Raw genomic sequence first — 144,179 nt, forward strand, 5'->3', positions numbered from 1 at the left:
CTTCAGAAGCGTGAGGTGAACTGTACCCCACGATCCGACGCGATGTGGAGGGGCAGGCCATGAAGACGGAAGATGTGGCGGATAAAGTCTTTAGCCAGCTCGGGTGCAGACGGGAGGCCTGGCAGGGGAACGAAATGAGCCATCTTGGAAAAGCGGTCAGCGACCACCCAAATGACCGTACAACCGGCAGAGACGGGGAGATCAGTTATAAAGTCCATTGCTATATGCTGCCAGGGGGCAGCAGGTACTGGGAGCGGAAGGAGGCGACCGGCTGGCAGATGTCTCGGAACCTTGTTGCGGGCGCAGGACACACAGGCAGAAACAAAGTCTATTACGTCCTCGTGCAGGGTAGGCCACCAGTAGTGCCGGGTAATAAGCTGGAGGGTCTTTTTCTGACCGGCGTGGCCAGCTAGTTTAGACGAGTGACCCCAGTGTAGGATCTTCTCCCGATCAGGTACTGATACGAACGTCTTACCGGGAGGGAGACGATTTAGACTCACGGGAGCCACCTGCATTACTCTGGCGGGATCGATGATGTGTTTCGGTTCTTCCTCGAGATCAGACACCAGAAAGGATCGGGATAAGGCGTCCGCCTTGATGTTTTTGTCGGCCGGGCGAAAATGAAGAATAAAATCAAAGCGAGCAAAAAACAAGGACCACCGAGCTTGGCGCGGGTTAAGTCTCTGGGCATGCTGGAGGTAAGCCAAGTTCTTGTGGTCAGTGTAAATTATTACCGGGTGAAGAGCCCCTTCGAGCAGGTAACGCCACTCCTCCAATGCCAGCTTGATGGCCAATAACTCTCGATCTCCAATGGAATAGTTGCGCTCAGAAGAGGAGAAGAGTTTGGAGAAGAAGCCACAAGTTACCATTCTCCCGGAAGATGATTTTTGGGTAAGTACCGCTCCGGCTCCAGAGGAGGAGGCGTCAACCTCCAGGAAGAACTGCTTGTTGCCATCTGGGCGATGCAGCACCGGGGCGGAAGAGAAGGCCTGTTTTAAGGAAAGAAAGGCCTCCTCTGCTTCGGGCGGCCATTCTCTGGGATTAGTGCCCTTACGGGTGAGCGCGGAAATTGGGGCAGTCCGGGAAGAGAAGTGCGGTATGAAGAGGCGGTAGTAGTTGGCGAAGCCCAGGAACCGCTGAATGGCCTTCAACCCCTCCGGTCGGGGCCATTTCTCGATGGCAGACAGTTTCTCTGGATCCATTCGTAGGCCGGTCTGAGAAATAATGTAGCCCAAAAAAACGGAAGCGAGGTCTGCTCAAAGAGGCACTTCTCATATTTAGCAAAGAGGTGATTCTGCCTGAGCCTGAGCAGGACCTGACGAACGTCTCTCCGGTGAGTCTGGAGATCCGGAGAGAAGACCAAGATGTCGTCCAGGTACACCACTACGCAGGAGTAGAGAAGGTCCCGGAAGATGTCATTGACCAACTCTTGAAAGACGACAGGAGCGTTACAGAGACCAAAGGGCATTACCAGATATTCATAGTGGCCGTCCCGGGTGTTGAATGCAGTCTTCCATTCATCTTCTTGACGGATACGGACCAGGTTGTACGCCCCACGGAGGTCCAGTTTGGTGAAGATTCTAGCCCCCCTCAGACGATCAAATAATTCTGGAATGAGCGGAAGGGGGTACTTATTCTTCACCGTGATCTGGTTAAGGCCTCTATAGTCTATACAGGGACGGAGAGAGCCGTCCTTCTTTTTTACGAAAAAGAAGCCTGCTCCCGCCGGGGAGGTAGATTTCCGGATGAATCCCCTGGCCAAATTCTCCTCAATATATTCGGACATCGACTGGGTCTCAGCAGCGGACAATGGGTAAATACGCCCACGGGGAGGCGTAGCACGGGGTAACAGGTCGATAGGACAGTCGTATGGTCTATGAGGGGGTAATGTCTCTGCCTCCTTTTTATTAAAGACATCAGCAAATGACCAATAGGGAATCGGAAGTCCAGGTAGATTAGTTGGGGTAGGAGAAGGACGGGCGGGATGAACAGGAACCAAACAAGTCTTATGACAGTCCTGTCCCCAGCGAAGGACTTCTCCGGTCTGCCAGTCAAGCACGGGTGCATGTCTCTGGAGCCAAGGTAGACCTAGTAAGAGGGCGTGAGAGAGTCCAGGCAGAACATGAAAAGAGATGCTCTCAGAATGCAGCATTCCCACCTGCAGAGTTACGGATTCGGTGATGAGTTGGATGGGACGTGATAAGAGGCCCCCATCCACAGCAGTGACAGATAATGGTATAGCCAGAGGTTTGGTGGGAATGCGGTATTTTTCTACCAGGGCCTGTGAAATAAGATTCCCGGCTGCTCCAGAGTCAAGTTGGGCTAGTTCGAAAAAACGATTCTCCCCGCAGATAATTGAGACTGACAGCAGCAGAGATGGAGAGGATTTATTCTTGTCTAGGTCGACCTCTCTGAGCGAACCTAGACACAGGCGTTTCCCGACCTCTCCGGGCAGGTACGGATCCGGTGCTCCTTACTGCCACAGTAGAAGCAGCTCCCCTCGGCACGGCGTAAGTCCTGACGGGTTTTGACCATCTTGGTCTGGTCGACCTGCATAGGCTCAGGAGAGTGTACCTGGGGAGAAACGGAGGGAGTGACGAATTTCTGAAAAGTAGGAGCTAGACGTGGGAACCTCCTCTCATGGGTGACTTCTTTGACACGTTCCTGGAACCGTAGGTCAATCCGGGTGGCAAGAGTTATTAGGTCATCGAGAGTGGTAGGAATGTCTCGACCGGCAAGTTCATCTTTAATACGGCCGGACAGACCCTCCCAGAAGACAGATACCAGAGCGTCGTTATCCCAGGCCAGCTCCGAGGCAAGGGTACGGAACCGTATGGCATATTGGCCCACGGTGAGACTTCCCTGACTGAGGCGTAGCAGAGATGATGCGGATGAGGTCCTCCGTCCAGGTTCGTCGAAGACTTTCCGGAAAGCCGTGAGAAAGGCAGGCAAGTCGGACACCAGGGGGTCTCCTCTCTCCCATAGAGGATTTAGCCAGGCCAGGGCCTCCCCGGTGAGATGGGACATGATGAAGGCAATTTTGGCCCGGTCGGAGTTAAACTGGTGGGACAGGAGTTCAAAGTGCAGGGTGCACTGATTTATAAAGCCCCGAGCCTGAGCGGAGTCGCCTCCGAAGCGAGGAGGTGCAGAAAGCCGGGGTCCGGGGTAGGATACCATAGTATTGGTGGGCAGCGGAGCTGCCGGATTACGAGTCATGGCACTGGCGGTGGTTGCTGGTGGAGCAGTCAGAGTGTCCAGGCGAGAATTGACATTCCGCAGGTGACCCAGGATGGACTCCTGTTGGGACCTCTGACGGGACAGTTCATGACACAGGTCCGAGAGTGAGGGAGCTTGGGTGCCACCGGGTTCCATGGCTCGAGCAAACTGTAACGGGTCTGGGAGGCGGAACCTCTGAGCTACTATACAAGGGGGCGGTCCTTGTAAGGGAGCGGGTGGCGACCAGGGAAAACGGGCAGGCAGTCACAGCAGGTGACCGGGACAGTCTCTGGGTGAACGGACAGGAGGTCACGGCAAGTGACCGGGGCAGTCTCTGGATGAACGGGCAGGAGGTCACGGCAAGTGACCGGGGCAGTCTCTGGATGAACGGGCAGGAGGTCACGGCAAGTGACCGGGGCAGTCTCTGGATGAAGGGTTGGTACGACCTGTGACGGCTGAGCCTCCAGGTAGGCAAGCAGGCAGATGGTAGACGTGAGCTCCCAGGTGAGCAGGCGAGAGTCTCTGGATAAGCGGGTGGTCACAGCATGTGACGGCGGAGCCTCCAGGTAGACCAACAGACAGGCAGCAGATGAGCGCTACCAGGTGAGCGGGCAGGAATCTCTGGACAGGCGGGTGGTCACAGCACGTGACGGCGGAGCCTCCAGGTAGGCTAGCAGACAGGCAGCAGATGAGCGCTCCCAGGTGAGCGGGCAGGAGTCTCTGGACAGGCAGGTGGTCACAGCACGTGACGGCGGAGCCTCCAGGTAGGCTAGCAGGCAGGTAGCAGATGTGCGCTCCCAGGTGAGCGGGCAAGCTGGTCCATAGACAGACTGACAGGAGTTGGAAGGCAGACCGTCGGACCTCAGGCTAGCAGGCAGGTAGCAGATGTGCGCTCCCAGGTGAGCGGGCAAGCTGGTCCTTAGACAGACTGACAGGAGTTGGAAGGCAGACCGTCGGACCTCAGGCTAGCAGGCAGGTAAGCAGAATATCAGGCAGGAATCAGACAGCAAACTGGCAGGAATCTGGCAGGTAACTGGCAGGTAACTGGCAACGGGACCTGAGGGCTGAAGCAGAGTAGTGAACAGTGCAACAACATTGCTCGGGCACCTCCATTTTGGAGGAGGTGCCTTATATATGGTGAAGTCCTCCGGCCATTGGCCAGGGACTCCTTAGGACGGCGCGCGCGGCCCCTTTAAGAGGGAGGGAGCGCGCGTGCGCCCTAAGCACAGTGGCCGGGAAGGAGCGCGCGCTGCCAGCAGAGCGGGAGGAGGACGCCGGGCTCGGAGCAGAGGGTTGAGGGGAACAGCGTCCCTGCCTAGCAGAGGGCAGGGACGCCGGCGCTACACTCCTGCTGTGTATAGATGGCTACATGCGGCCTCCCGCTGAGTTTAGATGGTGCTGTGCGGCCTCCTGCTGTCTCTGGGGGGAGCGCCGTGCGGCATCTATACTCAGCAGGAGGCCGCACGTAGCCATCTATACACGTATACTCAGCAGGAGGCCGCACATAGCCATCTATACGGCGCCATCTATACACAGCGGGAGGCCGCACGGCGCCATCTATACACAGCGGGAGGCCGCACGGCACCATCTATACACAGCGGGAGTCTCAGTGCTTTGCAAGAGCAGTCAATAAATTCTGCTTGACTAATTCTGAGCACCATAAAGTCTGGTTCGCTTCTAACCTGCTGTCTTCATTTTCAGCTTGCTGAATTCTAACTCATTTACTGTCATTCGAGACGATGCCTTTGCTGGTCTCTTTCACCTTGAATACCTGTAAGTGCTCCACTTAATGTCATATTTTTGATTCTGTTCTTCTTCATCTTATGGCATGTGCAATTGTATGAGCATGTATTCATATTAATTTTTTGACCTACTTAAAACCTTCGAGGACCTTAAATTTTATTCAATCAAATTTTTTTCCAGTTTAAAACTATGGGACATATATGTGCCTTGGTCCTCAAAGGGTTTTTAAAGGGGCTGCAAACATAAATACGAAAAAAATAATTCAATTAGTGCTTTTTGTGTTCATTTAATTTTTATTTGAAGTCCATTTTTTTATATACCTTGAAATTAAGCCCTACCCCATGGAATGAAGCCCTACCTACATGACATCTGAGAGCTACATGGATCCCGCTTGTGAGGTGCCTGTCCGTCACTACTATTCAGTTTTAGGGTCCACTCACTAAGCCTTATATTCTCTCATGCAAGAGAATAGGGCCAATTAGGCTAATGACACTCGGCTCAAACTCTGTCAGAGCTTCAACTGAGTGTGATCCGATTCTCTCGCAGCACAGATATGGAGAAGATGGAGAACTTAATTTCTCCATCTTCTCCATAGTCTCTGTGAGTGTTCATCGGACTGCACTTGGATGACATCCGAGTGCAGTCCAATGTTTTACGTGCACCCATAGACTTGTATGGGTGCACATGGTCCGAATATCAAATGAGATTATTTTCTCATGCCAATAATAGCAGATCTGCACTGTCCCATAGTATAACATAGGGCCGAGTCCTATCCGATAAAACATCACATAGCATTCGGCCGTGTTATATGACAGTGTGAGCGAGCCCTTAGAGTCAAGGAATATTTACATGCAGATGATGATATTACTCTCCAAGTGTATATTTTTTTAAGCGAGTTCATAGTAAATGCTTTGCCTTTTTGACATGTGATCAACTAAAGAACAAGAAAGATTTAGGACCTCCCCTATAGAGAAACGGAAAATAGTTTGGAGGACATGCATGTCCTTTTTTATTTATTATGAGAAAATCATAAAAGATCCCGTTTTTTAACCATGCTGTGACTTTCTGCTGAGGGAGAGGGAGAGAGCTGCCCTATTCAGAGTCTGTAATAAGACCTGCTGACAAAAGTGTTGAAGATACAGTCTAATGTGAATTAACAATGAAAAAAAGTTAATTTCACAAATGGCTTGTATTTTTTTTAATACAAACTTTTTTGTGTTTACAGCTCCTTTAAAGGGAATCTGTCATCAGGTTTTTGCCACCTAATCTGAGAGCAGCATAATGTAGGGTTAGAGGCACTGATTCCACTAATGTGTCACTTACTGGGCTGCTTAGTGTTGTTTTGATAAAATCATTGATTTGTCAGAAGGTAATTATCACTAGATGACTAGTAAGTTCTGTAGGACCCCACCCCCATCACTGATCAGTAGATTTCTGTGTACACTGAGCATGGGCAGAAAGCTGCCAATCAGTGGTGTGGGCGGGGCTATACAGAGCGCAGCATTCAGAGAGCTGCTAGATCTGCAGCAGATAAAACGGTGATTTTCTCAAAATGACAAGCAGCTGAAAAAGTGACACATCGCTGGAATCAGGGTATCTGCCCCAATATTGTGCTGCTCTCAGATGAGGCAGCACAATTAATATTGTGCCAAATTAATTTCCCGTGAACTATCACATGATCTATCACAGGGGATCATGTGACATGTCACGTGATAAATCAGGTGGGGGGGGGGGCCCGCGCCTTCTAAACTGCCCGGGGCCCTTGCTACTCTTAATCCACCCCTGTCCTGCTGTTACAGATATTTGTAGACATAACCCCAGATATCAGGGGCCAGAGCTATTTTTTTTATCCTAATCCTGAGTATTTGCTTAAAAAGCAATCCAGAGTACATCATTTTTCTGCTCCATTTGCTTGTTAGCACTGCAGAATACAGCCAGATATTTTCCATATTACAGCGATAAAAATCCAGAAATTTGTAGTGGAAGTGAAAAATATTGGCCTCCATTTACAGTTTGCTGCATTGTGTCAGTGAAGCTATTCACACTAGGTCTCTGTGAAGAATAGTATTAGTAAACTATAGGCCTGCTATTTAAAACCGTGGTTTTCCGTCAGACGTATCACATATAACTGCGGTCCAAATTCAGCCATTTCTGGCCTCCATTTACATTTTGTTGCACTGTGTCAGTGAAGCTATTCACACGAAGTGTGAAGAATAGTATTAGTAAACTACAGGCCCACTATTTAAAATCGTGGTTGTTCATCAGACGTATAACATATAACTGTGGTTCAAATCCAGCCATTTGTAGTGAACATGAAACATATTGTCCTCCATTTAAAATGGGCAAGGCGCGTGGCAAGGGACGGGGAAGTGGACGTGATGGTGATGGTGCATGCAGAGGCCGAGGCCATGAGCAAGCTGAAATTGTGGCACAACAAACACCCACATCTTGTCGCTCGACCTTCCTGTTCCAATTACTAGGGGACCACAGAACACCACTATTGAACACAGAGCAGTATCAAAAGGTTGTTGGTTGGATAGCAGATAATGCTTCCAGTCAAATGCGCGCGCATTTTGAAGCTTTTTTCACTGTTTTCAGAACATTAACAGTAAGAACATGGAAGAGTCCAGGAGCCATTTGGTGAGCTGCATATCCTGCTACATGTTCACAGACTTGCCAGTGGAAAAGCCAAACTTCACATGCCAGAAATGCAAGCTTGTGTCCCTGTTGGAGGAAAAGTTGCGAAATCTAGAAGAGAGGTTAACTACCTTGAAAATCATTAAGGAAGGTGAAGAGTTCTTAGACAGAGCAGAATTATCTCTTCATGATTCAGAAAGAGAAGAAATTCGAACTGCACCTGATGAAACAGAGGAATGGAAGCATGTGACCCACAGAAGCAGGAGGATCGAGAGGCAGTCAGCACCCATACTGCTCAGGAACCAGTACCAGGCTCTCACGCAGGAGAACCATGAAGAAATACCGCAAAATAAGACTTTGCCAGCAATGAATAACCTTGTAAGCCCTCAGAATCCTCCTGGATGGAGAAAGAAGAATGTTGTGAAGAAAAAACGGAGAGTGGTGGTCATGGGGGATTCCCTGCTAAGAGGAACAGAGGCCGCTATCTGCAGACCAGACATAACCTCAAGAGAAATGTGCTGTCTTCCAGGAGCAAAAATTAAAGATGTGTCTGACAGGATATCAAGACTCTTCAGACCTACAGATCACTACCCATTCCTGCTAATACATGTGGGGACAAATGACACCGCAAGAAAGGACCTGGAAACCATCTGCAGTGACTTTGAAGACTTAGGCAAGAAAGAGAAAGAATTGGGAGCGCAGGTGGTCTTCTCATCCATCCTCCCAGTGGATGGCCATGGAACAATGAGGTGGAATAAGATTCTACAGGTGAACAACTGGCTACGTCGATGGTGCCGTCAACAAGGATTTGGATTTCTGGATCACGGAATGAATTACCTATACGATGGACTACTTGCTAGAGATGGGGTGCACCTTACGAAGACTGGAAAACGTGTATTTGGAAGTCGCCTTGCTACACTCATCAGGAGAGCTTTAAACTAGAACAATGTGGGAAGGGAAGCAAAAGGCCAGAAAAAGCCATACAGCTGACAAATACTATTGAGATCTCTGCTACTGGAAGTGGAAAGGAAGAACAAAGACAAAACAATTTAAATAATAAAAATATGGGAGGAAGAGAAACCAATCACAAACTAAAATGTTTTTATACAAATGCACAAAGCATGGGCAACAAACAAGGAGAATTGGAACTACTAATGCAGGAAAAGGAATATGATGTCATTGGAATCACTGAAACTTGGTGGGACGATACACATGATTGGAATACAAGGCTAAAAGGATACAACTTATTTGCAAGAAACAGACTTGATAAACGAGGAGGAGGTGTCGCATTGTATGTTAGAAAAGTGTATATCTGCACAGAGATTGAAGCTTCAGAGACTGGGAGTTCTGTGGAAACTGTTTGGGTAAGAATACAAGGAGAGAACAACGGAAAGGACACCATTGTAGGCATTTACTACAGGCCACCTGGGCAAGCTGAAGATATGGATGAACTCTTTATGTATCAAATGACCAAGTTCTCCAAAAAATATGACGTAGTGGTCATGGGAGATTTCAACTATCCAGACATTTGTTGGGAATCTCTCTCAAGTAAAACTAACAGGTCAAGCAAATTCTTATCCTCTCTTGCTGACAACTTTATCTTCCAAAAGGTAGGGGAGAAAACAAGGGGATCTGCTACTTTGGATCTAATCCTTATAAACAGGGAGGAAATGGTTTAGGAGGTAAAGGTGGCTGGGACCCTAGGAGGCAGCGATCATGCTATTATAGAATTTTGGATAACTAGAGGAGGAAGACATGTGAAGACTCAAACTTCAAGGTTAGATTTTAGAAAGGCAGATTTTAAGAGACTCAGAAAGAGAATGGGAGGGATCCAATGGCTGGATGTCCTTAAGGACAAAAATGTCCAGGAAGGATGGGAAATTTTTAAAAATGAGATTCTCAAAGCACAATCGTTAACAATCCCGAAAAGTAGAAAGAATGGGAAGCATTTAAGGAAACCAGGATGGATGAACACAGAACTTAAACACATGCTAAAAAGAAAGAAAGAAATGTTTATTAAATGGAAAGAGGGAGGCATATCTAAAGAAGATTATAATGCAGTCTGCAGATCCTGTAGGGCACGTATCAGGTTAGCTAAAGCTGACAATGAATTAAGGCTTGCAAGAGATGTCAAAAGCAATAAAAAGGATTTTGGGGGTATGTCAAAAGTAAAAGAAAAGTCAAAGATGCTATAGGATTTTTACAGGATGAAAATGGAGAAATGGTAAGAGAGGATGTTGAGAAGGCCGAACTTTTTAACTCCTATTTTGCATCTGTTTTCTCTCAGAAAGAAAATGTAACATCAACTGATCTTCACTGTCCTTTTAAAGGAATAGAGGAATCCAAGTTATCTGTAAACAGAAAGATTGTGAGGGAATATTTAGCTAACATAAATGAGTTCAAGTCTCCAGGTCCAGATGAATTACACCCCAGAGTACTGAAGGAGATCGTAGAAGAAATTTTAGAACCACTCTCCATAATCTTTGAAAATTCTTGGAGAACAGGAGAAGTCCCAGAAGACTGGAGAAGAGCAAATGTTGTTCCTATCTTCAAAAAGGGGAAGAAGGTGGACCCAGGGAACTATAGGCCGGTGAGTCTGACTTCTATACCAGGAAAGATCTTTGAACAAATTATTAAACAACATGTATGTAAGTACCTGGATAAGAATGAAGTGATTAACCAGAGTCAGCATGGGTTTCTAACTAACAAGTCATGTCAGACTAACTTAATTTCCTTCTATGACAGAATCACTGACTGGGTGGATCAGGGAAATGCTGTAGATATAGTATATCTTGACTTCAGCAAAGCATTTGACAAAGTATCTCACACCATCCTTATTGAAAAAATGACCAAGTATGCAATGGACCAGGCAACTGTTAGGTGGATTCATAACTGGCTTAGTGATCGGACTCAAAGGGTGGTTGTAAATGGCTTCACATCCAGCTGGATGAATGTCTCAAGTGGGGTACCACAGGGCTCCATCCTGGGACCTGTATTGTTCAACATCTTTATCAATGATTTAGATGAAGGAATTGAGGGTAAACTGATTAAATTTGCTGATGACACAAAGCTAGGAGGGATAGCTAATACTAGAGAAGAGAGAGGGAAGATTCAAAAAGACCTAAATAAACTGGAGCAGTGGGCAGCAACCAACAGAATGGTTTTTAACAGGGAAAAATGCAAAGTACTACATCTGGGCAATAAAAATGAAAAAAGCATATACAGAATGGGAGGAATAGAGCTAAGCAACAGTACATGTGAAAAAGACAGGTATACTAATAGATCATAGACTGAACATGAGTCAACAGTGTGATGCAGCAGCAAAAAAGGCAAATACAATTCTGGGATGTATTAACAGAAGCATACAGTCTAGATCACGTGAAGTCATTATCGGTCTTTACTCCTCTTTGGTCAGACCTCATCTGGAATACTGTGTACAGTTTTGGGCACCACATTTTAAAAAAGACATAGACAAACTGGAGCAAGTTCAGAGAAGAGCGACCAGAATGGTGACTGGTCTGCAAACCATGTCCTATGAGGAACGGTTGCAGGATTTGGGAATGTTTAGCTTGCAAAAAAGAAGACTGAGAGGAGACTTAATAGCTGTCTACAAATATGTCAAGGGCTGTCACATTGTAGAAGGATCATCTTTATTCTCATTTGCACAAGGAAAGACTAGAAGCAATGGGATGAAACTAAATGGGAGGAGACACAGATTAGATATTAGAAAAAACTTTTTGACAGGGTGATTAATGAGTGGAACAGGCTGCCACGAGAGGTGGTGAGTTCCCCTTCAATGGACGTCTTCAAACAGAGGCTGGACAGAAATCTGTCTGAGATGATTTAGTGAATCCTGCTTTGAGCAGGGGGTTGGACCAGATGACCCAGGAGGTCCCCTCCAACTCTACCATTCTATGATTCTATGATTCTATGACTTTGCCACCACTACCACCCTGTCTTCCACATGGTCAAGTCTCAATAGCCGTGAGTCTGGACCGCATATTACTGAAGATGAGAACGTGTGTAGGAATGCCCAAATATTTAAGCAGCCATGGTCACAAGAAGGCAACGGTGGGAAAGTGCAATTACTGTCGCAAGAGGTGGATGATGATGAGACACAATTGCCAGAAAGTCAGGAGGAGGACCAGGGTGCGGAAGTGGAAGACGAGGTGGTGGATGATATAGTAAATAACCCAACCTGGCAGGGGTACATGCAGATCGAGGACAGCAGCACACAGGGGGAGGGAGGTATAGCACCACAACAGGTAGGAAGAAGCAGTGTGGTGGCCGCAGACAAAAGGCGGGAAAGCATTCCCAGTAACACCAATACAACGGGAGTTGCCAGTACAACTGTTAGGTCTTCCCGAGTCTGGTTGTTTTTTGAAGATAGATTAGCAAAGTAGTTTAAAATATAACATATAATAGATATACAGTACAGACCAAAAGTTTGGACACACCTTCTCATTTAAAGATTTTTCTGTATTTTCATGACTATGAAAATTGCACATTCACACTGAAGGTATCAAAACTATGAATTAACACATGTGGAATTATAGATTAACAAAAAAGTGTGAAACAACTGAAAATATGTCTTATATTCTAGGTTCTTCAAAGTAGCCACCTTTTGCTTTGATGACTGCTTTGCACACTCTTGGCATTCGCTTGATGAGCTTCAAGAGGTAGTCACCGGAAATGGTCTTCCAACAATCCTGAAGGAGTTCCCAGAGATGCTTAGCACTTGTTGGCCCTTTTGCCTTCAATCTGTGGTCCAGCTAACCCCAAACCATTTCGATTGGGTTGAGGTCTGGTGACTGTGGAGGCCAGATCATCTGGCGTAGCACCCCATCACTCTCCTTCTTGGTCAAATAGCCCTTACACAGCCTGGAAGTGTGTTTGGGGTCATTGTCCTGTTGAAAAATAAATGATGGTCCAACTAAACGCAAACCGGATGGAATAGCATGCCGCTGCAAGATACTGTGGTAGCTATGCTGGTTCAGTATGCCTTCAATTTTGAATAAATCCCCAACAGTGTCACCAGCAAAGCACCCCCACACCATCACACCTCCTCCTCCATGCTTCATGGTGGGAACGAGGCATGTAGAATCCATCCGTTCACCTTTTCTGCGTCGCACAAAGACACGGTGGTTGGAACCAAAGATCTCAAATTTGGACTCATCAGACCAAAGCACAGATTTCCCCTGGTGTAATGTCCATTCGTTGTGTTCTTTACCCCAAACAAGTCTCTTCTGCTTGTTGCCTGTCCTTAGAAGTGGTTTCCTAGCAGCTATTTTACCATGAAGGCCTTATGCACAAAGTCTCCTCATAATAGTTGCTGAAGAGATGTGTCTGCTGCTAGAACTCTGTGTGGCATTGACCTGGTCTCTAATCTGAGCTGCTGTTAACCTGCGATTTCTGAGGCTGGTGACTCGGATAAACTTATCCTCAGAAGTAGATGTGATTCTTGGTCTTCCTTTCCTGGGGCGGTCCTCATGTGAGCCAGTTTCTTTGTAGTGCTTGATGGTTTTTGCAACTGCACTTGGGGACACTTTCAAAGTTTTCCCAATTTTTCGGACTGACTGACCTTCATTTCTTAAAGTAATGATGGCCACTCGTTTTTCTTTACTTAGCTGCTTTTTTCTTGCCATAATACAAATTCTAACAGTCTATTCAGTAGGACTATCAGCTATGTATCCACCTGACTTCTGCACAACACAACTGATGGTCCCAATCCCATTTATAAGGCAAGAAATCCCACTTATTAAACCTGACAGGGCACACCTGTGAAGTGAAAACCATTTCTGGTGACTACCTCTTGAAGCTCATCAAGAGAATGCCAAGAGTGTGCAAAGCAGTCATCAAAGCAAAACGTGGCTTCTTTGAAGAACCTAGAATATAAGACATATTTTCAGTTGTTTCACACTTTTTTGTTAACTATATAATTCCACATGTGTTAATTCATAGTTTTGATGCCTTCAGTGTGAATGTACAATTTTCATAGTCATGAAAATACAGAAAAATCTTTAAATGAGAAGGTGTGTCCAAACTTTTGGTCTGTACTGTATATTAAAACCTATACTTAAAAATAGACAAGACCAAAAGCCATACACAAACTCTGTACGATGTATTGTGTTTGGGGAATATCCCGTGGAAGGTAGTGATAGGATATCCTTATGAATACAATATATTGATGATATCCTAATTTTCTGGAAGGGAGACTTTGAACAATTTGATACTTTTGTGAGGACACTCAATCAAAATAGCCTTAATATACGGTTTACCTGTGTGATAGGTATTAATGCCTTACCATTTCTGGACATTTTGTTGTGTAAAAATGAGGACGTTAGCATTTCTCCTCGTACATACCGTAAAAAAACAGCTAAGAATTTACTATTGAAATGGGAGAGCAATCACCCCCTGCCCTTGAAGAAAGGGATTCCAAAGGGCCAGTTTTTGAGAGTTCGTAGAAACTGTTCAGATAATGTGGTTTTTGATCAGCAGGCTTTTGAACTACGAGATAGATTCATTGAAAGAGGATATCCAAGAAAAGTTTTATCTAAAGCTTATGAGGCAATCCTGGCAAAGGATCGCAATGCTCTTCTTTACCCATCTCCACAGGATCAGGAGGAGAATGACACATGCAGACTGATTACTGCCTATTCAAATAAGGCACATGAGGTCAGAAAAATTTTCCAGTAACATTGGAAAATCCTTCAGATGGACGAAGACATAGGGAGCTATGTCAAGTCGACCCCACAGATTACATACCGAAGAGGTAGATCCCTTCATGACAGGCTTGTACACAGCCACTATGTCTCTAAAACAGGTGCCGATTGGCTTCAATCCACTGTCAGGGGTTGCTTTAGATGTAGCGGTTGTGTGGCCTGTAAGATGATCACACAAAGTAAAACATTTGAAAGCAAGGTGACTGGAAAAATGTATGACATTAATGTGGCGCCCCTGAGGGTTCGACCGCCACAGGGATGTTGCACCTCTTCAATGGGGTGTGGTGTTCCTCCTTCGAGGTAAGAACGGTGCAATGGTCAGGACCCCACCTCCACATCCAACACCACACTTCTCCCACCAGAGGGGGCTAGTAGGCACTAGTGTGCTGCCCCTACTGGAAAATGGGAGACTGGGGAACCAAGAGATAGGGGGAACCATTTAGTGGGTGAGGGTGGAGGACACACATTTAGTTACACTTAATATTTCATATTTAATAAACAGCCATCTTGGGCTCATGGTCTTTGATTGTGATCTCCATCCCTGAACGTGGCTTCTGGGTGAACCTGCAGCGGATGGAGACACGGCCCTTGTACCCTGGCCTTGAGTCGAGGGGCAGGTTGGAGTTAACAAATGTCTCAACCCGGTCAAGGACCATACCCAAGAAGGCGTGGAGCTTAGGAGTGTAGCTCCACCGCAAAAGGATCCCAAGGGGATGCAGACAGAGAGGTATATGCCACCTGTCCTCGCTATTCTGGCCCAGTCAGAGGGATTCCGGCTGCAAGAGGGGTACCGGCTCCCGACACCTGACTTTGCTACTCGACGTCCTAGTCAGGGAAGCCCGGCAGGCCCAGAGGATCCCACCGGGTAACAGAAAGAGCGGAGCTGCCTCCCGTACCCTTTTTCTGAGCGTAGTCCAGAGGGAGACCCGGCCTATCTACACACACAGACAAAAAAGGACTCGGTCTGAAGTCTAGGAACACTCTGGTGCGGGGTCCTGATTAAGCACTTGAATTACTCGGAGGTTGTCGGACCCCTGTCTCTGGTGACCGCAGAACTCCGCGAGGAGCAGGGAGAATCCTTTCAGCTGCACTCTCCACCGTGAGTAAAAACCCTGGAAGTCAACCCCTATGGCCTCCAGACTCTATTTCTGCACTGCACCGCACCGCGCAGCACCAGACCTCCTATACAGGGCCGGCATCAGCACCCGGCGCACCCGGGCAAATGCCGGGGCCCTGAGCAGGCAGAGGGGGCTATGGGCGGAGGAGAGCGGTGTCAGCGCCCGCCCTTCTCCGCCGCTTGCTCAGGGCCCCGGCAGCTGGATACTTACCTCTCCCCGTGCCTCCGCAGATCAGCTGTCTTCCTGCTCTGCGCTCCCTGTGACGTCTCAGGTCAGAGGGCGCGGTGATGTCTTTACACCGCGCCCTCCCCTGAGCCGTCACAGGGAGCGCTGAACGGGAAGACGCCGACAACCCTGGAGTTCGGACCCGAGCAGCGGGCAGCAGGTGAGGAGAAGGGAGGTGAGTATTTGATTTTTTTTTTTTAATGTATGGAGGCATGGGGCAGTATAAAGAGTAGGGGGGGGGTGGCATCCTGCATGGGGCATTATAAGGTGGGGAACAGCCTGCATGGAGCATTATAAGGGGGGGGCAACCTGTATGGGGCATTATGTGGGGGGTAACAGCCTGCATGGAGCATTAAAAGGGGGGGGCCTGTATGGGGCATTATGTGGGGGGTAACAGCCTGCGTGGAGCATTATAAGGGGGGGACAGCCTGTATGGGGCATTATGTGGGGGGTAACAGCCTGCATGCAGCATTATATGGGGGCCAGTATCCTGTATGGAGTTTTATAAGGGGACCAGTATCCTGTATGGAGCGTTATATGGGGGCCAGTATCCTGTATGGAGCTTTATAAGGGGACCAGTATCCTGTATGGAGCGTTATATGGGGGCCAGTATTCTGTATGGAGCCTTATATGGGGGCCAGTATTCCGTATGGAGCCTTATATGGGGGCCAGTATTCCGTATGGAGCCTTATATGGGGGCCAGTATTCCGTATGGGGCCTTATATGGGGGCCAGTATTCCGTATGGGGTCTTATATGGGGGCCAGTATTCCGTATGAAGCGTTATATGGGGGCCAGTATTCGTATGGAGCCTTATATGGGGGTCAGTATTCTGTGTGGAGCGATTCACCGGTTTCTAAGCTATTGTGGAATTTACAATAGATATCACTCATGTAATGTAAGAAGTGAAATCTTTGCATTGTACTATATATATATATTTCTCCGCCGTATCTCTGCATCATGAATCGTGGTATGTGTTAAAGGGGCCCACTGAGACTCTTTCGCCCGGGGCCCAGAAAAACCTGGAGCCGGCCCTGCTCCTATACTACTACTCCCTCCATCCTCGTCTCTGCCCTGAGGCCCTGCTCCGCCTGTGGGGAGTAGTGTCAACTATGGCTGCCACAACATCCCGCTTCAGAGGACTGCAGCAGCGCTGGTTGCCTTCACAAGGTACCACAGGTGGCATAGTCGATAAGAACCACTCAACCCTGTAAGCCCATTACTTTTATGTGACCTGGGCACGGAGCGGGTCCAGGCCATGACTGCTTCCCCCAACATCTGACCCGGCTCCGAGTTCCCCATCTCCCAGGGTGGGCTGTGAGCATCACATTAACTCTTCCATTAACTGTAGATCAAAAGGGATTATCTACAAGGCCACATGCCAGTGCAACATCGAATATGTGGGTAAAACAAAAAGAGAACTAAGGAAGCGCATAGGAGAACATTTACGTGACATTATCAACAAAAAGGATACACCCCTAGCCAAACATGTCAACATCATTCATGAGGGAAAAGTTGAATGTGTTAGGTTCGAAGGTATTGATAAGGTCAAGATTCCACAAAGAGGTGGGGACTGGGACAAAGCTCTACTTCAAAGAGAGGCCAAATGGATACATTATCTACGTACACTGGCTCCTAGTGGGCTTAATGAACAAGTCTCATATAAATGTTTTCTATAGAATGAGGGACATTGTAGGGAAAGGAGTGAAGGGACAGCCGCCGTCGAGTGGGGGCGCCACTGCGCAGGTTCTAGGGTGCCAACCTCAACTGATAGGTAGGGAAAGAGGTGTAGGTTCAGTCTAGTTGAGTTGCAGTGTGCACCCTTTCTATCCTTTACTTAGGGCCTTTGTCCTTCGCCAGGGTCCCTTAATAGTTTGGATTGCCCTATCTCTATTTTCTTATTTCAGCTGCTGTACTTTTTGCTTATTTTTGGGTTCAGATATGAACTAGTTCTGATGTGGTCAAGTACATGTGGGAATAATAGGAAAACGCATGCAGCAGCGCTGATTACGGATCCCGGAGACATCCAGCTGGTTCATGGAGGTGAGCTGTTTTTTTTTCTTTTCCCTTTCCACATGTTCTCTTTTTTTGTTTGCCCAGCTGTCTGGTGATGATATTTTGTGGTTGGAAGCCATGCATAACCCTTAAGGGATGGGTCGACGTTTCTTCTTTTTTTAAAAAAAAAAAAGTTGATGTGTTATGATGAAGTTGTTCCCGATATTCTATATCTGCCATGTGGTAACAAATATGGCCGATGTGTCTATGTGGAGGTGAGGGGGTATATTATATACCCCTTCCTTTTGGACTTTTAAAGTAGATTGCCCATATCTGTCCTCCCTCCGCAACCGCCGTATTGTAAACTGCAAATTTGGAGGGGCGGTCTTATACCAGTGAAGCGCTAGTGATGTGTTCAATATGCGCTCCATTAATGCATACATGGGGATGACGTCACCGGATGTGACGCCTGTGAGATGCCGTATGCGTTCCACCTGATGGTGGATGCGCTGCAAATACCGGATGTACCAGCCCACGTGACCGGATGTGACGTAGCGGCTGAATTTAAAGGAGACTCCATAGTGGGAGACAATATGGAACTCTGGGTCTTCTAAATGTAACCGGAGAGAGGAGGATAAGGGCTGATACTTATGGTGGAGTCCCTCAGCCCCTCTTAAGTCTCCCCTGATGAATCTATTTGGGAGGAAACGCGTTTGGGAGCATGATACCCCCACTTTATTCCTGGTGTTGAAATATAGAAGGATGATTAGACCAGGACGAACTAAGCCATGGTACACTGTAGGACTGTGTGAGACTGTTTCATTATGTTTTTTTACAGCAATAGCCCTAAGAATGTCGCAGTGAGGCTTTGATAAATTTCCCCTATGTAGTTACTAGTACCTTTCTGTATAAAGGGCATGTGGTATTTCAATACAAACTGATTTTTTTCTGGCATCTCCTGTATTAATGGCATATGGGTATATGGAATATATGGTATACACCATTTGAGATTATCTGCAGGAATCATATGTGCTCGGGTGTTGAGTGAACCTACTATACATTATATACCCTTTTGAGCATATTTACGTTATCCCCTTAAGAATTTGTACTTTAAATGTTAATAAGGGTTAATATTTAATACTGTACTCCTCTGTGTTTTGTACAACTGAGGTTGATTATTGAACCCTATATATTTGGGATTTGGCATTTCAGTATATGTGATATGCATGCATGCACGGCTATTTAGCTGTTGATGATAATTCAGAAGACCCAGAGTTTGTGTATGGCTTTTTGTCTAGTCTATTTTTGAGTATAGGTTTCAATATATATCTATTAAATGTTATATTTTAAACTACTTTGCTTATCTAACTTTGACTATTTAGTGGTTATCCCCGATAGCTCTTTTCTATTATTGCTTTTTAAAGACTCTGCAGATAACCTCAAAAAGGCCATTTGCACCACCTGCCAGGCCAGTATCAGCAGGGGTAGCAAAACTAGCAGCCTAACCATCACCAGCATGATCAAGCACATGGCAGCAAAGCACCTGATTAAGTGGGTCGAACTCCAGGGTCCAGAAATAGTGTATGCGGGTGACACCACTGCTTCTTCCACTGTTGTGCATGCACGCCAATCCCTTATCTATGGCGCATGCGAAGATGCCTCCTGCCCTGCACCTGTCATTGCACACTCTCAACTAGCATCATCAACAAGCATGTCCATGTCCTTGTCCCAGCCCATGTTCAGTTGTCCCTACCCCAGTCCTTGGAACGCAAGCGCAAATATGTAGCCAACGCCCCATAGGCCACACTACTAAATTCACACATTTCGCGAATGCTTGCACTCGAAATGTTGCCTTTTAGGCTCATGGAGATGGAAGCTTTCCGCAACCTGATGGCGGCAGCCGTCCCTCCATAGTCGGTCCCCAGCCGCCATTATTTCTACCAGTGTGCCGTCCCCACATTACACGAGCACGTGTCCCACAACATTAGCGGTATCCTCAACAACGCAGTTACTTGGAAAATCCACCTAACCGAGGACACGTGGATAAGTGCTTGTGGGCAGGGACGCTACATCTCGCTGATGGCACACTGGCTTAATATAGTAGAAGCCGGGAACCAGTTGGACCTTGGGACGGAACACGTCCTCCCAACGCTGAGGATTGCGGGCTCTGGGTCAATCAGGGCTGCCCGAACATTCTACACTCCTGCACCTCCTCCTACTCCTCTTCAGCCTCCATCTCTAAAATGACCATACCAGTCACAAGCTAGAAGCACTGGAGCACTGCCTCGGCCAAGCGGCAACAGGCTGTGCTGAAGCTAATATGCTTAGGTGACAAACCGCACAATGCTGAAGAGTTGTGGACAGCTCTGAAAGAGCAGGCAGATCTGTGGCTGACACTGCTGACCCTACAGCCAGGCATGGTTGTATGTGACAATGGCCGGAACCTGGTGGTGACTCTGAAGTGAGGTGAGCTCACACACATACAATGCCTGGCCCATGTGCTTAACCTCGTGGTTCAGTGGTTTCTCAAATCCTACCCAGATCTGCTTGTCAAAGTACGCCGCATGTGTGTCCATTTTAGAAAGTCAGCTACAGCTTCTGCCGCCCTTGCCGTGCTTCAGCAGCACTTGCAGCTTCCAGCTCACCAACTGGTGTGCGATGTCCCCACACATTGGAACTCTACATTGCAGATGTTGGGAAGCATTTGTGAGTAGAAGAAGGCAATTGTTGACTACCATCATCAACATGGCCATCGGTATTCAGGTCAGACTCCACACATAAGGCCTCAGGAGTGGACATGGATGTCAGACATCTGTACCATCCTCCAAAACTTTGAGGACTCCACCAAGATGGTGAGCGGCGATGACGCCATAATTAGCATCACCAACCCGCTTTTCTGACTTCTGAAACACTCTCTGCTTACAATTAAAGAGGATGCATTGCAGGCGGAGCACGATGAGATGGAGCAAGGAACCATACAGGGTGTTTCCACACAGTCCAGCCTCATCTCATCCCAACATGGATTGGGTGACAATGAGGAAGAGGAGGAGGAGGAGGAAGAAGAACAGGAGCTAGTTTCCTGCGCTATAGACAGTACTACCTGCACAACTGTCATACCGTCTGTTCAGTATGGATGAGCTGAGGACAGGGAGGAGGATGAGGAGGAGAGCATGGTCAGTCATCCTCTTGGTGAGGACATGGAAGTCTTGCCTGTTAGCAGTTTGGCACACATGACTGAATTTATGTTACGTTGCCTTTCCCATGACCCTCGCGTTGTCCAAATTTTGGGTGACTGTCATTACTGGTTGGTCACACTTCTAGACCCACACTACAAGGAGAACTTTCTATCTCTTATTCTGGACAGGCCTAATAACATGGTGAAGTACCACAAGGCCATTGTTGCGGAATTATTAAAAGAATTCCCATCTGAAAACGCTGGCGGCAGAGGACACTGTTCGTTGGACAACCAAGGAGTACAGACAAGAGAGACACAAATCCAATCCAGCAGAGGCAGGGGAACACTGTCAAAGTTCTGGGACAGTTTTCTCAGATGCTCCCATCGCACAGGCCCTGATGCGCAGGGTACGCTCACAAGGAGGGAAAAGTTTGGGAAGATGCTGAAGGAGTACCTTGCCGATCGTACCAACGTCCTCCATGATTCCTCTGTGCCTTATAATTATTGGGTATCCAAGCTGGACACTGGCTCTCTACACCTTGGAGGTCCTGGTCTGCCCTGCCGCTAGCGTTTTGTCAGAGCGGGTTTTTAGTACCACTGGTGGAATTATAACCGATAGGCGCATCCGCCTGTCAACTGAAAATGCTGACAGGCTGACTCTTTTAAAAATGAACAAGGGTTGATTGGGCCAGACTTCTCAACACCACCGAATGATAGCATTGTAACATAAACTCAAATCCAGTATCTTTTTTTTGGTAGGTCTAACTCTATTCCCATGCACCTCTGTGTTCACACCCAGACATGGGTATACGCTTCCTGATTTTGTCTATTTGCTCTTGTCCGCCTCCTTCTCCTCATCCTCATCCTCCACCACCATATCTACCATATCTACGTCTCTTGCAAGGGGTATTGGAATGACTCCAATTTTTTGGCAGCCGTTGCATTAACTGCATAGGTAAACAAGTAGAGGATACCCACTTCCTAATAATGGGAACATTTTTTCCAGGAGGCCCTCCGACCTTTACGTCTCTTGCAAGGGGCATTGGAGTGCCTCCAATTTTTTGACAGCGGTTGCATTCACTGCATAGGCAAACAGTATGGGAGACTCGCTCCTTTCTAATGGGAACATGTCATTACTGAGGCCCACCTCTATGTGTCTTTAAATTGTTATTGGGGTTTTTCCTAAATTTTGGCAGTCGTTGTACTCACTGCATACCCTATAACTGTATAGCAGACCTGCTCTTTTCTAATGGGAACATGTCGTACTCATTACTGAGTCCTACAAACTCCTGCTGGTTCACTTTTGATACCTTCTGGTCACATGACTGCTCAAGTGACCAATTTGGGGCATATATATTAAGGTCCTACAAACTCTTGTGCACACTTCCTCTTGAGAAAGCAGTCCTGTGACTGTCGCAGAATGTATCTTCTTACAGTCATCACTGTACTTACGAAAGCTTCAATCAGCAAGATATCTTGAGTAAACAGTATTTACTTCATACTGGTTAAACATGAGATACAATTCAGTGTCACACAGTCCGTGTGCTGCTGAAATAACACATTCAGGAAAAAAAGAAAACACAGGAAGTAAAAACAAACAATTGAGAGCTTTTCTCCCCTCATTACAGCAAGCATATAACTATACACACTATTGCCATCTGCTGTCTGGTTAGAATAAAGTCCTCCTTTCACTTATAATAAGTCCTAATCTGTTGTATATGCCAACACCCTTTCTCAACAATAAGGACTTATTCAATCAAACCCAACTTTTTTATTAGTCTCTGGTGTTTATCAGCATTCAACGCCTTCGTGAAGTTCGTGAAGATGTCTGCTGTCATTTCTTCAGTAGGACACTACTCTAACTTCAAGACTCCTTGTTCCTGATGATCTCTCAAGAAATGATATTTCACATCAATATGCTTGGTTCTTGGATTGACTCTTTCAATCTGAGCAAGAACAAGACATCCTTGATTGTCCTCTTTCAGTTTTGTTGGTTCCAACTGTGGTTGTCCTATTTCTGTCAACAATTGTCTTAACCACAGTACTTCTTGACTCACATGTGCTGCGGCAGCATATTCTGCTTCTGTTGAAGACAGTGTCACAATTGACTGTTTCTTACTTGTCCAACTTATTGGTCCACCTGAGAGAAAAAAAATATGTCCACTGGTAGATCTTCTGTCGGTTGGATCTCCAGCCCAATCTGCATCAACATATCCTGTTAAAATGCAATTATCACTTGTGGGTAATTTCAGCTTAACATTGCTAGTTCCTTTCAAATAACGCATTACTCTCTTCATGGCATTCCAATCAGCTTTATTTGGTTTTGATACCTTTCTACTCAGGATTCCTACTGCTGCTGCGATGTCTGGTCTTGTAACGGTCGCTAGATACAGTAGTTTTCCTATTGCTGTTCTGTATTCTTCATTATTTGGTAGCATATTTTTTTCACTGTTCATCTGTTTGAGATAATTAGTTTCCATTGGAGACTTTACTGTTTTTGCATCCTTTAATCCACATTTTTCTGTTATGTCTTGAATCATGTGATTTTGATTCAGTAGGAAACTTCCGTCTTCTTCTCTTTCTACCTGTATTCCTAGGTACTGTTTCACATTTCCCAAGTCTTTGATTTCAAAATGTTGCTTCAGGATTTTTAGAATGTTTTCTTTATCCCTTTCTTGTTTAAAACAAATCAAAATGTCATCTACATATATGAGTACATAAATCCATCTATTAATCAGCCTTTTTGTGTACAAGCATGGATCAGCTTTGCTTCTTTGAAATTTTTCATTTGTAAGTACTTCCATGATTTTGTCATTCCACGCTTTAGCTGCTTGCTTTAAACCATATATGCTTTTCTGTAGTTTGCAAACTTTGTTTGGATTTCTTTCATCTTTGAATCCTGGAGGTTGTTCCATGTAAATGTCTTCTGTTAAATCTCCATTCAAAAAAGCTGTCTTTACATCCAGATGTCTCAGTTCCATCTGTTTCATTGCTGCAACTGTAAGTAAAGTTCTTATTGTAGTGTGTTTGACAACTGGAGCACATGTCTCATCATAGTCTTCTCCATATTTTTGAGAATACCCTTTAGCTACGAGTCTTGCTCGGTATCTTTCAGCTGTGCCATCTGTTTGGTATTTTACTTTAAAAATCCATTTACATCCTATGGCTTTTCTTCCTTCTGGCAAATCTGTTAGTATCCATGTATTTGAATCATGCATGGATTTAATTTCTGTTTCTGTTGCTTCTATCTATTTATTAGCTTCTTCTTCAGGAAGTTTAGATATGTCTTCCCAAGAGGTAGGCTCATAGATTTTTCTTATGCTTGTCTTGTATGAGAGACGTTTTGGTGGTTTTCCTTTGTTCTCTCTCATTGAACGTCTTTGTTCTGTGTCTGTTTGTAGTTGTGATTCTTCACTTTCAGTATTTTGTTCTTCATTAATTTCTACTTCTTTCTCATCAGATATTTCTTCAGTTATGTCACTATTGTTTTTCTCATTTTTTGTTTCAACTGAAATCATAATGTCTTCATTTAAATCTTCAATGAATGTCACACTGTTACTCACCGTAACTCTGTCTGTTTTGGGATATAGGATTCTATATCCTTTGCAATTTTCACTATATCCAACAAATATTCCTTCCATGGATCTGTTTTGAAGTTTGGAACATTTTTCTGTTGGAATGAATATAAAAACTTTACATCCAAAAACTTTTAAATGATTGACACTTGGTTTCATACCTTGCCACAGTTCATATGGAGTTTTCGCCAGTTTTCTGGAAAAAAGTCGGTTCTGTAGATATGTAGCTGTCATTGCTGCCTCACCCCAATGTTTCTCTGGTAGTTTGGAATCCGTCAGCATACATCTTATCATTTCTGTTAGAGTTCTGTTTTTCCTTTCTGCTACTCCATTTTGTTCAGGTGTGTATGGAACAGTTTTCTGGTGTTCTATTCCATTTTGACTTAAGTATTCTTCTATTCTGTGACATGTAAATTCACCTCCATTATCACTTCTGATGACAATTGGCTTCCTTTGAAATTTGTTACTTGATCTTGTTACATAGTCTACAAGTTTATCAAAAACTTCACTTTTGTTCTTAATTTCTTAATTAAGTATGTGACTGTGTATCTTGAGTAGTCGTCTATAAAAGTCAACATGTATCTATTGCCTCCTGATGTAGTCACTTTCATGGGTCCACATACGTCAGTATGCACCAAATCAAGTGGTCTTTTGCTTTTCATCTCACTTTCTTTTGGAATAGATATCCTTGTGGCTTTGGATTTTATACAACATTCACATCTTATGGTAATTGAGCAATCTGATATCTTTAAATCTTTTGTCAATTCTTTTCTCTGCAGTTCCCTTATACTGTCAGGGTGTCTATGTCCTACACGTCTATGCCACATGTGAATACAGTTTTTGTGATCATGTGTACATACCTTCATCTGTTCCTTTGGTGTGTCAAAATGATATAATTGTTCATCTGCATTGGCTTTGGTTATCACCTTGTTTCCTGCAATAATTGCACACTCATTGTCTTTGAATTTTACTGTAAGTCCTTTTGCTGTTAAACATTTCACAGATAATAATCCACCTTCCAATTTTGGAACATACAACACATCCTGTGTAAGTATCTTTGAATCTTGTCCGAACTTGTTTGAACAATTTAGCATACCTTGTCCGATACCTTCTGTGGTTATTTTGCTTCCATCTGCAAGATAAATGGCTTCTTTCTTATCTAAATCAAGATCAGTAAAGAAATTCTTGTCACTTGTCATATGACTCGTTGCTCCTGAATCAATAAACCAACCAAGCGATGATTTCTTGTCTATTACTTTAACCCCTTAATAACATCTGACGTACTAATACGCGTCTGTGCCCTGGGACTTAAGAGCCAGACCCGTATTAGTACGTCATCGCGATCGCGCGCGCACACAGGCTGTGCGGGCGCGATCGCCGCCGGGTGTCAGCTGATTGTCACAGCTGACACCCGGTACTATGTGCAGGGAGCGGTCCTGCACCGCTTCCAGCACATTAACCCCCGCGATGCTGCGATCGAAGTCGATCGAAGTCGATCGCGGCATTGCGGGGGCAAGGGGAGGTGATCGGCGATACTCACCTCCTCTTCCGGCTTCCAGCGCAGTCTGCAAAGGCTTCCCGGGTGTTGCCATGAGGACCCGATGTCGTCATGACAACATCCGGGTCACCAGAGAGCAGGAAGATTGCTTGGACATGCGCAGTGCATCTCCAAGCAATCTTCACACTGTGCACTTCTGACAGCCTTCATGGCATAGGGATGGTGCTCCATTCCTGTGCCATGCAGGCGATCAGAAAAAAAAAAGTGAAAGTCCCAGAGTGGGACAAAGTAATAAAGTGTATAAACTGTGTGAAAGTGGGAAAAAAAAAAAAAATGTGCAAAAATATTATAAAAAAATAAAAAAAATAATACACCAAAAATAAAAATATAATGTACCCATCAATAAATATTATTATAAAAAAAATAAAAAAAAAACAATAAAAGTACACATATTTGGTATCGCCGCGTCCGGAACAACCTGACCTATAAAACTGTCCCACTAGTTAACCCCTTCAGTGAACACGGTAAAAAAAAAAAAAAAAAACGAAGCAAAAAACAATGCTTTATCACCATACCGCCAAACAAAAAGTGGAATAACACGCGATCAAAAAGACGCATATAAATAAAAATGATACCACTGAAAACGTCATCTCGTCCCGCAAAAAACAAGCCACCATACAGCTCCATCAGCCGAAAAATAAAAAAGTTATAGCTCTCAGAATAAAGCGATACTAAAAAATATTTTTTTCTATAAAATAGCTTTTATTGTGTTTAAGCGCCAAAACATAGAAAAATGATACAAATGTGGTACCGCTGTAAACGTACTGACCCGAAGAATAAAGCTACCTCATCAATTTTACCACACGCGGAACAGAATAAAAAAAAAAAAAAAAACAATTCCTGAATTGTTGGTTTTTGTTTATTCTGCCTCCCAAAAATCGGAATAGAAAGCGATCAAAAAATGTCACGTGCCTGAAAATGGCACCAATAACAACGTCAAGTCATCCCGCAAAAAACGAGCCGTCACATGACTGTCTGCCAAAATCTGGAAAAATTATAGCTCTCAAAATATGGCGATGCAAAAACTAGATTTTACAAAAAAATGCGTCTTTTAGTGTGTGACAGCTGTCAGTCATAAAAACCCCATATGATTCTGGCATTGCTGTAATCACACCGACCCGAAGAATAAAGTCGTCTAATCACTTATACCGCACAAGGAACGGCGTCAAAAATAAACTCTTGGGTTAGGATTGGGCTAGGGTTAGGGTTGGGTTTGGGGCTAGGGTTGTGCTGGGGCTAGGGTTGTGCTGGGGCTAGGGTTGTGCTGGGGCTAGGGTTGTGCTGGGGCTAGGGTTGTGCTAGGGTTAGGGCTGGGGTTGGGATTTTTTTCAAAAGTAAGAAAAAAAGATGACGATATGGCGACTAGTGTTGAGAGCAAGTGCTCGCTACTTGAGTTTGCATCGGGTGCTCTGGTATGCATTGAGTATCGTGGGTATTTGAGTGACATGCTCGAGTCTCTGCCCCATATGCTTCGCGGCCAAAAAACTTTACGGGGATTGCCTGCCATGCACGAGCGATCCCCGCATGTTTTTTTTTGGGTGTCTAATAACCGTGAAACATGCGGAGCAGGGACTCGAGCACACGCTGTACATGGTGCATACCCGAGTACCCGATGCAAACTCAAGTAGCGAGCACTTGCGCTCAAGAATAATGACAACTTATTCAATATGATGACCTAATGTAAACAAATAATGTGCCGTACCTCTGGGTTCAAAATGTTCACTATACACCTTAATAAAATCCTTGAGGGGTATAGTTTCCAAAATGGGGACACTTGTGGGGGAGCTCCACTGTTTAGGCACATCACGGGCTCTCCAAACGCGACATGGTGTCCGCTAACAAATTGAATGGAAAATCGGCTCAAATTGTTAGCGGACGCCATGTTGCGTTTGGAGAGCCCCTGTGTGCCCAAACATTGGAGCTCCCCCACAAGTGACCCCATTTTGGAAACTAGACCCCCCAAGGCACCTATCTAGATGCATAGTGAGCACTTGGAACCCCCAGGTGCTTCACAAATTGATTCGTAAAAATGAAAAAGTGAAAAAAAAACACTTTTTCATTTTTATGAATCAATTTGTGAAGCACCTGGGGTTCTAAGTGCTCACTATGAATCTAGATAGGTGCCTTGGGGGGTCTAGTTTCCAAAATGGGGTCACTTGTGGGGGAGCTCCAATGTTTGGGCACACAGGGACTCTCTAAATGCAACATGGTATCCGCTAACAAATTGAATGGAAAATCGGCTCAAATTGTTAGCGGACACCACATTGCGTTTGGAGAGCCCCTCTGTGCCCAAACTTTGGATCTCCCCCACAAGTGACCCCATTTTGGAAACTAGACCCCCCAAGGCACCTTTCTAGATGCATAGTGAGCACTTGGAACCCCCAGGTGCTTCACAAATTGATTCGTAAAAATGAAAAAGTGAAAAAAAAAAACTTTTTCATTTTTATGAATCAATTTGTGAAGCACCTGGGGTTCAAAGTGCTCTCTATGAATCTAGATAGGTGCCTTGGGGGGTCTAGTTTCCAAAATGGGGTCACTTGTGGGGGAGCTCCAATGTTTGGGCACACAGGGACTCTCCAAATGCAACATGATATCCGCTAACAAATTGTCGGCTCAAATTGTTAGCGGATATCATGTTGCATTTGGAGAGTCACTGTGTGCCCAAACATTGGAGCTCCCCCACAAGTGACCCCATTTTGGAAACTAGACTCCCCAAGGCACCTATCTAGATGCATAGTGAGCACTTGGAACCCCAGGTGCTTCACAAATTGATTCATAAAAATGAAAAAGTGTTTTTTTTTTCACTTTTTCATTATTACGAATCAATTTGTGAAGCACCTGGGGGTTCCAAGTGCTCACTATGCATCTAGAAAGGTGCCTTGGGGGGTCTAGTTTCCAAAATGGGGTCACTTGTGGGGGAGCTCCAATGTTTGGGCACACAGCGGCTCTCCAAACGCAACATGGTGTCGCTAACAATTTGAGCCAATTTTGCGTTAAATTTGTTAGCGGACACCATGTTGCATTTAGAGAGCCGCTGTGTGCCCAAATATTGGAGCTCCCCCACAAGTGACCCCATTTTGGAAACTAGACCACCCAAGGCACCTATCTAGATGCATAGTGAGCACTTGGAACCCTCAGGTGCTTCACAAATTGATTCATAAAAATGAAAAAGTGTTTTTTTTTTCACTTTTTCATTGTTACGAATCAATTTGTGAAGCACCTGAGGATTCCAAGTGCTCACTATGCATCTAGATAGGTGCCTTGGGGGGTCTAGTTTCCAAAATGGGGTCACTTGTGGGGGAGCTCCAATGTTTGGGCACACAGGGACTCTCTAAATGCAACATGGTGTCCTCTAACAAATTTAACGGAAAATCGGCTCAAATTGTTAGCGACACCATGTTGCGTTTGGAGAGCCGCTGTGTGCCCAAACATTGGAGCTCCGCCACAAGTGACCCCATTTTGGAAACTAGACCCCCCAAGGCACCTATCTAGATGCATTGTGAGCACTTGGATCCCTCAGGTGCTTCACAAATTGATTCATAAAAATGAAAAAGTGTTTTTTTTTTTCACTTTTTCATTGTTACGAATCAATTTGTGAAGCACCTGGGGGTTCCAAGCGCTCACTATGCATCTAGAAAGGTGCCTTGGGGGGTCTAGTTTCCAAAATGGGGTCACTTGTGGGGGAGCTCCAAAGTTTGGGCACACATGGGCTCTCCAAACACAACATGGCGTCCGCTAATTATTCAAGCAAATTTTACAATCAAAAAGTCAAATGGCGCTCCTTCCCTTCCGAGCCCTGCCGTGCGCCCAAACAGTGTTTTTTCCCCAAATATTGGGTATCTGCGTGCCCAGGGGAATTTGCTCAACAAATTTTGGGGTCCATTTTTTCTTGTTACCCCTGTGAAAATAAAAAAAAATTGGATCTAAAGTAACATTTTTGTGAAAAAAGTTAAATGTTCATTTTTTTCTTCCACATTCAAAAAATTCCTGTGAAGCACCTGAAGGGTTAATAAAGTTCTTGAATGTGGTTTTGAGCACCTTGAGGGGAGTAGTTTTTAGAATGGTGTCACTTTTTGGTATTTTCTGTCATAAAGACCTCTCAAAGTGACTTCAAATGTGATGTGGTCCCTAAAAAAATGGTTTTGTAAATTTTGTTGGAAAAATGAGAAATCGCTGGTCAACTTTTAACCCTTATAGCTCCCTAACAAAAAAAAATTTTGGTTCCAAAATTGTGCTGATGTAAAGTAGACATGTGGGAAATGTTATTTATTAACTGTTTTGTGTGACATATCGCTCTGATTTCAGGGCTTAAAAATTCAAATTTTGAAAATTGCAAAATTTTCAAAATTTTCGCCAAATTTCCGTTTTTTTCACAAATAAACGCAAGTGATATTGAAGAAATTTTTCCACAATCATGAAGTACAATATGTCACGAAAAAACAATCTCAGAATCAGAGGGATCCGTTGAAGCGTTCCAGAGTAATTACCTCATAAAGTGACAGTGGTCAGAATTGTAAAAATTGGCCCGGTCATTAACGTGCAAACCACCCGCGGGGCTTAAGGGGTTAAATGTGCCATTCCAACTATTCTCACATAAATCGGAAATTGTGTTTTTTACTTTCTGTGTATGCTTTTTATGTTGTAATTTTTGTTGTTCTGCTTTCCATATGGTACAGTCTTTTAAATGACCTTTTTTCTTACATCTGAAGCATTCTCTTGTCTCTTTATTATAGGGTTTTTTCAATTCTGTAGCTTTAAGAGCATTTTCATTGTCCTTTTCAGTAGAAGAATCATTTCTTTGTTCTTTTCTTCTCTGATATTCATCTATTAGTCTTGTTTTCACAAAATCTAATGTAATGTCTGTAGCATCGGCGTCTCTGCCCCGTACTAGGCAGAGACGCCGTCCCTCTCACCTCCCCGCTCCTGGCGCGGCGTCCTCCAGCGCTTCTCTCCCCGCTGCTTCCGGCACGCGCTCCTTCCCCGGCAGTGTGCTTAGGGCGCGCGCGCTCCCCCTCTCTTAAAGGGACCGCGCGCGCCATCCTAAGGAGTCCCCGGCCAATTGCCGGAGGACCTCCCATATTTAAGGCACCTCCTCCAAAATGGAGGTGCCCGAGCAATGTTGTTGCAAAGCCTTCACTCTGCTTCAGCCCTCAGGTCCCGTTACCAGTTACCAGCCAGTCACCTGCCAGATTCCTGCTTGTTACCTGCCAGTCACCTGCCAGATTCCTGCTTGTTACCTGCCAGTCACCTGCCGGATTCCTGCCTGTTACCTGCCAGTTACCTGCCTGATTCCTGCTTGATACCTGCCTGATATCCGTTTACCTGCTTGCAAGCCTGCGGTCCGACGGTCTGCTTTCCTACACCTGTCAGTCTGTCTATGGACCAGCCTGCTCGCTCACCTGGGAGCGCTCATCTGCTACCTGCCTGCTAGCCTACCTGGAGGCTCCGCCGTCACTTGCCGTGACCACCTGCCTGTCCAGAGACTCTCGCCTGCTCACCTGGGAGCGCTCATCTGCTACCTGTCTGCTAGCCTACCTGGAGGCTCTGCCGTCACTTGCTGTGACCACCTGCCCGTCCAGAGACTCTCGCCCGCTCACCTGGGAGCGCTCACCAGCCACCTGCCTGCTGTCCTTCTACCCAGAGACTGTCCCTGTCACTTGCCGTGAGTACCCGTCCTTTTACCCAGAGACTGTCCCTGTCACTTGCCGTGACTACCTGCCCCTCTACCCAGAGACTGTCCCTGTCACTTGCCGTGACTACCTGCCCGTCTTCCCTGGGAGCCACCCGCTTCCTTACATGGACTGCCCCCTTGTATAGTTGCACAGAGGTTCCACCTCCCAGACCCGTTACAGTTTGCTCGGGCCATGGAACCCGGTGGCCCCCAGATCTCCGATCTGCACCAGGAAGTCTTACGTCAGAAAACTCAGCAGGTGGTGGTACTGTCCTATCTACGGTCCGTTAACTCTCGTCTAGGCGCATTGTGTGACTTGTCTATGTCTACCTCTGGTCCAGCCGTGCCCATTCCTGCGGTACCGCAATCCAGTCCCTTCATGGTACCCGACTATGGACCTCGGCTTCTGGCACCTCCACGCTTTGCCGGCGAACCTACTTTAGCTCGGGGTTTCATAAACCAGTGCACCCTGCACTTTGAGCTATTGGCATACCAGTTCATCTCCGACCGAGCCAAGGTGGCCTTCATCATGTCCCATCTTACTGGGGAGGCACTGGCATGGCTAAATCCCCTGTGGGAGAGAGGGGATCCCCTGGTGTCCGACCTGCCGTCTTTCCTCGCTGCTTTCCGGAAAGTCTTCGATGAACCTGGACGGAAAACCTCTTCTGCCTCCTCACTGCTACGTCTCCGCCAAGGGAGTCTCACCGTGGGCCAATATGCCATACGGTTCCGCACCCTCGCTTCTGAGCTTGCCTGGGAAAATGAGGCTCTGGTGTCCGTCTTCTGGGAGGGTCTTTCCGGTCGAATTAAGGACGAGTTAGCTGGTCGGGACATTCCTACCACTCTGAATGACCTGGTGTCACTAGCTACCCGGATTGGCATTCGGTTCCAAGAACGTGCCAAAGAGACTACCTGGGAGAAAGACTTTTCTTGCTCTGCTCCTACTTCCCTGAGACCTGCCTCTCAATCAGTCACTCCGCGGGCGCCCTCGCCTGAACCTATGCAGATCGACCAGACCAAGATGGTCAAATCTCGCCAAGAATCTCGCCGAGCCGAGGGAAGCTGTTTCTATTGTGGCAGTATGGAGCACTTCATCCGTTCCTGCCCGGAGAAGCCGTGAAACGCCAGTGTCTAGGACCGCTCGGAGAGGTCGTCCTAGACAAAAGTAAGCCCTCTCCGTCTCTGACTTTACCGGTCTCTATTGCTTGGGGAGAAAACCGTCACTTTGAACTTGCCCACCTGGATTCTGGAGCTGCTGGAAACCTCATCTCCCAGTCTCTGGTAGAGAGATACCGTATTCCCACCAAGTCCCTGGCTGAACCATTATCAGTCGCCTCCGTGGATGGAAGACTTCTCTCGGAGACCATCCTGCTCGTCACTGAACCCATAACCCTGCAGGTGGGAATGCTGCACTCTGAGGAAATCTCATTCCATGTGTTGTCCGGACTTTCTCACTCCCTGTTGCTAGGTCTACCTTGGCTCCAGACACACGAACCCGTATTGAACTGGCGATCCGGTGAAGTACTCCGATGGGGTCCAGACTGCCATAGGACCTGCCTGGTTCCGGTCCGCCCAGTTCGCCCTCCGCCTACTCCAGCTAATTTACCAGGTCTCCCGGCTCCTTACTGGCCCTATGCGGACGTCTTCGGTAAGAAGGAAGCAGAGACGTTGCCACCCCATAGGCCATATGACTGCCCGATCGACCTGGTACCTGGCGCCACTCCTCCCCGTGGGCGTATCTACCCGTTGTCTGCAGCCGAGACCCGGGCCATGTCTGAGTACATTGAAGAGAATCTGGCTAGGGGATTTATCCGGAAATCTACCTCCCCGGCTGGAGCCGGATTCTTCTTTGTCAAAAAGAAAGACGGCTCGCTACGCCCCTGTATTGACTATAGAGGACTCAATCAGATCACGGTTAAAAATAAATACCCCCTTCCGCTCATCTCTGAGTTATTTGATTGTCTTAAAGGCGCCAGGATCTTCTCCAAGCTGGATCTACGTGGAGCTTATAACCTGGTCCGTATCCGTCAGGGAGACGAGTGGAAAACAGCATTTAATACCTGGGACGGACACTATGAGTACCGTGTGATGCCCTTCGGTCTCTGCAATGCTCCCGCCGTCTTCCAAGAACTGGTCAACGACATCTTCCGTGACCTTCTTTACTCCTCCGTGGTGGTATACCTGGACGACATCTTGGTCTTCTCTCTGGATCTTCCCACACACCGGAGGGATGTTCGTCAGGTCCTGCTTAGGCTCAGGCAGAACCACCTCTATGCTAAATACGAGAAGTGCCTTTTTGAGCAGACCTCTCTTCCTTTCTTGGGCTATGTTATCTCCCAGACAGGCTTGCGAATGGATCCCGAGAAGCTCTCTGCTGTCCTAAAGTGGCCCCGTCCGGAGGGCTTGAAGGCGATACAGCGATTCCTGGGCTTCGCTAATTACTATCGTCTCTTCATTCCTCACTTCTCGTCACGGACTGCGCCCATATCTGCGCTCACCCGTAAGGGAGCAAATTCCAAGGTATGGTCATCCGAAGCTGAGGAGGCCTTCCTTTCCCTGAAACAAGCCTTCTCCTCTGCCCTTGTGCTGCACCGTCCGGACTGCAACAAACAGTTCTACCTGGAGGTTGATGCCTCCTCCTCTGGAGCCGGAGCGGTGCTCACCCAGAAGTCTTCCTCCGGGAGAATGGTAACCTGCGGCTTTTTCTCTAAAATCTTCTCCTCCTCTGATCGCAATTACTCCATAGGAGACCGAGAACTGCTTGCCGTTAAATTGGCGCTGGAGGAGTGGCGTTACCTGCTTGAAGGGGCTCTATACCCGGTGATCATCTATACAGATCACAAGAACCTGGCATATCTCCAAAATGCCCAGAGACTTAATCCACGTCAAGCCCGGTGGTCTTCGTTCTTTGCCCGCTTCGATTTCATCCTTCATTTCCGCCCGGCGGACAAAAATGTCAAAGCTAATGCCTTGTCCCGATCCTTCCTGTCCTCCGACCAAGAGGAGGAGCCTATGCACATTATCGACCCCTCCAAGGTGATGAATGTGGCCCCCTTGGATTTGACTCGTCTTCCACCCGGCAAGACGTTCGTGGCACCTCCAGACCGTGAGAGGGTTCTTCGCTGGGGTCATTCTTCTAAACTAGCTGGCCATGCTGGCCAAAAGAAGACCTTCCTACTCATTTCCCGGCATTACTGGTGGTCTACCCTGCGTAAGGATGTGGTAGACTTCGTCTCTGCCTGTTCATCTTGTGGCCGCAACAAAATTCCCAGACACTTACCAGCTGGTCATCTCCTGCCGCTTCCCATACCTGTTGCCCCGTGGCAACACAACGCTATGGACTTCATTACCGATCTTCCTGTCTCTGCCGGGTGTACTGTCATTTGGGTGGTCGCAGACCGCTTCTCTAAAATGGCCCGCTTCATTCCCCTGCCTGGTCTTCCGTCTGCACCTGAGCTGGCTAAGGACTTTATTCGCCATATCTTCCGTCTCCATGGCCTACCCCTCCACATCATGTCGGACCGAGGGGTTCAGTTTACCTCACGCTTCTGGAGAGCCACATGTAAACTGCTGGACGTCACCCTGGACTTCTCCTCCGCTTACCACCCTCAGTCCAATGGTCAAGTGGAGCGGATCAACCAGATCCTTACCAGCTATCTCCGGCACTTTGTTAATGCCCACCATTCTGATTGGGTGGACCTCCTTCCTTGGGCCGAGTTCTCTTATAATAACCACGAGAGCGAATCCTCTTCCAAGTCCCCGTTCTTTATTGTCTATGGCCAGCACCTCCGGATTCCGCTCCCTGTCTCCGTTTCTGTGGACAACCCTGCTGCGGAGTCTCTTGTCAGCGAATTTTCTACTATTTGGGAGAGTACCAGGTCCGCTCTTCTTCTGTCCTCTGAGCGGATGAAGAGATATGCTGATAAGAGACGTCTGGATCCGCCTCAATTCCGTCCGGGAGACAAGGTTTGGCTCTCGTCCAAACATGTGCGGCTCAAAGTACCCTCCTTCAAGCTGGGCCCTCGATTCATTGGTCCCTTCGAAGTCCTCAGGCAAATTAACCCTGTGGCCTACAAATTAAAACTCCCGGCCACCCTACGGATTCCCAACTCCTTCCACGTATCTCTCCTCAAACCCGTTGTCTTTAACTCTTTTTCCAATAATCCAGGTGCCTCTCCTGCTCCGGTTTCCGCTGATGACGTCTTTGAGGTAGAGAGTATTCTGGCCTCCAAGAGGGTAAGAGGAAAGACCTTTTTTCTGGTAGATTGGAAGGGGTTTGGTCCTGAGGAGAGAACTTGGGAACCCAGGGAGAACATCAACGCCCCGCTTCTCCTTGAAAAATTTCTTTCTGGCCAAAAAAAGAGGGGGCCTAAAGGGGGGGTACTGTAGCATCGGCGTCTCTGCCCCGTACTAGGCAGAGACGCCGTCCCTCTCACCTCCCCGCTCCTGGCGCGGCGTCCTCCAGCGCTTCTCTCCCCGCTGCTTCCGGCACGCGCTCCTTCCCCGGCAGTGTGCTTAGGGCGCGCGCGCGCGCGCTCCCCCTCTCTTAAAGGGACCGCGCGCGCCGTCCTAAGGAGTCCCCGGCCAATTGCCGGAGGACCTCCCATATTTAAGGCACCTCCTCCAAAATGGAGGTGCCCGAGCAATGTTGTTGCAAAGCCTTCACTCTGCTTCAGCCCTCAGGTCCCGTTACCAGTTACCAGCCAGTCACCTGCCAGATTCCTGCTTGTTACCTGCCAGTCACCTGCCAGATTCCTGCCTGTTACCTGCCAGTCACCTGCCGGATTCCTGCCTGTTACCTGCCAGTTACCTGCCTGATTCCTGCTTGATACCTGCCTGATATCCGTTTACCTGCTTGCAAGCCTGCGGTCCGACGGTCTGCTTTCCTACACCTGTCAGTCTGTCTATGGACCAGTCTGCTCGCTCACCTGGGAGCGCTCATCTGCTACCTGCCTGCTAGCCTACCTGGAGGCTCCGCCGTCACTTGCCGTGACCACCTGCCTGTCCAGAGACTCTCGCCTGCTCACCTGGGAGCGCTCATCTGCTACCTGTCTGCTAGCCTACCTGGAGGCTCTGCCGTCACTTGCCGTGACCACCTGCCCGTCCAGAGACTCTCGCCCGCTCACCTGGGAGCGCTCACCAGCCACCTGCCTGCTATCCTTCTACCCAGAGACTGTCCCTGTCACTTGCCGTGAGTACCCGTCCTTTTACCCAGAGACTGTCCCTGTCACTTGCTGTGACTACCTGCCCCTCTACCCAGAGACTGTCCCTGTCACTTGCCGTGACTACCTGCCCGTCTTCCCTGGGAGCCACCCGCTTCCTTACATGGACTGCCCCCTTGTATAGTTGCACAGAGGTTCCACCTCCCAGACCCGTTACAGTGTCAGTTTCTGGTCTCGTCTCAAGGGCATTTATCAAGGCTGTATACGAATCTGGTAAACTGCACAATAATATAGCTGCTACATGACTTTCTTTAATGTCTTCACCAATAGATCTTAGCTGTGATATCACTTCCATCATTGAGAATATGTGCTTCTGCATGTCGTCATTTGCACTTAATCTCATACTGTAAAGCTTTCTTAATAAAAATAACTTGTGATTCAAGCTAGGTCTTTCATACAGTTTTCTTAATTCTTCCCACATTCCTTTAGCTGTTTCTTCATTTCTTATATGTATTAATTGAGCATCATCCACTAATAAGCTAATGGTGGCTCTCGATTGTCTATTCTTCTTATCCCATGACTGATTATCTTGATCTGGTCTTTCTGTAACAATTACTTCCCATAAATCATCCTTAGATAACAACATCTCTACTTTGAATTTCCATAACTGATCATTTTCACTATTCAGTTTAGCTACTGTGAATTTCAGTTCTGTGTTACTCATCATCTTTATATAGTCTTACTTGTTTAGAGAGTTGTACTGAAGATATTCTTCTGTTTTTTCTTCTTGCTGATAGTTCCTGTATGTCCTCCCTGTGTTGAATTCTCTGTAATTATATCCAGCTCCTGGGATCATGAATTCCTCTGTCACTGTGTATCTGGATTTATTTCCTTCTGTTTACAGAGCTTATCTGTGTGCTCCGTTATCTGGGGTTATAAACCAGTATCCTCTTGTAGTGTGGGCCTGTAGTGTCTGGGCTTTAGTGTCTGGGTTCCGGCCTGGGCCCATAACCTGTCGCAGAGTGCATCTTCTTACAGTCACCACTGTACTTACGAGAGCTTCAATCAGCAAGATATCTTGGGTAAACAGTATTTACTTCATACTGGTTAAACATGAGATACAATTCAGTGTCACACAGTCCGTGTGCTGCTGACATAACACATTCAGGAAAAAAAGAAAACACAGGAAGTAAAAACAACCAACAATTGAGAGCTTTTCTCCCCTCATTACAGCAAGCATATAACTATATACACTATCGCCATCTGCTGTCTGGTTAGTATAAAGTCCTCCTTTCACTTATAATAAGTCCTAATCTGTTGTATATGCCAACAGTGACAGCGAAACGTGCGTTGAGGTGCGCCTGCTACCCTGAGGCTCCCCCCTTCCCTGCGTTCCCATCCACTTTGCGGTAAGTATATACTGTTTCCTACCTGGCAAGTGGGGTTTTCCCACATCCATTTGTGCCACTACTGCAGTGGTGAGTGTGGCTTGAAATTTTGATGGCCGCAACTTCCTCAGCATTTGGGATGGGATACAGTGAACTTTTGGGGACCTTGGTTTAGGCACTTTGCTCTTTTTTTCCCCTTCTCCTTTATGATATTTAAAATGTATTTTTGTACTGTATATTTATCTATTAATAAACAATGTTCTTTTGTAAGCCATTTATACTCCTAGTCTCTGTTTGGTTTTATATATGCTGTGAGTAGGCTGTCTGGGTAAGGCCCGGTTATTCGGGATTCTAACCCGTTTTTTTTGGTTATTTGACATGTTCGCTGCTGTTTATAAACTGCTGTGTTTCTTTGTTTTCACAGTTAATTTTTGGGATACTTCCTGGCTCGCTCAATTGAATGAAATTTCGGGTGACAATAGTGCAAGTGGTCTGGGGGCGACCTGGACGTGCAGGAGATCATTCTAAAATTTAAAAACATTCTCAGACGTAGAACTCGGACGTAGTGGAATCACGCCTTTCTTACGAAATATATTGACCAGTCTCTCATTCCAAGAGGTTTGAGGGTCCAAATCTTTCCATCTTTTTCTACTGAGAGCAATGATTTTAAAATGAAATCGGAATCCTTGGCGGATACCTGTTCTCTGGGATTTCTTAATCGTCTGAGAGAGTCTAATGCTACGGCTCTTAAAGAAATGGAGTCCGAGATTGAGACACTTCAGACTTTCCTCAAAAAAGAGCTAAATAATGATGAATTGAGTAAATTAAATGAAGAGGTAGATCTTGAATCTCAGAAGCTTGTTAAAGATATTCAAGCCAATAAAATTAAAAAAATTTCAACGAGATGTTCGTGATAGGCAAGCGAATACTATGTATAGATGGAAATTCGCTTCTGTGAGATCCAGATCAAGATCAAGACATGCCTCTATCTCTAGATCAAGATCTACATCCATTGCATCTATTACTTCAAATGAGTATAATGCTCTGTTAGAGGGCCGGGGGTCAGGCCCTATAACCCAGAACCTTTCATTGCCCAAAGTTCAATCAAGACCTAATACACGCAGGAAGGGTAACAATTCATCCCAGGTTAGTGTCGCTCGGGGGGGAGGGGGCTCCGTGTCATTAACCTCTCTACTCATGTTCTGACTGAGACACAGATGGAGGTCCTGGGCTTGGGCTTATCCTTTGCCCCAACTAATGGATTTGATTTTTTTACTGCCCTTAAGGACCTCCATCTGTTCGCTCGCAAATTAATTCTAAAAAAACTTCACTCTAGGTCACGAGGTGAGGATGCCGGGCTGACACTGGCGGAGAGGGAGGCCGTGGAAAATTTGGAGGATCTTCTTATGGAACAAGAATCTGCCCCCTCAGGTGGGTCACTTACCCCTTGAACCCCTAGGTCCACTAGCTTTCCCCCCTTGTCGCTCTGCCCAGCAGTGGAGATTTTTGTCTGCCTGGTGACGGAAGATCTTAGACTCCTGTCTGGGCACAGGAGAGGCGACAATCTCTCCCGAGATCAACGTCTGGCGATAGAACAACTTAGAACCTACAAAGATATTGTGATTAAACAGGCCGACAAGGGGGGTAATATTGTCGTGTGGCCTTGTGTGATGTATGAGAGGGAGGCCCTGCGTCAACTAAGAGATCGGGATACTTATTCCAAACTATTATATAATCCCACGGTCTCCTTCTCCGCCACTTTGCAGGGTATCCTCGCCCGTGCCTGTGATCAGAACATAATTGATAAGAAAACTGTTGAGGCGCTGACCGTTCGCTCCTCAAAGACGGCTACATTTTATCTCTTGCCCAAAATCCACAAGGATGCCATTAGCCCACCGGACGTCCGATCGCGTCCGGTTTGGGCGGCTTATGTGGACCAATTTGTCGTTATATTGACAGCCACCTAAGACCTTTGGTGGCCACATTGCCATCTTACATAAAAGACACGACGGACATCCTTACACGGGTTGATGGCGTCCTTGTGGATGATGATACTCTCATGGTCACAGCTGATGTGGAAAGTCTTTACACATGCATCAGCCATGATCTTGGTCTGTCCGCGGTGCGCCTCTTCCTCGGGATGTTCGACCTGGGCGGCCCTTCGTGTGAGTTTATCCTCAAGCTCCTCAGCTTTGTCCTGTCACATAATTATTTTTTATTTAAGGATAGTGTGTACCTACAGAGACGCGGCACGGCCATGGGGGCTGCCTGCGCGACCTCCTACGCCAACCTCTACCTGGGCGCATGGGAGTGGGAGTTGTTTGGCGATGGGGGAGCGCGGGGCGCCTCACAGGTCGTGTCGTGGCTCAGATACATTGATGACATTTTATTTTTTTTGGCGGGGGATGGTGGGGGAGCTCGAGGACTTTATGGTACAGCTGAATTCCAATGATTGGGGCATTAAACTTACATACACCTACCATCCTAAACGCATGGAATTCCTGGACATCCTTTTGGAGGTGGATTCATCTTCCTTCCTCCAGACCAATGTCTTTAGGAAACCGACTGCGGTTAATGCCCTTCTACATGCCAAATCGGCCCATAAGCTCCATGATTCAGGCCGTCCCGGTCGGCCAGTTACTGAGGATGAGGCGCATTTGCTCTACAGAATCTTCTTTGGAGAGACAGGCCACTGATCTGGCTGAACGTTTTCGTCATTGTGGCTACAGTAATAGATCCATCAGGCGTGGCTATGAGAGGGCAAGGAAAACCCCTCGGGGACGCCTCCTCTACCCGGCCCCCCCCCCGCAGAGTGGGGCTGTACCAGAGAGCGTGAGTTGCATTTCAACCTATAACCGGCAATGGGGGATGATGCGGGAAATATTTGCCAAACACTGGGGGCTCTTGGTACGGAGCCCTCCCTGCGTGACTGCCTTGGAGCATACCCATTGATGACGGCCTGACGGGCAAAAAATCTCAGTGACCTGCTTGTGTCAAGCCATTATATCCCTCCTCCACAAAATCCTTTTGGGTCCCGTGGACCCACAGTGGGCTGTTATCCATGTGGCCATTGTATGGCTTGCAAGAATGTCATGCGCAGTGCTTCCTTTCTCTCCTCTGATGGCTCCCGTGAATTTAAAATTCTTAAGTATATTTTGTGCGGTTAGACCCACGCTCTATACTATGCCACCTGTGGCTGCCAACTAATCTATGTTGGTTTGACCACAAGGGAGCTCAGGGTGAGAGTTCGGGAGCACGTGCACAACATTCGTGGTGCAAATACGGTCGCTGACCCCCGGGAGCTGAGGACGCTCCCGCGCCATTTCTATAAGTATCACGGCTGCTACCCCAGTTCTCTGAGGGTACGCGGCATAGACATTTTACACTTGGGCTCCTGGGTTGGGAATGCCAAACAGATTTTATCCCAAAAAGAGGCCAGATGGATTTCAACACTAGATACGGTGTCTCCACGGGGCCTGAATGAGAGTTGGTTTTCTCATCGTTTCTGTAGTGATAGAATGTTCTCCTGATCCTCTGGGAGCCCCTACTTTTCTAATGGTTAGCATGACTCTTTTTGTGCTTTTAATTCTTCTCCCCCTTTTTTGGGGTTCTTTTTAACTAATTGGTTTTAATAATGTTTTTCCACTTTCTTCTTTTCCCTATAGAGTTTGCAGGCCCGATGTTTCAATATTCTGGTGTTTTCATCTGCCCCTGGAGGGTTTTCATGTGGACCACATGAGTGCCTTGGATGCTCCGGTGTAGTGTCATTCAGGATGAATATATGGAAATTTCTATGGACACTATAATTATACACAGTGATATATTTACATATATGTATTATTGTAATATGTGTTATTTCTGTATGCATGTTCTAATTATACCTTTGGGCGTAATGGTGGCTAGTTCTTCCTACCCTCTGCAGGGTTAGTCTGGATGGGCCTTTACATCTAGGAGCATTGATGAGGCGCATTGACCACTGTGTGCATGCACCGCGGCTTCCCGATCCCAGGCGTTGATCCGCTGTCAGTATCCTCCTCGCACTAACTCCGGACCCTTTCGTGTCAGGGGTGACGTGCCAGGGGCCGTGATGGCTGGGGTCCACGCTCGGGATGTCGGCACTGCCACGCATGCGCCACCGCAGGTCCTGCTTGTTTACTTTTGGTCACATGACTACCCATCTGACCAAGTTGGGGTGTATATATTAAGGTCCTACAAACTTCTGTTTGTTCACTTTTGATACCTTCTGGTCACATGACTACTAGAGATGAGCAGTGTTCGACTCGAACTGTTCGCCAATCTCAAATTCGAGCTGTTTTGGGCGGTGTTCGAGCCGTTCGGCGAACACGAACGATTTGAGAAAAATTCGGCTGTTCGAGGTTATGTTCGATAACTGTTCATGCACCAAAATCATAACTGGATTTTTTCTCAGTAATGCTGAAAATTAATGTTAATACGCAGTTTGAGTGTATAGCGGGGCGGGGGGAGGGGCAGGGGATGGATCTCTGCAGGAATAATGAAGATCTCCATTTTTTTTTCTCTTTCCCGCATTTACAGTGGGGAGGTGCAGTCTGTCAGCCTATCAGCAGCGCACACACGGAGCGAACTGCTTTTTTTCACACAAGCAAGGGCATGTGTCATTGGCAGTGTATGTCACATGTCCTTGCCCTATAAGACCCAGCCATTTTCCCCGTCGCCACCATTTTCTAAGTGCTGCAGCTGCGTGTTAGACGGCACCGCTGTTGCTGTGTGCGTTATACTTTGTTAATTTCAAGCCAATTTTCGCACAAATCTACAGATAGCTTGGGAGTAGGGAAGAGTTGTGATTGCAGTCCTTTTAAGGACTAGGTTACATCATTTCCTACGACTTTTATCAGGCCGGTCTGTGCTCTTAAATAGATAGGTTGGGAGTAAAGACTAATTGTAATTGCAGTCCTTTTCAGGGCTAGGTTACATCAGTTCCTATCACTTTTTGCCAGGCAGGTCTGTGCCAGTGCTGTGCAAGTTTTTTTCACAGCATTTGGCTAAATCTAGCAAAGCAAATCCTTTTTGGCCTATTGCAGAGTGTGCTAGTCAGTGGAGTAGCCTATCTGTGTTGCAAGCTACACCACCTGAGTATAGAATACAATTTTTTTTACTGCACCTAGTGAAGTAAAACCTTTTGGGCATAGCATCATTCTATTAGTCCATCTATACGGACCTCCATCAGGTTGCAAATTCAATATAATTTTTTACTGCATCTAGCTCTGAAAAAATATTTAGGCTTCTAGCAGTGTGTGGGACTTGGTCTATTAGTCCATCTATACTAACCTCCACCAGGTTGCAAATTAAAAATAATTTTTATCTGCATCTAGCTCTGAAAAAATATTTGGGCTTGTAGCAGTGTGTGGTACTCATTGTATTAGGCCATCTATACCAAGCTCCACCAGCTTTGAAATTAATAATAATTTTTAGCTGCATCTAGCCCTGAAAATAATTTTTCTTCCCAATAGTGGTAGCAATAGAAATATGGGGCGCGCGCCTGGCTAACAAAAATATACGCTTCATAAAAAAAAAACACCAGCCTAGCGCATTGCATTAATAAGATGGCCTACTACGCCGGCTAGCATTCCTGTGCCTAAAACACAATGTATGGGTCCGCGCTAGCCACTATGCTGAGGGGTCTAAAGCTGCTGCTAACGCTTTATAACAATTCAATTGGCAGATTTTCACAGAGCTCTTCCCCAACGCCCACCCATCGGGCAACAGTTGCCCACCCTCCCTATGGGATCTAGTGGCGAATAGTTGATGCCATTAATCAGAGCGTCAGTTGCCCCGTCGACGTGGCAAGCATACGGTAAGGCATGGGAAGAGTGGACACGACTAGTAGCAGGCAGACGGGTTGACCAATGTGAACAAGCCAGATCACAAGTCACCATAGAATTTCTCCACCAGCTAATGATGAGGGGCATATCAGGGGCGTCAGCGCAGCGGTGTCTGACCGGAGTAGCATTTCACTTCCAACTACTGAATTGGGGAGATGTGACAAAGATTCATCATCAGACAATCCATAAAAGGGTGGAAAAGGGGTCAGCCAAGTCAGGAGTGTAGACGTCCCGTCCCGTGTCACTAAAACTGATTTCTCACATCATATCCCTAACACCATTAACATGACACTCACAATTTGAAGCAACACTACTGTCTACTGCATTTGTGATCGCCTTGTTCGGGGCGCTATGCATAAGTGAATTAGTCCCTCAATCCAAAATTACCACCAGTGGAGGCTTATTACACCAGGACGTAGTCATAGCCAATAATGCAATACGTCTACGCATACGCCAATCGAAAACGGTTCCAGCGGGCAGGGGCACTTGGGTACTTCTACAACCCACAAACGGTACACTGAGTCGGGTAACAATAGTGAAAACATATCTAACCATCAGATCACAAAGTAATTTCTTCCTATCACACATTGATGGAACGCCATTATCAAGATACCAGTTCCAAACTATATTTAATAAATGCATAACATCGGCAGGGAACCACCCCAAAGATTACGGGACACATTCATTCTGCATAGGCGCGGCCACGGAAGCAGCAAGAGCAGGACTGTCAGAAACGGAAGTTCAGAGGATAGGGAGATGGCGATCCACGTGTTTGGCGAGATACATAAGACCGGACTTGTTATCCTAACGTGGTTTGTTTCTTTTACAGGTGACGCTAAGCCAACAGTGTGGGTGATAGGCCACTCGTATATATATTGGGCAGAAAAAAGGGCGAAAGTCCGCCCAGGCGGGAGGAAATTAGAGTTTCATAACACATATTTCAACTGGAGAGGTATTAGAGGCCTGCTATGGCCACAGGTACTAATGGAGGTAATCAAGGTAGGGAGAGAGGCAAGAGGTCTGGTCATCTTAGTTATACAGGCCGGGGGAAACAACCTAGGTCATCACAAGAGCGCATAACTAATGGCAAAAATGAAACTAGACAATGAGCGCTTCAGAGAATTTTTCACAAAACTAGCTATAGTATGGTCAGAGATTGTGCCGATAGCGGTATGGGAAGGTGCGCGAGACATCACGGCCATCGAACGGACAAGGCGGGTAATAAATATTCGGATGGCAAAATTTAGAAGAGACAGAGGCGGTGTAGTGATACGACACCGACAACTGGAAGGAGATAAAGCAGGCCTCATAAGGCCCGATGGTGTTCACTTAATGGATATTGGACTGGACATATTCCTGTCAGGACTCCAGGATGGAGTGGAACAAGCGTTAAGAGTGATGGGTGGGGGTCAGAGTCCTGCATACGAGTACGCAGGATCCTCCATGGCCTGGAAATAGAAAGGACATGTTGGAGAGTTACACTTGTTGGCCAACTTGCCGGAGTGGAGACCCAGGGCATGCTGCAACAAGCTGAATTATTTTAGAAATAAAATGCCTTTCTAATGGAATGAGTATAAAGAGTTAATAAAGCTGTGACCGATCCTCACCCATCCAGTTGTAAGAGTTACATTATTGTATTGTCAAGGAAAGGGGGGCGGTAGGGGGGCTGAGCGTCTGGGTTTGGTTGGGGGTCCCCACTGTCTGCCTAGGCTAGATGCATTTAAAAATTCTTATTAGATACACAGGCGGTGCAGCTGGGCTACTGCGCCCAAAGTATTGCCTAGGCTAGATGCAGTTAAAAATTCTACGCTGACTAGCAGACACTGAAGCTTTGGAGCAGACCTCTGAGTAAACAGCTCTTCAGACTCAACCATCTGTGTTACCCCAAGCCATAGTGTATGTAGTTTCTTACAGTTAAAAGGGGGGGGGGGCGACCCAACCCACCTCGAATTGACGATGCCAACGTCACATAAGACACAGCAAGGGGACTCCAAAAAGAGTCTCCATTTTTTCCCAAAATTGTGGCACAGACACCACTTAACCCTAGAACGCATACCTGGGGCCTCGCAGGCCCGCCCTGTTAATTGTTTTCTATTCTCTGCAAGATTACTTTAGTTAGAATTTTGAAACTCTAGGTATTCTTCATGTATATAGTTGTTAGTCATTTGAGTTTGAGTTATTCCATGTTATTTGCACACGGGCCTAAAAGGCCCCAGGTATGTGAAAGTGTAGATTTTTATGGTCATGCGTTCTAGGGTTAAGTGGCATCAATTGCCCCACAGTTGCTTAAAACAGTTGGTGAGGTGATTTTACCAAATCCTCAAGCTTTTAGTCTCCCCAGGATGACACAGGGGTAGAAAAGTCCTTGCGAATCCATGATTTGTTCATCTTTATGAACGTGAGTCTGTCTACATTCTCAGTGGACAGCCGCGTGCGCTTATCTGTCAGCACACCACCAGCAGCGCTGAACACACGTTCAGAGAGAACGCTGGCTAAAGGGCATGACAAGATCTCCAAGGCGTGAGTGGCGAACTCCGGCCATTTTTCCAGATTGGAATCCCAAAATGAGCAAGGGTCCAGTGACACAGTCATGGCTTTGATGTTCACTTGGAGATACTCCTCTACCATCCGCTCTAGGTGTTGACTATGTGTCAGACTTCTTGTCTCCTGTGGCCTTGCAAAGGATGGTCTAAAAAAGTGGTGAAACGATTCCACCAAATTGCTGTTACCAGCAGATACTGTGTTACTGTTACGGTTTGAGTGATGAAGACTCGACAGTCCCACGGTTGGCAAGTTAGAACTGTGAGATTCACTACGTGCACCACTGGTGTTTTGTGGAAAAGCACATGTAAGATTCTGCAACAGCGTCTGCAGATACTCCTGCATGCTTAAATCCCTTTTTATCTCAGAGTGTGGCAACCCAGTAGTCGGGATTACTTCGAATTCTGACAATCCGAGGGTCATGTTGCAGGTAGTGCAGCAAGAAGGCACTCATGTGTCTTGTGCATCCAGAAGGACCAAGTCCTTGTTGTGTTGGTAGCGAGGTAAGAATCATGCTTCCTTCCTCTGCCCTCTCCCCCCAACCTCGCACAACAGAAATGTGATCAAGGTCTCCCTCATCTGATGAGTCTTCCATGCCCATCGCCAGTTCGTCCTCCACTTCTTCCTCGGCTCCTGCACCTTCCTCAACAGTTTGGCTGCTACCATACGCCCTGGTTAATCCCTCTCCCCCACCCTCCCATGCCTGCCGCCTTGGTGCTGCCGACCGTCTGGACCTTGGAGATGTTATCCCTTCCGCATACGACTCCTCCTCTACTTCCTCCACCTCCTCTTGTCCCACCACCTGACTCTGAATTCTGTTTAATGTGTGCTCCAGCATGTAAATCACCGCAATAGTCATGCTGATAATGGCATCGTCGTCAGCACTAAACATCTTCGTCGCCATTTCAAAACTGTGCAGAAGGGTGTGTGGCGCCCCTGAGGGTTCAGTCGCCACAGAGTTACTGCATCTCACCCAGAGGTGTGGTATCTCACCCTCAGGTAAGGAAGGCGTATGGCTCGGGTGTTATGATCTGCTACAAGCACTAAGGAAAGACAGGAGATCTGTCCCTACAATAGAACTAAGCTAGATCCCTACGATGTAACGGGGAATCTGATCCTGCGATCAGACCCGCTAAAGTCCTCAGCTAGTCTGAACGAAGACCTATAGATGTGAGGGAGGGATCCCTACAAGAACTAGGGACTGGGAGAAAGTTGGACACCTCCTAGCAGAAATTGTAGCAGTAAAAGACAAACACACAACATAGAACATAAAGGTCCGAAGACCTAGCTAAACTGACTAAGAAAGGAAACTAAGCACCAGGCTAACTTAAGAGTAAAAATTACAATGAAGTCTAGCAAGGCCAGGAGGGCGGAGCAGGATTAAATAGGCAAAAAAGGTCATGTGACCAGCAAGATAGAAAAAACCTAACAGGAGAGTTCTAACATCGGGTCCCTAACACCTGCATCCAACACATACCCGCAGTGGGGGTAGGGCGAGATTGCTCCTAAGGGAGAGCACAGTCCCAGGTCCCTAGCTGGTGGGAGGGTCCTATGTAGTGGGTGCTTAGGGGAACAGCTTAGGGGAGCACATGACAGGGAGAGTATAAATAGGAAGCCATCTTAGAAAGAGCAAGCCAGTCAGAGGAGGAAAAGTGACAGGAGCAGAGGCTCTGCATGAGCTCTGCTCCGGAGGCGGGCCTAGCCTGGGAGGCCCAGGACTGAAGGAGAGAAGAGAGGAGTGGGAGCAGGAAGGCTCCAGGAACCGAAGGGACCCTAGGGCTACGGGCCGTGCAGAAGGCCACCCGTACTCCCGCTGCTACCAGGAGGTAGAGGGGTCAGGCCAGATAAGGGGAACCGGTCCCTCAACTAGCGGAGAAACAGCAAGGCTCAACTAGAAACCGGAGGCTGCAGCATTTCATGTACTGCAGGCCAAAGTCCACACCAGTCTCACTAAGAAGATAGCCACATAGGACCCAGGGGACGGAACACACGTCGCCCGCCAAGGCCCGAGGATAACGGATAGAAGTGTCACTGGGTGTGAGGTGCAGGGAGAAGGCCAGAGAAAGGGCACACAGAAGGGGGTCCTGCTAAGTACTCCGGAGCTATCTGGGGGTGGAATGAGCCCCTCACTGAGTACGCACAGCACGACGGGGGAGATTGCTCTGGTACCTGTAATCTGGACTGCAACAACTGTGAGTAAAGATCTTGGGACTGCATCACACGGACTCTGTGTTCATTACTGACTCCCTGCACTGAAGCTACACTCTTCCTGTGGGGAGTAATAATACCATTGCTGCAAAACCACCAGCTTCAGAGGACTGTTCCGCAGCGGCGGCCCCTTTGGCCGCACTCCACAGGTGGCGTAGTCGGACATTATAAAACCCATATATACAAATTACCCTTGGATTGACCACCCTGGGTCACGGACCGGGTCACCGCCACAGTGACCACAACCCCCAGCGTCTACGGGCTCGGCTCCGGGTACCCCACGGCCCAGGGGGCGCGTCAACTTCATAGGTCCCTGATCTGAGAAAACTCCTGCAGAATGATTTGCCCCACCTCTGGATCTCGTTGGCCCAGGCTATACGTCAGAACTTATTGCACCAGGGCTTGTCGGTGCTGCCACAGTCGCTGCAACATGTGCAGAGTTGAATTCCACCGTGTCGGCACATCGCATTTCAGCCGGTGAACTGGCAGGCCCAACGACTTCTGTAGAGATGTAAGTCGTTGAGCTGCGGGATGCGAACGGCGGAAGTGAGCACACAGCGACCGTGCCCTCTGCAGAAGGCCATCTAGTCCGGGATAGTGGGCTAAAAATTGCTGGAATACCAGGTTCAACACGTGAGCCATACAAGGCACGTGTGTGACATTGCCCCGGTGAAGGGCCGCACCCAGGTTTGCAGCATTGTCACACACGGCCTTCCCTGGTTGCAGGTCCAGTGGAGACAACCATTCATGAAACTGGGTCTCCAGAGCTGACTACAACTCCTCAGCTGTGTGACTCACATTTCCCAGACATTTAAAAGTAAACACTGATGCCATTGAGCCCTGCTGCCAGCATGGTAAGGAGGTGTGCAGGATTCCTTCTGCGCAGTTAGAAAGCAGGTGGCATTTGAGGAGGCAGAAGCAGTGGAGGAACTTCGAGATAAAGAGGATTGACGCACAACTCGTGGGAACGGCAAGACTTGGACAGCAGCCCCTTGTCCTGCTGTCACCATAGTGACCAGTGCCCAGTCAGCGACATGTAACGCCCCTGTCCATGCCTACTCGTCCAAGTGTCTGTAGTGAAATGCACCCTGTCACACACAGAGTTTCTCAAAGAAGCAGTGATGTTGTGTGCAACATGCTGGTGGAGCGCAGGCACACCTTTCTTTGAGAAGTAGTGCCGACTGGGCATCTGGTACTGGGGCACTGCCACGGACATAAGGTCTCGAAAATCCTCTGTGTCCTCCAGGCGGAAAGGCAGCATTTCTGTAGCCAACAGCTTGCAGATGGTGAAATTCAACCTCTTAGCTTTGTCATGGCTAGGAGGAAATGGTCTTTTACTTTTCCACATCTGAGGGACCGAGGGCTGGCTGTTGTGCTTAGACGGGGTTGAGTAGGGTGTCCCCGACAAACTGCCGGTCTGTGAGGAACATGCAGGCGGACATGTTAGGTTGCCTTGATCCAAAGGTGGTGCTTTCGATGTCGGCAAGCGCTCAACACCAGCAGGTGTTTCCACTTCCCAATGAACTGACGACCTGCCAATCACACTGGCTGTTGCGGGTAAAGAGGTGGCAGGTCTGCGTCCAAAAACATGTGTGACTGCTGTCCCCCCAGTCACAGAGGATGAAGAGGCTGCGGATGCACAAGATGGGGCAGACGGTGGTTTGCCCGGCCCGCTAGGCCGCATTGTAGCACAGTGAGCTTCCCACTGCAACTTATGCTTCATATCCATGTGACGGTACATGCATGAAGTACTCAAACTATGGATTTTTTGGCCTCTACTTAGCTTTTGGTGACAAATATTACAGATAACACGAGTTGGGTCATCCTTATCGATCTGAAAAAATGCCCAGGCTATGCAAGGCTTAGAGCCCATGCGCCTGAAGAGCCACTACGACTTGTGGTCAGAGGCAGAGTTGTGGTTGAGGATGCAGTTGTTGACGTGCTTCCAGTACTCCGTCTCTGTCCAGGAAGGCGCAACCTAACCTCATCGTCAATAGCATCTGTGACGCCCCGCTGCGCTGGGTATCACAGATCCTAGAAGAGTGCATGGATGGAATACTCCACAAGAGGCCCCCATAAACATTCATACATCTCCACCTTCCACCTCAGACAAGCAGAAGGAGCCCGTTAGGGATATAAATAGGGAAGGTGGAGCTAGGCAGTTCAGTTCCTCTGAAGAGTTCCTGCAGTAGAGAAGCCTAAGAGAGGTCAGTCTGCAGTGGAGCTCAGTCTAGTCTAGAGAACTCAGTTAATAGTTCAGCAGTGGAGCACGAGGCTCCTGCTAGCTAGATTCAGGGAGCCCAGATAGAGCTTAAGGTGTGCTGGCGCAATAAGATCGGTGAAGCGCGGCAAGCTGCCGTTAGCGTGTATAGCCTAGTGAGGGCCCGAGTAGGCCGAAGGCGAGTGGCGAGTTAGTACATAAGGGGCAGAGGAGTTTAACCAGTTCACCCCGAAGCATTTACCGGACACCGGATCCGAGCTTACCAGGATCTCTATGACCCAGTAAGGCATAACCGGAATCCCTGGAGAACTACAAGTCCCAGGATCGCTAAGGTGCTGATACGTAACAGAGCCAGGAGACGCTTAGGCCCCGCATACTGGGAGCGTGAACTCCAAGAGAAGGCCCAACCACAAGGTCAGCCAGCGCAGGACAGAGACAAAGTTAGGCCTAGCTCCAGGCAGGTCAGAAACTTACTACGCAAAGGCAAGAAACAGGAGGCCCTACACCCGCTCATTGGGGAGGATCCCGATATGCACCCTTCAACCTACAGTGCTCCGGGATGTGCCTGAATTTCCACCAGTAAAAGGTACTGAAGTGACTACCGTGTCCGTTCCCGTTCTTGCTCTGACCCAGCTGGGTCTCGCCTGTCCTGCATTCCCCCTGCATACGCTGCCCTGAGACCTAGCTCCACCTGTGGGGAGCTATACCATCGAGCTGTCTTTTCACCGGCCTCAGTGGACTGCTGCAGTGCTGGTGCTTCTCACCAGATACCACAGGTGGCGTCACGAACTCTTATAAAATTAACAATTATCCAACCTTTTAAAGAGAGTGACCCCAGGGTACTGGCCAGGGAGCCGACCACCGCGACATCCCCAAGGCCAGGCAAAGCCCCGGGTACTGAGTCATCCCCATCCCCTAGGCTAGTCACATCCTCCTCCACCTCCTCTGCTGACCTCATCGACTGGCTGACTGTGGGTTGACAGTAAGTGGGATCTCCAACCTCGTCATCATCACCCTGTGTGTTCTCACACCCGTCGTCCTCAGAGCCAACCTCTTCCTGCCCTGACCGAAAAGTCAAGTTGTCGCTCCAATCAGGTATTTGAGTCTCATCATCGTCTTCATCATTGTCTCCACTAACAGGAGTTACAGTTTGGGAACGAGGGTCTACATTATGCTCAGAACCTTCTTCATCTGGTCCTGGATCCGACTTATAAAGATTTTGGGCATCAGTGCAGATCATTTCCTCGTCTGGATTAACAGAAGCTCTGGAGCAGACCTCCGTTTCCCAGGCTATAATATGAGTAAACAGCTGTGCAGACTCAACCATCTGTGTTACCCCATACTCAGACGGGCAGCTGGAGACTTGGGAGCTGTGAGGAAGCAAGTGCGATTGGGGTGACACCTCTGAGGACTGGAGTATTTGTGATGTTGAAGTTGAGGTGGAGGAGAGCCCACTTGAAGGAGCACTTGATATCCGTTGAAGCACCTGCTGTTTTTGTGCCTCATCTGGAATTTGTAGCGATGGGCGTGTCCGTAAGAAAGGGATCGTATCACATTGTCCACGAAAAGAAGTAGACATCTTAGTTTGGCTGGAAGATGGTCTTTCTTCTGCAGATGTTACTCCCCCCCCCCACCGTGGGGGGGCTCGACCCACCAGCGGACAGGCACCAATATTGGGAGAGGGGGGCTGGCCGTCAGGGTCCACCGCGGCTCTGGCACAAACCCGGCGACACGGAGGTCGCACGGGCAGGAACGGACTGGCCGTGTCGGCTTCGCACTTTTTTGGTTTTAGAAGGGCATGACATGCCTATATCTGTGTCTCCCCCTCCTTTTACTCCTCCACCTCTTTTCTTTTCGCATGACTATATGTACTTGTCACTTTTCCATGTGTTAGTTGTGTCTTCTGAGCAGTTTGTCCGCTTTTGGACACCTTTTGAAGTGTTTTCTATGTGTTTCTATGTGTTTTTGTTTGCCTGCCATTGGTTTTAACGGTGTTCGACGAACAGTTCGGCGAACATATGGGTGTTCGACGAACCGAACCGAACTCGAACACTACGGGGGTGGCTCAACACTAATGACTACTCATGTGACCAATTTGGGGGGTATATGTTAAGGTCCTACAAACTCCTGCTTGTTCACTTTTGATACCTTCTGGTCACATGACTGCTCATGTGACCAATTTGGGGCATATATATTAAGATCCTACAAACTCCTGCCTGTTTACTTTTGATACCTTCTGGTCACATGACTACTCATGTGACCAATTTGGGGCATATATATTAAGGTCCTACAAACTCTTATGCACACTTCCTCTTGAGAAAGCTGTCCTGTGACAGTGAAACGTGCGTCGAGGTGCGCCTGCTACCCTGAGGCTCCCCCTTCCCTGCGTTCCCATCCACTTCGCGGTAAGTATATACTGTTTCCTACCTGGCAAGTGGGGTTTTCCCACATCCATTTGGGCCACTACTGCAGTGGTGAGTGTGGCTTGAAATTTTGATGGCCGCAATTTCCTCAGCATTTGGGATGGGATGCAGTGAACTTTTGGGGACCTTGGTTTAGGCACTTTGTGTTAGAACCCTCCTGTTAGTTTTTTTCTATTTTGTGGTCACATGACCTGCTGCCTATTTATTCCAGCTCCGCCCTTCTGGCTTTGCTGGACTTCAGTGTTACTTTGACTCTTAATCTAGCCAGGTGCTTTGCACCTATCTCTATAGTTTGCTTGGTCCTTGGACCTCTAAGTATTTTTGTCTGTTTGTCTTTTTGCTCCGCTACAACTTCTGCTAGGAGATGTCCAATTTTGTCCCAGTCCTTAGTACTTTTAGGGACCCCTCCCTTATATCTATAGGTCTGTGTTCAGACTAGCTGAGGACGAAGGCAGGTCTGTTCACAAGGAACAGGTTGCCGGCTGCATCGTAGGGAATCAGCTTAGTCCTATTGTAGGGACAGCTTTCCTATCTTTCCTTAGTTCTTGTAGCAGATCATAACACTTTGCACTTTTTTTCCCCTTCTCCTACATTTATGATATTTAAAATGTATTTTTGTACTGTATATTTATCTATTAATAAACAATCTTCTTTTGTAAGCCATTTATACTCCTAGTCTCTGTTTGGTTTTATATACCCTATAGCTGTATAGCAGACCTGCTCTTTTCTAATGGCAACATGTCGTACTCATTACTGAGGCCCACCTCTATGTGTCTTTAAATTTTTATTGGGGTTTTTCCTAAACTTTGGCAGCCGTTGTACTCACTGCATACCCTATAACTGTGTATCAGACTCGCTACTTTCTAATGGGAACATGTCGTACTCGTTACTGTGGCCCACCTCTATTTGTCTTTAACTTGTTATTGAGGTTTTTCCTAAATTTTGGCAGCCGTTCTACTCACTGCATACCCTATAATTGCATAGCAGACCCGCTCCTTTCTAATGGGAACATGTCGTACTCGTTACTGTGGCCCTGCTCTGTGTGTCTTTAAATGGTTATTGGGGTTTTTCCTAAATTTTGGCAACCGTTGTACTCACTGCATACCCTATAACTTTATAGCAGACCTGCTCCTTTCTAATGGGAACATGTCGTACTCTTTACTGTGGCCCACCTCTATGTGTCTTTAAATTGTTATTGGGTTTTTCCTAAATTTTGGCAACCATTGTACTCACTGCATACCTTATACCTGTATAGCAGACCCGCTCCTTTCTAAATGGAACATGTCCTTACTGAGGCCCACCTCTATGTGTCTTTAAATTGTTATTGGGGTTTCTCCTAAATTTTGGCAGCCATTTTACTCACTGCATACCCTATAACTGTAGAGCAGACCCACTCCTTTCTAATGGGAACATGTCGTACCCGTTACTGTGGCCCACATCTATGTGTCTTTAAATTGTTATTGGGGTTTTTCCTAAATTAAGGCAGCTGTTGTACTCACTGCATACCCTATAACTGTATAGCCGACCAGCTCCTTTCTAATGGGAACATGTCGTTACGGAGGCCCACCTCTATGTGTCTTTACATTGTTATTGGGTTTTTACTAAATTTTGGCAACCATTGTACTCACTGCATACCTTATACCGGTATAGCAGACCCGCTTCTTTCTAATGCGAACATGTTGTTTCTGATATCAACCTCTATGTGTCTTTAAATTGTTATTGGGTTTTTCCTAAATTTTGGCAGCCGTTGTACTCACAGCATACCCTATAACTGTATAGCAGACCCGCTCCTTTCTAATGGGAACATGTCGTACTCATTACTATGGCCCACCTCTATGTGTCTTTAAATTGTTATTGGGGTTTTTCTTAAATTTTGGCAGCCCTTGCAGTCACTGCATGTGAATTATCACTTTTTTATAATGGGAATTTTTTTTTACTGAGGCCCTCCTCTATGTCACTTCAAATGGGTATTGGGGTGTGTCCAAATTTTTGGAAGCCCTTGCAGTCACTGCATATGCAATAACAGTATAGGAAACCCACTAGTTAATAATGGGAACAACGAAGCATAGCCGGCTGATGGCTCTCTAACAATAGTGAGGGCCGACTGCTGGCCCTTTAAGAATAGTAAGGGCCGCCTGATGGCCCTATAAAAATAGGCTTTGTGACTTTCAGAGTCCCTCTTTCATAAATGAAACAGGATGTGTCTGATCATGTCTCACACATCACATGGCCAAATAAGGTAGTAAAATGTTAAAATGACATTTACCGGTGAATGTATTTTTCACCATTGAAAGCAATGCAAAAACGCATCAAAAACGCTACGTGTGAACATAGCCCAAGCTGTGGAGGAGCATTTTTGTTTTTGTATATTTTTTTTGCCTTATATACAAGGCATTACCCTGGAAAGGATGTTCCTTTTTTCCCAGGAAAATCCATTTTGGTTTCGTTTTTGTATGTTTTATTGTGAGTCTGTAAAAGTGGCATAATACTCTCACAACTTTGTTTGACAGCAGTGACCTCCTGGGAGTCAGAAATGCTTCCAGGGGTCTTCCCCATGCTGTTCCCATGTCATTTGAGCACTGTTCCCATCGATTTGGGCAAATTTTAGGCCCTCTGCAGACTGCCGGGGGGAGTCGCCGGAAAAATGCTAGAATTTGCCATAGACTTATTTTGGGCTCGTTCCTCGGGTCGAGCATTCGAGCATTCCAATTTGCTCGACTCGAGCAACGAGTACCTGAGCATTTTAGTGCTCGCTCATCACTAGTAATTATTCTCACTTTGGTTATTATTCTCACTAAGGCCGAGGTCACACAAGTGATGATTCTCTCTTGCGAGAAAATCGAGCCGATAATGGCTCAAACTCTGTCAGAGTTGAAGCTGAGTGTCATTTTACTTTGATCCGATTCTCTTGCATGAGAGAATTGTATTTCAGGTGTGGAGAATATGGAGAACTTAATTTTTACATCTTCTTTGTTGTCTGTGTCTGCGTAAATCAGACTGCACTCGGATGACATCTGAGTGCAGTCCGATGTTTCATACACACCCATAGACTTGAATGATTGTGTGCGCTCCAGATTTGCTGAACCACCCGCAGCATGCTGCAATTTTTTTTCCTGCCGAATCAGCATGATAAAAAAATAGCAGATCTGCACTGCCCCATAGAATAGCATTCGTCCGAGTTATACGCTCAGGTGAGTGAGCCCCAACAAATGAAAATAAACAATTTTTCATTTAGTTGCACAAATAATCTGTGCATTAATAGTTGTCTAATAATTCTGCACACATAAATATTCTTCTAACGACTTATTCACACATCAGTATTTATATCAGTGTTTGTATGCCAAAATCAGGGGTGGAACTCAAAGAGAAAAACTATAATTGAAAGATTGACATCTGTTCTGGGTTTTGGTGCCACTTCTGGTTTTGGCATACAAATACTGAACAAAAATACTGATGTGTGAATAAGGCCTTAGAAAGACAACACCTCACTTTTCATAGTTTTTAAGGTTGAAAATAGACTTAACTCCATCAAGCTCAATTCATAGCCCAAGGCCACGGCCCCACTATATGTATTTGGTCAGTATTCGGTCAGTATTTTTTCACTGGAGTGGGAGCGAAAACCAAATGAGGAACAATCAGAGAAAAGGTATAATAGAAACAAGTCACCAATTCTGCATTTATCACCCACTCCTGGTTTTGGCTCCCACTCCTGAGAAAAATACTGCTTGAATAATGACCAAATACTGATAGTGGGGCCGTGGCCTAAAATGTTGATCCAGAGTAAGGCAAAAACCCCATGGGGCAAACACTAATAGCCCCATATTAGGGGAAAAATTCCTTCCCAACCTCACATAAGGCAATCAGAATAGATCTCTGGATCAACACCCCATCACCTGAATCTAGTGCCATAACCTGTAATATTATTCAAGAGAGGTGTTCAGGCCCTTCTTGAATTTTAACAGTGAATCATCCACTACAACATCATGTGGCAGAGAGTTCCATAGTGTCATTGCTCTTATAATAGAGAATCTGTGTCTGTGATTATGATTAAACCTTCTTTAGGCTATGTGCGCACGATCAGGATTTGAAGCAGAAATTTCCTGAACTTTTCTGCATCTCCTTGGCAGGAAAAACGCTGCAGAAAAAACTTGCGGTTTTGCCACATTTTTTATGTGGTTTTTGAATTGTTTTTTTAAGCGTTTTTGTACATCAATGAATGCTTTTGGAGCTAAATAAAGTTATTTGGTGGGACATTGCTTAAACCCTTGGATTACCTTCAGAACTGGGTGAGTATATTGGTTAATTTAAATGATTAAAGAATGTGTCTGTTGTATTTCAAATAAAGTGTTTGCTCTGTGTCTGTGTGTTTATTTAACTATTTACTTTACTTTAATTAGGATTGGTCATGAAAAGGTCTGATTCACACCTTGTAATAACTAGTGTTGAGCGAATTTGTTCGGCGAATGTTCAAAAATGTTCGAAAGTTTCAAATTTGGCACGAATATGGCACATTCGGATTTGTGATTGCAATCGCTGGCAAATTTTCTTAAAATCAGAAAAGTTAGACGAATTTGCACGGGGACCGCGAATACAGGGCAACCACCGCATTTTGAACAGTTTTGTTAGCAATAGTGCAAGTGTATGATGAGCGGTGACATGTGCCAGGTGAGTGTGGGGGCTGAGGAGAGCTTAGAACAGGTCAGATCAATGGCGCACTGTTTTTCTTTTTTGTTTTTTTTCCTGTGGGCGGTAACTTTAACTGAGGAAAGCGCGGCCAGCCAATCAGAGCACAGGAAGCATCTACACTGTCCAGACATAAGGGCTTCTGCAATTGGCTGCAGAAATCACACGTCCTCTCAATATAAAAAGCGGCCATATTCCTTCAGCACCATTATATCCATGTCACTGCTGGAGACAGATGCAGCTCAGTGTTCTCCTGTGTAATGAGAGATATTAGCTTAGATAGATGGGCGCTTGTGTGGTAGTCAGATAGCGTAGATATTTCCTGACCTGTGTACTTATGCAACCTCTGGTGCTGCACATTTTTGGTGCTATTGTGCAAGTACTGAGATTCTGACAGAAACAGAAGGCCCATGCCATACAATAGTGCTGTGATCTGCTGGTTTAGAGCTCCATGTCTCAGTATACCTTGAATCTTTTTTTGCACTTGCTAATGTGATCAAGCAAGCGCAGTGCACCTTTTCATTTAGTGGAGTTAAAATTGTGCTCTGCACAGTCTGCAGAGCTTCTTATTGCAGAGCACAAAATCTGTTTTTTTTGTGTTGCTATTGTGATATTGAAAACTGTGTGTGTGTCACCCCAGGTCTGGATGCCACAAATTATTAAAGGCTGTGTCTGACAGCAGGAGGGAGGTTCCCTGGTCAGGGACTATTAGCATACAGCACCTCCTGTCCCAGGCCAGTAGGGTGAGCTGGCTGCCCCTATAAAAGCTAGAACTGAGGGCAGGGTTAGAGAGAACTGGACGACCTAGCTCAGGACTGAGACTAGTTCCAGAGAAGGAGGGACAGTTCAGCTGTAGCCAAGGAGTCAGTGAGGCAGAGGAGAAACTGCAAGCCAGGGACAGAGGCGACGAGAGCCGGTTCTGGCAGAGAACGAATCCACCGAGGCTGTCAGGGTTGTAAGCCCGGCAGCAGAGAACCAACCTGCGAGGGGTTTCAAGTCCCTTGGCCTAAGAAGCCCGGAGGCTCCGCCACAACAGAAGGGACCAGCAAAGCCAAGAGAGGCCAGAGGTGAAAGGAGCCCAAGTTGCAAGCCATACGGGTGAGAGTACACGGCACACTCAGGGACGTGGGTTATTATACCACTAAAGGGGGAAATAGCCAGAAAGAGCTTAGAGAGCACGGTAGGCCTACACCCTTACCCTGACCAGAGGGGCTTCCCGAGTGTTCTCAGACATCCAGGCCCCCTCCTAGCCGGTACTCCTGTTGGGTCAGTTATAACACCTACAATAAAGACCCTGGACTGTTTGAAACGGATTCTGAACTCTTACTATTGCGACCTGTACTATCACCCCCAGCATTCACATACGCTGCCCTGAGGCTACACTCTTCCCGTGGGGAGTTATCCTATCCCTGTGCTGCACACCAAAACCAGCCTCAGCGGTCTGCCTTGCAGCAGCGGTTATCTCTGACCGCAATCCACGGGTGGCGTAGTCGGACATTCATAACTCTATAAATCGACTGCCACAGCATTTGGTCTGACCACTCTGAGCCACGGGACCGGGTTGCCACTACTACCCCCAGCATCGCACAGAAGCCCGGTTCCGGGTGCCCCAAGGCCCAGGGGGCGAGTCAGCTTTGGCGTAGTCGGCAGGATTGTGACCAACCCGCCACAAACGGGTGTTGCATGCCTGAAAAAGACTTTATACTTACCTGAGTGAAGTTTCCCGCCATTCGGGGCCATTTCCCGCCATTCGGAGCCGTTTCCCGCCATCGGGCGCCATCTTCGGGACGCCGCGCAGGAAGAAGAGGGGCGTGGACGTCCAAACCGCGCGAGACCTGAAGCCCCGCCCTACGCACCGACGCTGCGCAAGGTCCTGGAAGGAGAGAGAGCGACACTGATGTCACCAGGACGCGACGCAAGGTCCTCGCCCGGAGCAGCACCAGCGGAGCCGCGGCCTACAGAAAAGGATCAACGGAAGGTAGGCCACGGCTAACTAGGGGGGAGGAAGATGTCGGAAGTGGAGGCCCCCTCTACCACCAGCGTGGCTGCAGCAGCGGTGATGCCGTTCTTCATGCCCTACATCCCCGGAGCGGCCTGGCTGCCCCAATACTCAGGGGAATCCCATACATTAACTGTCTTTAAGGACAGACTGCACAGTTTATTTAAAGTTTATCCCCTGACAGAAGAACAGAAAGTGAGCATTCTGACGGGGCAGCTAACCGGTGCAGCCCAGCGGGAAGTGAAATCATGGTCAGATGAGGAGAAAAGGACTGTAAAGGACATTCTGACCCGGCTGCGGGGTACCTTTGACACCCGTACCTCAGCAGAGATCAAAATGCGGTTCTATGGCTGTAAGCAGCGAGCCCAAGATAGTATCAGAGACTATGCCTTGAACCTGCAAGAAGCTCTGGGAGCAATCAAGCAAGCTGACCCTGGCAGTGTGCAGGACACCGATAAACTGTTGACTGACCAGTTCATAGAAGGTCTGCTGTCCAGCGCCCACAGGACCCAGCTGCGCCTCATGGCCCTACAGAACCCCGATTTGACTTTTGCGTAGTTCAAAGATAGGGCCATTAGGGTGCTCCGAGAACCCGCACCAGGTGGCGCTGCAGCTTCCCTGCGCCCTGCCATCACTTACCACCAGGAGGCGGCGCCATACCCCGCAGACCTTGTGGGGGCTGATGCACAGGCCCTAAATCCATCCCAGCCTGCAAACCTGCACCATCAGGTCCAAGAACTGACAAAGAGTGTTGCTGCATTGACCAGGACCGTACAGTCGTTACAGATGGACCCGTCAGGACCAATCAAGCTGGCTTCCAGTCCGGAGGATGTCCCGTGGCGTCGACGGAGGAGGATCCTGCCGTTCAGAGGGAGGCCCGCCGATCGTTACACTGAGGATGGACAGCCGATTTGCCGCCGTTGCAGCCAGCCGGGACACGTAGCCAGGTACTGTACTTTAAATGGGTCCGACCTGGGGCAGAGGGCCAACCCCCAGGCATAAGGTCACCAGGCCCGTCTAATTGGTGTGATAAGTACGTAGGGGGACGCCCGGTTTTACCCGTAGTGCTGGACGGTATCCCCATGAGTGCACTGCTGGACACCGGGTCCCAAGTGACTACCATCCCCTATGTACTTTTCAAGCAGTACTGGAGTGACGCTGACATAACCCGCTATCCAGACGGTGACTTGAGCATCATCGCCAGCAATGGCCAGCCCGTGCCGCAGGTGGGGTTCAGAGAGATGACCATTAAGATTGGTAAAGTTGAACTGCCGGCCAGGGAGTGATCATTGTGGACACTGACCGTCGAGAAAGTCACCCTAAAATAACCTTGGGTACTAACGTGATTGAAAATTGTCTTTCAGAAGTGATTGTAATTTTGCAACAGGTGGCGATGAATGCGAGCTCCAGCCAACAGAGGGTCCTCCAGAAGGAGATAAGAGCCCTGATGAGACGGCAACAGGTAGAACTGTCTGGTGGTGAGATCGGTAGCGTGAGGATGAGCGACCCATTCCCCATTGCCATGCCTCCCAAAAGAGAAATGATGATCTGGTGTCGGACTGCAATCGGGTTAAGAGGGAGAGACTACCAAGCCATGGTAGAACCCGTGTACTCAGACAGCAGGCCCACCATTTTGACAGCCCGGGGGGTGGTTGATGTCCGCCATGGAAGGGTGCCTGTCCGGATCTTAAACATTGGGGAAAGGGAAGTACACTTGCCCCGGTACGCTACATTAGCCAAATTGTTTGCTGTTGAACACAATGCTCTCAGGGTCGTGGAACCCTTGCCTCCATTTCCACCGGTGGAGGATAATGGCTCCCAGAAACACAAGTAGGACTGGTGCCAGAAACTCCACGTGGGTGCTGACTCCACTCCCTCACACCAAAAACAAGGAGTCTACCGGGTTCAGGAGTACGAGAGAATCTTTAGTAAGCACCCGCTAGACTTCGGCAGGGTGAAAGGGGTAGAGCACCACATCCCCACGGGGAGCCACCCACCAATAAAAGAGAGATACAGACCTGTATCCCCTGCACATTATCAGAATGCAAAGGGCATGCTGAGAGAAATGAAAGAAGCTGGGGTCATTAGAGATAGCTGTAGCCCCTGGGCAGCTCCCTTGGTTCTGGTAAAAAAGAAAGACGGTACCATGAGAATGTGCGTGGACTATAGACAAATCAATCGTATCACCCATAAAGACGCGTACCCATTATCTAGGATAGAGGAGTCTTTAGTAGAGATGAGCGTTGTTCTACTCGAACTGTTCGCCAATCTCAAATTCGAGCTGTTTTGGGCGGTGTTCGAGCCGGTCGGCGAACACGAACAATTTGAGAAAAATTCGGCTGTTCGAGGTTATGTTCGATAACTGTTCGTGCACCAAAATCATAACTGGATTTTTTCTCAGTAATGATGAAAATTAATGTTAATACGCAGTTTGAGTGTACAGCGGGGCGGGGGGAGGGGCAGGGGATGGATCTCTGCAGGAACAATGAAGATCTCCATTTTTTTTTCTCTTTCCCGCATTTGCAGTGGGGAGGTGCAATCTGTCAGCCTATCAGCAGCGCACACACGGAGCGAAGTGCTTTTTTTCACACAAGCAAGGGCATGTGTGATTGGCAGTGTATGTCACATGTCCTTGCCCTATAAGACCAAGCCATTTTCCCCGTCGCCACCATTTTCTCACTGCTGCAGCTGCGTGTTAGACGGCACCGCTGTTGCTGTGTGCGCTATACCTTGTTAATTTCAAGCCAATTTTCGCACAAATATACAGATAGCTTGGGAGTAGGGAATAGTTGTGATTGCAGTCCTTTTAAGGACTAGGTTACAGCATTTCCTACGACTTTTATCAGGCAGGTCTGTGTTCTTAAATAGATAGATTGTGTGAGTAAAGACTAATTGTAATTGGAGTCCTTTTCAAGACTAGGTTACATCAGTTCCTATCAGTTTTTGCCAGGCAGGTCTGTGCCAGTGCTGTGCAAGTTTTTTTCACAGCATTTGGCTGAATCTAGCAAAGCTAATCCTTTTTGGCCTATTGCAGAGTGTGTTAGTCAGTGGAGTAGCCTATCTGTGTTGCAAGATATACCACCTGTGTATAGAATACCAATTTTTTTACTGCACCTAGTGAAGTAAAATCTTTTGGGCATAGCATCATTCTATTAGTCCATCTATACTGACCTCCATCAGGTTGCAAACTGAATATAATTTTTTTTTGCATCTAGCTCTGAAAAAATATTTGGGCTTCTAGCAGTGTGTGGGACTTGGTCTATTAGTCCATCTATACTGACCTCCATCAGGTTGCAAATTAAAAATATTTTTTTTTTTCATTTAGCTCTGAAAAAATATTTGGGCTTCTAGCAGTGTGTGGGACTTGTTCTATTAGTCCTTCTATACTGACCTCCAGCAGGTTGCAAATTGAATATAATTTTTTTCTGCATCTAGCTCTGAAAAAATATTTGGGCTTCTAGCGGTGTGTGGGACTTGGTCTATTAGTCCATCTATACTGACCTCCATCAGGTTGCAAATTAAAAATAATTTTTTTCTGCATCTAGCTCTGAAAAAATATTTGGGCTTCTAGCAGTGTGTGGGACTTGGTCTATTAGTCCATCTATACTGACCTCCATCAGGTTGCAAATTAAAAATATTTTTTTTCTTCATTTAGCTCTGAAAAAATATTTGGGCTTCTAGCAGTGTGTGGGACTTGTTCTATTAGTCCTTCTATACTGACCTCCAGCAGGTTGCAAATTGAATATAATTTTTTTCTGCATCTAGCTCTGAAAAAATATTTGGGCTTCTAGCGGTGTGTGGGACTTGGTCTATTAGTCCATCTATACTGACCTCCATCAGGTTGCAAATTAAAAATAATTTTTTTCTGCATCTAGCTCTGAAAAAATATTTGGGCTTCTAGCAGTGTGTGGGACTTGGTCTATTAGTCCATCTATACTGACCTCCATCAGGTTGCAAATTAAAAATAATTTTTTTCTTCATTTATCTCTGAAAAAATATTTGGGCTTCTAGCAGCGTGTGGGACTTGTTCTATTAGTCCATCTATACTGACCTCCATCAGGTTGCAAATTAAAAATAATTTTTTTCTGCATCTAGCTCTGAAAAAATATTTGGGCTTCTAGCAGTGTGTGGGACTTGGTCTATTAGTCCATCTATACTGACCTCCATCAGGTTGCAAATTAAAAATAATTTTTTTCTGCATCTAGCTCTGAAAAAATATTTGGGCTTCTAGCGGTGTGTGGGACTTGGTCTATTAGTCCATCTATACTGACCTCCATCAGGTTGCAAATTAAAAATAATTTTTTTCTGCATCTAGCTCTGAAAAAATATTTGGGCTTCTAGCAGTGTGTGGGACTTGGTCTATTAGTCCATCTATACTGACCTCCATCAGGTTGCAAATTAAAAATAATTTTTTTCTTCATTTAGCTCTGAAAAAATATTTGGGCTTCTAGCAGTGTGTGGGACTTGTTCTATTAGTCCTTCTATACTGACGTCCAGCAGGTTGCAAATTGAATATAATTTTTTTCTGCATCTAGCTCTGAAAAAATATTTGGGCTTCTAGCGGTGTGTGGGACTTGGTCTATTAGTCCATCTATACTGACCTCCATCAGGTTGCAAATTAAAAATAATTTTTTTCTGCATCTAACCCAGCCAATAGTTTTGGCCTAATACCACAGTTTGGCCACTCAGCTCTGCTCGGTTACCATCCATTGTTTTTTTGTGCAAACAATTCCAGAGTTGTGAATTAGTTAACCACCAAAATGAGTGGAAAAAGGCCTGCTGCTGGTGGAAAGGGGAATAGGCGTGTTGGGAAGGGGAAAAAAGGTTGTGTCTGTGGGGTAGGTGCAGAAGAAAGACCATCTTCCAGCCAAACTAAAATGTCTACTTCTTTTAGCGGACAATGTGATAAGATCCCTTTCTTACGGCCACGCCAATCGCTACAAATTCCAGATGAGGCACAAAAACAGCAGGTGCTTCAACGGATATCAAGTGCTCCTTTAAGTGGGCTCTCCTCCACATCAACTTCAACATCACAAATACTCCAGTCCTCAAAGGTGTCACCCAAATCGCACTTGCTTCCTCACAGCTCCCAAATCTCCAGCTGCCCGTCTGAGTATGAGGTAGAACAGATGGTTGAGTCTGCAGAGCTGTTTACTCATACTATAGCCTGGGAATCAGAGGTCGACTCCAGCGCTTCTGTGAATCCAGACGAGGAAATGATCTGCACTGATGCCCAGAATCTTTATGAGTCGGATCCAGGACCAGACGCAGAAGGTTCTGACCATAATGTAGACCCTCATTCCCAAACTGTAACTCCTGTTGGTGGAGACAATGAGGAAGACGATGATAAGACTCAAATACCTGATTGGAGCGACAACTTTAGTTTTTTGTCAGGGCAGGAACAGGTTGGCTCTGAGGACGACGGGTGTGATAACGCACAGGGTGATGATGATGAGGTCGGAGATCCCACTTACTGTCAACCCACAGTCAGCCAAGAGATGAGGTCAGCAGAGGAGGTGGAGGAAGATGCTAGTGACGACGAGGTCAGGTTGCGTCTTCCTGGACAGAGACGTAGTACTGGAAGCACGTCAACAACTGCATCCTCAAACACAACTCTGCCTCTCACCACAAGTCGTGGTGGCTCTTCAGGTCGCATGGGTGCTAAGCCTTGCATAGCCTGGGCATTTTTTCAGATCAATAAAGATGACCCAACTCGTGTTATCTGTAACATTTGTCAGCAAAAGCTAAGTAGAGGCCAAAAAATACATAGTTTGAGTACTTCATGCATGAACCGGCACATGGACATGAAGCATAAGTTGCAGTGGGAAGCTCAGTGTGCTACAATGCGGTCTAGCCGGCCGGGCCAACCACCGTCTGCCATATCTTGTGCATCCGCGGCCTCTTCATCCTCTGTGACTGGGGGGACAGCAGTCACACCTGTTTTGGGGCGCAGACCTGCCACCTCTTTACCCGCAACAGCCAGCGTGATTGGCAGGTCATCATTTTCTTTGGAGATGGTAACACCAGCTGGTCTTGAGCGCTGTCCGACATCGATAGCACCACCTTTGGATCAAGGCAACCTAACATGTCCGCCTGCATCCTCCTCACAGACCGGCAGTTTGCCGGGGACACCCTTATCAACCCCGTCTAAGCACAATAGCCAGCCCTCGGTCCCTCAGATGTGGACAAGTAAAAGACCATTTCCTCCTAGCCATGAGAAAGCTAAGAGGTTGAATTTCACCATCTGCAAGCTCTTGGCTACAGAAATGCTGCCTTTCCGCCTGGTGGACACAGAGGATTTTCGAGACCTTATGTCCGTCGCAGTGCCCCAGTACCAGATGCCCAGTCGGCACTACTTCTCAAAGAAAGGTGTGCCTGCGCTCCACCAGGATGTCGCACACAACATCACCGCTTCTTTGAGAAACTCTGTGTGTGACAGGGTGCATTTCACCACAGACACTTGGACGAGTAGGCATGGACAGGGGCGTTACATGTCGCTGACTGGGCACTGGGTAACTATGGTGACAGCAGGACAAGGGGCTGCTGTCCAAGTCTTGCCGTCCCCACGAGTTGTGCGTCAATCCTCTTTATGTCATTTTTCCTCCACTGCTTCTGCCTCCTCAACCTCCTCTCGGTCTTCCACCTGCACCCAAAGCCTGTCTGGTCATGCCACAAGCTTTCTAACTGCGCAGAAGGGATCCTGCACACCTCCTTACTATGCTGGCAGTAGGGCTCAACGTCATCAGGCGGTTTTTACATTGAAATGTCTGGGAAATGTGAGTCACACAGCTGAGGAGTTGTGGTCAGCTCTGGAGAACCAATTTCATGAATGGTTGTCTCCACTGGACCTGAAACCAGGGAAGGCCGTGTGCGACAATGCTGCAAACCTGGGTGCGGCCCTTCGCCGGGGCAATGTCACACACGTGCCTTGTATGGCTCACGTGTTGAACCTGGTTGTCCAGCAATTTTTAGCCCACTATCCCAGACTAGATGGCCTTCTGCAGAGGGCACGGTCGCTGTGTGCTCACTTCCGCCGTTCGCATCCCGCAGCTCAGCGACTTACATCTCTACAGAAGTCGTTGGGCCTGCCACTTCACCGGCTAAAATGCGATGTGCCTACCCGGTGGAATTCAACTCTGCACATGTTGCAGCGACTGTGGCAGCACCGACAAGCCCTGGTGCAATACGTTCTGACGTATAGCCTGGGCCAACGAGATTCAGAGGTGGGGCAAATCACGCTGGAGGAGTGGTCTCAGATCAGGGACCTATGCACCCTTCTGCACAGTTTTGAAATGGCGACGAAGATGTTTAGTGCTGACGATGCCATTATCAGCATGACTATTCCGGTGATTTACATGCTGGAGCACATGTTAAACAGAATTCGGAGTCAGGTGGTGGCACAAGAGGAGGTGGAGGAAGTAGAGGAGGAGGAGTTGTATGCAGAAGGGCTAACATCTGCAAGGTCCAGATGGTCGGCAGCACCAGGGTGGCAGGCATGTGAGGGTGGGGGAGATGATTTTACCAGGGCGCATGGTAGCAGCCAAACTAGTGAGGAAGGTGCAGGAGCCCAGGAAGAAGTGGAGGACGAACTGATGGAAGACTCATCAGATGAGGGAGACCTTGATCACATTTCTGTTGTGCGAGGTTGGGGGGAGAGGACAGAGGAAGGAAGCATGATTGTTACCTCGCCACCAACACAACAGGGACTTGGTGCTCCTGGATGCGCAACACACATGAGTGCCTTCTTGCTGCACTACCTGCAACATGACCCTCGAATTGTGAGAATTAGAAATAATCCTGACTACTGGGTTGCGACACTGTTAGATCCCCGGTACAAAAGTAAATTTGCAGAAATTATTCCTGCCATAGAAAGGGATGCACGCATGCAGGAGTATCAGCAGAGACTGTTGCAGAATCTTACATGTGCTTTTCCACAAAATACCAGTGGTGCACGTAGTGAATCTCACAGTTCCAACTTGCCAACCGTGGGACCGTCAAGTGTTCAGCACTCAAACCGTAACAGAACCACAGTATCTGCTGGTAACATCAATTTTGCGGAATCATTTCACCACTTTTTTAGCCCATCCTTTGCAAGGCCACAGGAGACAAGAAGTCTGACACATAGTCAACGCCTAGAGACGATGGTACAGGAGTATCTCCAAGTAAACATTGAAGCCACGACTGTGTCACTGGACCCTTGCTCTTTTTGGGCTTCCAATCTGGATAAATGGCCGGAGCTAGCCACTTACGCCTTGGAGATCTTGTCATGCCCCGCAGCCAGCGTTCTGTCTGAACGTGTGTTCAGCGCTGCTGGTGGTGTGCTGACAGATAAGCGCACGCGGCTCTCCACTGATAATGTAGACAGACTCACGTTCATAAAGATGAACAAATCATGGATCCGAAACGACTTTTCTACCCCTGTGTCATCCTGGGGAGAGTAAAAGCTTGATGATTGGTTAAAATCACCCTACCAAACGTTTTAAGCTTTCAAATTACTAATCATGTTTATCTGTATCTTGACTGGAAAATAATTTGGGCTTTGTAGCAGTGTGCAGCACTGATCCTATTAGGCCATCTATAATAAGCTTCACCAGATTTAAAATTAAAAATAATTTTTAGCTGCATCTAGCCCGGAAAATAATTTTTGGGCTCCGAGATGCGCAAGACACATAAGTGCCTTCTTGCTGCACTACCTGCAGCATGACCCTCATATTGTCAGAATTCGAAGTAATCATGACTACTGGGTTGCCACACTCTTAGATCCCCCAAACTTTTCGATCAACCTTTTCATTTTAATAAAGACCAAAAAAATGGTCATTTTTGAAATTATAAGCATTAGCAGGTTGTTAGAAACTGAAATCAAACAGTTTTCAACTCAAAACTTTATTCTAGGTGATGTTACATTTTCACATAGGACCCCTTGTTCGAAAGGAGCTTCTGAACTCTCTCGTCCATTGAATTTGTCAGGTTTTGGATGGTTTCTGCTTCAATTGTTTTGCATGAGGACAGAATACCCTCCCAGAGCTGTTGCTTAGATGTGAACTGCCTCCCGCCATCATAGACACTCCTTTTAATGATGCTCCAAAGGTTCTGAATGGGGTAGAGGTCAGGGGAGCATGGGGGTCACACCATAAGTTTGTCCCCTTTTATGCCCATATCAGCCAGAGATGCAGATGTTTTATGTGCAGCATGAGATGGTGCATTATCATGCAGAAAAATGATCTTGCTGTGAAATACACGGTTCTTCTTCTTGAACCATGGCAGGAAGTGCTGTTTGAGAAAATCCACATACATTATGGAGTTCATCTTTAGCGCCTTCAGGGATCCTAAAGGGGCCGACAATCTCTCTCCCCATGATTCCAGCCCAAAACATTACTCCACCTTCTCCTTGTTGGCGCTGTAGCCGTGTTTGCGTGGGGTGTCCATCAACCAGCCATCCTCCACTCCATTCATCTGGACCATCGAGCGCTGCACGGCACTCATCCGTGAACAAAACAGTTTTGAAATCAGTCTTCATGTAATGTTTGGCCCACTGGAGCCGTTTCTGCTTGTGTGAAGTGGATAGAGGAGGTCGACAGGATGGCGTATGCACAGCTGCAAACCTCTGAAGGACCCTGCATCTTGTTGTTCGGGGGACGTTGGAGGCACAAGCAGCTTCAAAAACTTGTCTGCTGCTATGACAAGGCTTTTTTGCCGCTGCTCTTTCAACCTGACGTAATTGCCTGTAGGAAAGAGTCCTCAATTTGCCCTTATCAGCACGCACACGTGTGTACTGTGAATCAGCTACATACTTCTTGATTGCCAAGACACTTCATCCTGATCATCGCACAATGTTGATTGTAGTCATGCCTTGACCTAAACACTCCACAATTTGTTGCTTCTCAGCAGCCGACACATCCTTTTTCTTTCCCATTTTGGCAGAAAATGTAGGCTGCTTAATAATGTGACAGAGCCTTCTTAAGTAGTCTTGCCTTTCATTGGACACACCTGCCAAACTAATTAGCACAGGTGTCTGCAATTGCTTACAGTGATATAAAGAGCCCTGACACACATCACCATCAATGAGTTTAACTGACAAACAAACAAATTCTTCCCTTATCACTCCTAAACACTTTTTGCATAATAATTTGGAACGCGGTGTACATGTGCTTTTCCACAAAACACCAGTGGTTCACGTAGTGAATCTTACAGTTCTAATTTGCCAACCGTGGTCTGTATGGAATTGTTCAATAAAGGGCCCAAAATTAAGATAACATAGATGGGAGAGGTCTCTATGAATAGGAATTCCTAAGTATTTGATACCCTGTGAGGGCCAGGCAAAGGGAAAGTTGGACTGGATGGAATCCTATATGGATTTAGGGAGGGAGACATCGAGGGCCTCAGACTTCGCTGCATTGATTTTAAAATTTTACCATGGAACAAAGTGATCTATTTCAGCCATAACAGCAGGGATGGATATATGTGATTGAGTGATATATACTAGGACATCATCAGCAAATAGAGAGCACTTGTACTCGGTGCCTCCCACCTCAATCCACCTAATATTGGGGTTATGGCGAATTGATGAGAGCAGGTGCTCCGTCACTAGGATGTATAAGAGAGGGGACAGAGGACATCCCTGCCTTGTCCCATTGGTGATTGTGAAAGGTGATGAAAATGTTCTGACGCACCCCCTGGGCCTTGGGACACCCGGAGCCGGACCCTTTTTGGTGGATGCTGGTGGTTGTAGTCTTCGTGGCGGCGATCCGGTTCCGTGGCTCAGGGCGGTCAAACCAGTGGCGGAACTATTTATGTGGTTTTGATGTTTAAATGTCCGACTACGCCACCCGTGGATTGCGGTCAGAGTGAACCGCCGCTACAGGGCAGACCGCTAAGGCTGGTGTTGTGGGTGCAGCAGAGCGTAGCATAACTCCCCACGGGAGGAGTATAGCCGCAGGGCAGTGTATGCGGAGGATGGGGGTGATGGTGCAGGGCAGCAGCAGTAACGACACGGAGTCAGTGATGCAGTTCAGGGCCTTTACTCACAGTTCTTATTATCCAGACCACGTCTGCAGGTAACGGCTGCCCACGTCGTACTGTGCTCACCAGGTGAGGGGCTCAGACAACTCCCAGATAACTTTGGAGCGCTTCACAGGACCCCCTTTGTGTGTCCTTTGTCTGGCCTTTCTTACCAACACTTCTGTCCGGCTGCCTCGGGCCTCCTCTTGGTAAACTTGGCGCCAGTTTCCCTGACCCTATGTGGTGCCTTCCTAGCGGGTGGAGCAAGGGGCTGCGCCACATAAAATGTCAGAGCCTCCGGTTTCTAGCTGAGGGTCGTTTCCTGCCTCCACTAGTTCGGGGACCGGTCTCCCCCTTTGGCCTGACCCCTCCACGCAGGTGGATTCGGGCGTGCGGTGGCGACTCGCCCGTCCGCACCCCTGGGATCCCTTCATTCCTCGTTCCTGGAGCCTTCTCCGCTCCTCTTCCTTCCTTCTCCCTCTTGCAGGCCTGGGCCTCTGTTACTAGGCCCGCCTCCGGAGCAGAGCTCATGCAGAGCCCCTGCTCCCTGCCACTTCTGCTCAGACTTCTCTGCACTGAACTAAGATGGTGCCCACCTTTTATACTCCCTTCTCAATGCACCCAGGAACTGCTTCCTCCCTGCTCCTGCACTGCAGGGTTCCCCTTCCTCAGTGTTCCCTCCCCCCACTCCAGCCAGGGACAGGGACTGTCGTGCCCATCTCAGGGGCATATTGGTCGCCCTGCCCCACGGCAATGTGGTGTAATGCATGCAGGTGTCGGGTCCTGATCCACACTCCATCCTTATCTGAGAGTGAGATATCACACCTCTGGGTGAGGTGCAGTACGTCTGTAGCAACCGAGCCCTCGGTGCTACAGTTCCATTTATCTTCAGCCTAGGTGACGTATTGTGATACAGGGCTGTGATTTTGGCTATAAAAGGGTCCCCTAGACCCCTACCCCAAGCTTTTTAAGAGAATCATATATGGCGTGCCAGGAGACTCTATGGAATGCTTTCTCAGCATCCAACGAGAGTATCTACTTACAAATTTTTAACTGCATCTAGCCCAGGATATACTTTGTGCCTAGTAGCAGTGTCTGCTAGTCAGCGGATTATCCCGGCTGTTAAGCAAGCTACACCACCTGTAGTTTGGACACTTAATTTTTTCAAAGGAAATGCTTCGGGACCACGGGATACTTAGTGAAGAGCATCAGGAGGCACCCCAAGGCATAGGGGCTGGGACTGGCACTAGGATGCCTTGCGGTGGACAGCCGAGCTCGATCCTTATAAAAGCTTTTTAACTGCAGCAGCTTTAGTGGACGCTACTGGAGCTGGAATTACGCGGCTGCTGGCATGAGACTTGCCCTCCAATAGATCCTTGTAAATGGATTTAAAGTGTATTCATTCAAATTAGAGGGACAATTTAAATTAAAAAGCTTAGAGCTGCCTCCACCACAGGGGGGCTCTCTCGACCCACCAGCGGACAGGCACCAGTATTGGGAGAGGGGGGCTGGCCGTCAGGGTTCACCGCGGCTCTGGCACAAACCCGGCGACACGGAGGTGGCACAGGCAGGAGCGGACTGGCCGTCTCGGCTTCTCACTTTTTGGATTTTAGAAGGGCATGACATGCCTATATCTGTGTCTCCCCCTCCTTTTACTCCTCCACCTCTTTTCTTTTCGCATGACTATATGTACTTGTCACTTTTCCATGTGTTAGTTGTGTCTTCTGAGCAGTTTGTCAGCTTTTGGACACCTTTGAAGGTGTTTTCTATGTGTTTCTATGTGTTTTTGTTTGCCTGCCATTGGTTTTAACGGTGTTCGAAGGTGTTCGACGAACAGTTCGACGAACAGTTCGGCGAACACACGGGTGTTCGACGAACCGAACTGAACCGAACTCGAACACTACGGGGTGGCTCAACACTAGTCTTTAGCCGCACTGAAATCAGCTAATTTCTTCTCTACTTTGGACCTTACTAGCGGGTACTGGCAGGTTCCTGTGGCAGAGGCTGACAAGGAGAAGACCGCCTTCACCACTCCGATGGGATTGAATGAATTCAACTGTATGCCATTTGGGCTCTGCAATTCACCTGGGACCTTCCAGAGGCTGATGGAATGCTGTCTAGGGCACCGAAACTTCGAGACGGTCCTACTTTACCTGGACGACGTGATTGTCTATTTGAAGACTTACGAGGACCATTTAAAGCACCTGGCCGAGGTGTTCGAAGCCCTGGCAGGCTATGGCCTGAAAGTGAAGCCTCAAAGTGTCACCTGTTAAAACCGAAGGTACAGTACCTAGGGCACGTGGTGAGTGCTGAGGGAGTAGCCCCCGACCCCGACAAGGTTACAGCCATCAAGAGCTGGCCAAGCCCCTCTAACATCAAAGAAGTGAGGCAATTCCTCGGGTTGGTAGGCTTCTACCGAAGGTTCATCCCTGGGTTCACTAAGATGGCAGCTCCAATGCAGGAACTCCTGATAGGTCAGTCTAAATCCAGAAGTCACAAGCCACCCTTCAAGTGGGACAAGCCGGAAGAGGAGTCCTTCCGCCAGTTGAAGATGGCCCTCACGGGGGATGAGATCCTGGCCTACCCCGATTACGGCCAGCCTTTTATCCTCCACACAGACGCCAGTAATGTGGGACTAGGAGCCGTACTGTCACAGAACCAACAGGGCAGAGAAAGGGTGATCGCGTATGCCAGCCGGAAGCTGAGGCCCACTGAAAGAAACCCGGAGAATTACAGCTCCTTCAAGCTAGAATTCTTGGCAGTGGAGTGGGCCGTCACAGAACGGTTTAAACATTACCTGGCCTCCGCAAAGTTCACCGTGTACACGGACAACAAACCGTTGACACACCTGGACAATGCAAGACTTGGTGCCCTAGAACAGCGGTGGATGGCCCGGCTATCAAATTATGACTTCACAATCAAATACCGGGCAGGCAGAACCAATGCCAACACAGATGCCCTATCAAGAATGCCCCACCTACCCGAAGGAGAAGAAGACTCGGAAGAGCTAGAGGAAGTAGAGCTCCCTGCGTTCCACCGGTATGAGGCCACTCAGTATTCTCACCGGGTAAGAGACAAAGACCTAACCACCGTCATGTTCAAACCCTTACCTCACCACGGCTAGGCTGAAACGCAAGATAGCGACCCTGCAATTCGCCTGGTGAAAGACATGTTAACCCAGGCAGACGCTAGCCCTGGCCCAGACGCTCCAGAGGAAGCCAAGCAGTTATGGAAGGAGAAAAGCAGGCTATTCCTCTACGAAGGTAAGCTGTGCAGAAGGCTTGTCAACCACCGGATGCACGAGCTGACCTGGCAGGTAGTGGTTCCGAGACGGGATGCAGTAATGGTCCTGGAGGCCTACCATGACAGAGCGGGACACTTCGGGTGGAAGAAACTGGAGTTCCTACTGAGAGAGCGGTTCTACTGGATCGGTATGAGAGGGGCCATAGAGAAGTGGAGCAGGGACTGCGGCCCATGTCACCTCAGAAGGAAGGACCGTACCAGCCAGAAGACACCCTTGAGGCCCATCGTCACCAGGCAGCCTCTTGAGCTGGTAGCTCTGGACCACGTGAAACTGGCTTCAAGCCGGTCGGGCTACGTCTATGCCCTGACAATAGTGGACCACTATTCCCGGTTCCTGGTGGTGGTTCCTGTTAAAGACTTGACAGCCCAAACAGCGGCCAGAGCCTTCCAACAACACTTCTGCCGTCCACACGGGTATCCGGAACAGATCTTGAAAGATCAAGGTCCAGCGTTTGAGGCGGAAGTCTTCCAGGAGTTCTGCAACTTCTACGGCTGTAGGAAGATTCGGACAACGCCTTACCACCCACAAACCAACGGGCTGTGTGAGAAAATGAATAATATCGTCATTGATCTCCTCAAGACGTTGCCCCTGGAGGAACGCAGCCTGTGGCCGGAGAAGCTGCCAGACCTGATAGACTTATACAACCATATCCCGGTGAATGCTACAAATTGCACCCCGGCTTACCTGATGCGAGCAAGACCAGGTAAGCTGCCGATAGACCTGGAGATGGGAGTCCTGACACCCGAGGACACCTCCCCAGATGTGGACTGGGATACGGAACGGCGGCTACAGTACAAGAAGGTACAGGAGAGTGTGGAGAGGAGCCTGGCTCAAGCGAGAGAAAAGCAAGAGAGGCTATTCAACCAACACGCCCCTGCTGGTCCCCTAGAACCTGGTGAGCAGGTCCTGAAGCGGAAGAGAAGGCTTCACAAGCTAGATGACCAGTGGGAGAGCGACCCGTACACCGTACTGCCGTCCAACCACGACAACCTGAAGGTATGTGTAATTACCAAGGATAGAGGAGAAACCACTAGCACCGTCTCCAGAGACCACCTAAAAAGGTGCCCCGAGCAACTACAGAGTGCAGGAGAAGATCAAGATGACCTTGAACCTGCAGAAGACAAGGAAGAAATGATCAGCACCGTTCTCGGAGAGTTCCCCCGGTCCTGGACTCGGATAAATGACGCCATAGTGGTACCCATCCTACACTTCCTTCAACCTACCCAGGAGGAGCCCACAGGAGAGCAGAAAGAACAAGAAGAACAAGCAGCCCCGGAGGCAGAAGAACCCATGCCAGCAGCCCAGGAGAGTCAATCCTCTGCTGACAGTGAGCCTGCCATGCCTGCGGTAAGCCAAAGGACCCGCAGACAGCTGCATGCCCTGCCTGTAAACCCAGCTAGTAGCTGTACCCTAAATGCTAGTGGGAAAAACCAGGTTAGACCACCACCAGACAGTGGGTTATGGAGGTCAACCCGGAGCACTAGGGGTCAAATACCAGCTCGCTGGAAGATCTAAATGCACAGTGTATATATTTAATGTTTATTGTTTGTACCCTGGTTATTAATAATATTTTTCCAGTTTCCCTAGATCCAATGGACTAACAGGTTATGGACGGTGAATAACCGGAACTAGCATGTAGATAGTTGCACTTGGTGCCCTCTTTCGAAGACGACCATGGAAGAAAAACCAGTCCGGCGTGACCCTCTTGTGGTCCAAAGTAGGTAGCTCAGCCTTGCCGCCACGCCCAAGGCCAAGAACTTGGGGTTTATAGGGACAGGTCCCCACACCGTGGAAAACTTCAACTAGTTGGGTGATATGGACACACGGTCACGGAAGCGCCGTGACCTTAAGGACAAAATGTACTTGTATATATGTTATGTTATTGTTTATACCCTGTATTTGTGTTTCCTGTTTAGTCCCGGAGTACTAAATTTTACTAAGGGGGAATGTGTCACCCCAGGCCTGGATGCCACAAATTATTAAAGGCTGTGTCTGAGAGCAGGAGGGAGGTTCCCTGGTCAGGGACAATTAGCATACAGCACCTCCTGTCCCAGGCCAGTAGGGGGAGCTGGCTGCCCCTATAAAAGCTGGAACTGAGGGCAGGGTTAGAGAGAACTGGGCGACCTAGCTCAGGACTGAGACTAGTTCCAGAGAAGGAGGGACAGTTCAGCTGTAGCCAAGGAGTCCGTGAGGCAGAGGAGAAACTGCAAGCCATGGACAGAGGCGACGAGAGCCGGTCCTGGCAGAGAACGAATCCACCGGACATTGGGGTCCGAGGCTGTCAGGGTTGTAAGCCCGGCAGCAGAGAACCAACCCGCGAGGGGTTTCAAGTCCCTTGGCCTAAGAAGCCCGGAGGCTCCGCCACAACAGAAGGGACCACCAAAACCAAGAGAGGCCAGAGGTGAAAGGAGCCCAAGTTGCAAGCCATACGGGTGAGAGTACACGGCACTCTCAGGGACGTGGGTTATTATACCACTAAAGGGGGAAATAGCCAGAAAGAGCTTAGAGAGCACGGTAGGCCTACACCCTCACCCTGACCAGAGGGGCTTCCCGAGTGTTCTCAGACATCCAGGCCCCCTCCTAGCCGGTACTCCTGTTGGGTCAGTAATAACACCTACAATAAAGACCCTGGACTGTTTGAAACGGACTCTGAACTCTTACTATTGCGGCCTGTACTATCACCCCCAGCATTCACATACGCTGCCCTGAGGCTACACTCTTCCCATGGGGAGTTATCCTATCCCTGTGCTGCACACCAAAACCAGCCTCAGTGGTCTGCCTTGCAGCAGCGGTTATCTCTGACCGCAATCCACGGGTGGCTTAGTCGGACATTCACAACTCTATAAATCGACTGCCACAGCATTTGGTCTTTCCACCCTGAGCCACGGGAATCGGGTTGCCACTACTACCCCCAGCATCGCACAGAAGCCCGATTCCGGGTGCCCCACGGACCAGGGGGCGAGTCATGTGCACTAAAGTTTTTTTTAGTGTCAGATACTATTTTAGTGGAGTTGAGCTTCAGGTGGTTTCAGAGTAAAAAATTCATTTTTTCTCTTGCTACGCCCAATCCAAAAAATTTTTTTTCCTGTGACAAAAGTCATACAGTGCTATTGTCGGGGTCGTATCGACATTCCACTCGTCCTCCAGTCACTCCAAATTAAGGCTATGAGCAAGGGTCAACCATTCAAAGAATGAGTCAGACAACAAGCTGGTTCAAACTCAGAGCATGCTCAGAAGGCTACTGGCAAGCCACGATCTCAGCAATGTTCTGTCTTTATTTCCGCATGCACAAACTTAAGTACACTACGTAATGGGGAGGGGAAAGAGAGTGTTCGGGGCGGGGTAAGCCATAAATGTCTAGTATCCAGCCACTCCTGATTGGTCCACGACTCCTTAACTCAGTCTCTGGGCAGACAACAGTCAGTTGATGTTTTGGTTTCATTTCTCTGAAACAGGTGCTTGGCTGATACTGGCGCCATCTTAGGATAAGTTTCGATCTAAGTAACACGTAGCAAGGAAAGCTTATTGTTATGAGACACAAAATGGTGGTTAGTACATAAGCAAAGCGTATAAAAAGAAGAAAATATATATTCTTTTTTTACCCTGACATTCCCCCCTAAACACTAAGCTTTCCCTTGCTTCGGGGCCTTTGAGACTGTCCATGTGTGGGGAGAGGGGAGGTGGATTTCTTCACCCAATTATCTTAGAAGCTGCCCCCTTATGGGACGCCCCCAAACAATTGAGCCCTACCCTAAATAACACATGGAGTTCTCCCAACTGACCCTAAACTAGATCTCTCAATTGGACTCTGTCATGGGGGGTCTGGTCAGGCTTGTTCAAAGGAGTGTATTTCTCCATGTCTTCCTTACTGGTATCATCATGTAACAGAGATGTGGTTTCTTGATTCAAAAAGGTCCCGGAGGTTGGAACAGCATTGTTTATAGCTTTCCTGTATAAGGGGACTATACAGCATAGGACCACCAGGCCCAATACTAGTAGACCTCCCATTACTAGACAAGCTTGTTGGAGGAATCCCTTGAGCCCTCCCAACCAACCTGAGAAGAAAGAGGTATCTACCCCCGCATTCGCCTTCACTTCCTCTGCCAGACTTGTTATCCTTTGAAGAGCTATCACGGTTTTCCCATTCACTCCAGAGTTCTGGGGAATGTATGTGCAACATTCTTCCCCTATCATCCCACATACACCACCTTTCTCAGCGAGAATCATATCTATTGCCAATCTATTTTGAAGAGTCATCCTCGTATTGGGCCCTAGTTCCTCAACTATGCCCTGGAAGGCATCTCTGCTGTAATTTATAAATCTCTGTTCAGTGTAATAGACATAGTTTATCCAATCTACATTCCTATTGATCTGTATAGCCGGGATGAGTGAGAGAAATCCAGCAACTACTTGATTCTGGGCCTTGTACTCATCTGGGACCCCCCTAGGGACTCCTATAAAGTCTATATAGACCTTCGGGTCTTCTGCATAGCTCATATGCAGCTGTTCCAGACTTCTCTTTTTCCTGGTCAGTTCAGGAGTCATTTCCAGGTTCCAGGGCAGGATTCTGAATTGCATGGCTAATTTTACTAGGGTGCACTGTCCGGTCCAGGTGGTGGGAAGCCTGGGTCTGAGTCGTCCATCCCCACAGAGCCAATAACTATCATATATATATCTGGAATGATTGCTTAGTAGATCAGTGTCCACAGTCTCGTTATTCTGACAGAAATCATCTTTGAAAATTCCTAAAGAACGACCGGTAGAGTTGTCAGGGGAGTAGCATGTATAATTATCTTTGGTTATTGTTACTTCACCAGGGGTCCGTATTTTTGCCTTGGAGCTAACCAGGGGAATGTATTCAGGACAAGAGCTATCGTCTAATTTATTTTTCAGCAACTCTAATAAGCAGAGGGTACTATTATGGTCAGCTGGGAAAGCATGGGTGTACAGATGAGTATTGGCGGCTGCACAGGCCACGCAACTTAACGGATATGTTCTGGGCTCTAACATTATACCGTACCCATTCTAACCATAGATTTTTACGGGGATTTACCTGGGTTTCTTTGGAGAAAACTTCTTCCCACCCAAGCCCTGGGATGGGAATGACCTCGTTTAAAATTTTTTGCAGCATAGCACCTTCGCTAGATTGACTTGTGTTCAAAGGGGCTGGTGTAGGTTTTGTTTGTATATCTTTTAGCTCTATTATTCCTTGCCTAGGGTTTATAGCACCATTGTAGCTACTCAAAACATATTTCCCCAAATCTCCTGTTTGAGGGTTCTCCAAATTCAGATATAAAGGGAAGCAGTCTTTTTCCCATGAACATTTTGGACTACGTGGCCACTGTACCTTATCTATAAATCCAGTGCTCAGGGTCATTCGGGTTAATAGAGATCTCCCTTCTCGGTCCTTCCTGTTTACAGCTTCCTTTGGTTTGTATTCCCAGTCAGTATCTCCCGTATTCCACCCCACATCTGACCAATAATAGCAATTTTCGTTTCCTGGACGGGTTACACAGAGATAAAACGTTCCTCGGGCACAAGCATTATACCAGTACCATGTCATTCCTGCACAATCCACTATGTCACAGTAATCAAATCGATACGTCTGAATTTTTGCGTGAGTATCTACCCAAAATGTGGTAGCTGTCCACCCTGGGACAGACAGTAAGCATATGGAAAGGATATAGAAGAAGGTAGTCATCTTTTATAGGCTCGTTTTGTCTCTCTTGCAGTGGGAGGCGTGAATCCAGGTGCTCTTGCCCTCAAGCTTCAGAGCTGTAGGAGTAGTCAGGATCACAGTGTAGGGGCCCTCAAATCTGGGTTGGAGACAGTCTTTCCGGACAAACTTCTTTACGTACACCAGGTCGCCTGGGGTGAAATCATGTACCGCATCACCTGTGGATTCTGGGAGAGAAGCAGATACTGTAGAGCGGGTGTTAGTCAATTCTTTAGACAGAGCAATCACAAATTTTACTACTCTATTATGTGTTTCAGACAACTCTTGGGGCCTAATTTCTCCTATTTTAGGTGGGGTCCCAAACAAAATTTCATAGGGAGTTAGCCCATGTTTAGCTTCTGGGGTGTGTCTGATATGATACAATACTATAGGGAGTAGGTCGGGCCAGGGGAGGGGATGATCTTGGGTCATTTTCAAGAGCTGGGTCTTGAGTGTGGAGTTCATCCTTTCCACTTTGCCTGAACTGGCAGGATGGTATGGAGTGTGGAGGCCCAAATCTGTTCCCAACATGTTCCAAAGTTCTTTGTAGATATTTGCTGTGAAAGCTGGTCCTTGATCCGATTCTATGACTTGGGGAACTCCAAATCTGCAGGCAATTTCAGTGATCAGTTTCTTGGCTGTGACTTTAGCAGTCATGTTGACAACCGGGTAGGCCTCGGGCCAGGCTGAGAACATATCCACGGCTACCAAAACGTACTCATATTTTCCTGCTTTAGGCATTTGGATATGGTCGACTTGTATTCTCTGCCAAGGGTAGTCTGGTTTAGCCAGGTGTTGGAGAGGGACCCGTGCCGTACACGTTGGGTTGCAGGTAGCGCAGACAGAGCAGGATTTTGAGCATGCAGTCACAGTGGAAGAGATTCCGGGTGCAAAGTACAGTTTCTTGATACATGCCAAGGCTTGATTCTTTCCTCTGTGTGTAGGCCCGTGAGCCCATGCTGCCACGGCTGAGTACATGCGCCTGGGCAAGCAAGGTTTTCCGTCCACTTGATAAAGAGCTGAGTCGATCTTTAAATCTTTGCGACCTGCCAGCACGGCTCCTGCCGCTTTCCATTGCTTGACTTCTTCAGTGGGGGTCTTCCTTTGTTCCTCACACAATTTTTCTTCAGGCATCCTGACCCCCCTGGATTCCACTCGTGTCTCCGCTGGACTTGTATGGTCTTCCGCCGGCTGTTCTTTGGCCCTTGCTCTAGTGAGCGCCACAGCTACGGTTTGCAGGGTCTCCCCCATCTCTTCTTCCTTTTCCTGCCACTTTGATGACACATTCTCCACTGCTGCAGTCTTGGCTGCTTGGTCAGCTAGGTGGTTGCCCCTGGCTTCCCTGGAATCTAGTCTTCCATGAGCCTTGACCTTGATAACAGCAACCTGAATGGGTAGTTCCTGGGCCTTCATTAGGGCCTTAATCCATGAGGCATGTTTCACTGGTGTACCTGCAGCTGTGATGAATCCTCTAGACTTCCACAAGAGTCCAAAATCATTGCAAATTCCATGTCCATATCTAGAATCGGTATATATGTTTGCCGTTGTTCCAGCTGCCAGGTGGCAGGCTTCTGTGAGAGCTACAAGTTCAGCTTCTTGTGCAGACATGTATGGTGGTAGAGCTTCAGCCTTGAGGACTGTTAGGTCTGTTGTGACAGCATATCCCGTGTGGAACTTCCCTTGAGGGTCTGCAAAACGGGATCCATCAGTCCATAGATGCAAGGCAGGGTGTGCGAGCGGATGTGCCACCATATTCTCTGGAGCAGAAGTCTCTTCCTGCAAAATTTTTATACAATCATGAGGTTCCACCAATGGACCTTCACCCTGTTCATCTTCCCCCCTAGAAGGTGGAAGCAAAGTGGCAGGGTTGATAGTCAGACATCTGGTAAATGTTATATTGGAGGGCAACAATAGGGAACACTGCAGTCGCAGGTGTCTTTGGTTGGTTAGATGTTTGAGATGTTTGTTGCAGAACAGCCGAGAGATCATGGCCAGCCTGTATAACTAGATCATGTCCAAGGACGATATCAGCTGACTTGTCAAGGAGGATGTGAGCAGCGTGGACCGCCTTAAGGCACGTGGGGGCAGTTCGAGCGACAGGGTCCAGGCGGGCTGAGTAGTAGCCTAAAGGCCGATACTTATGCTCATAGCGTTGTGCTAGAACTCCAGAGGCATGACCTTCCGATTCAGAGACAAAGAGGTGAAATGGCTGAGTATAGTCTGGTAAGCCCAAGGCCGGGGCAGAGACAACAGCCTGTTTAAGGCTGTCAAAACATAGTCTGCATTGGTGAGTGATACGTGAATCTTCAGCATGAAACCAGACGGAGCCTTCGTCCTTAAGACAGTCATACAGGGGTTGCATAAGCTTTGAGGCATCCGGGATCCATTGCCTGCAGTAAGTGATGAGACCAAGGAAAGTCTGCATAGCGGAGTAGGTGGTTGGGAAGGTGATATCCATGATGGCTTGTTTTCTTTCTTCAGTCAGATGTCTAGCACCTTGTGATATACAATGTCCGAGGAAAATGACCTTGGGCAGACACCATTGGACTTTGCCTTTCGAGACTTTACAGTTAGCTGAGTGAAGAAACCAGAGAAGGGATGCTGACATCTCTGGCAAATTTTCTTCAGTGCCGCAGAGTAAAAGATCATCCACATATTGTAGAAGAGTGACCTGAGGGTTCTCTTGAACCCATGGCTCCAGAATAGACTTCATAGAATGAATGAATTGGTTAGGAGAGTTCTGGGCTCCTTGAAAGGTAAAGGCAAAAAGAAACCACGAATCTTCATGCAAGGGTATACTGAAGAAGGCGTTGGCCAGATCTAACACCGTAAACAAGGTGGCCGTTGGAGGCACCTGAGACAAGAGGGTGTTTGGGTTGGGTACCACTGGAGTTTCTAAAATGGTAGCTGCATTGACGGCTCTGAGATCCTGAACCAACCGGTATCTTAGAGGCTCTCCCGGTGCGGTTTTCTTTTTTACAGGAAAGAGGGGTGTATTGCATGGAGATACACATCTAACAAGGACTCCTGACTCCAGGAGGGAAGCGATTTGGGTACCCAAGCTTTGTTCTTGTGCCGCCTTGAGGGGGTATTGTGGCAATCGTGGGTACCTGTGTCCAGGCTTGAGGTGTACTTGGACCGGGGGAACCTGCAGGAGGCCAACGTCCTCTGGCCCGCTGGACCACAGAGAGTGAGGGAACTGTGAGGTATCAAGAAGAGTGTGAGGTTGTATGGTCATCATCATGAGAGGGAAGGCTTTGAGAACGCAGCGATCTTCAGTCCCTTGTTCGGAATGAGGATCTCGCAGAAGAAGCTCCATACCATGGTTTCCGAAGGTAATAGTTGCCTTCATCCGCTCTAAGAGATCGGCTCCCAACAAATTAACGGGGCAAGTTTCTAAGACCAAGAATCTTGTGAGTACTCCAGTGAATGGTCCTGCAGACACAGGGACTGTGAGTGGGGAGGAAGTATGTTGGCCTTCCACCCCAACACAGGTGAGGGTATCCGGTGATAGGGATACCGAGGGAGGGAGCTGTGTGGAAGAAATGACAGATGTGGCCGCCCCAGTGTCCACCAGGAACTTTAATGGTTGATGGTCCACCTGTAAAGTGACAGTCCCACAGGCGGCCGTGGGCTGCGTAGCCGGGAAAGTGGACACTGGTTGACCGGGCCGTCATTGGCGTGGGTGAGATAGTTCACGGGAAGGTCCATGGTTGTGTGGACCGTCATGAAACGAGCGGTCATGGTACTGTCTGCGGGTTGGACAGTCTCTGAGATTGTGATTAGGGCTACCACATTCCCAACACAGTATGCGTCCTTCAGAATCACGAGATTGTCTCTTGTCTCTAGGTGGCCTCCTGTCATTTCTTCTGTCTTGTTTTCTATATGTGGGAGGAGTATCATCACCTGTGCCTTTAACCATTACCCACTTGATTCCATGTTGGTTGCCAGGGGGTGGGTAGCTTTCTTGAGCTTGATATACCATGGCAGGAGCGGCTTTCTTCTTTGGCTTAGTATCCTTTTCCATTTTTAGCATGACTTTTTGGAAAGCTTTGACAATGTCCACCGCGTCGTTAAAAGAAGAAGAACGGATCTCGGGGCGTACCCTCAGAACCTCATCTCTGAGGGCGTCTTGTAGGCCATCTACTAGGGCCTGAACCAACAGGGCGGCCTGCGTCTTGACGTGAGGACTGTATCCGAGATCCTCAAAATGCATGCTGAGTCTTGCAGCATATCTTTCCACAGATTCATCAGGGTCTTGTTGAACATCTTGTACAGACCCAGCTTGATCTGACAAGCGATCCTGAGCCCAGGCTTTTAACTGTTTCATGTATTCTAGGCCGGATTCATACGTACTAAGGGATCCTGCTTTTGTGGAATCCATGGCCTTTTCGATAGTAGGCAAGAAATATTCCTTGGCCTTCACAGATGTGATACCTGCCAAATCAGCCCAGGTTGCACCATAAATGGCTCTGGTTGTGTCCAAGCGTCTAGCATACTGCATGGGAGATTTATCGGGATCAGGAAGCTTTGAGACCAGAGTGTCTACATGTACTGGGGTAAAGGGTTGATATTTGATCATCCCTAAAGGTCCAGGAACTTGTTGAGGACCGGGCAGCGTCGCATGTTCCTTGGTGGTGTTTGGGGTGGCCGCTAGGGAGGATTCTTCAGGCAACAGAACCGCATTAGGTATCAGTGTCGGGGAGGAGGTTGCCACTAGTAGCTTAAAGGCCAAAGGCATAGCAGCATGAACTGCTGGACTACGGACACATACAATGCGTATTGAGTCCAATCCATGGGGGAGGGTCTCCATGCCTTCTTTGAGGGCTAGTATGTGTTCCTCCATGCACGGCCCGAGTGAGTAGCCGAAAATTCCAGAAGATATAAGTGGTATCGCTAAAGTGCGTCTGGGCATATCCTGATGACTCAATTTTCCTGCATGAAGGAGTACTGAACGGATGGTAGATGTGAGAGTGGAACGTGACTCTTCGGGGTTCTGGGGGTCATAAATAGGACCCACTGCATGTATGATGACATCAGCGGACAGTCTACCCGCACGGGTGACTAAGGTCTGGCCTTTTGAAAGCTCTCCGTTTTCGGCTAAGTGAGCCTGGCATTCTGCAGCCAGAGTGGAACCAGCAGCAAGGGCAATTTTACGAGCCAATCCTCCAATATGGCTCATACGGATGTTTGCAGGGTTGACTATGGCCCCCACCCGATGTGTAAGGATGTCACCATAGCCTATTGACAGAGTGACAGGGCGTCCTGATGGGTCTACTAGATTCCGGGAGCGGCAGGGGTCCCAGACTTCTGAGGGGCCGGGGGGTCGTGTTCTTTCAGCAGTTGCTTGGAGCAAGGGCCGGAGTATGGGTAATGGATGTGGGGTGGAGGATGCCATAGGAGATGTATGGGATAAAGGGGGGGGGCTGGAGTATCTTGAGCCCATCCCTCATCTGGCTCCGTATCGTCTTGAGTAACAGTATGTTGGCGGAGGGAGAGTAGTCTGGCCTGAAATTCTGAGGAGTTGAGGAGGATATCCCCAGGATTATGGGCGACCCCTATGGGGAACAGAGGGAGCGCCTCAGCATCGTGGACTGGAGCAGAGGGTATCACATTAGTTTCATATGGGTGCTCTGGGACTGCGGGCTTTTCCACCCGTGCTGGCGGCTGGTAATAAGCACCGGACGGATCTAGTAGTGGATATAGGCCGGATTGGGGCTTTCCGGGCCTCCCACAACAAGTAAAAGGTGTAGTAAGATGGCCGTTGGAGGGAGGAGTTGGAGTGGGAGTGGGATTGTTCTTGGAGGCAGGAAAAGGTGTAGTAAGATGGCTGTTGGAGGGAGGAGTTGGAGTGGGAGTGGGATTGTTCTTGGAAGCAGGAAAAGGTGTAGTAAGATGGCCGTTGGAGGGAGGAGTTGGAGTGGGAGTGGGATTGTTCTTGGAGGCAGGAAAAGGTGTAGTAAGATGGCTGTTGGAGGGAGGAGTTGGAGTGGGAGTGGGATTGTTCTTGGAAGCAGGAAAAGGTGTAGTAAGATGGCCGTTGGAGGGAGGAGTTGGAGTGGGAGTGGGATTGTTCTTGGAGGCAGGCTGGGCATCGTGCCATGGGCGGCCCGCCCCACAGACACAGCAGAACTCTGCCCAGGGCGGGTTCTGCTCTCCACACATACGACACGTCCATCCTTCCGATGATTTGGCGTCGGCGCCATTATAGGGTGGTGGCTGAGGGCTCGATGTAGTGACAGGCATCAACGGGGTTACGGCCAATTTAGGGTCACATAACAAATTACATTCTGCAGCTTTCATGTATCCGAACAAAGGCTCGGCATTCTCTGTCCCCCCCGCACCATCTACTTCTTTCCAGCCCTCAACCTTTAACTCATTCGCTACTCTAAGATGTGCTTGAGCCTGGTGCAGGAGTCCTTGATCACTCAACATCCCTTTATTTTGTAGAACGTATTCTTTCCACACTGAAGGCTGGAGTCTGCCCGTACTGGGTAGCCTTATCATTTTATACAAATTCCTAACATTCTTAACAGCCTTCTTGCCTTCCCGTGATTCTACTAATTGGATGACTCCCACTGCACCATCCGGCAATTTGTGAAGCCTTTCAGATTTGAACATACGCAATATTTTCTTATAGAATGCAATGATCTGTCGCGACTCAGATCACTGGTGCAGCCGACAGGTCGCCACCGGTCAGTGTAGAGCACTCCTCAATACACTGGTGAGATAGAGAGACACCTCAATCTATCTCCTTTCCTAACCTTGAATGGCGACTTTACAGTGCGACTCACCACGGCACCCTGATTACAGGTCACCACCCGTCAGTGTAGAGCACACCTCAATACACTGATGAGATAGAGAGACACCTCAATCTATCTCCTTTCCTAACCTTGACTTTACAGCAGTCTCTGTGGTAGACGAAGAGCACTCCTCAATTCGTCACAGATTCTTTCTCCCTTACACTTCAATTCAAGGATGGCTTGGAATCGACTATCAGTCACGGGAGGAAACTATCTAAGAAAAGTACAGTGACCGGGGGAGGAGGAGGTGGTGTGCACACGAGAACGCGCAGGCATGCGACGTCACTCGGTCTCACAGTTGCTGGTTCAGGACGTGGTGCGGGACGCCCAAGGTCTCACCACTCGACCGGTCACCCACCCAGATCCAACCTGACAATCCCACAGGAACCGCTGCGGCTGACACACAGGCAAGTGAAACATATAAAATATATCTCAACTTACCGTGTTCAATGGAGGTTGATCAGGCCTCAAATTCAGCCGCCGCGGTCACCACCAGGGAAGTCAGCAATATGGGTCCGAGAGGGCGGCGTACCGCTAGCCACGCCCCACGTTGGGCACCATTTGTCGGGGTCGTATCGACATTCCACTCGTCCTCCAGTCACTCCAAATTAAGGCTATGAGCAAGGGTCAACCATTCAAAGAATGAGTCAGACAACAAGCTGGTTCAAACTCAGAGCATGCTCAGAAGGCTACTGGCAAGCCACGATCTCAGCAATGTTCTGTCTTTATTTCCGCATGCACAAACTTAAGTACACTACGTAATGGGGAGGGGAAAGAGAGTGTTCGGGGCGGGGTAAGCCATAAATGTCTAGTATCCAGCCACTCCTGATTGGTCCACGACTCCTTAACTCAGTCTCTGGGCAGACAACAGTCAGTTGATGTTTTGGTTTCATTTCTCTGAAACAGGTGCTTGGCTGATACTGGCGCCATCTTAGGATAAGTTTCGATCTAAGTAACACGTAGCAAGGAAAGCTTATTGTTATGAGACACAATGGTGGTTAGTACATAAGCAAAGCGTATAAAAGTATAAAAGTATAAAAAGAAGAAAATATATATTCTTTTTTCACCCTGACACTATAAGCCAGCTACTACGTCAGTGGCGGTCAAATTCTGCTTGTACACACAGTCAAACCTATATACCGTATTTTTCGGACTATAAGACGCACCGGACCACAAGACGCACCCCAAATTGTGGGAAAAATAGGAAAAAAATTTTTTTTTATAAGATAGGGGTCCGTCTTATAGTCTGAATAGGTATGGTATCTTACCTGGGGGGTGGTGGAAAGGGGGTCACAGGAGGCAGGGTCCTTCAGGAAACCGGCCCAGCGGAAGTGGAGGAATGGTGCGGACCCTGGATACATGAAGCCGGTGCACCAGCAGCTGTGAGTTGCGGTGGTGGTGCAGCAGGATCGCAGGTCCCTCTGTTCCCTGCCTTAGGAACCCGGCAGTGGCAGCAGAAGACGTGAAATGCTGCGAAGCCGGTGTCTGACTGGGGCCTGTCTCCTGCTGGGGCCTGTCACCTGGCTGTAAGCGGTATCTGGTGATGAGGCGGAGGAGCCGGGGCCTGTGCCGGGCTGTGAGCAGTGTCCGGCGGTGAGGAGGAGGAGCCGGGACCTGTGTCGGGCTGTGAGCAGCGTCCGGCGTTGAGGCAGAGGAGCGTGTGCGGCTCTTCCTGAGGCCGTGATCTACAGGAAAATGGCCACCGAAGCTCCCGGTTGGTGCATGCGCCAGCTCCGGCAGCCATTATACTGTAGATCACTGCCTCAGGAAGATGGCCGTGGCACACGCTCCTCTGTCGCACATGCTCCTCTGCCGCACCGCAAGACGCCTCTCACAGCCCGGCACAGGCCCCGGCTCCTCTGCTTCACCAGCCACTCCAGCACAGGTACAGACCCCAGCACCAGCCGCATGTCTCCTCTGCCGCCGCCGGAGGACCCTGCGATCCCCGCTCCACCACCACCGGTAAAATAAGGTTCGGACCATAAGACACACCCCCCATTTTCCTTCCAAATTTTTGGGAAAAAAAGTGCGTTTTATGGTCCGAAAAATACGGTATATTTTTGGTTGGCAGGCAGAGTCCACCAAAGGTTTTTTACTGTGGCAAAATTGATCCAGTCTGCTAAAAGGCAGATCCTATTTAGTGGCGTTGAACTTGTCCTGGTTTCACAGTAAAAAAAAAAACAAAACAAAAAAAAAACTTCTCTTACTATGCCCAGTCCAAAAATATTTTTGCCAGTGCCAAAAGTCATACAGTGCTATAAGCCAGCTACTCCGTCAGTGGCGGTCAAAGTCAGCTGGACGCAGCTTATGCAGAGTAACCCAAAAATATTTTTTGCTCTGAGTAAAGTGATACAGCTGGCTAGATCTGAGTTTGAAATATTTTGGAGCATATATTCTATGTCATACTGGCCTCATCCACATTCAAAAAAAAATTTCTTCTGTTCCTAAATTAATACAGCAGGGGACATCTCAGTTTGAAATTGTTTGGAGAATATCTCGTAGGTTTTATCAGCCTCATGCACACTAACAGATTTCTTTTGTCTGTTAGTAACGTTATACGGCAGGCCATATCTTACCTTGTCATTTAGTGTCACTGAAATTCAGGTGTGTGCTGAGCTATCGCACAGGAAAAAAACTTATTTTTCTTTAGTTAATTGCGTGCTTCTACCACTGTATCTGACCAACATGAGTGGGAATAAGAGGGGGCGTGGTGGAAGGGGGAATAGGCTTGGTGTTCAAGGTGTACGTGGGGTACGTTGTAATGTTAGTGGAAGCACTAGTGAACCAACACAAACAGGTACTGTCCAAAGACAACTGACAACTTATGTTAGTGGACGGCCTACTGCACTCCCTTCCTTTGGCAGCCGCACAGCGATACGCCTTGTTGATAAGGCCCAGAAAGAGCAGGTGCTCCAGTGGATGGCAAACTCTGCTTCCAGTGCTCTCTCCTCTTCTTCCTCCACCTCAACATCATACGCAGTACAGTCCACAGAGGTGGCAGCCCAATTGCCCATGCTTCCCCCCATATCACAACTGGCCAACTGCCCAACTGACTGTAGCGAACCACAGAAGGGCGAGTCTGTAGAACTCTTCACCCAGTCTACACCATGGGCATCAGAAGTGTACTCCAAACAGTCACAGAGTCAAGGGGAGTAAAGCATCTGCACTGATGCCCCAAATTTTTTTAACTTGGATTCGGGACAGGACGAAGTAGGGTCCGAGCAGGTTCCTGACCCTCGTCACCAGACATTAACCGCAGGGGAGGGAGGTGATCCCGATAAGACTCAGATACCTGAGGCTCATGCGGACTGTACTGTGCTGTCAGGGCAACAAGAGGAGAGGGGTCACTCTGGCGAGGAATGGGATAACACATTGGATGACGGCGAGGTTGAAGATCCTACTTGGTGTGAACCCAGAGTCACGCAGCCAAGTAGCTCATCTGAGGAGGTGGAGGAGGAAGACAAGGAGGTTACATTTCGCCCTACAGGAAAAAAGAGAAGAGAAGCGCGCTGTGTGAAGGACCAGATGGACCAATGTGGATTAAAAACGGCCAAGAGGCCACTCATCTACTGGAGTTGTGCACCCCTGCACAACCCCGGTGACTGCCAGAAGGTGGAGAGAGGGTGAGTCTCACCGCGTGGTGCAGGCCGGTGGGCTCACCACGTGCTGTGTGCCGCGGACCGCTGGCTGTGCTCGCCGTTTCCGGGTTCCTGGTCGCGGACCACGTGACCGGCCGCGGACCACGTGACTCGGGACTGGATGCGCGTCACCGCAGGTCCTGTGGGTTTGAAAAAGGCGGCTCCCTTGCTGCAGGTCCTTAAATAACGAGTGAGGAAGCAATTGCAGGGATGGTTGGCAATTGATCCACAAAGCTGCTCCTGCCGCTGGCCCTCTTTTTACACATTTCGCCCTACGGCGCAGACACGGAGTGATGCAAGCATGAGGAGCACTGCATCCTTAGCCACAACAGTGGCTGTGGCCAGCAGCGGTCGCGGATCTGCAGCTCGAAGGGGCAGCAAGGGTTGCCTAGCATGGGCCTTTTTTGTCACTGAGAAGGATGAGCCAACTCACTTTATCTGCAAACTTTGCGATAAAAAACTCAGTAGAGGGAAAAACTGTAATAATTTGACTACTACATGCATGAACGTTCACATGCTCAAACAACATTCTTTAAGCTGGGAATCTTACTGTGCTGAAATGCGGACCAGCGCACCTCAACAACCATCAGCTGCCCCATCAAACGCATCCGCTGCTTCTTACTCCTCCTCTTTTACCATGCCAAGTATTGTCACGCAGGTCTCCCATCACAGAAACTCCGGTTCTTTACCCGCTCCAGTCAGGCTGAGTCACAGCCCGTCAGCTGTAATGGAAGCAGACATGCCTGCTGTGTTTGTTTCACCGAGCACACCGCATGTTTCTCAATCCACCGTAACATCTGCACCTCACTCACGCTCTACCAGTTTTTCCGGTTCACCATACTCCGCCCTCTCTCAGCACCTTAGCCAGCCCTCGGTCCCGAAGTTGTGGTCACGTAAAAGATTGTTTCATCCTTCGCATGACAAAGCTAAGAGGTTGAACTCCACCATCTCCAATCTATTGGCCACGGAAATGCTGCCTTTCCGCTTGGTAGACACAGACGGTTTCCGAAAACTGATGGCCGTCACTGTCCCCTAGTATCAGTTGCCCAGTCGCCATTACTTCTCTAAGAAAGCTGTGCATGCGCTACACTGGCATATCGCAGACAACATCACCCGTTCCTTGGCTAAATCTACGTGTGCCAGGATGCATTTCCCCACAGACACCTGGACGACTAAGCATGGCCAAGGGCGTTACATCTCGCTGACTGGGCACTGGGTAACTCTGGTGGCTGTGGGGGCAGGCGGGGAAGGAGCTGCTCCACAAATCTTGGAATCCCCAAGACTTACAGAAGAAACCTCTGTATTTCCCACTTCCTCCGCTGCTTCTGCGTCCTCCACCTCCTCTAGGGCATCCACCTGCGCACTCAACCTCTGCCTTAACGAGACACGCGTTCCAAAGGTGCGGAGTGAATACACACCACCTCTGTACTGCGCAGTCATGGCTCACCGTAATCAGACAGTCTTCAAATTAATATGCCTTTGAGATCGCAGTCATACAAGTGAAGAGTTGTGGGCAGCTCTCCAGGCTCAGTTTGAGCAATGGCTGTCTCCGCTGAACCTAGAGCCAGGGAAGGCTGTGTGCGATAATGGTGCAAGCCTGTTAGCAGCCCTAGGCCGAGGCAAGCTCGCACACATGCCTTGCATGGCTCACGTCCTCAACCTGGTGGTACAACGATTTCTCCGCCACTATCCTTGCCTGGATGAGCTGCTTCACATAGTATGGAAGCTGTGTGCTCACTTCCGCTGTTCGCACCCCTCATGTCATCGACTTGCATCGATACAGAGGTCTTTGTGCGTGCCAGTTAACAGGTTAATCTCCAATGTGCTGACGCAGTGGAATTCCACTCTGCACATGTTGCAGTGACTGTGCCAGAAGCAACGAGCTCTGACGCAGTATGTAATGACATAATGCTTGGGGCAACGCAGTACGGACTTGGGCATATCACGATTGCGGAGTGGCAACAGATTAAGGACCTCTGCACCCTTCTGTACAGTTTTGAAATGGCTACTAAACTGGTTAGCGCTGACGATGCTAACATCAGCATCACTATTCCGGTCATATACATGCTGAAGCAAACTTTGAATAACCTGTGGCAGGAGGTGGTGGCCCCAGAAGAAGAGGAGGATGCGGAAGGGATGCCAATGGCACAAATTTCCAGACTATCGTCACACAGGTGGATGACAAGTGACGGTGGATTACAGCAATCGAGGGGGTTTGCTGATACCAGGCAAACTGTTAGTGAAGGTGCAAGAGCCGAGGAACTAATGGAGGAGGAAGAGGTGGTGGGCGAGCAGCTGTCAGAGGATGAAGAGGATAATCATCCCCTCTTGTTTGAATGTGGTTGGCAGGAGGGGACGGAGGAAACAAGCATCAGTGTTACGCAGCCCACAATACAGCCTGGCTTTGGACCTCCTGGAAGAGCCCGACATATGAGTGCCTTCTTGATGCACTATCTGCAACATGATCCCCGTATTGTTAGGATTAGAAATAATGCTGACTACTGGGTTGCCACTCTGTTAGATCTACGTTATAAGAGTCAATTTTGCCAGATGCTTCCCGCTCTGAAACGGGACCCGCTTATGTTGGAGTATCGAAACAAGCTTTTAAGCAACCTTAATAGAGGTTTTCCCCAAGATAACAGTGAGGCACACAGTGTGCATCGCAGCTGTAGTCTTTCAACCTCCAGCACGTTAGTTTGTCGATGTCAAAACATTAGCAGCAGCAGCAGAGTAAGTGGCAGAAGCAATTTCTGGGAGTCCTTTCACACATTTTTTACACCAGCTCGTGCACCAGCACAACAGAGTACAAGTCTGACACGTGGGGAACGACTGGAGAGGATGGTGCAGCAGTATCTAGAGTGCAATATCAATACCATCAGGTAAGGTTTGGACCCTTTTACATTTTGGTCTTCAAAAATGGATGAATGGCCTGAGCTCGTCTCTCACGCATTGGAGGTTTTATCATGCCCGGCAGCCAGCGTTCTCTCTGAACGGGTCTTCAGCGCTGCTGGAAGTGTCTTGACGGATAAGCGCACCCGGCTGTCCCCTGAAAGTGTAGACCGCCTAACTTTCATCAAGATGAACAAGTCATGGATCTCCAATGACTTTTGCACCCCAACTGCAGACTGTACAGAGCAGGCGATGTTGTCGTTTTGAGTGTGCAGCATTGATCTCTTGAAATTGCAGTCTATGATATGGCTTCTGTACCTGCTCTTGCTTTTGCAGGTTTTAGGCCCTAATTTTGGGAAATGTGGAGAATTCTGATTGTGTCTCCATCCATTGGGTTGGCTGTGGTGGGACAGGTTTGAGTCTGCGTTAAACTACTTGTAGTCTGATGACATTGATGCCACTTCGGTTGTTTTAGGCCCTCATTTAGGGCAATGTGAACACTCCTGGTTAAGTCTCCATCTCTTGGGTTGTCTGTACTGGAAAAGATGTGGGTCTCATTTAAGCTATTTCTACTGTAGTGAAATTGATTACACTTTGCTGGCGTCTGCCGCTAATTTTTGGAAATGTGGGGAATCCCGAATGGGTCTCCATCTATTGGGTTGACTGTAGTGGAAGAGGTTTTGGTCTCCAAGCATTTCTATAGCTATATTCTAATGAAATTGAGCATTTGGTGCAGATATTATTCTCCCTAAACGGGTACACAAACATGATAAACTCTAAATTGATTTTCAATAAACAACCATCAGCCGCCCCATCAAACACCTCTGCTGCTTCTTCCTCCTCCTCTGTTACCGTGCCAAGTTGTGTCACGCAAGTGTCCGACAGAACCAGCTGTATACCCGCTGCAGTTAGGCTGAGTGACAGCGGTCAGCTGTAAGTGAAGCAGACATGCCTGCTGTGTTTGTTTCTCTGAGTACACCACACGTTTCTCAATCCACCGTAACATCTCCACCTGCACCTCACTCACGGTCTATCGGTTTGTCCGTTTCACCATACTCTGCCCTCTGTCAGCACTGCAGCCAGCCCTCAATCCAGCTGTTGTGGTCACGTAAAAGATTGTTTCATCCTACACATGACAAAGCTAAGAGGTTGAATTCCACCATCTCCAATCTGTTGGCCACAGAAATGGTGGTCTTAGGCCCTATTTTTTTAAATGTAAACATTTCCAATTGAGTCTGCATCTCCTGGGTTAGCTGTAGTGGGACATGTATGGGTCTGCATTAAACTGCTTGTAGTCTGATGACATTGATGGCACTTCGGTGGTGTTAGGCACTCATTTAGGGTAATGTGAACACTCCTGGTTAGGTCTCCATCTCCTGGGTTGGCTGTACTGGAAGAGGTATGGGTCTCATTTACACTATTTCTACAGTAGTGAAATTGATGCCACTTTGCTGGTGTCTGCCACAAATTTTTTTAAATGTGGGGAATCCTGATTGGGTCTCCATCTATTGGGTTCGCTGTAGTGGAACCTTCCTGTTCTGCAGTCTAAGTTGTGTAAGGTTGGGTACCAGTCCTTCTTGCACTCCTGACAGAGACTCTGCCTGCTGCACTCCTGATACAGACTCTGCCTGCTGCACTCCTGATACAGACTCTGCCTGCTGCACTCCTGATACAGACTCTGCCTGCTGCACTCCTGATACAGACTCTGCCTGCTGCACTCCTGATACAGACTCTGCCTGCTGCACTCCTGATACAGACTCTGCCTGCTGCACTCCTGATACAGACTCTGCCTGCTGCACTCCTGATACAGACTCTGCCTGCTGCACTCCTGATACAGACTCTGCCTGCTGCACTCCTGATACAGACTCTGCCTGCTGCACTCCTGATACAGACTCTGCCTGCTGCACTCCTGATACAGACTCTGCCTGCTGCACTCCTGATACAGACTCTGCCTGCTGCACTCCTGATACAGACTCTGCCTGCTGCACCATCTAGTCTGTCCTACTGGGTCCAGCTGCTGCATGTCCATTGGTCTGTCCTGGAGTAGCACCTGGCGTTCATCGGGAGCCAAGTCTAACCTCACCATCAGAGGCTCTACTGAACAGTCCGGTGCTCGCTTAGTCACGCCCCTCCAGGCTCTCCGGGGTCAGTGGCACAGTGGTTCCACAAACTACATCCGTAACAGTGCGCCCTCGCAGGCAGGGTTCTCTCTCCTGTTGTACCAGTCCTCTTGTTGTACCCTTTTGACATATAAAGCGCAAGTGAATAAAGGTCGCTGTCACAGTAATAATAATTATAGTACTTTTACTCTGGGTCAATTGATGGCACTTCCCTGGTGTCTACACCTAATTTGATGTGTTTTGGCAGCTTTTGGCCCAGTTTCTAGGTGTTGTATATGCATTTTTTGGTCCCCCCATTGACTCCTATGGGATTCGGAAATGTTCGATGAACATTCTTTGAATAAATTCGGAGAATATCAATTTGTTCAGCGAACTTTTCCAAACCGAACATTGAAATATTCGCTCATGCCTACTTGCCAAGCATTGTAATGCCGTAGCCATTTTGGTTGTGGGCATTACAATGATTGGCTGGCCGCATAGCGTCATCAGGTCTATATAAGACCTGGGGCCGCTGTGCTCATCACAGTCTACCCCGGAAACAGGCAGAGTAGGGAGAGCTGCTGCTGAGTCAGGGAGAGATTTGCTTGTTTATAGTTAGAATAGGTATTCCACAGCATATCTATATATTCATCTGAACTAACAGTCCTTCTGAGGACTAATCCAACTGCATATATTCAGTGGTGATAGCAGGAGTTAGGCAGGCAGGGTTTGTGGCAGACTGCACTACGTATAGTACAAGAAGGTCCATTGCACGTTCTGTCTGCTGCTGCTGTTACAGATATTTGTAGACATAGCCCCAGATATCAGGGGCCAGGGCTAATTTTTTTTTATCTTAATCCTGATTATTTGCTTAAAAAGCAATCCAGAGTACACAATTTTTCTGCTCCATTTGCTTGTTAGCACTGCAGAATACAGCCAGATCTTTTCCATATTACAGCAATAAAAATCCAGAAATTTGAAGTGAATATGGAAAATATTGGCCTCCATTTCCATTTTGTTGCAGCGTGTCAGTGAAGCTATGAAGCTGTGAAGAATAGTATTAATAAACTACAGGCCTGATTTTTAAAACCGTAGTTCTCCGTCAGATGTATCATATATAACTGCATTCCAAAATCAGCCATTTCTGGCTTCCATTTACATTTTGTTGCAGTGTGTCAGTGAAGCTATTCACACGAGGTTGCTGTGAACAATATGTAAGGCAGCGCTACTTATTATCCTGGGGGATACTCGCTTCGCTGCGTCAATCAACTCACACATGATCAGCTTTCCGTTTAACAACAATGCTCAGCAGTTTATTACACATCATAAACAGCTTATTTACGGGTCCAACTCCGTGACCCGCCGACACACTGATAAAGTCCACGAGCAGAAGTGGCAGACCGGCCCACTTGGCTCTTATTACAGCCTTCCGCAAGGTAGTACTAAACAATGTCCATGTAAATGTCCATAATGCAAGAGTATTACCTTTTGCCGGCTTCAGCTGTAATAGTCCATTTCATACGCCACCACTGTGGCTTCACAGCTTACCACACGTGGTCTCCAGCCATTACTCCCGTCCAAGGCTTACTGGCATATTGCACATATCATATCCAGGCTTCACCCTCCAGGATGCTTGTGTGGTACTCCGAGGCTTACTGGCATCCCCCACACTCTCACACAGGGATCCAGGCTTCATCTCCACCTGAGTCCACCAGGCCTCTTGTGTGGCACTCCGAGGCTTACTGGCATCCCCCACACTCTCACACAGGGATCCAGGCTTCATCTCCACCTGAGTCCACCAGGCCTCTTGTGTGGCACTCCGAGGCTTACTGGCATCCCCCACACTCTCACACAGGGATCCAGGCTTCACCTCCACTGGAGTCCACCAGGCCTCACACGAGCGGTGTTCCCTCCACACACAGGGAACAGCCTCGTGCCTCCCACACGGTGCCCACACAGGAACTCCTACACACCGGAACACACCCACATAGGAACACACAGGGTTTATATATACTGCAGCACACACACACACAGATAGGACCTTAACTGTGTGCATAAGGACCTGTGTGATGTCACAGTCATGTGACCAGTCAGTTAAAGGGGAAGGTACATGGTCATTCAAAACACACTGAACCATTAAAGGGATGTCTGCTACATCACATATTCCCCCCCTCTGTTCAAACTTGTGGGGTTGAACACATAATATATGCAAACAGTCTATATCCCACAGTTCACACTGAGACCATGCACTTGACCCTAGCATTGTCCAGCCCCTACCATTTGTCAATGTCATTGACTCCGTCAAGTCACATTTCCGGGTCGTAAACTTGTCAGACTTCCCTCGCTCCCAGCGGTCAGTCGAAACCCTACCAGGTCTCCCCCGCTCCCAGCGGTCAATACAACAGTGTGACTCCACATGGTTCCATCCTCTATTGGGTCAATTGTATGGGCCACTCAACCCTGAGTCACTGGAGGTCTCACTACCTCCAAACCCACTCCCAGGACATCTTGAAAGGTCCCTAACCTCAGCTGCTCTGATATTTAGGGAGCCCTTTCTCTGTCTGGTCTCACACTTTCTAGACGGCTGCCATCTTCTGTTGCTCAGATGATGCTGTCTATCCACTCGCAGTCTAGCGAGATTCAACTTTTCCACCTCTCGCAGGTAGGTCACTCGGTACTCCACCAGCATGCTCATATCTGCAAGACTTTCTTCCGTTCCTACAGCGTAGAATGACACCATGCCGTCTTCATCCGGCATCCAGTCCCGACGATCACGCGGACTGCTTACTTTTACCACACCAGACTTCTTCACCATCATCTGCATGGCTCGGCCATTTCTCCCAATGAGCTCTCTCACCAGAACACGAGGCACCCGGATGACCTCTTCCCGCAGACTGTGAGCCTTTCTCATCAGCTCCAGTTGTCTAGCGGCTTGCTCCGTCTTCAACCGGAGAAACCGCTTCGTGCGAATACATCGCCAATGTATGTCACTCAGGATCGCCACCCTCTTCACCGTGACTTCAGTCGTGGACAGGACCACCAGCTGTCTAGCCTCTGAGGTCAAGTACACCTTACAGGCTCCCACGGCCTTCTTAAACTCCTCATGCACGAACTCACGGGTGCATTCTTCCCTCAAGTCCTCGGGTACATCTACGAGGCACTTGTACCGAGACGTTTCGGTCTCACCAGTGGTTTCCAGACGATCAACCAGCTCAGGTTTCAGGGACAACTGACTTCCAGCTTCTTCACCCTGGAAGCTTCCCCTGAGCTGACTCACAGCGACAACTTCACAACTTTTCGTCTTGACCACCTCCACTTCACCTTTATCTTCCAACACCATACTCTTAGCTCTCCTCAGGTCCACCTTCTCATGGTCTAAGGTAGTAAGTGCAACTTGTTTGCCTTTTCCCTCCTCCAAGGAGACCTCGTTCACCACGTCACACTTTGCTAGGCGACCTTTGAGCTCTAAAACTTCTCCTTCCAGCTCAGTTACTCGCCTCTCAGCAGTCCATCTCTGAAGCTCATCCTGCTTCAACTGCTCTTCCAGCAGCAGGGCTCTCTCAGACCTCTCCATCTCCAATGCGCCCACTCGGCTCTCAATAGCCAGTCTCTCATGCTTCTCTTGTGTCCACTGGGCTTGTAGCAACTCCTTGAGCTGCTTGATCTCGGCTCCGGCATCCACCGAATCCTCCGAGCCCACATCACTCGAGGAGGTCTCTGCTTCATACCTCCCATCACCAGCGGTCAACTCCTGGCCCTGGTCTGTGGCTTTTCCGATGGACTCCTCCATCTTCTCTCGCTCAGCTTCCATCTTGCTGACTGTTTCCTTAAGGTATGTCTCCGCCTTCTGGAGAGTATCACAGGACATCTGTAGCTCCTTCACCTGAGCTTCCAGATCTAGGGTCTTTCCCCGGAGATCATCATTCTCCTCACGGGTGTCTTGCAGAGTGGTCTCAACTAGTGTTGAGCGAGCACTAAAATGCTCGGGTGCTCGAAGCTCGGGCCGAGCTCGCCGTGATACTCGGGTGCTCGACCCGAGCAACGAGCCCAATGTTAGTCTATGGGAGACTCGAGCATTTTTGCGGTGGCACCCCCGGCAGTCTTTTAAAAGCCTAACAAGTGCCCAAAACGATAGTGACAGTGCTCAAATGACATGGGGACAGCATGGGCATCGCCCCAGGAAGCATTTCTGACCCCCAGGTCACTGCTGTCAACAACGTGGTCAGAGGTATTAAGCCACTTTTACAAGCTCACAATAAAACGTTCAAAAACAAAAGTGAAACTTTTTTCCTGTGAAATATGTTAAGGAACATCCTTTCCAGGGTAAAGACTTGTGTATAAGTTAAAATAAATGACCAAAAACAAAAATACTCCTCCACACCTTCGGCTATGTTCAAAATTAGCATTTTTTATGCGTTTTTGCAGTTTTGTATTGCTTTCAACTATGACAAATGCATTCACCGTGAAATGTCATTTTAACATTTTACAACCTTATCTGGTCATGTGCTGTGTGACACATGCATAAAGTGCTGAAAAGACAAGGGAACAGCATGGGGAAGACCCCTGGAAGCATCTCTGACTCCCAGGTCACTGTCTAAAAGTGTGCCCATCATAAGTGATCCTTACCGCATCAGAAGATGCAGACTTGCAACTATCCCCATGCAAGTTCTAGTCCCAGGGCAGTGTTCAATTGTACCTCCCCCATTCCTTGCAATACAAGCTCAAGTATGCAGCCTGCCACCCACCCACCCCCAGGCTGCAATACCATACTGCTTGCTTGCTTGAACTTGAAATTGGGCCTTTTAGGCATGTGGAGGCGGAATCTGGCCACCACGCCATGGCTGTGTCGGCGGCCTGGTATCCATATTCAGTCCCCAGCCGCCTGGTGGCCGGGTGTCCCCGCTTGCTCCCCAGCCTCCAGGGGGTGGCCGGGTGTCCATACTCGGTCCCCAGCCACCCCTATTTGTCCCGGTAACCTTTCCCACACTTTTCTTAGCCTGGCCTGCTTTAGGGCAGCATTGGCCGAGCCCACCGGACTATCAGACTCCTCCAGTGGGCCCTGGCTTCTCCATCAGGGGAGTTGAGAGTGCCAAGGTGAGGAGCATGATGAGGATGATAGAAGTTAGCATCTGCTTTGTTTTGTTGGAATGCAAGCGCATGTATGTAGTAGCGGCTAGGCCTGGGGTGGTCAGCGTTTTGGCGCATATGCTACCTCCTCCGAGGATTGCTGGATGTTTTCCTGCTACTATCCAAGTTCTATGACTCCCGTTAAAACAAAGCTTCAGGTGATAAATGATGGATGAGGTAGTGGCAAAGGAGAAAGAGCAGGAGGAACAGGGATCATTCACATCAATATCAGGCCAGTCAACCAGATATGTCTTGTAGGATATGTTTCTGTAACAAAAGGAGCGGTTCGGCTACACAGTTATAGGGCACACAGTGAGTGCAATGCCTACCAAAAATTTCGAGCCACTCCAATGCCCCTTGGAAATGACATGGAGGTCAGAGTGCGTTAACTAAACCTTTTTTTCCATTTATAGCAACTGGGTCTCCCGTGCACTGTTGGCCTAAGCAGTGAATGGAAGGCTTTACAAAAATTATGAGGAACTGCAATGCCCCTTACAAGAGCCATATGTGGCACCCCAGGGGTCTGGTCACCACAGTAATAGAGATATTACGTCGGAGAGCAAGTGGGAGGTTTCCTGGTCAGGATCCCTTAAACATGCCACATCCTCCTGCTCCAATCCTGGGAGGGGAGAATTCTGCCCTTATAAACTGGATCTGGGGCGGGGTTGAGTGAGTCAGAGAACAGTCAGAGTCAGAGTGAGAGCAAGGGAAAGTAACAGCAACGAGCTCTGTAGGAGCTAGGAGCTAAAGACCAGGGGCTGGAAGCTGAGCAGAGCTCGCCCTGGCAGAAGACAATAGGAACCGGACACAGGAGTCCAAAGCTGTGAGGACTTATATATCCAGCAGCAGAAACCAGCCAGCAGGGGATTTCAGGTCCTCTGGCCATAGAAGCCCGGAGGCTCAATCACAAGCAAGGGACCAGCACCGCCGTCGTGGAGCGGAGGCTAACAGAAGGCCCCAAGTCACCAGCCATTCGGGTGAGCACTACACGGTACACTCAGGGACGTGGGCTACTTCTACCCGCTTACAGCAAGGTAGCCAGGAAGAGTGCAGACAGACGGGGAGGCCTACAACTCCACCTGGCCAGGGGAACTCCTGCTTGCTCACAGACTGACCAGGCCTCTTATGCTAGCTAGTACTCCCGGGAGGGTCTACCTTATAATCATCAGTAAAGACGCTGAACTGCACTGCAAAGACTCTGAGTCATTCCTGCTGCGCTCGTGCACCATCACCCCCATCATCCACACTCACTGCCCTGAGGCTATACTCCTCCCGAGGGGAGTTATCCCATTCTATGCTGCGCACACAACACCAGCCTCAGCGGTCTGCCTCGCAGCGGTGGTACTCCCTGACCGCAATCCACGGGTGGCGCAGTCGGACAATTAACCTCAAAACCTAAGAAAGACTGCCACTGGTTTGACCAGCCTGAGCCACGGGACCGGGTCACCGCCACGGAGACTACAGACCCCAGAGACCCGGCACCGGGTATCCCACACACGTGTACACACGGCCCAGGGGGCGCGTCACATGCAGTACAGCATATTACAAACATAAGTCCCATTATTGGGGAGTGGGTGTCCCATAGTATTTGCTTATGCTTTCCCAGCAAAAGCTGCCAAAAAGTAGGACGGAGCAACTTGCAATGCCCCTTACAAGAGCCATGCAGTACAGCATATTACAAACATAAGTCCCATTATTGGGGAGTGGGTGTCCCATAGTATTTGCTTATGCCTTGCAAGTAAAAGCTGCCAAAAATAAGGATGGAGGAACTTGCAATGCTGGCACCCTGGTGGTATAGTGGTGGTGGAGGCTGAGGATAAGGAGAAGAGCAAAAAACAGCCTAAATGAGGAAGCGTATACCCATGTGTGGGTGAGAAGCAGTGCATGGGAATACACCTCCCGAGATAACACAGTGGATTTGACTTTATGTTACTCTGCTGTCATTTGGTGGTGATGAGAAGTCTGGCCCAATCCAGCCCTTGTTCATTTTGATAAGGGTCAGCTTGTCAGCATTGTCAGTTGACAGGCGAGTGCGCTTATCAGTTATAATTCCCCCAGCGGCACTAAAAACACGCTCCGATAACACGCTAGCGGCAGGGCAGACCAGGACCTCCATGGTGTACAGAGCGAGTTCATTCCAAGTGTCCAGCTTGGATACCCAATAATTAAAAGGCACAGAGGAATCACGGAGGACGCTGGTACGATCGGCAAGGTACTCCCTCACCATCTTTTGAAACTTTCCACTCCTTGTGAGAGTACCCCACGCCTCAGGGCCTGTAAGCTGGGCGGGTGTCAGAAAACTGTCCCAGAACGTTGACAGTGTTCCCCTGCCTCTGCTGGATTGGAGTTGCATCTCTCTCGCCTGTACGCCTTGGTTGGGCAACGAACTGTGACCTCTGCCGCTAGTGTGTTCAGATGGGAATTTTTTTAAGAGTTCTGCAGCAAGGGCCTTCTGGTATTGCCCCATTTTTGTAGACCTCTCCACCTCAGGAATAAGAGAGTGAAAGTTCTCCTTGTAGCGGGGGTCTACAAGTGTCACCAACCAGTAATGACTGTCACCCAACATTTTGACAACGCGAGGGTCACGGTTAAGGCAGCGTAACATAAAGTCAGCCATGCGTGCCAGACTGGTAACGGGCAAGATTTCCGTGTCCTCACCAAGATGACGACTGACCATGCTCTCCTCCTCCTCTTCCTCCTCCCCCCTGTCCTCAGGCCACCCACGCTGAACCGACGGTATGACACTTGTACAGGTACTACCGTCTACAACGCATGATAGCAGCTCCTGTTCTTCCTCCTCCTCCTCCTCCTCTCCCTCATTGTCCCCCAATGCACGTTGGGATGAGATGACGCTGGGCTGTGTGTAATCGCCCGCTGCGGCTTCTTGATCCATCTCATCATACTCTGGCTGCAATGCCTCCTCTTTAATTCTCTGCAGAGAGCATTGCAAAAGACAGACAAGTGGGATGCTGACACTAATGATGGCGTCATCGCCACTCACCATCTTGGTGGCCTCCTCAAAGTTTGTCAGGATGGTACATATGTCAGACATCCAGGTCCACTCCTGAGGTCTTATGTGTGGAGTCTGACCTGAATATCGACGGCCTTGTTGCAGCTGGTACTCCACAACTGCTCTATTCTGCTCACAAATCCTTTGCAATATGTGGAGGGTAGAGTTCCAACGTGTGGGGACATCACACACCAGTCAGTGTGCCGGAAGCTGCAAACGCTGCTGCAACACAGCAAGGGCGGCGGAAGCTGTAGCCGACTTGCGAAAATGAGCTGACAGGCGGCGTACTTTCACAAGCAGATCTGGCAACTCGGGGTACGATTTAAGAAACCGCTGAACCACGAGGTTAAGCACATGAGCCAGGCATGGTACGTGTGTGATCTCACCTCGCCTCAGAGCCGCCACCAGGTTACGGCCATTGTCACACGACCATGCCGGGATGTAGGTTCAGCGGTCTCAGCCACAGATCTGACTGCTCTTTCACAGCTGTCCACAACTCACAAGCAGTGGGAGGTTTATCACCTAAGCTTATGAGTTTCAGCACAGCCTGTTGCCGCTTGGCGGAGGCAGTACTGCAATGCTTCCAGCTTGTAACTGATGTGGTGATATCTGAGATGGAGGCTGAACATGAGGAGGAGGAGGAGGATGCGCAGGAGCAACTCTGACTGACATAGGGCCCGCAATCCTCGGTTTGGGGAGGATGTGTTCCGTCCCTAGGTCAGACTGGGTCCCGGCTTCCACTATGTTTACCCAGTGTGCCGTCAGAGAGATGTACCGTCCCTGGCCACAAGCACTTGTCCACGTGTCCGTTGTCAGGTGGACTCTCCCAGTAACTGCGTTGTTGAGGGCACGGCAGATGCTTTGGGACACGTGCTTGTGTAGTGCGGGGATGGCACACCGGGCAAAATAGTGTCGGCTGGGGACCGAGTACCGAGGGACGGCCACCGCCATAAGATTGCGGAAGGATTCCATCTCCACCAGCCTAAAAGGCAGCATTTCCAATGCAAGCAGTCGTGAAATGTGCGAATTTAGGACTGTGGCCTGTGGGGCGTTAGCTGCGAATTTCCGCTTTCGTTCAAAGGTCTGGGATATGGACAATTGAACGCTGCGGTGGGACGTGGACGTGGACGTTGATGCTGTTTCTTGAGAAACTGCCATAACAAGTGAAGACTGAGAGGAGGGGGCATCTTTACATGCAGTATGGACAGGGGATTGCCTTGCACACACAACAGGGGGTTCTATTGCACGCACAACAGTGGAAGAAGCAGTGGTGACACCCGCTGACACTGGTCGTGGACCCTGGGTTTCGCCCCACAAAGTCGGGTGCTTTGCTGCCATGTGCCTGATCATGCTGGTGGTGGTCAGGCTGGTAGTTTTGTCACCCCTAGTGATGCTGGCATGGCAGGTGGAACATATGGCCTTTTTGGGGTTATCAGCAGAGTCTTTAAAAAAAAATCCAGACTCTGGAAGACCTACCGCTTGTACTGGCAACGTCCCTCGTGTTGGTGTTACGGGGAACGGTTGCCTGCCTTCTGTCTGCGGCCACCACACTGCTTCTTCCTGCCTGTTGGGGTACTCTGCCTCCCTCCCCCTGTGTGCTGCTGGCCTCACTCTGCATGTCCTCCTTCCACGTTGGGTCAGTTACTAGATCATCCACCACCTCCTCCTCTTCCACTTGCACACCACGATCCTCCTCCTCACTTCCTGGCAATTGTGTCTCGTCATCGTCCACCTCTTGTGACAGATTGCCAACGTCGACTTCCTGTGGCCGTGGCTGTTCAAATATTTGGGCATCGCAACATGGGATCTCCTCTTCCACCACTTCAAGCGTATCAGGCGAGGGGCCCAAATATGGAAATGGACCAGTGAACAGCTCTTCAGAGTGTTCAAGTGTGGGATCACTTGCTGTCTGATGACACTCGGCATGGTGGGAGGAAGAAGCATTAGGGTGAGGAGGAGTATGCGGTCGAGACTCACGGCTACTAAGAGTTGACCGTGTGGAAGACAGACCGGAGGTGGTGGTGCCCAGGTAACTGGAAGTATTGTCTGCTATCCAATTAATAACCTGTTCACACTGATCAGTTCTCAATACTGGTGTTGTTCTGTGCTTCCCTAGTAATTCAGTCAAGAAGTGGGAGCGAGAAGATGTGGCTGTTGGTTGTGGCACATTTTCACCTTGGCCACGGCCCCGTCCTCTGCACGAACCATCACCAGAACGTCCACTTCCACGTCCCTTGCAAAGCGCCTTGCCCATTGTAAATTAAGTAAAATAGCTTACACTTGCACTATCAATGGAAAAAGGGTAATAAAGAGTAGATTAGAACCGTGGAAGAGGAAAACCACAGTTATTGTTTACTGGGGTATAACACACTTTTTTAAATAGAGATATTTGCGGCTGAACAGTGAGCGACACACTCAAACTGCTTTTTTTTTTAGATACCAAAGGCCCAAAACTGGATAGTACAGCGATTTGACCCGTGGGACTGCGAAACCACACTGGGATGTCGGGCCTACACAAGACTATTTTCAACAGATATATTTTTGTGTCACAACAGTCAGGAGACACTACTGTTTTCCTATAGGGAAAAAACTACCAAAAGCTGAATAATAGAGATTTTTTACCGTGGGATGGCAAAACCACAGTTATTGTTTACTGGGGTATGCCACACTTTTTTAAATAGACATATTTGCGGCTGAACAGTGAGCGACACACTCAAACTGCTTTTTTTTTTTAGATACAAATGGCCCAAAATGGATAATACAGAGGTTTGAACCGTGGAAGTGCAAAACAACACTTCTGTTTCTCTAGCCTACACCAGACTATTTTCAACAGTTATATTTGTGTCTGAAAAATCTGAGACTTTTATTTTTGGGGTGGGGGGGGGACACACCAAAAGGTTAATAAGATGGGTATTTGTACAGTGTGAAGGAGGAAAAAAAAAGGAGGATTTAGATCGAAAAAAAAGGATTTTTCGTGGCCCCCCGACACCTGGTGCTAAGTCCAGCAATTTCAGCAACAGGAGCACACAGGACTGTAATGCAGCATTTGCTGGTATAACCACTGTGTCTCCTATACAGCCTGCCTGCCTGGTATCTGGGATAGATATTAGTCCTGAAAAGGACTGTTTGTTTGTTCTGGCAGCCTTTACAGACCCTACACTAACTATTTCGCAGTTTATATCTCTCCCTAAATCAGCAGCGCTGTACCTACACTGTCTAATCCGGAGCGACTGTGTCCAAGATGGCGGCGCCCCGTTTTAAATACTCGAGGTGACGCTGTGCGGCCAGCCAATCACTATAATGCCCACAACCAACATGGCTGCAGCATTACAGTGACTGGCTGGCAATCCCTGCATGTTCATTGGCTCTGTAAAGAGCGCCAAACATGCAGGGCGGAGACCCGAGCTCCCGCCCGAGTAACCCGGAAATGCTCGGTGCTCGCCGAACATCCCGAGTAGCGTGATGCTCGGGCCACTTGGCGCACTTGCTCTGCATCCGCCTTATTCTACTCTAGTTTTTCCTTCACCTTGAGGAGATCCTCATAATCTCTCTTACTCTGTTGCAGTTCCTCACTGAACTTCCCATACCTCTTTTCTGCCTCATGGTCATGAGCAGACACTTCAACTTTTATTGCCTCTTTCAGGGTGGATAGCTCCTGGTCTCGCTGGTACAGAGAGTCCTCCAGCCACTCCTTCTCCTGCATTAGAGGCTTTACTTGGTCCTGGAACTGCTGCAGCTCCCTCATGAGTTCATCATACTCCTTTTTAGATTTACACAGCTCCTGGTTGAACTGTTCGCGCAGTCGTTCTAGTTCCTGATCACGTCCAGAAACTCCATCCTGCCGCGTCTCCTTCTCAAGTTTCAACTGCAAAACCTCCTCCTTGATTTTGCGGCGGTCCTCCTTAATTGCGTGGAACATCTCCTTCCACTGGACAACTTCCTTGTTGCTTCCCTTTAGATCTCGTTGTAAGTTCTTCACAACCTGGTATACCCTCAGCCGTTCAGACTCCAGGCTCCGCTGGTCTGAGGACACGTTCTCCAGGTCCGTCACCTCCTCTTCTGCCTCTGAAGGAGGATCCACACTTGAAGCATAGGCACACAGTACTATATTCTCTTTATTTTCATTTTCAGGGAGTACTACCGGAGCAACCTTTTTGTGGCCCTTGCGCCGTCGACGACGAGAGGGGGACTCTCTCCCCTCGTCTAGCCCCTCCTGACCGAACTCACTTTTTACTTTCATAGTGTCACCGTCAGCTACGGGGTCTGGGTCACTCCCCATGGTGTTGTGGACTAACAGGTCACCTCCCACTTTGACGTCACCCCCTTCTACTGGAGTTACCCCGTTATCAACGGTCACATTGTCATTTTTAGGAGGTACCAACCCACAACCAGTAACAATTTCCAGTTTTCTGCAGTCCACACTCTTGTGAAAATCCGCCCCTTTTTTAGACTCCGCCCCCTTTTTAACAACCACACCGGCAGGGTAATTTTTACACAAAAAATCAGCAGTAGTCTTAGGACTCAGTTCACATCATCTCTTACCACCTCCCCGGGCACTCTGGGACAACACGGGCGCCCCCGGAGAGTTCATAGAATGGTCCACTACCGCCATTCTATATGGTGCCCACAGCTCCTGCGGTTCCCGCACCATGTCCTGTAAGAGTTTCTCAAATACCTGCTCCGGTTGCAACCGGCCCTTCAAGCGCTCAATAGCTCCAGACACCTCTGTTGCTTTGCTCACAGCCATCACGGTACACTGTTCACACTTGAACTTCACCGCTCTCCCCGAAAAAAATTTCGTGGCCCCGCCGAGCCACCGCAAAACAGGATTTGAGTGCGATGTCAATCTTCGCAACCCCGCCGAGTTGCAGCCAGATGCTTTGAACTTCGTGAGCCCCGCCGAGCCACAGCAAACCAGGTTTGAGTTCGGCGACAACCTTCGCAACCCCGCCGAGTTGTAGCAAGATGCTTTGACCTTCGTGAGCCCACCGAGCCACAGCAAACCAGGTTTGAGTGTGACGACGACCTTCACAACCCCGCCGAGTTGCAGCCAGATGCTTTATCCACACTCGTCATCCTGTGCCGTTGCCCCTAGCAACCAGCCTGCAATTGCCCCTAGCAACCAAACTGCAATTGCCCCTAGCAACCAGCTGCCCGCACTCTCAAACCACATGTAAGGCAGCGCTACTTATTATCCTGGGGGATACTCGCTTCGCTGCGTCAATCAACTCACACATGATCAGCTTTCCGTTTAACAACAATGCTCAGCAGTTTATTACACATCATAAACAGCTTATTTCCGGGTCCAACTCTGTGACCCGCCGACACACTGATAAAGTCCACGAGGCCAAGTGGCAGACCGGCCCACTTGGCTCTTATTACAGCCTTCCGCAAGGTAGTACTAAACAATGTCCATGTAAATGTCCATAACGCAAGAGTATTACCTTTTGCCGGCTTCAGCTGTAATAGTCCATTTCATACGCCACCACTGTGGCTTCACAGCTTACCACACGTGGTCTCCAGCCATTACTCCCGTCCAAGGCTTACTGGCATATTGCACATATCATATCCAGGCTTCACCCTCCAGGACGCTTGTGTGGTACTCCGAGGCTTACTGGCATCCCCCACACTTTCACACAGGGATCCAGGCTTCACCTCCACCGGAGTCCACCAGGCCTCTTGTGTGGCACTCCGAGGCTTACTGGCATCCCCCACACTCTCACACAGGGATCCAGGCTTCACCTCCACCGGAGTCCATCAGGCCTCTCCAGGCCTCACACGAGCGGTGTTCCCTCCACACACAGGGAACAGCCTCGTGCCTCCCACACGGTGCCCACACAGGAACTCCTACACACCGGAACACACCCACATAGGAACACACAGGGTTTATATATACTGCAGCACACACACACACAGATAGGACCTTAACTGTGTGCATAAGGACCTGTGTGATGTCACGGTCATGTGACCAGTCAGTTAAAGGGGAAGGTACATGGTCATTCAAAACACACTGAACCATTAAAGGGATGTCTGCTACATCACAAATAGTACAACCCCTGGCAAAAATTATGGAATCACCGGGCTCAGAGGATGTTCATTCAGTTGTTTAATGTTGTTGAAAAAAAGAAGATCACAGACATGGCACAAAACTAAAGTCATTTCAAATGGCAACTTTAGGGCTTTAAGAAACACTAAAAGAAATAAAGATTAAAAATGTGGTACTCAGTAAGAGTAATTTTTTTCAGACCAAGCAGAGGAAAAAAATTAAGGAATCACTCAATTCTGAGGAAAAAATTATGGAATCATGAAAGACAAAAACACAAAAGAACACTCCAATACATCACAAGTATTTTGTTGCACCACCTCTGGCTTTAATAGCAGCTTGCAGTCTTTGAGGTATGGACTTAATGAGTGACAAACAGTACTCTTCATTAGTGATGAGCGAGCACTAAAATGCTCGGGTACTCGTTGCTCGGGTTGACCCGAGCAATGAGCCCAATGTAAGTCTATGGGAAACTCGAGCATTTTTCAGGCGGCTCCACCAGAGGGTCTAAAAATTGCCCAAATCGATGGGAACAGTGCTCAAATGACATGGGAACAGCATGGGGAAGACCCCTGGAAGCATTTCTGACTCCCAGGTCACGGCTGTCAACAACGTTGTCAGAGGTATTACGCCACTTTTACGGACTCACACTAAAACATACCAAAACGAAACCAAAATGGATTTTCCTGGGAAATATGTTAAGGAACATCCTTTCCATGACATGTACAATGTATATAAAGCAAAATAAATAACCAAAAACAAAAATACTCCTCCACACCTTGTGCTATGTTCACACGTAGCATTTTTGATGCTTTTTTGCACTTTTGTATTGCTTTCAACAAAGACAAATGCATTCACTGGGAAATGTCATTTTAACATTTTACAACCTTATCTGGCCATGTGGTGTGTGACACATCATCAGACACATGCATACAGTGCTGTAAAGACATGGGAACAGCATGGGGAAGACCTCTGGAAGCATTTCTGACTCCCAGGTCAATGCCTAAAAGTGTGCCCATCATAAGTGATCCTTGGTGCATGCGAAGATGCCTCCCGCCATGCACCTGTCGCTGCAGACTTGCAGCAATCACCATCTACGTCCTTGTCCCAGTGCAGCGTTCAGTTGTCCCTACCCCATTCCTTGGAATGCAAGCGCAAGTATGCAGCCAGCCACCCACCCACCCACAGGCTGCAATACTATACTGCCAAATTTTTGACAGCTGCTTGCACTTGAAATGTGGCCTTTTAGGCTCGTGGAGGCGGAAGCTTTTCATAACCTCATGCCGGCGGTGGCCGGGTGTCCATACTCGGTCCCCAGCCGCCACTGTTTCTCCCGGTGTCGTCTCCGCCTTCCACAAGCACGGGTCCCACAACATTACCTGTGCCCTCCCCAGTGGACTTACTTGGAAGGACCGCCTAACCACAAACATGTGGACAGGTGAATGTGGCCAGGGATGGTATGGAGCCAGTCCACAGCTTTTTTTGCTGAGAGTTGTATTTAGCTCGGTGAAAGGACTGGCATAGAGGGAAATCGTATCTACTCCGGCTGTCATTTCTCCATCACCAGGTTCCGCCCTTTGTCACACACGACCATGCCTGACTGTATGTTCAGTGGTGAGAGCCACAGATCAGGCTGCTGTGTTACAGCTTTCAACAACTCTGCAGCGCTGGGCGGTTTGCCAATTAAGCATATTATCTTCAGCACAGCCTGTTGCCGCTTGGCCAAGGCAGTGCTGCAGTGCTGTCAGCTTGTGACTGATGTAGTCATTTCGGAGATGGATGAGGAGGTGCATGAGCTGAACAATGTGATTACATTGAGGTTAAATTGGTGACGCTGTTTTTTATACTAAAGAAAGATCCTGTTTTGTTTTTTTACGTTATTTTTTAAGACAAATGGATTCACCGGGAAATGTCTTTTTAACATTTTACAACATTATCTGGCAATGTGGTATGTGACACATCATCAGACACATCCTGTTTTATTTATGATGGATGGACTCTGAAAGTCATAAAGCCTGTTTTTATAGGGACATCAGATGGCCCTTACTATTCTTAAAATGCCACCAGTCGGCCCTCGCTATTGTTAGAGAGCCATCAGCCGGCTATGCTTTGTTGTTCCCATTATTAACAAGTGGGTCTCCTATACAGTTATTGCGTATCCCGTGACTGCAAGGGCTGCCAAAAATTTGGACGCAACCCAATACCCCTTTGAAGAGAGATAGAGGAGGATCTCAGTAAAAAAAATGTTCCCATTATAAAGAAGCGGGTGGTAATGCCCATGCTGTGACTGGAAGGGCTGCCAAAATTTGGGAAAAACCCCACTAAGAATTTAAAGACACATAGAGCAGGGCCACAGTAACGACAAATTCCCATAAGAAAGGAGAAAGTCTGCTATACAGTTATAGGGTATGCAGTGAGTCTAAAGGCTAACCAGTTTTAGGAAAAACCCCACTAACAATTTAAAGACACATAGAGCAGGGCCACAGTAAAAAGTATGACATGTTCCCATTAGAAAGGAGAGGACAGCAATACAGTTATAGGGTATGCAGTGAGTCCAACGGTTGACAAATTTTAGGAAAAACCCCACTAAGAATTTAAAGACACATAGAGCAGGGCCACAGTAACGACAAATTCCCATAAGAAAGGAGAGAGTCTGCTATACAGTTCTAGGGTATGCAGTGAGTCCAACGGCTGACCAATTTTAGGAAAAACCCCACTAAGAATTTAAAGACACATAGAGCAGGGCCAGAGTAACAAGGTACAACATGTTCTCATTAGAAAGGAGAGAGTCTGCTTTACAGTTATAGGGTATGCAGTGAGTCCAACGGCTGACCAATTTTAGGAGAAACCCCACTAAGAATTTAAAGACACAAAGAGAAGGGCCACAGTAACGAGTGCGACATGTTCCCATTAGAAAGGAGAGAGTCTACTTTACAGTTATAGGGTATGCAGTGAGTCCAACGGCTGACCAATTTTAGGAAAATCCCCACTAAGACTATAAAGACATATAGAGCAGGGCCACAGTAACGACAAATTCCCATAATAAAGGAGAGAGTCTGCTATACAGTTATAGGGTATGCAGTGAGTCCAAAGCCTGACCAATTTTAGGACAAACCCCACTAAGAATTTAAAGACACACACAGCAGGGCCACAGTAATGATAAATTCCCATAAGAAAGGAGAGAGTCTGCTATACAGTTATAGGGTATGCAGTGAGTCCAACAGCTAACCACTTTGAGGAAAAACCCCACTAAGAAATTAAAGACACACAGAGAAGGGCCACAGTAACGAGTACGACATGTTCCCACTAGAAAGGAGAGAGTCTACTTTACAGTTATAGGGTATGCAGTGAATCCAATGGCTGACCAATTTTAGGAAAAACCCCACTAAGAATTTAAAGACACATAGAGCAGGGCCACAATAACGACAAATTCCCATTAGAAGGGAGAGAGTCTGCTATACAGTTATAGGGTATGCAGTGAGTCCAACGGCTGACCAATTTTAGGAAAAACCCCATTAAGAATTTAAAGACACATAGAGCAGGGCTACAGTAACGACAAATTCCCATTAGAAATGAGAGAGTCTCCCATAGTGTTGGCCTATGCAATGAATGTAAGGGCTGCCAAAAATTTGGAGGCACTTCAATGACCCTTGGAAGAGACGTGGAGGAGGGCCTCATAAAAAAATCTTCCCATTAGAAAGGAGCGGGCCTCCTATACTTGTAATGCCCATGCACTAAGTGTATGGGCTGACAAACATTTACCCCTGGGGGGTATACATGAACATACTGTATAAAAATTTTTTTTTACGGCCATCATAAACACCCTTTAAAAAAATGATGTGGGTGTTGCATCACGGACCACAGTCACCCTGGGGATATGGTGGTCGAGGATGAGGAGAAGGAGGAGGACAAGAGCAAATAGCCAAAATCAGGAAGCATATACCCATGTCTGGGTGTGAAATGGTGCATGGGAATACACCTCCCAAGAAAAGACACTGGATTTGAGTTTATGTTACGTTGCTATCATTCGGTGGTGTTGAGAAGTCTGGCCCAATCCAGCCCTTGTTCATTTTTATAAGAGTCAGCCTGTCAGCATTTTCAGTTGACAGGCGGATGCGCTTATCAGTTATAATTCCACCAGCGGCACTAAAAACCCTCTTTGATAAAATGCTGGCAGCAGGGCAGGCCAGGACCTCCAAGGCATAGAGAGCCAGTTCATTCCACGTATCCAGCTTGGATACCTAATAATTATAAGGCACAGAGGAATCACGAGGACATTGGTACGGTCGCAAGGTACTCCCTCAGCATCTTCCAAAATGTTGCACTCCTTGTGAGAGTACCCCGCGCCTCAGGGCCTGTGCGATTGGAAGGTCTGAGAAAACTCTCCCAGAACTTTGACAGTGTTCCCCTGCCTCTGCTGGATTGGAGTTGTGTCGCTCTCGCCTGTACTCCTTGGTTGTCCAACGAAATGTGCCCTCTGCCGCCAGTGTTTTCAGATGGGAATTTTTTTAATAGTTCCGCAACAAGGGCCTTCTGGTACAGCCCCATTTTTGTAGACCTGTCTGCCTCAGGAATAAGAGATCTAAAGTTCTCCTTGTAGCGTGGGTCTAGAAGTGTCACAAACCAGTAATGACTGTCACCCAAAATTTTGAGAATGCGAGGGTCATGGGAAAGGCAACGTAACATAAACTCAGCCATGCGTGCCAGACTACTAACAAGCAAGACTTCCGTGTCCTCACCAAGAGGATAACTGACCATGGTTTCCTCCTCCTCTCTGTCCTCTGGCCATCCACGCTGAACAGACGGTATGACAGCTGTGCAGGTAGTACCATCTATAGTGCATGAAACTAGCTCCTGTCCTTCCTCCTCCTCCTCCTCTTCCTCATTGTCACCCAATCCACGTTGGGATGAGATGAGACTTGGCTGTGCGTAATCATCCTGTATAGTTCCTTGCTCCATCTCATCGTGCTCCGCCTGCAATGCATCCTCTTTGATTGTGAGCAGAGAGCGTTTCAGAAGACAGAGAAGCGGGATGGTGACGCTAATTATGGTGTCATCGCCGCTCACCATCTTGGTGGAGTCCTCAAAGTTTTGGAGGATGGTACATATGTCTGACATCCATGTCCACTCCTGAGGTCTTATGTGTGGAGTCTGAACTGAATACTGACGGCCTTGTTGATGCTGGTACTCAACAACTGCCCTCTTCTGCTCACAAATCGTTCGCAACATCTGCAGTGTAGAGTTCCAATGTGTGGGGACATCACACACCAGTCTGTGAGCCGGAAGCTGTAAACGCTGCTGAAACACTGCAAGGGCGGCGGAAGCTGTAGCTGACTTTCTAAAATGGGCACACAGGCGGCGTACTTTAACAAGCAGATCCGGCAGCTCCGGGTAGGATTTGAGAAACCACTGAACCACGAGGTTAAGCACATGGACCAGGCATGGCATGTGTGTGAGCTCGCCTCGCCTCAGAGCCGCCACCAGGTTACGGCCTTTGTCACACACGACCATGCCTGGTTGTAGGTTCAGCGGTGTGAGCCACAGATCTGCCTGCTCTTTCAGAGCTGTCCACAACTCTTCAGCATTGTGCGGTTTTTCACCTAAACATATTAGCTTCAGCACAGCCTGTTGCCGCTTGGCCGAGGCAGTGCTGCAGTGCTTCCAGCTTGTGACTGTTGTGGTCATTGCAGAGATTAAGGCTGAAGAGTTAGAGGAGGCTGAGGAGGATGAGGTGCAGGAGCTGTAGACCGTGGGGGCAACCCTGATTGACCTAGGGCCCCCAATCCTTGGCGTCGGGAGGACGTGTTCCATCCCAAGGTCCGACTGGGTCCCGGCTCCCACTATGTTAATCCAGTGTGCCATCAGCGAGATGTACCGTCCCTGCCCACAAGCACTTGTCCACGTGTCCGTGGTTAAGTGGACTTAACGGGTAACTGCATTGTTGAGGGCACGGCTAATGTTTTGGGACATGTGCTTGTGTAATGCGGGAACAGCACATAGGGAGAAATAGTGGCGACTGGGGATGGAGTACCAAGGGACGGCCGCCGCCATCAGGTTGCGGAATGCTTCCGTCTCCACGAGCCTAAAAGGCAACATTTCGAGCGCAAGCAGTCGTGAAATGTGAGAATTTAGTAGTGTGGCCTGTGGGGCGTTGGCTGCATATTTGCGCTTGCGTTCCAAGGACTGGGGTATGAACAACTGAATGCTGCGCTGGGACAAGGACATGGACTTGCTTCCTGATGCTACTACTTGAGAGTGTGCATTGACAGGTGCAGGGCAGGAGGCATCTTCGCATACACCATGGACAGGGGATTGGCTTGCATGCACAACAGCGGAAGAAGCAATGGTGCCACCCGCAGACCCTGTGCTTTGCTGTCATGTGCCTGATCATTCTGTTGGTGGTCAGGCTGATCGTTTTGCCACCCCTGCTGATGCTGGCCTGGCAGGTGGTGCAAGTGGCCTTTTTGGGGTTATCAGCAGAGTCTTTAAAAAACAACCAGACTCGGGAAGACCTAACAGTTGTACTGGCAACTTCCTTCGTGTTGGTGTTACGGGGAATGGTTGCCTGCCTTCTGTCTGCGGCCACCACACTGCTTCTTCCTGCCTGTTGGGGTGCTCTGCCTCCCTCCCCCTGTGTGCTGCTGTCCTCGCTGTGCATGTCCTCCTACCAGGTTGGGTCAGTTACTATATCATCCACCACCTCGTCTTCCACTTCCGCTCCCTGGTCCTCCTCCTGTCTTTCTGGCAACTGTCTCATCATCGTACACCTCTTGTGACACTTTCCCACCGTCGCCTTCATGTGACCGTGGCTGCTCAAATATTTGGGCATCGCTACACGCGATCTCCTCTTGCCCCGCTTCAAGTGGACCGGGCGAGAGGCCCGAATCTATAAATGGAAAAGTGAACAGCTCTTCAGAATGTCCAAGTGTGGGATCAGTTGTCTCTGGTTACTTGGCATGGTGGGAAGAAGGAGTATCAGGGTGAGGAATATGCGGTCCAGACTCATGGCTACTGAGACTTGACCGTGTGGAAGACAGGGTGGTGGTGGTGTTGCCTAAGTCACTGGAAGCATTATCCGCAATCCAACCAACAACCTTTTGACACTGCTCTGGTTTCAATAGTGGTGTGCTGCGGTCCCCTAGAAATTGGAACAGGAAGGTCAGGCGAGAAGATGTGGGTGTTTGTTGTGGCACAATTTTGGCTTGCCCACGGCCTTGTCCTCGGCCTCTGCATGCACCATTACCATCACATCCAGTTCCCCGTCCCTTGCCACGTGCCGTGCCTTTAAATGGAGGACGGTATCTTCCACTCTCACTACAAATGACTGAGTTTGGAGCAAACTTATATGTGATCCGTGTGACGGAGAAAACAGAGTTTTAAATACCTGGCCTGTAGGTAAGTAGTTTGAACAGCAAACTGCTGTGAATTGCTTCACTGACACTCTAAAGGAAATTTTTAATGGAGGCCAGAAATGGCAGTATTTTCTGACCACTTAAATGTGATCCCTGTGACGGAGAAAACAGAGTTTTGAATACCTGGCCTGTAGGTAAGTAGTTTGAACAGCAAACTGCTGTGAATTGCTTCACTGACACACTAAAGCAAATTTTTAATGGAGGCCAGAACCGGCAGTATTTTCTGACAACGTATATGTGATCCGTTTGACGGAGAAAACAGTTTTAAATAGCTGAATTTCTAGCGCTGTAATATGGAAAGGACCTGGTTGTTTTCTGCAGTGCCAACAAGCAAATGGCACAGAAAAAATGGTGTTCTCTGGATTGCTTTTTAAGCAAATAATGAGGATTAAGATCCAAAGAAAAGTATTCCTGGCCCCTGAGACCTGGGCCTTTGTATAGAAATATCTAACAGCAGCAGAAGGCAGAATTGGAATGGAGCCTCTTGTGCTATATGGTCTACAGTCTGCTATATACACTGCCTGCCTATACACCCGGCCTGCCTGATTTCTCTGAAGATGGATTAGTCCTCAGAAGGACTGTTTGCTAAGATGGATATGTGTAATGTATGGTTTTTCTCCCTACACTACCTAATACACAAGCAAATCTCTCCCTACAATGTCTGATCCGGAGTAACTGTGCCGAGCATGGCTGCGCCAGGTCTGATATAGACCTGATGATGCTGTGCGGCCAGCCAATCACTGTAATGCCCACAACCAACATGGCTACGGCATTACAGTGCATGGCAGGCAATCCCTGCATGTTCATTGGCTCTCTAAAGAGCGCCAAACATGCAGGGAGGGGACCCGAGTTCCCGCCTGAGCAACCGGGAAATACTCGGGGAGCGCCGAGCATCTCGAGCAGTGAGATGCTCGGGCGAGCACCGAGCAGTAGCGAGCATGCTCGCTCATCACTACTCTTCATTAATGATGAGTGAGTATGTTTTGTTAACCCTTTTGCCAAGTATGCTCGGCCGAGCACCCAGTACTTATAGCGTGCTCGGGCTTTAAGTTTTCATCACTCCGTGAACATGATTTGCAACTGTTTGACAGATTTTAATACATGTGAGGAATGCTAGAAAAACAGGCATTCCTCACATGTATTAAATCTGTCAAACAGTCGCAAATCATGTTCACGGAGCGACGAAAACTTTAAGCCCGAGCACGCTATAAATACTCGGTGCTCAGCTGAGCATACTCGGCGAAAGGGTTAACAAAACATACTCGCTCATCACTACTCTTCATAAATCTGGCTCCAACTTTCTCTGATTGCTGTTGCCAGATCAGCTTTGCAGGTTGGAGCCTTGTCATGGACCATTTTCTTCAACTTCCACCAAAGGTTTTCAATTGGATTGAGATCCGGACTATTTGCAGGCCATGACATTGACCTTATGTGTCTTCTTTCAAGGAATGTTTTCACAGTTTTTGCTCTATGGCAGGATGCATTTGTCACGGGTGTGTTGCCACGAAGATCGTCACGATTACACAGCCTGACTTCTCGCAGCTGACTTTTTGGTGCTTTGTGTTTTCGGCAGTGAGGGAGTTAATTCTCTCTCTCTCTGTGCTAGACGAGGTCCAGCCTCGCCCAGCTGCAATCAATGCTGCTGTATTGAGTCTCCTTCAAATGCCTGCTGGTCTGTTTGGGAAGTGTCGGTGAAAGCATTTCATACAGACTTACTGAGCGGATCGTGGTATTTGGAGTTTCTGAGATAAGTGTATTTGGAGTGTTTTTTCCCTTCCTCGCTTTATCATTTATCTCCTTTCCCGTTGGTGTTCCCTCTGTTGTAGTTGTGTAGTTTTTGTATGCAAGGTGGTTTTGGTTTTTCCCTTGTACTGTCTCGTTCGTCTAAGTACTGTGTGTGGGCATATTATTACTTGTCCTCTTTTGTTGTGATCGGGGTCCTTCTCAGGACTAGATTACTTAGGTGCAGGGATCCTCAGGAGGTAGGGGTTACGCTGGCGGCCTGGACCTCTGTACCTTTAACAGTACCTCCAGGTTGAGGGATTAGTCAGGGCCCCAGCTTAGGGTCAGCTTAGGCCCCCTACCTCCAGTATACAGAGACAGCGTGACATTTTCACCGACCCACTTAGTTTTTCTCCAGCTACCATGGATCCAGTAGCCGGTCTAGCTCGGCAGTTGCAGAGTTTGTCCATGGAGCTAGCGGACGTTAGGTCCAAGGTTTTGCATCCTCAGGAGCAAGCCGGACCAGAACCTAAAGTAGCTCTCCCTGACAGGTTCACTGGGGGGCGGGACAAGTTTTTTGTTTTCCGGGAGGCATGCAAATTGTACTTTCGGCTGCGGCCTCGGTCATCGGGGAGTGAAGAACAAAGGGTGGGAATTGTCATCTTGCTCCTACAAGGGGACCCACAATCTTGGGCGTTCTCTCTTCCCCCGGGCTCCCCGGCTCTCCAGTCAGTGGATAGGTTTTTCGCTGCTCTGGGACTCGTATATGATGACCCAGATCGGATCTCCCTTGCTGAGTCTAAGTTACGTAGGATCCAGCAGGGAGATCGTCCGGCGGAGGAATTCTGTTCGGAGTTCCGTAGGTGGGCCACGGACACCCAGTGGAATGACCCGGCTCTTAGGAGCCAGTTTTGTCAAGGTTTATCCGACAAATTACAGGATGTGTTGGCACAGTATGACTCTCCCGCGTCACTGGAAGCCGCTATGGCCCTGGCTATTCGCGTTGACAGACGGCTTCGGGAGAGGTGCGGGATGACTCGACCCCCTGTGATGACTCCACCTCCTACAAGGTCCCCTCATATGGTGGTTCCCCTGGTCAGTCCAGAGGAGCCTATGCAATTAGGAGGGACATCATTTCGGGGGAGGGGACCGGTGGTGCGCCATAAGACAGGAAGGTGTTTCTTCTGCGGGAGAAAGGGACATTTTATTGGGGGGTGTCCATCCCGTCCCTTGCAGAGTGAAGAGTCGTCGGAAAACTGTTGATCCCAGGTTGTGTGGTGGACGGCAATCTGGGAGTAGGTATTTCGTCCCTAGGTTCGTCTCAGTTTCTCGTACCGGCGGAGGTGGTGGTGGGTACGAGAACTGAGAGGATATCTGTTCTTCTGGATAGTGGGGCCGGGGCTAATCTGGTTGATGCTCGGTTTGCCCGGGTTCAAGGTATGCGATTGAGTGAGTTGGCTAAACCCATCCCCATATTCTCGATCGATGCCAGGCCTCTCGGTCAGGGAAGTTTTTTGCAAGCTGTGCATGACGTAAAACTTCAAGTGGGGGCGATACATAAAGAACTGTTGTCTTGCTACGTGTTGCAGGGTCTTCCCACTCCTATAGTGTTGGGCCTTCCTTGGTTAACTAAGCATAACCTGGTTATTAATTGGCAAACCAGAGAGATAAGCCAATGGAGTAAATTCTGTAATAAAAACTGCATGAACACGGTCATCGGTGCGGTTACTCCTTGGGTCTTACCTCCATTTCTGGCGGACTTTGAGGATGTATTCTCGGAGAAAGGGTGTCAGGAACTACCTCCTCATCGCGAGTATGACTGTTCTGTAAAACTGCTCCCTGAGGCCAAGTTACCTAAAGCTAGGTTGTATAACCTTTCTGGTCCTGAGAGGCAGGCCATGAAGGATTATATTTCAGAAAGTCTGGCTAAGGGGCATATTAGACCTTCATCTTCACCGGTGGCTGCGGGGTTCTTCTTATTTAAGAAGAAAGATGGAGGCCTACGCCCTTGCCTGGATTTCCGTGAATTTAATCGGATTACGGTCCGAGATCCGTATCCACTCCCACTTATTCCCGATCTCTTTAATCAGATCGTGGGCGCCAAATGGTTCTCTAAGTTGGATCTCAGGGGGGCGTACAATCTGATTAGGATGAAGGAGGGGGATGAGTGGAAGACGGCGTTTAACACTCCGGAGGGGCATTATGAGAACCTTGTCATGCCATTCGGTCTGACTAATGCCCCGGCGGTGTTCCAACACTTTGTTAATGACATTTTTCGCCGCCTGGTGGGACAGTTTGTTGTCATATATCTGGATGATATCTTAATTTACTCGCCGGATCTGGTGTCTCATCAGGAGCACGTTAGGCAGGTGTTACAGATCTTGCGGGATAATAAACTGTATGCCAAATGGGAAAAGTGTGTGTTCGCCGTACAGGAACTCCAGTTTTTAGGCTTCCTGGTTTCAGCGTCCGGTTTTCGTATGGACCCTGGGAAAGTGCGGGCAGTTCTTGAGTGGGATCGGCCAGAGAATCTTAAGGCACTACAACGTTTCCTGGGGTTTGCTAATTATTACCGGAAGTTCATTCGTAATTTCTCGTCCATGGTTAAGCCTCTCACAGACATGACTAAAAAGGGGATGGATTTTTCTAGGTGGTCTGACAAGGCTTGTCAAGCATTCTCCTGCTTGAAAAAATGTTTTGCCTCGGCACCCATACTCATTCAACCTGATGCGTCACAGCCATTCATTGTAGAGGTAGACGCTTCCGAGGTAGGGGTGGGAGCAGTATTGTCACAAGGTTCGTCCCCTGGTAAGTGGCATCCGTGCGCCTTTTTCTCTAAAAAATTGTCGTCCGCTGAGAGGAATTACGATGTCGGCAATAGGGAACTCTTGGCCATTAAGTTAGCTTTTGAGGAGTGGCGCCATTTTTTGGAGGGGGCAGTCCATCCGGTCACCGTCATCACCGATCACAAGAACCTGCTATATCTGGAGTCCGCGAAACGTCTGAATCCCAGACAAGCTAGGTGGTCATTGTTTTTTACCAGGTTTAATTTTGTCGTTGCATATCGTCCTGGGTCAAAAAATGTAAAGGCGGATGCCTTATCTCGCAGTTTCCCTGGGGCCGGGAATACGGACGACCTGATTCCTATCCTTCAGGAGGGGGTGGTGGTTTCGGCAGTATGCTCTGAGCTGGAGGAGGAGGTATTGGAGGCTCAGGGGGACGCCCCTGTTGGACCTCCGGGGAGACTGTTTGTTCCAGATCAGTTGCGACAAAAGGTGATCGAGGCACACCATAACTCAGTTTTGGCAGGACACCCGGGGAGTAAAGCAACTGTGGATCTCCTCTCGCGTCGGTTTTGGTGGCCTAACTTACATAAGGAGGTGGTAACTTTTGTCGCGTCCTGTGGGGTTTGTGCGCGCTCTAAGACCTCACATACCCGTCCGTCTGGGGCCCTCTTACCTTTGAAGATCCCGGAGCGTCCTTGGACTCATCTGTCTATGGACTTTATTACGGACCTCCCTCCGTCTTCGGGTAAAACGGTCATACTCGTTGTAGTGGACAGGTTCAGCAAGATGGCACATTTTATCGCTCTTCCGGCTCTCCCTAATGCTAAAACTCTTGCGCAGGTGTTCATTGGGGAGATTGTGAGGCTTCACGGGGTACCCTCCGATGTGGTGTCTGATCGGGGGTCTCAGTTTGTGTCCAAGTTCTGGAAGGCGTTTTGTGCACGGCGGGGGATGCATTTGTCATTCTCATCGGCTTTTCACCCTCAGACCAATGGTCAGACGGAACGTATGAACCAGAGCTTGGAGACATATCTCCGGTGTTTTGTGTCAGAGAACCAGGAGGACTGGGCTTCTTTCTTACCTCTGGCAGAGTTTGCTCTTAATAATAGGCGGAGCGAGTCCACTGGTAAGTCCCCGTTTTTTGGGGCATATGGTTTTCACCCCCAGTTTTGTACTTTCAGTAGGGGGGGCTCTTCGGGGGTTCCTGAGGAGGAACGATTTTCCTCATCACTCGCTTCAGTATGGAGAGGGGTGCTGAAGAATCTGAATACTATGGGGAACCGATACAAACGTATGGCTGATAGGAGGAGAGTGTCTGGTCCGGACCTAAGTGTGAACGATCGGGTATGGTTGTCTACCAGGAATATTAAACTTAAGGTTCCCTCCTGGAAACTGGGTCCCAGGTTCATCGGGCCGTACAGAATCAGTTCTATAATTAATCCGGTGGCATTCCGTCTTGACCTCCCCCCTACGTTTAAAATTCACAACGTGTTCCACAGATCGTTGCTTAAGAGGTATGTGGCGCCGGTGGTACCGTCACCTTTACCTCCCCCTCCAGTGGTGGTCAATGGTAACTTGGAGTTCCAGGTATCAAGGGTCATCGATTCACGTTTTAATCGCCGGTCCCTTCAGTACCTGGTTCATTGGAAAGGGTATGGTCCTGAGGAGAGGATGTGGGTTCCTGCGTCGGATATTAACGCAGACCGATTAGTTCGGGCCTTCCACACGACTCACCCGGATAAACCTGGCCCTGAGGGTCCGGAGGCCCCTCGTAGAAGGGGGGGTACTGTCACGGGTGTGTCGCCACGAAGATCGTCACGATTACACAGCCTGACTTCTCGCAGCTGACTTTTTGGTGCTTTGTGTTTTCGGCAGTGAGGGAGTTAATTCTCTCTCTCTCTGTGCTAGACGAGGTCCAGCCTCGCCCAGCTGCAATCAATGCTGCTGTAGTGAGTCTCCTTCAAATGCCTGCTGGTCTGTTTGGGAAGTGTCGGTGAAAGCATTTCATACAGACTTACTGAGCGGATCGTGGTATTTGGAGTTTCTGAGATAAGTGTATTTGGAGTGTTTTTTCCCTTCCTCGCTTTATCATTTATCTCCTTTCCCGTTGGTGTTCCCTCTGTTGTAGTTGTGTAGTTTTTGTATGCAAGGTGGTTTTGGTTTTTCCCTTGTACTGTCTCGTTCGTCTAAGTACTGTGTGTGGGCATATTATTACTTGTCCTCTTTTGTTGTGATCGGGGTCCTTCTCAGGACTAGATTACTTAGGTGCAGGGATCCTCAGGAGGTAGGGGTTACGCTGGCGGCCTGGACCTCTGTACCTTTAACAGTACCTCCAGGTTGAGGGATTAGTCAGGGCCCCAGCTTAGGGTCAGCTTAGGCCCCCTACCTCCAGTATACAGAGACAGCGTGACAGCATTATCATCTTGAAAAATGATGCCATCATCCCCAAACATCCTTTCAATTGATGGGATAAGAAAACTGTCTAAAATATCAATGTAAACTTGAGCATTTATTGAAGATGTAATGACAGCCATCTCTCCAGTGCCTTTACCTGACATGCAGCCCCATATCATCAATGACTGTGAAAATTTGCATGTTCTCTTCATGCAGTCATCTTTATAAATCTCATTGGAACGGCACTAAACAAAAGTTCCAGCATCATCACCTTGCCCAATGCAGATTCGCGATTCATCACTGAATATGACTTTCATCCAGTCATCCACAGTCCATGAATGCTTTTCCTTAGCCCATTGTAACCTTGTTTTTTTCTGTTTAGGTGTTAATGATGGCTTATGTTTAGATTTTCTGTATGTAAATCCCATTTCCTTTAGGCAGTTTCTTACAGTTTGGTCACAGACATTGACTCCAGTTTCCTCGCATTCGTTCCTTATTTCTTTTGTTGTGCATTTCCTGTTTTGGAGACATATTGCTTTAAATTTCCGGTCTTGACGCTTTGATGTCTTCCTTGGTCTACTATTATGTTTGCCTTTAACAACCTTCCCATGTTGTTTGTATTTGGTCCAGATTTTAGACACAGCTGACTGTGAACAACCAACATCTTTTGCAACATTGCATGATGATTTACCTTATTTTAAGAGTTTGATAATCCTCTCCTTTGTTTCAATTGACATCTGTCATGTTGGAGCCATGATTCATGTCAGTCCATTTGGTGCAACAGCTCTCCAAGGTGTGATCACTCCTTTTTAGATGCAGACTAATGAGGAGATCTAATTTGATGCAGGTGTTAGTTTTGGAAATGAAAATTTACAGGGTGATTCCATAATTTTTTACTCAGAATTGAGTGATTCCATAATTTTTTCCCTCTGCTTGGTCTGAAAAAAATTACCCTTACTGAGTACCACATTTTTTATCTTGATTTCTTTTAGTGTTTCTTAAAGCCATAAAGTTGCCATTTGAAATGACTTTAGTTTTGTGCCAAGTCTGTGATCTGCTTTTTTTCAACAACATTAAACAACTGAATGAACATCCTTCGAGCTCGGTGATTCCATAATTTTTGCCAGGGGTTGTATTAGTAAAGTACAGGCTCGCTATTTAAAACCGTGGTTCTCCGTCAGATGTATCATATATAACTGCCTTCCAAAATCAGCCGTTTCTGGCTTCCATTTCCATTTTGCTGCAGTGTGTCAGTGACTCTATACATGAGGTCACTGTGAAGAATAGTATTAGTAAACTACAGGCCCGCTATTTAAAACCGTGGTTCTCCGTCAGACGTATCATATATAACTGTCTTCCAAAATCAGCAGTTTCTGGCATCCATTTCCATTTTGTTGCAGTGTGTCAGTGAAGCTATTCACACGAGGTCGCTGTGAAGAATAGTGACCTACAGCCCCACTATTTAAAATCGTGGTTGTCCATCAGACGTATCACATGTAACTGCGGTTCAAATCTACCCATTTTTAGTGAACGTGGAAAATATTGTCCTCCATTTAAAATGGGCAAGGTACGTGACAAGGGACGGGGAAGTGGATGTGATGGTGATGATGCATGCAGAGGCCGAGGCCACGGACAAGCTGAAATTGTTCCACAACAAACACCCACATCTTGTTGCTCGACCTTCCTGTCCCAATTACTAGAGGACCGCACAACACCACTATTGAACACAGAGCAGTGTCAAAAGGTTGTTGGTTGGATAGCAGATAATGCTTCCAGTCACTTTGCCACCACCACCACCCTGTCTTCCACACGGTCAAGTCTCAGAAGCCGTGAGTCTGGACCGCATATTCCTCACCCTGATCCTCCTTCCTTCCACCATACCGAGTGCCCGGACACAACTGATCCCACACTTGGACCCTCAGAAGAGCTGTTCACTTTTCCGTTTATAGATTCGCGCCTTTCACCCGGCCAGCATCAAGCGGGTCAAGAGGAGAACGCGTGTAGCTATGCCCAAATATTTGAGCAGCTACGGTCACACAAAGGCAATGGTGGGAAAGTGCAATTACTGTCGCAAGAGTTCGATGATGATAAGACACAATTGCCAGAAAGTCAGAAGGAGGATCAGGTTGCGGAAGTGGAAGACGAGGTGGTGGATGATATAGTAACTAACCCAACCTGGCAGGGGGACACGCAAAGTGAGGACAGCAGCACACAGGGGGAGAGAGGCGTAGCACCATAACTGGCAGGAAGAAGCAGTGTGGTGGCCGCAGACACAAGGCGGGAAAGTGTTTCCCGTAACACCAACACAACGGAAGTTGCCAGTACAACTGTTAGGTCTTCCCGAGTCTGGTTGTTTTTTAAAGACTGCAGATAACCCCAAAACGGCCATTTGCACCACCTGCCAGGCCAGCATAAGCAGGGGTAGCAAAACTAGCAGACTGCCCACCACCAGCATGATCAGGCACATGACAGCATGGACTAAGTGGGCCGAACCCAGAGGTCCAGAAACAACGTCTTCGAGTGACACGACTGCTTCTTCCGCTGTTGTGCATGCACGCCAATCCCCTGTACATGGCGCATGCGAAGATGCCTCCTGCCCTGCACCTGTCATTGCATACTCTCAACTAGCACCATCAGCAAGCATGTCCACGTCCTTGTCCCAGCTCAGAGTTCAGTTGTCCCTACCCCAGTCCTTGGAATGCAAGCGCAAATAAGCAGCGAATGCCCTACAGGCCACACTACTAAATTCCCACATTTCGCAATGGTTGCGCTCAAAATGTTGCCTTTTAGGTTTGTGGAGACGGAAGCTTTCCGCAACCTGATGGCGCCGGCCGTCCCTCGGTACTCGGTCCCCAGCTGCCACTATTTCTCCCGGTGTGCCGTCCCCGCATTACACGAGCACGTGTCCCACAACATTAGCCGTGCCCTCAACAACGCAGTTACTGGGAAAGTCCACCTAACCATGGACACGTGGACAAGTGCTTGTGGGCAGGGACGGTACATCTCGCTGATGGCACACTGGGTTAATATAGTGGAAGCCGGGACCCAGTCAGAGCTTGGGACGGAACACGTCCTCCCAACGCCAAGGATTGCTGGGCTCTGAGTCAATCAGGGTTGCCCCCACATTCTACAGCTCCTGCACCTTATCCTCTTCAGCCTCCATCTCTGAAATGACCACATCAGTCATAAGCTGGAAGCACTGCAGCACTGCCTCGGCCAAGCGGCAACAGCAGTGCTGAAGCTAATATGCTTAGGTGACAAACTGCACAATGCTGAAGAGTTGTGGACAGCTCTGAAAGAGCAGGGAGATGTATGGCTGACACTGATGACCATACAGCCAGGCATGGTCGTGTGTGACAATGGCCGGAACCTGGTGGCGGCTCTGAAGCGAGCTCACATACGTACCATGCCTGGCCCATATGCTTAACCTCGTGGTTCAGCGGTTTCTCAAAACCTACCTAGATCTGCTGGATCTGCTTGTCAAAGTATGCCGCATGTGTACCCATTTTAGAAAGTCAGCTACAGCTTCCACCACCCTTGCCGTGCTTCAGCAGTGTTTGCAGCTTCCAGCTCCCCGACTGGTGTGCGATGTCCCCACGCGTTGAAACTCTACATTGCACATGTTGGGAAGGATTTGTGAGCAGAAGAGGGCAGTTGTTGATTACCAGCATCAACACGGCCATCAGTATTCAGGTCAGACTCCACATATAAGACCTCAGGAGTGGACATGGATGTCAGACATCTGTACCATCCTCCAAAGCTTGGAGGGCTCTACCAAGATGGTGAGCGGCGATGGCGCCATAATTAGCATCACCATCTCGCTTCTCTGACTTCTGAAACACTCTCTGCTCACAATTAAATAGGATGCATTGCAGGCGGAGCACAATGAGATGGAGCAAGGAATCATACAGGGTGATTCCACACAGCCCCACCTCATCTCATCCCAATGTGGATTGGGTGACAATGAGGAAGAGGAGAAGGAAGAACAGGAGCTAGTTTCCTGCGCTATAGACGATAGTACCTGCACAACTGTCATATTGTTTGTTCAGCGTAGTTGGTCTGAGGACAGGGAGGAGGAGGAGGATGAGGAAGACAACATGGTCAGTCGTCCTCTTGGTGAGGACACAGAAGTTTTGCCTGTTAGCAGTCTGGCACACATGGCTGAGTTTGTTACGCTGCCTTTCCCATGACCCTCACGTTGTCCAAATTTAGGGTGAGAGTCATTATTGGTTGGTGACACTTCTAGACCCACGCTACAAGGAGAACTTTCTGTCTCTTATTCCCGTGCCAGACAGGCCTAATAAAATGGAGCAGTACCAGAAGGACCTTGTTGCGGAATTATTAAAAAAATTCCCATCTGAAAACGCTGGCGGCAGAGGTCACAGTTGATTGGACAGCCAAGGATTGCAGGCGAGAGAGACACAAATCCAATCCAGCAGGGGAACACTGTCAAAGTTCTAGGACAGTTTTCTCAGACCCTCTCATCACACAGGCCCTGATATGCGGGGTACTCTCACAAGGAGGGAAAAGTTTTGGAAGATGCTGAAGGAGTACCTAGCTGACCGTACCAACATCCTCATCCTCCACCACCTTATCACCACCATATCTACGTCTCTTGCAAGGGGCATTGGAGTGCCTCCAATTTTTTGGCAGCCATTGCATTCCCTGCAAAGGCAAATAGTATGGGAGACCCACTTCTTAATAATGGGAACATTTTTTTCAGGAGGCCCTCCTCTATGTCTCTTGCAAGGGTCATTGGAGTGCCTTCAATTTTTTGGCAGCCATTGCTTTCACTGCAAAGGCAAACAGTATGGGAGACCCACTTCCTAATAATGGGAATATTTTTTTCGGGAGGTCCTCCTCTACATCTCTTGCAAGGGACATTGCAGTGCCTCCAAATTTTTGGCAGCTGTTGCATTCACTGCATAGGCAAACAGTATGGGAGACCCACTTCCTAATAATAGTAACACTTTTTTTCAGAAGGCCTTCCTCTACGTTTTTTGCAAGGGGCATTGGAGTGCCTCCAAATTTTTGGCAGCCATTGCATTCACTGCATAAGCAAACAGTATGGGAGATCCACTTTCTAATAATGGGAACTGTTACGGGTCCGGGTGGTGGAACCTCTGTGCTTCGGTGCAAGGAGGGACCAGAGGGGCGTAACTAAGTGCCTTCTCGGACCGACCCAGGTCACACATCGGCTTAGTCGACTCCGTGAACCAGGGAGGGACCGGGCATGTGAACCCGGTGCCACTCTCGGACCGACCTTGTGTGAGAGCAGGAGACTCCCACGGGTCAGATGACAGTAGCTGACCGGTACAGTGGATGAGCACGGCAGGAAGGCTGGCGGGAGATCTGGGTAGATAAGTAGGCAGGTACGACTGATAGCCAGACAGGTGCTCCGGGTAGGCAAGCAGGCGGGTACAGCAGGTAACTGGCAGGTGCTCCAGGTAGGCAGGCTGGCGGGCACGACAGGTAACTGGTGGATGCTCCAGGTAGGCAGACTGGCAGGCAGGACTGTTAGACAGACTGGCGGGCAAGACTGTTAGACAGACTGGCGGGCAAGGCTGACAGGCAGCAGGACCTGAGGGCTGGAGAAAGTGTTAGCACACAAAACAACAACCTTGCACAGGCACCTCCATTTTGGAGGAGGTGCCTTATAAAGGGGAAGTCCTCCGGCCATTGGCCGGGGACTCTTTAGGATGGCAAGCACAGTGCCCGGGAAGTTGCGCGCGTTGCGCGCCACAGCAGCAGCAAGAGGGGAGCAGGAAGACGCCCTTACCGGGACCGCTGCGGTGAAGGGAACGGCATCTCTGCCCGGCAGGAGGCAGAGATGCCGATGCTACAGGAACATTGTTTTTTAGGAGGCCCGCCTCTACAAATCTTGCAAGGGGCTTTGGAGTGCCTCCAAATTTTTGGCAGCTGTTGCACTCACTGAGTCATAAGAACAATATGGGAGACCCACTCCTTTCTAATGGGAACATGTCGTTACTTAGGCCCACCTCTATGTGTCTTTAAATTGTTATTGGGGTTTTTCCCACATTTTGCCAGCCGTTGTACTCACTGCATACCCTATAACTGGATAGCAGACCCGCTTCTTTCTAATGGGAACATGTCGTTACTAAGGCCCACCTCTATGTGTCTTTAAATTGTTATTGGGTATTTTCCTAAATTTTGCCAGCCGTTGTACTCACTGCATACCCTATAACTGGATAGCAATCTGATCATATCTCACACACCACATGGCCAGATAAGGTAGTAAAATGTTAAAATGACATTTACCGGTGAATGTATTTTCACCGTTGAAAGCAATGCAAAAGTGCAAAAATGTATCAAAGACGCTACATGTGAACATAGCCCAAGGTGTGGAGGAGCATTTTTGTTTTTGTATATTTATTTTGCCTTATATACAAGACATTACCCTGGAAAGGATGTTCCTTAACATATTTCCCTGGAAAATCCATTTTTATTTCGTTTTTGTATATTTTATTGTCAGTCCGTAAAAGTGGCGTAATACCTCTGACAACATTGTTGACAGCAGTGACCTGGGAGTCAGAAATGCTTCCAGGGGTCTTCCCCGTGCTGCCCCCATGTCATTTGAGCACTGTTCCCATCGATTTGGGCAATTTTTAGGCCCTCTGCAGAACGCTGGGGGGGCCGCCGGAAAAATGCTTGAGTTTCCCATAGACTTACATTGGGCTCGTTGCTCGGATAGAGCACTCGAGCATTCCAATTGGTTCGACCCAAGCAACGAGCACCCGAGCATTTTAGTGCTCGCTCATCACTATATGAGACTTGAACAGAGAGGGTACAGTCGGAGACGTATAAAACAAGGATACAATACGGCAAAGGCTACCCATACATGGGTAAGATGTGTTGTTTATAGTAGCATGTTTAATATGGCTATTTGGCTTGAGACATTTTACGATACATGCTGCTGAGGGGTTTTCTGTGCCCTTAAGTAATTACCATCCTTGAATTTTCTACTGATTGGCAATATAAACATCTATTTATGTATTGGTAAATCACTTCCCTATGTGTAGTATAACATTCATGCCACTTGATCTGGAACACCTTTTGATATATGTTGTTTGGGGTTGTTTGTGCTTATAGGCAATTACTATTTTCTGATAACTGTTGGTTGTCATTTATTTGTCTGTCTTTTCTATACATTTTAAATAATAGATATTGCTAATTTGCTTCAATAAAAATTCACTATTCTAACCATTATACTCCGCATTCTCCTGTTCTACAGTATATGTCTGCTTGGAGTGGTTTTCCTTCTGTGATCTTTTACACCAACAGTTGGTGTTTTGTTTCACAATTAAAATGCTACTGGGTTGCTTTGTGCTAATTCCTGTGAAGCACCTGAAGGGTTAATAAACTTCCTGAATGTGGTTTTAAGCACCTTGAGGGGTGCAGTTTTTAAAATTGTATTACTTTTAGGTATTTTCTGTCATATAAACCCCTCAAAAAAATAAGTAATTTCAAATGTAATGTGGTCCCTAAAAAAATTGGTTTTGTAAATTTTGTTAGATTACTGATAAATTTTAGCCCTTCTGACTTCCAAACAAAAAAATAATATGTTTCAAAAATGATGCTGATGTAAAGTAGATATGTGGCAAATGTTATTTATTAACTGTTTTGTGTGATATAACAATCTGGTTTAATTGCATAAAAATTAAAAGTTTGAAAATTGCCACATTTTTTAAATTCTTGCCAAATTTCTGATATTTTCACAACTGAACATAACAAATATCAACCTTAATTTACCACTGTCATAAAGTACAAGAGTCATGAAAAAAACAGTCTCAGAACCACTGGGATATGCGGAAGCATTCCAGAGTTATTACTACATAAAGTGATGATTTTCTAAAACAAAATGAAAAAACAATAAGCTTGAATCACAATACAAAAAAAATAAGGCGCAAAAGGATAAAAATGTGTCTCTAAGCAGATTAAAGGAATCCTGAAAGCTGATACATGCTGCCAGAAGCATGTATCAAACATTGGCTGCACAATTTCAGCCTTATGTGTGCAAATTGCCTCTTCAGAGAAAAAGAGGACTTCAACTCTACAGCGCCACCTACTGGAAGCAGCAATCCTACACGTCACTATTGATCCTTTAACGAGTTGTGCAATATGTCTTAGGATAAAAGCCAAATCAGAATCTCAATTTGCAGCCTTATGTGTTTAACTCTGAAATGTCGCATGGGAGAATAGTCAGACAGGTGGGTCTCTTCCTGCTTCTCCTCACCTCTTGCTCTGGAGTGACAGGTTTCTTCCTGCTTCTCCCCACCTCTTGCTCTGGAGTGACGGGTTTCTTTCTGCTTCTCCCCACCTCTTGCTCTGGAGTGACGGGTTTCTTCCTGCTTCTCCCCACCTCTTGCTCTGGAGTGACGGGTTTCTTCCTGCTTCTCCCCACCTCTTGCTCTGGAGTGACAGGTTTCTTCCTGCTTCTCCCCACCTCTTGCTCTGGAGTGACAGGTTTCTTCCTGCTTCTCCCCACCTCTTGCTCTGGAGTGACGGGTTTCTTCCTGCTTCTCCCCACCTCTTGCTCTGGAGTGACGGGTTTCTTCCTGCTTCTCCCCACCTCTTGCTCTGGAGTGACGGGTTTCTTCCTGCTTCTCCCCACCTCTAGCTCTGGAGTAACCGGTTTCTTCCTGCTTCTCCCCACCTCTTGCTCTGGAGTGACCGGTTTCTTCCTGCTTCTCCCCACCTCTTGCTCTGGAGTGACAGGTTTCTTCCTGCTTCTCCCCACCTCTTGCTCTGGAGTGACGGGTTTCTTCCTGCTTCTCCCCACCTCTTGCTCTGGAGTGACAGGTTTCTTCCTGCTTCTCCCCACCTCTTGCTCTGGAGTGACAGGTCTCTTCCTGCTTCTCCCCACCTCTTGCTCTGGAGTGACCGGTTTCTTCCTGCTTCTCCCCACCTCTTGCTCTGGAGTGACAGGTTTCTTCCTGCTTCTCCCCACCTCTTGCTCTGGAGTGACAGGTCTCTTCCTGCTTCTCCCCACCTCTTGCTCTGGAGTGACGGGTTTCTTCCTGCTTCTCCTCACCTCTTGCTCTGGAGTGACAGGTTTCTTCCTGCTTCTCCCCACCTCTTGCTCTGGAGTGACGGGTTTCTTCCTGCTTCTCCCCACCTCTTGCTCTGGAGTGACGGGTTTCTTCCTGCTTCTCCCCACCTCTTGCTCTGGAGTGACAGGTTTCTTCCTGCTTCTCCCCACCTCTTGCTCTGGAGTGACGGGTTTCTTCCTGCTTCTCCCCACCTCTTGCTCTGGAGTGACCGGTTTCTTCCTGCTTCTCCCCACCTCTTGCTCTGGAGTGACAGGTTTCTTCCTGCTTCTCCCCACCTCTTGCTCTGGAGTGACAGGTCTCTTCCTGCTTCTCCCCACCTCTTGCTCTGGAGTGACGGGTTTCTTCCTGCTTCTCCCCACCTCTTGCTCTGGAGTGACGGGTTTCTTCCTGCTTCTCCTCACCTCTTGCTCTGGAGTGACAGGTTTCTTCCTGCTTCTCCCCACCTCTTGCTCTGGAGTGACGGGTTTCTTCCTGCTTCTCCCCACCTCTTGCTCTGGAGTGACGGGTTTCTTCCTGCTTCTCCCCACCTCTTGCTCTGGAGTGACAGGTTTCTTCCTGCTTCTCCCCACCTCTTGCTCTGGAGTGACGGGTTTCTTCCTGCTTCTCCCCACCTCTTGCTCTGGAGTGACCGGTTTCTTCCTTCTTCTCCCCACCTCTTGCTCTGGAGTGACGGGTTTCTTCCTGCTTCTCCCCACCTCTTGCTCTGGAGTGACGGGTTTCTCCCTGCTTCTCCCCACCTCTTGCTCTGGAGTGACGGGTTTCTTCCTGCTTCTCCCCACCTCTTGCTCTGGAGTGACGGGTTTCTTCCTGCTTCTCCCCACCTCTTGCTCTGGAGTGACGGTTTTCTTCCTGCTTCTCCCCACCTCTTGCTCTGGAGTGACGGGTTTCTTCCTGCTTCTCCCCACCTCTTGCTCTGGAGTGACGGGTTTCTTCCTGCTTCTCCCCACCTCTTGCTCTGGAGTGACTGGTTTCTTCCTGCTTCTCCCCACCTCTTGCTCTGGAGTGACGGGTTTCTTCCTGCTTCTCCCCACCTCTTGCTCTGGAGTGACAGGTTTCTTCCTGCTTCTCCCCACCTCTTGCTCTGGAGTGACGGGTTTCTTCCTGCTTCTCCCCACCTCTTGCTCTGGAGTGACAGGTTTCTTCCTGCTTCTCCCCACCTCTTGCTCTGGAGTGACAGGTTTCTTCCTGCTTCTCCCCACCTCTTGCTCTGGAGTGACAGGTTTCTTCCTGCTTCTCCCCACCTCTTGCTCTGGAGTGACGGGTTTCTTCCTGCTTCTCCCCACCTCTTGCTCTGGAGTGACGGGTTTCTTCCTGCTTCTCCCCACCTCTTGCTCTGGAGTGACAGGTTTCTTCCTGCTTCTCCCCACCTCTTGCTCTGGAGTGACAGGTTTCTTCCTGCTTCTCCCCACCTCTTGCTCTGGAGTGACAGGTTTCTTCCTGCTTCTCCCCACCTCTTGCTCTGGAGTGACAGGTTTCTTCCTGCTTCTCCCCACCTCTTGCTCTGGAGTGACAGGTTTCTTCCTGCTTCTCCCCACCTCTTGCTCTGGAGTGACAGGTTTCTTCCTGCTTCTCCCCACCTCTTGCTCTGGAGTGACAGGTTTCTTCCTGCTTCTCCCCACCTCTTGCTGTGGAGTAACAGGTTTCTTCCTGCTTCTCCCCACCTCTTGCTCTGGAGTGACAGGTTTCTTCCTGTGTGCATAAACTGAAAGAGATTTATCACTCCAGGAAAGGGGGCAGGATGAAGTCGCCAGTAAGCCGCCTGTCCCATTAGTCTCCTGTATGGCCCCCAGCATCTAGTAAACTATGTTCTTCTCTGAAACACTGCAGTGTTTCAAAGTTATACTCATATGGCTGAAATCATGCAGCCAGTGTCTGCTACATGCAGCATCTATCAGCTGTCAGGTACCCTGTAACCAAATAATGGCTAATGTGCCAAAAAAACAGGTGAACATCATTCAATAATGTTCCCCCAGAAAAGCTGTGGTAAATATAACTATGTGAAAACCTCCCAAATTGTAATACAATAGTAAACTTTGACAATCTACAATTTTACAAATCTTTTTCTCTGTGCATTTGTGTTTCAATTACAGTCTACATTCACTCTGTATTGTCATATTATATCCCTTTCCTATCAGTACAAGATCAAAAATTTTTGATAGGTTATTTATATTCTTGAATTTTTGCCCTTTACTGGTGAGGACTCCGCTCATATACCCAAATCCTAGATTACATTTTCTTCAGTGGCAGTACCGAGCATCAAGTTCAGATGTCGCACTATGGACTGCATATAAAATAAGTACAGCCAGGATTGCAAAAACTCTTTTTAGCACTTTAGATGAACAACCGATGAAAGAATTTGTCAAGAATATTGGAAACACGCTAAAATACCTCGATTTAGTTGGCGGCTTGCAGCACAAGTGAGGATAGAAGAATAGAGTTCCAAACAACACGATTTGGGCGAGGTGGTGAAAACAACATTTTGTCACCTAAATATATATAAATGGGTTGTGAAATCCACTGTAATACCACATGATATAATGCTAGTTGATAAGATCTAAGGGTTATAGGATCAGAGACTCACATATATAGACTATATCCACCTATTGGAATAGTATGTGCACCTATACACTTGGCAAACTCAGGGTTAGGCTAAACGATTCAGTGGTAAGCACCAGGCAGAGGTACAGGACTTAGAATTGACCCTTGGGACATATGGTAAAACATACTTTTTTCCTAACTTTGGGTTGTGGCATGCCCTACGGCAGAGATGTCTAACTCAAACACACAGAGGGCCAAAATGAAAAACTTGGACAAAGTCGCGGGCCAACCAGTATACAGTATAATGGGCCCCACACAGCCCTCCATACAGAATAATGGGCCCCACATAGTCCTCCAAACAGAATAATGGCCCCACATAATCCTCCATACAGTATAATGGGCTCCATATAGTGCTCCATACAATATAATGGGCCCACAAAGTCCTCCATACAGTATAATGGGCCCACATAGTCCTCCATACAGAATGAAGCCCCCACATAGGGGTGGTGGTTCTGGTGCCACCGGCCAAATATAATCACTCTGCTGGCCAGATTTGGCCCACGGGCCAGCGTTTGACGTGTATGCCCTACGGCAAAAGGTAGTAATGGCAGGCACTATATCAGAAATTAAGGAAGGGCTGGGTGCTTTTCTCACAAGAAATGGCATTGTGGATTATAAATATTCTAGATAGGGAATGTATAACTGGTGGAGAAAGGTTAAACTTGACAAATCTATTCTTTTTTTGAACCTCTATAACTATGTAAATAGAAGAGTTCATAATAATGGTCCACCACAATTGGGATACATTAGCTCAAGTTTGAGATACGCTACAGTTCAAAAGTTTGTCGTCACCCAGACAATTTTGTGTTTTCCATGAAAACTCATACTTTTATTTATCAAATGAGTTGCAAAATGAATAGAAAATATAGTCTAGACCAGGGGTCTCAAACACGCGGCCCGCGGGCCGCATGCGGCCCCTGAGGCTGCTTTATGCGGCCCGCAGGCACAGACCCCTTGATGATCCCGACCAGGTCCAGGAGGAGCCGCCGACAGCAGCGCTGCATTGCCGCACAGAGACTGTCTCCCAGCACTGCATTTCCAATGCCAGCCGCCGGCCAATCAGAGGCCAGCAGCTGATATCTGCGTGTCGGCGCAGCGAGTATGACGTCATTGCCATACGCAGCTATCAGCTGCTGGCCTCTGATTGGCCGGCGGCTGGCATTGGAAATGCAGTGCTGGGAGACAGTCTCTGTGCGGCAATGCAGCGCTGCTGTCGGCGGCTCCTCCTGGACCAGGTCGGGATCGTCAAGGGGTCGGACTCTGTGGTGCCTGCGGGCCACATCTGCAGGAAGGCCGCCGAGGGAACGGAGGACAGGTGAGAATCATCTTTTTTTTTTTCTATTTTATGTGTGTGAAGAACAGGGGGCACATAGCCACAAGAGGGGACCTGAATGGGGCACATAGCCACAAGATGGGGACCTGGATGGGGCACATAGCCACAGGATGGGGACCTGGATGGGGCACATAGCCACAAGATGGGGACCTGGATGGGGCACATAGCCACAGGATGGGGACCTGGATGGGGCACATAGCCACAGGATGGGGACCTGGATGGGGCACATAGCCACAGGATGGGGACCTAGATGGGGCACATTACTACAAGATGTTTGCCATTATTACTATATGATGCTAATTGTAAGACAATATTACTGAATGTGGCCAATTGGGGGAAACAAAATTGTAAAAATCAAAAAAATAAAAATAAAGCATGAAAAAATATTGGGCACTAAAAATGCTGTTTTATATGTAAACTAAAGTAAACACAAAAAAGTGCACGTTTATTATCGCCACATCCATAACGACCCAAGCTATAAAAAAATAAACACGGAAAAAATGTTCAAAAGGTGTATACAAAAAAAAATGGTATCACTAAAAATGTCACATTGAACAAAGAATGCGGCCCCCCAAATTCAAATTTTTTCCATGTGCGGCCCATATACCCAGCCGAGTTTGAAACCCCTGGTCTAGACATTGACAAGGTTAGAAATAATGATTTTTATTTGAAAGAATAATTTTCTCCTTCAAACTTTGCTTTCGTCAAAGAATGCTCCATTTGCTGCAATTACAGCATTGCAGACGTTTGGCATTTTAGCTGTTAATTTGCTGAGGTAATCTTGAGAAATTTCACCCCATGCTTCCTGAAGCCCCTCCCACAAGTTGGATTGGCTTGATGGGCACTTTCAAGCTGCTCCCACAACAGCTCAATGGGGTTGAGATCTGGTAACTGCGCTGGCCACTGCATTACAGATAGAATACCAGCTGCCTACTTCTTCCCTAAATAGTTCATGCATAATTGTCCTGTTGTAGGATGAAATTGGCTCCAATCAAGCGCTGTCCTCAGGGTATGGCATGGCGTTGCAAAATGGAGTGATAGCCTTCTTTATTCAAAATTCCATTTACCTTGTACAAATCTCCCACTTTACCAGCACCAAAGCAACCCCAGACCATCACATTACCTCCACCATGCTTGACAGGTGGCATCAGGCACTCTTCCAGCATCTTTTCAGTTGTTCTGCGTCTTACAAATGTTCTTCTGTGTGATCCAAACACCTCAAACTTTGATTTGTCTGTCCATAAAACTTTTTTCCAATCTTCTTCTGTCCAATGTCTGTGTTCTTTTGCCCATATTAATCTTTTCCTTTTTATTAGCAAATCTCGGATATGGCTTTTTCTTTGCCACTTTGCCCTGAAGGCCAGCATCCCGGAGTCGCCTCTTCACTGTGGACGTTGACACTGGCATTTTGCGTGTACTATTTAATGAAGCTGCCAGTTGAGGAGCTGTGAGGCGTCGATTTCTCAAACTAGAAACTCTAATGAACTTGTCTCGTTGCTCAGTTGTGCAGCGGAGCCTCCCACTTCTCTTTCTACTCTGGTTAGAGCCTGTTTGTGCTCTCCTCTGAAGGGAGTAGTACACACCATTATAGGAAATCTTCAGTTTCTTGGCAATTTCTCGCAAACACAATGTACCATTAAAACACTGGAGTGGTGGTTGTTGGAAATGGGCCTCTATACACCTATGTAGATATTGCAATAAAACAAGACGTTTGCAGCTAGAATAGTCATTTACCACATTAACAATGTATAGAGTGTATTTCTGATTCATTTAATGTTAGCTTCATTGAAAAAAAATGTGCTTTTCTTTCAAAAATAATGAAATTTCTAAATGACCCCAAACTTTTGAACGGTAGTGTACATTACACTTATCTATTCTCATGGGAAGTCACATGGTTTAATCAGTTTTTACAGCATGGTCTTTTTAGAAACGTGGACCTTCCTCTTCTTGCACCCTATGGTTTCGCTGCTCGCCTCTGCTTCTTCCAGAAACACTTTTCTGATGTTCAGTATATTTCTCTGTCAGCTGCTAGACCTGCACTCATTACAATGCAGGGAGACTTTTCTGTCTTACTCGCTAAGCCTCATGATCAGCAATTGGCAATGGAATCCTCATCATCAGATTTAAACTCTTATTATGGGAAGGATATTGCACTCCACCCACCTTGTCCAGGAGACACTTTGCCCTTTCCGCGTTGTTTGGCACTCACAGCTCTATAATGGGAGTGCTAGTCTCTCCTCTGGCTTCCCACAAGAAATAGTAACCAAGAGAGTGGCTTCTCACAAAGAGGATTGCCTCTGCTTGGTCTGGCAGGAAACATGGCAACTTACAGGAATAGTCTTTTTAACTATGGTATATACAACACATATCCATACACAGTAGTAGAAAGGATTGTGCACAAATACTGTATACCAAATTGGCCATTAGGAGAAGGATATATGGTACATAAACAGATTTTACGGGAATGTAGGTTTTTTGATACTGATTCCCAATGGGGCAACATTGAGGTTTTATAATAAAGTCCTTTAGAGAAAAACTATAGTATTTCTCTACTTACATGATCAAAAACCTAATTTAGTATAACATGCCATCCAAAATGTCGGAAATGTCTTGGAGTTAAATATGATGATTTGCTGGAAAAACCTTACAGCTTATATTATTTACCTGTATTCTTGCCAGACCATAAATTACATATGAATATATTTTTTAGTTGGAAATGATCCCTCCCCAATGAATGCAATGAATTAAACAAATTATGCTGATATAGAATAGTACGGTCACAATTGTGAAGGATTCACACATGTACTCAATGTCATTACACATACATTAAGCTCTATTATCGTTTAAAAGGGTTATGGAGACACAAGTTACATGGGTTATATAAACAATAATTCACAATGAGTAGACATAACATTCACCAGAATGTATCGAAGGACTAACATGGGGGCTTATGAGAGTAACATGGGGGTTGATATTCCAAAACAGTTGAGAGAAATGGAGATTAGGATGGCTGGCCATTGTTATCATTGCTACAATCATGCAGGAGAATGCATCTAGATGAGCTCACTGGGAGTTGGATAGGGTTCATCGCCAAAATTGCATTTCAAGAATTTCTCAGCTATTAATTTAGGATTATTCCTAACAAAAGCGTTATATAATATAAAATGATATATCAGATGTATTCAGGATAATCTGATGTTTTAAGGCTAAAACAATTACAATTCCACTAAAAAATACTTATAAATAAACACACTCATATGTTTGGCATCATGATACAGATGGAACTGCAGAATTCAAATTTTCAATGCAACAATGCCAAAACAAAAAGAAAACAAAAACAAAGGGACTACCAATTTTTGATACCATTTATGACATCTGCATATTAGTATAATTCCAATTTTTAATGAAACTAAAGACTTTAGACTTGTTTGTTAGAACGGTATAAGTAAAGACTTCAGCCCAGTTTTCTGGCACAAAACAACAAAAATGTCTCAAAGTTTCACTACAATTCAAGGTTATGCAAAAATTATACAAGTCTTAGTATTTTTACGTAATTCCTGGCCAGCATTGCATTGGTAGGGCAGAGCGTGGTTAAGCTCACCTATTATTATTATTACTTACTTATATAGCACCATTGATTACATGGTGCTGTACATGAAAAGGTTTTATTTACAAAATACAGATATCACTTACAGTAAGCAAACTAACAATGATAGACAGGTACAGCGGGAAGAGGTCCCTACCCTTGCGGGCTTACATTCTACAGAATGGTGGGGTAGGAGACAGTCGGTTGGGGGGTTGCAGCAGCTCTGGTGTTGGTGAGGCGGCAGCTCCTGGGGTGGTGAAGAGGCAGCGTGGTCATGGCAGGCTGTAAGCGTTCTTGAATAGGTGGGTTTTCAAGTTCCATCTGAAGAATCCGAATATGGCAGATAATCGGACGTGTTGGGGCACAGAATTCCAGAGGATGGGGGATATTCTGGAGAAGTCTTGGAGGCAATTGGGTGAGGAACGAATAAGTGTGAAGGAGAGAAGGAGGTCTTGGGAGGACCGTAGATTACGTGAAGGCAAATATTGTGAAATTAGTTCAGTGATATACAGAGGAGACAGGTAATGGATGGCTTTGTAGGTCAGTATTAGTAGTTTGAACTGGATATGCTATGGAATTGGGACCAGTGAAGAGATTTGCAGAGGGGAGAAGCAGAGGAGTAGCAAGCAGAGAGATGAATTAGTCGGGCAGCAGAGTTAACAACGGCATGGAGTGGTGCGAGAGTATTAGCAGGGAGGCCACAGAGAGAGGAGGATGTTGCAGTAGTCGAGGCAGGAGATGATGAGGGCATGCACAAGCATTTTAGTAGATTGAGGGTTGTGGAAAGGATGGATTCTGGAAATATTTTTGAGTTGAAGGCGACAGGAGATGGAAAGAGCTTGGATGTGCGGTTTCAAGGACAGTGCAGAGTTGAGGTTTACTCCGAGGCAGCGGATGTCTGGTACAGTGGAAAGTGTGATGCCGTTTATTGTGATAGATAGATCAGGTAGGGAAGATAAGTGAGGTGGAGGAAAGATGATGAGTTCAGATTTGTCCACATTGAGCTTGAGGAAGCGAGAGGAGAAGTAGGAGGATATGACTGATATACACTCTGGGATTCTGGACAGCAGAAAGGTGACGTCTCGGCCAGAGAGGTAGATCTGAGTGTCATCAGCATATAGGTGATACTAGAAGTCATGGGACTTTATGAGTTTTCCCAGGCCAAGGGTATAGATGGAGAAGAGTAGGGGTCTTAGGACAGAGGCTTGAGGGATTCCAGCAGAGAGGGCTGGATGAGGAGGTAGTGTGGGAGTGGGAGACGCCAAATATGCGGTTGGAAAGGTATGAGAAGATCCACTATAGGGCAAGGTCTTTGACGCCAAAGGAAGAGAGGATCTGTAGTAGGAGGCAGTGATCTACTGTGTCGAAAGTAGAGGACAGGTCTAGAAGGAAGAGTATAGAGAATTGTCTGTTAGCTTTGGCTGTAAATAGATCGTTAGTAATTTTGGTCAGGGCAGTTTCAGTGGAATGATGGAGACGGGAACCAAATTGTAGGTTGTCAAAGAGTGAGTTAGATGAGAGGTGAGAGGAACGTTCAGTGTGAACATTCGGCTCAAGGAGTTTGGAAACAAATGAGAGCAGCGATATGGGGTGATAGCTTGACATAGTGATCGGGTCGAGGGATGGCTTTTTGAGGATATGTGTGACTGTGGCATGCTTTGAAAGCAGAAGGGAAGGTACCAGAAATTAGTGACAGGTTGAAGAGATAGGGTAGGGATGGGATGAGTGTGGGGGTGATGTTGGGATGAGATGGAGTCAAGTGCACAAGTGGTGAGGTGTGATTTGGAGAGGTGACAAGTAAGCTCTCCTTCAGTGATGTTGGAGAAGGAGGTTATGGAGTAAGGGCATTGGTCTGGTATACAAAGGGGTTGTGGTGGTTGAACAATAAAGACTTGCCTTGTTTGGTCGATCTTATTTTTGAAGGGTGTGGAAAAGTCCTCAGTAGAGATGAGGGAGGTCAGCGGGGGCAGCGGTGTGCGGAGCAGGGAGTAAAAAGTGTTGAATTACTGTTTGGGATTGTAGGATAAGGAAGTTACGAGGGTTGTGAAGTAAGCCTGTTTAGCACAGGTGAGGGCTGGTTTGAAAGTGAGTGTTGCTTGTTTGAATGCAGTGAAGTCATCTTGCGAATGTGTTTTCTTGAAATGATGCTCCACGACCCTGGACACTTGACAAAGCTTTTTAGTGAGATTGTTGTGCCAGGGTTGTCTACTGATTCGTCGCACTCTGCCATGCACAAGAGGGGCGATCGAGTCAATAGGTGATGCGAGAGTGGCATTGTAGAAAGCAGTGGCACTGTCTGTGTCGTGGAGTGAGGATATGGACGTCAGTGGTAGAATAGAGTCAGAGAGAGAGAGACGATCTAATTCATTAAAATTTACATCACTAGAATAACATTTCTGGCAGAGACAAATACCTGTTGTAAGATGAACCTAATTCAGTAAGTGATTAATTAGGAGTAGTGTTGAGCGAGCACTAAAATTCTTGGGTGCTCGAAGCTCGGGCCGAGTTCACCGTGATACTCGGGTGCTCGACCCGAGCAACGAGCCCAACGTTAGTCTACGGGAGACTCGAGCATTTTTTCTTGCGGCGGCACCCCCGGCAGTCTGTAGACAGCCTAAAAAGTGCCCAAAACAATAGTGACAGTGCTCAAATGACATGGGGACAGCATGAGGATCGCCCCAGGAAGCATTTCTGACCCCCAGGTCACTGCTGTCAACAACGTGGTCAGAAGTATTAATCCACTTTTACGGGCTCACAATAAAACGTTCAAAAACGAAACTGAAACGATTTTCCTGTGAAATATGTTAAGGAACTTCCTTTCCAGGGTAAAGACTTGTGTATAAGGTAAAATAAATAATCAAAAACAAAAATACTCCTCCACAACTTGGGCTATGTTCACAAGTAGCATTTTTCATGCGTTTTTGCACTTTTGTATTGCTTTCAACTGTGACAAATGCATTCACCAGGGAATGTCATTTTAACATTTTACAACCTTATCTGGCCATGTGCTGTGTGACACATTCATACAGTGCTGAAAAGACATGGGAACAGCATGGGGAAGACCCCTGGAAGCATCTCTGATACCCAGGTCACTGCCTAAAAGTGTGCCCATCAGTAGTGATCCTTGCCGCATCAGAGGATGCAGACTTGCAACTATCCCCGTGCAAGTCCTTGTCCCAGGGCAGTGTTCAATTGTACCTCCCCCATTCCTTGCAATGCAAGCGCAAGTATGCAGCCTGCCACCCACCCACCCCCAGGCAGCAATACCATACTGCTTGCTTGCACTTGAAATTGGGCCTTTCAGGCATGTGGAGGCGGGATCTGGCCACCACGTCATGGCTGCGTCGGCGGCCTGGTATCCATACTCAGTCCCCAGCTGCCCGGCGGCCGGGTGTCCACGCTTGGTCCCCAGCCGCCAGGGGTGGCCGGGTGTCCATACTCGGTCCCCAGCCACCCCGCGGCCGGGTGCCCACACACGGTCCCCTGCCGCCTGGGGGCGGCCGGGTGTCCATAAACAGTCCCCAGCCGCCT

This window comes from Phyllobates terribilis, unplaced genomic scaffold, assembly GCF_046119375.1.
Source record: "Phyllobates terribilis strain yellow unplaced genomic scaffold, ASM4611937v1 Scaffold_5__5_contigs__length_657084704, whole genome shotgun sequence".
Classification (NCBI taxonomy): domain Eukaryota; kingdom Metazoa; phylum Chordata; class Amphibia; order Anura; family Dendrobatidae; genus Phyllobates; species Phyllobates terribilis.